This window comes from Staurois parvus, unplaced genomic scaffold, assembly GCF_062004578.1.
Source record: "Staurois parvus isolate SC_StPar_1 unplaced genomic scaffold, SC_StPar_1.0 ptg000303l, whole genome shotgun sequence".
Taxonomy (NCBI): Eukaryota; Metazoa; Chordata; class Amphibia; order Anura; family Ranidae; genus Staurois; species Staurois parvus.
Genome location: NW_028318099.1, coordinates 16,569,421 through 16,688,971, shown reverse-complemented (window position 1 = coordinate 16,688,971; position 119,551 = coordinate 16,569,421). Strand labels below are relative to the sequence as shown.

The window sequence follows — 119,551 nt, the reverse complement described above, 5'->3', positions numbered from 1 at the left end:
TGACAGAGCTTTATTTTGGTGGTATTATTCACCTCTGAGTTTTTATTTTTTCTTAAACCAAAAACCACTGAAAATTTTGCAAAAAAAAAAAAAAATTTTTTTCCTAGTTTTTGTTATAAAATTTTGTAAATACGTGATTTTTCTCCTTCACTGATATGCGCTAATGAGGCTGCACTGATGGACACTGATAGGTGGCACTGATGAGGAGGCACTGATGGGCATTGACAAGCATCACTGATGGGCATTGAAAGGCAGCACTGATACATGGCACTGATAGGCAGCACTGACGGGCACTGATGGGTGACATTGAAAGGCAGCTCAGATGGACACTATGTGGCATTGATGTGCAGTGGTAGGCACTGATATGTGGCACAGATGGGCACTGCCACTGACAGAAGGCTCTGATGGACACTGACAGGTGGCGCTGCTGGGGCTTCACTGATCATCAGGGCACACTGATCATCAGTGCCCTGATGATCAGTGTACATGTCCCCTCCACGGAAAGCCGATTACCGGCTCTCCTCTCGAGCTGTCAGCGTGACAACTCGAGAGGAGAGAAATGCGATTTCCCTGTTTACATGTGATCAGCTGTGATTGGACACAGCTGATCACATGACCGAGCCGACATCTTCAGGTCTTTCTGTGATCGGTGATCCGCTGTGTCCGAGGGACGCTGCGCTCTCGCTTAGCCACGGATGCATGGTGAGAATTGGAGGACGTCATATGACGTCCTCCCAGAACGAGTGAACCACCTTGCGACCATCATATTACTATATACCGGCCTGAAGGTGGTTAAAAAAGGCAGGATAGATACTGGGATTTTTTTTCTACTAGTAATGACGGCGATCAGCGACTTAACGGGACTGCGGCCGACATTCTGACACTGGGGGGAAAACTAACTTGGTGTCACGGATATCCCCAGTGACACCAATACAGTGATCAGTGCTACCAAAAAAAAAAAAAGCGTACTGGCACTGGGCAGGAAGGGGTTAATGTGAGGGGCAATCAAAGGGTTAACTATGTGCTGGGAGTGTTTTACTGTAAGCACACTGATCAGTATGGCTATGCACAGACAGCCATCCCAAGCAGTGCGCTTGAGCTGACAGGGAGGGAGACTGTAAACAAAACAGTCTTCTTTCCTGTCGGTGATTGGCGGTAATCACCGGGCGCCGGTGGGTAATTACCGTCTGGGACCCGGTGATTGACATCCGCGAATGGTGGTGCGGGAGGGTGTGCATCCCTTACCCAGAAATGCAAAATCACATACAGGTGAAACTAAAAAAAATTAGAATATTGTGCAAAAGTCCATTTATTTCAGTAATGCAACTTAAAAGGTGAAACTAATATATGAGATAGACTCATTACATGCAAAGCAAGATAGTTCAAGCCGTGGTTTGTCATAATTGTGATGATTACGGCTTACAGCTCATGAAAACCCCAAATCCACAATCTCAGAAAATGAGAATATTGTGAAAAGGTGCAATATTTTAGGCTCAAAGTGTCCCACTCTAATCAGCTAATTAAGCCATAACACCTGCAAAAGGTTCCTGAGCCTTTAAATGGTCTCTCAGTCTGGTTCAGTAGGAATCACAATCATGGAAAAGACTGCTGACCTGACAGTTGTGCAGAAAACCATCATTGACACCCTCCATAAGGAGGGAAAGCCTCAAAAGGTAATTGCAAAAGAAGTTGGATGTTCCCAAAGTGCTGTATCAAAGCACATTAATAGAAAGTTATGTGGAAGAAAAAGGTGCACAAGCAGCAGGGATGACCGCAGCCTGGAGAGGATTGTCAGGAAAAGGCCATTCAAAAGTGTTGGGGACTTTCACAAGGAGTGGACTGAGGCTGGAGTCAGTGCATCAAGAGCCACCACACATAGACGGATCCTGGACATGGGCTTCAAATGTCGTATTCCTCTTGTCAAGCCGCTCCTGAACAATAAACAACATCAGAAGCGTATTACCTGGGCTAAAGAAAAACAGACCTGGTCTGTTGCTCAGTGGTCCAAAGTCCTCTTTTCTGATGAGAGCAACTTTTGCATCTCATTTGGAAACCAAGGACCCAGAGTATGGAGGAAGAATGGAGAGGCACACACTGCAAGATGCTTGAAGTCCAGTGTGAAGTTTCCACAGTCTGTGTTGATTTGGGGAGCCATGTCATCTGCTGGTGTTGGTCCACTGTGCTTCATTAAGTCCAGGGTCAACGCAGCCGTCTACCAGGAGATTTTGGAGCACTTCATGCTTCCTTCTGCAGATGAGCTTTATGGGATGCTGGCTTCATTTTCCAGCAGGACTTGGCACCTGCCCACACTGCCAAAAGCACCAAAACCTGGTTCAAAGACCGTGGGATTACTGTTCTTGATTGGCCAGCAAACTCGCCTGACCTGAACCCCATAGAGAATCTATGGGGCATTGCCAAGAGAAAGATATGAGACCGAACAATGCAGAAGAGCTGAAGGCCGCTATTGAAGCATCCTGGTCTTCCATAACACCTCAGCAGTGCCACAGGCTGATAGCTTCCATGCCACGCCGCATTGAGGCAGTAATTGCTGCAAAATGGGCCCAAACCAAGTACTGAGTACATATGCATGCTTATTGTTATATTGTTCTATGTACAATCCTTGTTTTATTGATTGCATGTAATATTCTAATTTTCTGAGATTGTAGATTTGGGCTTTTCATGAGCTGTAAGCCATAATCATCACAATTATGACAAATCACGGCTTGAACTATCTTGCTTTGCATGTAATGAGTCTATCTCATATATTAGTTTCACCTTTTAAGTTGCATTACTGAAATAAATGAACTCTTGCACAATAATTTAAAAAATTTTCGTGTTTCACCTGTACAGTAACTGTAATTGATCCCATTCATAGTGGATCAGGCATGCTTCATTTGGAGTGCTCACTAGCACTGAAGGTCAACTCTATAGGACTTTCAGGGTTAAACTGCTAAAGGGTCTTCCACTTGATCGTTTCCTTAATAAAATAGATCACCACCTCTCACTTGAGTGAATTTACAGTAGAGCTTAAGGACACCTGCAGTGGGTACCCCAATAGCTTCAGCTCCAAAGGCAACCAAAGACATAAAACTTGGACTCCTTCTGACATCAGTTAGGTCCACTCTTTTGGGGGAGCCTTGGTGTCATACGGTATCCTGGTGTCAGCCTCTTTGTTTCCAACCCCTGAATAATACTTCAAGAGGCTCAAGGATTTTTTTTACATTCATGCATTCTATGCATGAAGGTAAAAAACCTTCTTGATGCAGTAGCCCCCCTAATACCTAAGCCCCCTCTCGATCCAACGATGTGCACTGGAGTCTCGGTTATTCTGAGACTCCCTCTCCTCAGCTGAGACAAAAGCGGGAGCCATTGGCAGTCAATCACAGCCAGTGAGCCAATGAGAAGAGGGGGAGGGGCCAGGGCCAATCCTCACTCCTCAGCTCATTGAGGAGTCAGGCTATCTTGGCAAAACCATCTATAAATCTTTGATAAGAGTAGAACCTCAGAAATTAATTTAGTCACGTTTCTTGGTCTTGGCCAGGAGGTGACAGCTTCCAATTTCTTAGGGTCAGTGCCCACTCCTGCAGAGATCTCCATAGCGGAGCCTTTTGGATGTGACGTCAGCACGCCCCCGGTCCGCTTGTACGGCGCATGTGTGAGCCAGGCTGGGTTTGTGAGACTTGGTTGTTCTAATATGCTGTTTATACTGGTGTCAGTCTGGGAACCTGTTTTTGTAAGTGCATTTTTTATTAAGTATTGATGTTTTTAGTACATACTACACCATGAGTGTTTATTTTTTTTCTTCTGAGTGGCGGTCTGGACATCTCTCTATGTGGATGCTAATTTGTTTTTGGAGTGGATATTCAGCCGTGCAGATCATTACCCCTTGGAGTTCATCCTTTAAAGTTTCAAGTGTTGCTGTTACCACACAGACCATCGCTCCCAGAGCAACAAGCGATATATGCCGGTTTATCATATAATCAGCATATTGCTCTGGTGAGTTTTATTGCTATATAAATCCTGTATAATAATGACATTGGTGGCAGCTCTGATGTTGTAGCAATGATCTCTTGAAGCCAGCAATGCCCCTCTCCTCCAAGTCACAATCTCTTAGACAGCAGTGGCTCCTAATCACATGCAGCAACAGGTCCCACTTTGACACCACAATAAACAGTGTTATGACTTATCTGCACACTGTCACTTCTCACTCCCCACATAAGATTCCCCCAGTCCGGGTTTCATTTTCCTTTTTCTCCTCTCACAGAACACTGTCCCTCCTGGGACTTGTAACTCCATACTGTACTTTACTTAATAGAGAGTGTCTACTGGAGACTTCATTCCCCCATAGTTCTAGGAGTCTCCCAGCAGTCCTTTACAGTTTCCTGGGTGGGCTCTTCCTTTCCCGGACTGCACTGCAGTCAGAGTGTCTCTGTAACCAGGCAGTGGGTAGGCTCCCATCCGACCATAGCTGCAAGAGTAGCCTGTTACAGTCTCTGACCAGCTCTCTGTCTCTAGTCTCCCTGTTATGCCACTCTGCACATCCACAGCCAAGGAAGGAGAGAGCTTAGCTGCAGCAGACAGGATGGCTGTGTGTGGACGACTGTTTTACCTACCACAGCCCAGTCCATGTGGCTGTGGCATGCCGCAGACCGGGGCTATACACCATATATATGTACCAAACTGAGGAAACCTCAGTCCAGCAACGTCTGCTAGGTACTCACAACAATAAGCTACAGGGACAGAAAAAACTAACTCCACTCTGGACCTTTCACTCCATATCCCAAAACATACTTGCCTGTCCTGAATAGTGGAGTTCTTTGTGATGCCCTCATTGGCTGACTAGAAAGACCTCATTATCAAGCCTGATTTCACCAGCAGCTGTGGATGACTGGAGAAAACGTCCAGAAACACAGGTCTGTTGCTAAGAGAACACCAGTATAAATATTAATTTTGGACTTCCTGGGGAGAAAGTGACATCTTTCCAACCAGGGGTTTTTAGTATACACACATTGCATTTATGTTATAATAGCATTTGGGGTTTGAAGTTTACACCAGTATAAACTGGGCAAAATCTGTGCTTGGTGGCCGGCTGGATATTTAACTTATCTGACATGAATCTACCAGTACTCATTGGCTGAATAAAACTACTTCCAGGATTAACTTGGCCAGCATGAATCTAGCAGCTTTTGATAGTAGAAAAACTTTCAAGCAAACAGAAAAACAGTAGTGCTAAAGAAAACACAATTGCGCTCCTGAGGTCACTAGTAACAAATTGGTGGGTGCCCAGTGGCCAAGCAGGGAACTCCGTAGGTCAGTTTTTGAGCTGCACTAAGGACAAGGTTGCCTGGTATGGATACTCTGGGCTCAGTGTAAGCCTCCATGAGTCAAATTCATGTACCTATTTCTAATAGGTACATAAATTGTTTGCAAGCAGACATTTGTCCTGTGGAGGACAGACATTATTCCACTGTGTCTATGACACTCTATGAATTCCAGGGAATGCATCTTATCCAGATTTCCGATCTGTTGTGAAGGCACACTAACAGGACCTGAAATTCTCTAGGACCTCTTGACTTCAACTGTTCTGGCTGCATAGTTCAGAACTTCATAGATGTTTCACATAAAAAAATCAGAGCACTCGTGGCGAACATCCAGAATAAAAAAACAATAATATTCATAACCGGCAGACAATATAAAACAGTTTAATGGAGCAATAAAAGCAAGAATCACCATAAGGATGTATCCATGAATGGATGTCATACAGGGATCGGTGCAAACCATCGACTGAAGGAATGATGGGGAGCGGCTTAGTGTTTTGTAGACATAGCAATGGAGAGCCTGGATGGTGAGCTCTGTACATGGAAGGTGAGAGCCACAACAGATGATGTACAGGTGTCCAAGGCCAGGGGTCTAAAGAAACCCCACAGGAGGGATAGGAGGAGCAGGATGGACCTCCTCGGTTGCCGGAGATCGCACACCGAAAGTGACATCACGGCGTACCGGAAATTACCTCAGTGGAACACAAAGAAGCATGTATCCATTCATGGATACATCCTTATGGTGATTCTTGCTTTTATTGCTCCATTAAACTGTTTTATATTGTCTTCTGGTCATGAATATTATTGTTTTTTATTCTGGACATTTGCCACGAGCGCTCTGATTTTTTATGCTTTTCTTTTGACTACATACTCCAGATTGGTCATTGGAGCAGATGTGGGATTGCCTGCCTTCACTCTTGTTTATCCTATGTTGGTTGAGGGCATTAGTGCCCAGTTGTTTGTTTTTGATACATGTTTCACGCCTGTCATTTATGCTCATAAATTTGCATAACAGGCAGAAACAATGGGTTCTGTATTAAAACTTGTTTCTAGCCAAGTGTTACTTTAGTAGTCATTACTACCAGGACAGAAAGTAATAGCAAATCTAATATTTTATGGTTGATACCAGAACTGGTGAGGGGAAATACTCCAATATGAACACCTATTCCAGTGACAACTGTGTAAGAGGGGACTTCTTCACATCATGGGACATTTGTACCCCCTACCTAATCTATATCCAAGTCAGGAAGTAATGGTAATTCACAATTTCCTGGACTTCTTGTCCCAGCAGCCCTTCCAGCAAACTTTTCATATGCCAGGCTATTATAGGCAGGATAAGTACAAAAAAAAAAAAATACCTTCACTTTAATTGGTGCATTTTCATTTTGTCATATGTAAAGGTAATCTCTTGAATTCATAAAGACTGGCGCAGACAGATTTTGCAAAAGTCCTTTAAGTGCATTCTAAAAGTGGTCCATGCTCCAAATTCATGTATCGGTCTAGAACCTGTACCTGAAATTGGTTCATGCTGCACCACTTTTGGAAATGCACAAGACACTTTTGGTGTAGAGAGAAACACACAGATTTTGCAAAAGAGTTTGTCTTAATTAGCTCCACTTTCGTAAGTCACAAACTGTCAGTATTTTATTTTGAAAAAGATGCACAATGTGAAGTGGTGCATTCCTTAATTTGGAGCACAAGTCAATATCATAACCAGAAGGGTTGCATGTGCTTCATGAATCTGGAGCAATACATTAACAAGAGGGATTAACACCTGTAAAGTGGCACAGTAGCTTTACTGAATTTCTCCCAATGTGATTTTTTTAATTTGTGGAAGAGTTAGATCCTATGACAAGTTTTCATTGCAGTCGTACCCACTGGAAAGATTTCTCCATCTACTTGTCCTGGTGACATTTTTACACGTTGTCACCAGTGCAAAGGTGCAGGTAAATATTCTGATGACTCTTTAAGATAGGAATTCGCTTTTATTTAAAAGAAATTTCCTCCCTTGCAGGTTCAGGAAAAAAAGAATATGGAAATCTCATTGGGGCAAACAGCAAAAATAATCCAAAAGCACTTTGACTGTTCCCTATTCTATATCTAAAACAAAGTTTTGGCTATACATACAGTTTAAATTTGACATTTATGCCAACAAAATTTGTAGGCAGTATGCATATTGATATTGTATTCTTGTACTTATACGTATCACAGTGTACTTCCCAAGCATATTGTCAAATTGTATGTAATCTGTCATTTCCACGATTCAATTTTTGCAGAATAATGAAACCAAAGCATGTTACTTGAAGGCCAAAATTTTATATAAAATAACCAATATACAACCATATAACAGACTGCAGAATTCTTATAACAAAGCTTAATTCTAAATATACAAACAGAAAAAATATACAAAACAAAAAGATGATCCTTCTAGAGTTTATACAAAGTCTACAATCTAGAAAATCGTAGTGGTTAACCAGAAAACAAACCCACTAAGAAGCGATTGGTCTGAATTATGAATATGTTCCATTTGTGGTATGCAAGTGAGCTATGGGGTGAACACTGTAGACATATTGCAGATTTCCGCACCTCAGCTCACACAAAGGCTTCACTTAAGTGTTAACAGGGCACATAAACAAAGATTTCTGTGTGTCCTTGAAGAGATCTTTTCTAATCCAGAAAAATGCAGATCTCTGCATAAGTATGATCCAACCCTGTGATCCATCCCATTAGTCTAGTGGAGTCCCTAGGCTGCTAGCAGTTCATATTTTCCAGCTGTGTACACAGAATGGCAGGTGAAATAACTACAGGTAATCGTTGACTGCGTGAACAGCCACAGATCGCTGGTGTACAGGCTCGGCAAACACAACAGCAGAAATCAGCAGATTTCTGGTGCTGCCATTTACACCAGGCCATATCGCCTGTGCGAATGTATCCTTAAAGTGTTACTAAACCCACAACAGTAAAATCAGTCTGTATATGCAGTAAAGCATGCTTGATATACTCATTGTGGAACCTAAGGGGTTAATCCTCTGCATTGTGTAAAAAGGCCATTTGATCCTGACCTCTCTGCTCCTCCTCTGTTCAAATATCCACGTCTTATCTCGCCATTCTGCACATGCTCAGTTTAATGTGTATTGCTAGAGAGGATTTTTTATTTTTTTCACTTGGGAGTGCGCATGTGATCAGCACAGGGCCAATCAGCACTGTCCAGACATAGGTCGGGGTTTTGCATTCTCCTAAAGCAGAAAGAAAACTCCTACTAGCTCTGCTGAACACTGATAGAAGTCACAAGACTGCTCTAACTGCTGATGAGAAAGAGGTATTTAGCAGTTTATATTTACTAAAATAATTGCACTTCCATGTTGTGTGTACTGTGGTAGACCAGATATAGTGAATGCAGGGTCCTGGGTTTAGTAACACTTTAGACCTCTATACGACTGAACAAAAAAGCAAATACAACTGCTGAAATCTGATTGCCATGGGGATCATTGCCTCTTTTAAAACTCTCTCTCTAGTAATTCAACTCAATTCCTACTTTTAATTCCCTCCACAGGGTTTGCCACCTTGTTTATTTGCTCTCCTAAAATTCCTTCATATTATGCTTATGGTAATAATGGAAGACAAGTATATAGAGTTATACTTTGAGCACTGGCAACCAAGCAGATTTTGAGATGAGAAGAGATTGCTTTGTGCATCACTTCACTCTGGAATGCTTATCTCTTTTCCCAGGCAAGCTTCATCAACACTTTCCTGTGAACCCGGAGGGCTTGAACTGTCACTCGTTGGCTCCCAATATTGAAGAAGTTTCCCCTATATTAAAGAAAAGCATATAGTTAGAAGAAAACACAGTAATGTAAATGCACCAAACAGCTACCTTTAGGAGGCTACAACATTTGCTTTATTATTGCCAAAAAATATAATTATAACACACACACACCTACCTCCGTGTTAAGCTGTTGCTTAAAAACTGTAGGTCAGCCCAGGATAACCCCTTCTACTACAAAATTATGCCTCCATTTTGTAGCAAAGCAGTACCAAGATGTGTGGAAGCTGTGTAACTTCACAGTCTCCAAGAAACAGATTTTATGCAGAATATACAATTTCTATCTTGTCCACTGAGAAAAACAGCCATCTTTCAACTTTGGGATGTCCAAAAGCAGTTGAACGAAGGGGTGGGCAACACAACAAATGCCAAAAGGCCCAAGAAAACAATAGGGAACTTGAGACGGCCTGCAGCTCTAAGAGCAAGCATCAGATGAAGCTGTAACATCCACCTGGCAGAACTAAGGGAACAGAAGACCAGGTGGCAGTCTTGCAAATCTGCAAAACGGATTCTTGATCCTGAAAAGCCCAAAGAAGCATATAACTAGTGAAGTGCAACTTAACAGGAAAGGGTGGAAACTTTATCCTTGAGAACATAAGCCTTGATGATGGTCCGCCTGAGGCACCTAGAGATGGTGGGACAAGAAGTTGGTACACCCTTAGGGGCCATCCGAGATTACAAAAAGAGAATCAGTTATTTTAAAGAATCAGCACCAGAGATAGACTATCACAGCCCAAACCAAATCCAGACAACAGAGGAAAAATTCCAATGTGGTGAACTGGAGCTGGATAGAGGGACAAAAAAATAAAAATAAGGATATCCTAGTTTCGGTAAAAGGCAGAAACCTACCTTAAGCTAGAAGGAAGTCCTGACCCACAACACAGATGTCTCTATTTAAAACCAGAAAGGGTTCCTTGGACAAAAGCAAAGCCAAATCAGACACATGCCTTTCAGATGTGACAGCTACAAGGAATACCACCTTGTGGGTGGGAGTAGAGAGAGGAATGTCTCTAATGGGTTCAAATGGTCATTTCTGAAGCACAGAGAAAACCAGATTCAATTGATAGATTCAAGTGATATTAAAGACATATTTTTTTTCCTTAAAAAAACAAATATGTCCTACTTACCTGCTCTCTGCAGTGGTTTTGCTCTGAGCAGCCTCGATCCTCCTCTTCTAGGTTCCCCTGCGGCACTCCTGGCCCCTCCCTCCTACAAAGTGCCCCATAGGAAGCAGCTTGAGAGAGCTCACTCCCCAGCCGCTGCTGTGTATATCCATTCAGACACGGAGCGTTGCTTGGTCCTGTCCCCGCTCTCTCATCATTGGCTCACTGGCTATGTGAGGGGGAAGAGCCCCCTAATGCACGAAGGTCAAATAAATCTTTAGCATTTACAACCACTTTAAGCGAATAGTTGGACGCCAACAGTCTCTTAAACAAGATATAAAGAGCAGAAAACTGGCTCTCTATACGGCTGAGAACCAAATGCTGGCCTAGAGCTGCAAGAAAGAGAATGCCTGTGGTGGAAGCCCTGAGACTCATACCAAGTTAAGAATGTCTTCTATGTCCTTTGATAGATCTTGCCAGAAGTTAACTTCCTAGCTTTTAGCATCATAGGATTCAGAGTCAGATGTTTGTCCTTTTATAACCTTGGGCTTCAACAGACATGTCAAACGCTAATGATATGGTAAAGCCCACAAAGCATCTGCCTGGTGTTTCACCAGGTTGAGGTACCACACCCACCTCGTTCAGTCCAGAGCAATGAGGAATGCCCTCCATCTCGTTTCTGCAAAGCAGATGAGAAAGAAGCATTGGTGAAAAAAAGGCATAGATCAGGGCGCACATTGAGGACAAGGCAGAACATAAAATTACCACCTAAAACAGGATCCGATCTACATCTCTTGCTGTGATGACATTTCTGGTTGCTCCCTGATGTAAGCCAGCACCTGACTGAATCAAGATCAGAAGAGCACTCAACAAGATAGTAAAATACTTCAGAGACAGCCAAATTGACCAAAGCACCAGAATACTCCTCCCAATGACCACAGTCCCCTGCACTGAAAGAGTGCCCAGGACTTCTCCCCAGTCCAACAAGCTGCCATGAAGCACTTTAATTTTATTTTAGCAGTCTTATGGTGTTGTGATGGTACCAAAAACAAAGGTTCAATTCTACAAACTCAGTGTGACTGAAAGACACCCCCTCAAGGACATGCAGAAATGGAAGTTACACTTTAGCTTCAGATTAAGTCAATACAACCAGAGGCAATGCAGGGTCCTGTAGATGGATCCTGCTGATCCTACATAACCCTGACAACCAGCCATGGGTCCAAGAAGCTGGTGTTCCTCTCAGATCCAGCAAAGCACTAGCCATGGAACAAGGTATAAGAATCTTGGCAGAACCATTAAGAGCATTCACCTGATTAGGTGCAGAACAAAAGGAAGTCATCTGGAGAACCTTTCTCAGGAGGCTATAGATCGAAAAAAGGAGGACCTATTCTCAGATGGACAAAACCCACATAGTTTCTTAGACATACTCTATGCCTAGCATAGGATACCTACAGTAAAAATCTAGGGTGTTCTGCCTGCTCACAATCAAGGAACATCAAGGGTCCTCTTCACGCCATGTAGGATCTGAACCTTTCCTCTCGATGCAGGTCCTACCAATTCAAAGGAGCTGGTTTCCAAGGCATTGTCCCCTAGGGAACAGAGTGCAAATGAGGCCAATACTTTCATCATTGCAATGACCAGGCCACTTGTCCATTGCAAGGTGACCGCGAAACAAAAAAAAAAAAAAAACCCCATAAAACCCTGGTTACAGAAAAAAATAACCTATGCTAATCACCTAAAGAGGTTGAAGGCTTACACCAGGGACTACCTGATTCAAATAGGCCCTTTGGCCGGCTCAGAACTAATACCTGGGAAAGAAGGGGTCTAAAATAGGCCAGGAAAAAAAAAAAAAGATTGGAGAGGTTTAACAAATTTTCGCAAGTCGAACTGTTCCCACATACTCTCAGGTGGGGCCCAGGACTCTTCAGGGCACTTTCAGATAACAAAGAAATACCTTGAAGAGTAAGGTGTACTGGAAAGGACTTTGAAGCTGTTGGAGCTCTGAAAAGCTGGAGACAACAGACTGATCCTCCAAAATACAGGAGAGTACACATTCACAAATGTCGTCTGAAACCGGGACTCTGGGGTAAATGTGACCCGTGGCCTGGCCTGTTCTAAAACCTTGGGAAGGCCAGAGATAGATTCTGCAGAAGATAAAGCTGTAGAGCGTTTGGAGCTTCTGAGGCAAATTTACACAAAGAATTGGGTGACTCTGGCCACAGTAGCTGTGCAGATCCCTGATGACAAAGAAGGGGACTCTGTTTACCTGATGGAACTGACGGGGTCTACAGTGATGTCGACCCAATAACTATAGGGTTAAAGGATTCGAGATTGCATGACCCATTTCTCCCAGCAGCCACCAGACACCCCCAGATAATCACAAACCCTGGCAATCTGGCACTGATGACCAGTAGACAGATCATTGCATGTGGGAAATGGAAACAGATTGCAGACAAAAGTTATATGTGGTGCTTATAGAGCAGGAACAGCAAAAGACTGGTACAGAAAAGAGATTGAGAAGTGTGTGTGATATTCCACCCAGCGGATAACATCAGTGCTTACCAAGAGTCCCTCTGAAAAACATGTTGGCAGGAGAGACTTTTTTTTTTCCCTCTGGCTTCTTTCTGAGGAAAAGCTGCAAGACTGTGTACATTTAGGCTCCATGCACATTGGATGTTTTAATAATGCTGGTAACATTAGCTGTGGAAAGTCACGTTACAAAAGTGAATTTTTCAGCTTTTTTTTTTTAAGCATTTTGCATTAGAGATTAGTGGCATTTTGCCGTGTTTAGTGGCGTTTTCCTGTGTTTTTTAACGTGTTTTTTTTTTTACCAAAAAAAATCCAAAAACCCCAGTTTGTGGCATTTAACTGCATTTTTCAGCATTAGAGCATTTTTACAGCTAAAAAAACCACTCTTCTAGAAACCCACTAGTCCTGTTTTTTTCCCGCCAAAAAATGTCGATTACAGTCTGTGTGTGCATGGACACATAGGATAACATGCTGGGGGGTTTACTAGCTGTAGAAAAAAATGTCAAAAGCCAAAAACAGCCGCTGTAAAAACATCCAGTGTGCATGAGGACTTCGTTCTGAAGCAATGTCTTTAGCAGATTTAAAGCATAACACCACTTTGTTCTCCTTTTCACCTGTGGGCCAAGTCTGTAATGTAAAAGAAGAGCTCCTGGGGGGGGGGTTTGGGGAGAGGTACCATCATGAAGGCTGAGCGGAACTCACGATATTACAGCTTTATTCAAGTCCAGGAATAATGCCCTCCGCTGCCAGAGGCAGAAGAGGTAGCTCTTGTTACAACACCAGACTGGCTACAAACTGTAATAAAAAAGGTATTATAGAAGATTCCCCCCATGCTTTTTTTTTTTTTTTTTTTTAACCTTAAGTGAGGTCATTAGCAGGAAAGCATAAAGGCAGAATGGTCAGGAACTATTTTGCTGTCATACATCAGCAACAATGAGGAGTTCTACAAGCATTCTCAGCTGCTACAGCAGCTGGGACTGCATGTACATCTGCTGTATGGACGCCAGATTACTTCCACGGCCCCCCAATAGTGTGGGCCCCCCTGCCATGTTTTCCAGGCTCTGCTGTCCTACCTGCAGGCACTGTGTAAACAGCAGTCCATTTACTGGGGCCCGCAGTAAACAAGTTTTTTTTTTACTTTCCTTAGCTGGAATGAACACACAGAAGCGATGTATTACATAATTTCCATGTTCAACTGTTATCCCAACCACTGTGGATGGGGAATAGGCTAATGGAGCTCAGTCTGTGCTCCATTAGCTTCAGTGGAAGGCAGTTGAGACTAATACTAGACCACAGATGTTTCATTAAAGTGAACCTGTCATAGAAAATTGCTATTACATGGGGCTTTTGGTTCCCTATGTGATAAAAATGAAAGTGAAAAAAAAAGTGTAACATTAACAACCAAGTACTTACACCCTGCCCCCAGGTACACATATATATATGTACATAAACACAAGTGTCAGGGTTGCCAACGTGCTAAAACATAGATTGCATTACACATTACAAATCATGGCACATGCTGAAATAAGAACAATAATTTTTAGAGCCCTTAAAGTGTTACTAAACCCACAACAGTAAAATCAGTCTGTATATGCAGTAAAGCATGCTGGTTATACTCATGGTGGAAACTAAGGGGTTAATCTTCTGCATTGTGTAAAATGGCAGTTTGAGCCCCTTTTCTGATAGTCCCCTTCTTCTACTGTCCCCAATCCATCTGCTGATAGTACAGAGCGCTAGATAGTACAGAGGGTCAGGGGTTATGCAGCCTCATAGGACAGTCAGAGAAGACTGAAAGCTCCTCCTATATGCTTTAACCAGTGCTCAGCCAGACACTAATAGAAGTCACAAAACTGCCAAATACTACTGATGAGAAAAGTTACTTAGTTATATTTACTAAAATAATTGCATTTCCATGTTCTGTGTACTGAGAGAGACCAGGTCTAGTGAATGCAGGGTCCTGGGTTTAGTAACACTAACAGTTAACTCAAAACTGATGACCTGTGAAGGTTTTAAAAGCACCACTTATGGAAAATTTTGGATACCAAAGTTTTCTGTCATTTCACGGTCGAGCACAAATTTTAAGGCTTCACATGCTTGGTATCCATTTAAATCGCTGAAACATCTTTTATATTTTACTTGAATTTGGGTAATATGGTGCCCTAAAATGATAAAACTGTAGAGTATTTTTTACTGAAAATTTGACCTTAATAAAACCGCTGTGCTTAGCAGGATCTCTGCTTTCAGAAAATATGCAATGTTTTGGGGTTTTAAACTAATCTTCAGACCAAAATGAAATTCAAAACGTGCAAAAAAAAAAAAAAAAAAAAAAAAAAAAAAAAAGCAGAAATGATTCTGGCAAAAGAGTTTCATTTAGAATGTGCTTCCTTATGGGGGCTTCTGAATCCATTGATTCTCTGTGCTAAATACCTAGGTGTCAATTCTTTCCCCAGGTAGAGAAGTTATCAAGTCTGTAAAAATAAATAAATCTGACATTTACTGTACCTGACTTGGTCGAGAGTAAAGCAGTAATTCTTGCCATCTGCTATGTATTCTGGCCACTAAATCTTTTACCTGAAAGAAAACGTAGCAAATTTAATGAAACACTATACTCCTCCATCAGCCTCTATCTGATTATGCACCAGCTATTGTTGCCGCCTGAATCTTTAACAGTACTAGTTCCCCTGTATGTGTGGAGAGGCTTTTCCTAACTCCAAGAGAGCCTGCATTGAATCAGTAACCTCTTCAAAATTGATACAGCAGTTTAATTTACAAGGTTCCCTCTAGTGGAGTATGAAAAAGGGGCAGATCACTCTGAAATTCACTGCCAGACCAGCCCATTGAACCTACGCTTACCTCTTGACCGTCTTCCTGTAACTCATCTAAGTACAGATTCGAACACACCAGTACCACCTTTATCTGTGACACTTTGCTGAAGTTAAGAATCACTGCTGTGCTCTGCCTTCTCTCTGGAGCCTTGGAGGAAATTTCTATGCTGCTACCTGCATTTTAAAGCCTAAAATGGATATGATGTTTTCTCTCTTTTGATATCAGTAACACCTTCCTGCGCGCTGTGCTTCTTCCATTCCTGCGTCAGCTGGATTTTTCCCTGATTACGGTGGTGTGGATAGTCTGCTGTGTGACCCTGGAAGGATTATAGTTCCTGGCAATTAACCTCCCTATTTCCCTGGTTAGCTAAGGGCACTGCATGGACTATATAAAAAAGGCTACCTATGGACTTTTATTATAATACTGTCATAATTCCATCACATATTTTATATATTTCCACTTTCTACATTGTGGCTCCAGGTGTTTTCACCATTTGAGCTACAGAAGAAATCTTTTTTTATTCCCTCTAGCGGCTGTTCACTTAACTTCACTATAGTCTAAGATAATGTACTTTTTTATGATTACTATAAGCCAGTGATGGCGAACCTATGGCACGCAGAGCCAACTCAGTGGGCACGCCAGGAAGAAGAGGATGATGAGCGCGCATGCACCGGCCATCCAGATCTCGTCCACACTGGATCCCCATCAAACTACATTTCCCACATGTCTCTGGGGCCAGGGTGGGCGTGGACGAGAGGAAACGGCTCCAATGCGGCTCTGGCACCAGGGGTGATGTACCCGGGGATGGGCGCGGAAGAGAGGAAGAGGCTCCCACACTGCTCCGGGGCCAGGGGCAACGTGTTCAGCGTGGATGGGAATGAGCTGCTGGGTTGGAAGCCACACCGACGCTGCCAGAGGTGAGATTGCTTGCAGTGCCGCCCAGCAGTGCCGCCCAGCAGTGCCGCCCAGCAGTGCCGCCCAGCAGTGCCGCCCAGCAGTGTCGCCTGTCAATGCGTCCAGGTAGGCAAGTGGTTAATTGCAGTGTTGGCACTTTGAAATAAAAAAGTTGGTTTGTGTTGCAGTTTTGGGCACTCGGGCTCAAAAAGGTTCGCCATCACTGCTATAAGCTATAGTAATCAAAAAGACACTTTTTTTTTTTACAATATGCATACTATTATACTAGTATAGTAAAAATACATGCCGCCAATCATAAAAAAGTACATTTTGGTAAAACTATTGTGACTAAGTTTAGAACAAGTAGCAATGTTGTGTTTGCATCATAGCTAAATGCTGGGTCTGTCGGGAAATAAAAAGTACCTTTGTCCTGTAGAAAAACCTTGCATCTTCGCGGATATCACTCTTGATGTGCTTTTCTAACTCCGTACATAATTTCAAGAGGTATTCCTGCAAATAATATATGTGATGAGTATTTTAAAAACACCAGTTGTTTATACAAAAAAGAAAAACCAACCATTTTGCATATACTTTGCCTTGAAAGAAATAAGGGGTTGCGATTTCGTTTTATTTTATAAAAGCTCTTGCTACAAATGCTTCCTGAAATACATGATCAGTGGACCTGGCTATAGTCAAGATAAAGTTTAAAGAAAACATTTACTGGAATATCAGCGGGGGGCCGCCATTAACAATCGTCCTGAAGATGCTAGCAGTCTGAGTTCCCAGCCACCATAATACACTGATCAGCACTGCAGACTATAGCCTGCAGCACTGATCGAGAGGAAAGTTTCCAGCAAAGTGTTTGTACAAAAGGCGATTGGTAGATCAAAATTCCTTACAATCACAGTGCTCATACATAGATTGAAATTTGGCTGTTCCCTGCTGAACTCTTTGAATTTTGATTCACCAATGGAGCAGCTTCAGATGGGCACTTTCAAAGGAGGCCTTAATTCTTTTTTACTTTTCTCTGTTCTATCCCTCAACAAAGTGCTTTACTCTGCTCTACTCTTTCCTTTAGGTAGCGGATGCCTCCTTCCTATGATTAATGCTGGGCTAGGGTGTTTAGTCAAACCAAATGGTTACTAGTTCTCATTAAGCCAATAAAAAGACAAGAAGGGTAAAAGATTTCAGTACAACCAGAAAAGCAAGAGTCCAAAATAAAGATACATTTTTTTTTTTAAATGTATGGTCTGCTATGAATTTATAACCTTTTAAAAGGCAGGGGTGTCAAACCGACAACTCTCCAGCTGTTGCAGAACTAGCAGTCCCATCATGCCTCTGCCTGTGGGAGTCATGCTTCTGTCAGCTGTGCAATGCCTCATGGGATTTGTAATTCCGCAACAGCTGGAGGGCCGCCAGTTTGACACCTGTGTTTTAAGGGGGTCATTCACATGGGTGTTGAACCCCACAGCACGCAAGGTCTGTGGGCTCATGGATCTGACTTTAGGCAGCCTAAGTAAGGCAATGAAGATGAATTGGCTGTACGAACACAACCACACACCTGAGTTTAAAAGGCATGCAGGGATGAGTGTGCAGCCCTAAATGCACACTATGTACGGGGCTGCGCACCCGTCCCTGCATGCTGGTCACATGCAGATGCATGCTGAGTCTGTAGATTTGCTACATCTCAATTGCATTACATGAAGCTTCATGGTGATCTAGGTGCATTTATAGGGAAACAAAACCCCACAACTTGCACACTGCGGGCCTCAGCATCTGTGTGAATGAGCCCTAAGAGAGACAGTTTACTCTAGTCATGAAAGAAAATGTATAAAAATGCTTCTGTATTCAAAATACTGATGACTGGCTTCTATCAAACAGGCATGCTGGAAAACCATATTTTAAACAGGTGCATTTATTTAAAGCTCTGGACATTTTGAATTTATATGCTGGAAAACCAGCATTTGATTGGCACTCGCAGCCAATGACAGCAAGTGCTGATCAGTGTATTCTGTTATGGAATACAATATATCAGTGGTAGAGATTCCTACATCAACATTGCTTGTGTTGATGTGGGGATCTGTCAGTTTTTCTTTCCTTTAACCCGCTGGTTGAACTCAATAAAACTACGTGTGTACCCATTCTAAGACAACAGGATGCTTTATAGGCATCCACACAGCAGTGACACAGGAGCAGAGGGAGGAAAGCAACAATAGCAGATAGGTCTGGAACAGAGGGGGCTCGGACACTCCCAGATGTCTCAGATCCAGAACATATATACACCACTGTGATTATAAAAAGGTTAAAAGGACAAAAACAAAAAATGTGGAAACGTGTGTACATATTTTTTTAATGCTGCAATCATTCAAAATGCTTTTTAAGACCTGATCATTGGGTATTTAAAAGGCTAGAATCTCCAACAACCAAATACCCTCTGTTTGGTTACTGCGGATTGCATGTTCCTTGCTGGTCACATTTTTTGTTTTTTCTAAAACCATATGTAACATTTGCACTTCTTTATTATACAATGTATACAATATTTTATACTGTACATGCCTAAATACCCAATAAACAAATTGAACCATAAAAAAGACTGGCATCCACTTCCAGCTTGGATCTTTCTTTAGGCTAGGTTCACACTAATGCGGTACGGTACATCGCATGTGATTCGCACAGGAACTGCACCACATTCCTGTGCAAATCACATGCGATTTGTGCATGGTGTGATGGGAGCCATACATTATGTATGGCTCAAATCGCACCGCACCCGAACCAAAAAAGGTGTAGGACCCATTTTTGGGTCCGCACTAGAATCGGATCGCATGGCTATTCACACCTATGTGATCCGATTCTGAACATCGTACCGCATTTGGCGGACCGATTTTGGGGTGTTGTTAACTTAACACATACCTGCATCGGTTCACATGAACGGGGTGCAATTCTCATGTAGTGCGGAATTCGCACAGAAACCGCTGCGAATTCCACACCGCATCAGTGTGAACCCAGTCTTACAGTTGCTATTGTTAAAGTGTTACTAAACCCACAATAATAAAATCAGTCTGTATATGCAGTAGAGCATGCGTGTATACTCACTGTGGAACCCAAGGGGTTATTGCTCCGCATTGTGTAAAAAGGCTGTTTGATCTTGTCTTCTCTGATCCTCCCCTTCTTCCACAGTTCCCAATCTATCTGCTGATAGGACAGAGCCCTAACAGACACTCTGCACATGCTCTATGTGGTGTGTATTGCAGGAGAGGTTTTTTTGGGGGGCATGTGATTAGCACAGGGCCAAATCAGCACTGTCCAGACAGAGGTCAGGGGTAATGCAGCCTCATGGAACAGTTAGAGGAGGAAAATGAAAACCCCTCCAACAAGATTAACCAGTGCTCAGCCAGACAATGATAGAAGCCACAAGACTACTATATACTGCTGATGAGAAATGGTATTTAGCTTTTTATATTTACTTATATAATTGCATTTCCATGTTGTGTGTACTGTGGGAGAACAGATATAGTGAATGCAGGGTCCTGGGTTTAGTAACACTTTAAATAGAATAAAAATATAAAAATAGAGTACTTTTGCAGAGAAGAATGCACTTACTCTCTGAATTGAAAGAGGTTCATCTGAGCTGCTTGCATCATTGACCAAGTGTAAAAGACTGAAAGTCACATAATATGCCTGAAATAAGCAAATCATGAAAAAGGGTGAAATAAGATTATGCTTAGGATATTTTTTTCTTTACAGTTACAAAAAAAAAAAAGAAAGAAAATAAAAAAAAAAAAAAAGGCATACCGTATTTTTCGCTCCATAAGACGCACTTTTTTCCCCCAAAAAAGGGGGGAAAATGTCAGTGCGTCTTATGGAGCGAATATGGAGCGGCCGGTCCGGTATTTCCACTGCCGCCGTGTCAGAATACCGGGCCGGCCGCTCAGCTCTACAGCGGGACCTTATAGAGATGACTGCTGACCTTTGGGGAGGGGGGGAGCGGGTACCTGAATTTGACAGATACCCGCTCCCACTTCCGTGGACTTGTTCTTTCATCTTACCCGTTCCTCTATCCAGCAGCGCGGTCTTCCCGGCTTCTGTAGTGTGGGCATGACAGCCGGGTGCCAAGTGCGCATGCGCAAGAAGCGGTGCTTTTTGTGAATGGTAAGGCGGCACCTGGGACACATGACAGATCCCAGAAGCCGCCGGACCAATCACAAAGCGCAAGTGCTTCTCGCTCATGCGCACTGGGCACCCGGGTGTCATGCCGAGCGCCATTACAGAAGCCTGGAAGACAGCGCGCGGCTGGATAGAGGAACAGGTAAGGTCAAAGAACAACTCCGCGGAAGTGGGAGCGGGTATCTGTCAAATTCAGGTACCCGCTCCCCCCCCTCCCCAAAGGTCAGCAGTCATCCCCTGTACTATCCACAGTCTCTGGTCATCCCTGTACTGTGTCCGCAGTCTCTGGTCATCTCCTGTACTGTGTCCGCAGTCTCTGGTCATCTCCTGTACTGTGTCCGCAGTCTCTGGTCATCTCCTGTACTGTGTCCGCAGTCTCTGGTCATCTCCTGTACTGTGTCCGCAGTCTCTGGTCATCTCCTGTACTGTGTCCGCAGTCTCTGGTCATCTCCTGTACTGTGTCCGCAGTCTCTGGTCATCTCCTGTACTGTGTCCGCAGTCTCTGGTCATCTCCTGTACTGTGTCCGCAGTCTCTGGTCATCTCCTGTACTGTGTCCGCAGTCTCTGGTCATCTCCTGTACTGTGTCCGCAGTCTCTGGTCATCTCCTGTACTGTGTCCGCAGTCTCTGGTCATCTCCTGTACTGTGTCCGCAGTCTCTGGTCATCTCCTGTACTGTGTCCGCAGTCTCTGGTCATCTCCTGTACTGTGTCCGCAGTCTCTGGTCATCTCCTGTACTGTGTCCGCAGTCTCTGGTCATCTCCTGTACTGTGTCCGCAGTCTCTGGTCATCTCCTGTACTGTGTCCGCAGTCTCTGGTCATCTCCTGTACTGTGTCCGCAGTCTCTGGTCATCTCCTGTACTGTGTCCGCAGTCTCTGGTCATCTCCTGTACTGTGTCCGCAGTCTCTGGTCATCTCCTGTACTGTGTCCGCAGTCTCTGGTCATCTCCTGTACTGTGTCCGCAGTCTCTGGTCATCTCCTGTACTGTGTCCGCAGTCTCTGGTCATCTCCTGTACTGTGTCCGCAGTCTCTGGTCATCTCCTGTACTGTGTCCGCAGTCTCTGGTCATCTCCTGTACTGTGTCCGCAGTCTCTGGTCATCTCCTGTACTGTGTCCGCAGTCTCTGGTCATCTCCTGTACTGTGTCCGCAGTCTCTGGTCATCTCCTGTACTGTGTCCGCAGTCTCTGGTCATCTCCTGTACTGTGTCCGCAGTCTCTGGTCATCTCCTGTACTGTGTCCGCAGTCTCTGGTCATCTCCTGTACTGTGTCCGCAGTCTCTGGTCATCTCCTGTACTGTGTCCGCAGTCTCTGGTCATCTCCTGTACTGTGTCCGCAGTCTCTGGTCATCTCCTGTACTGTGTCCGCAGTCTCTGGTCATCTCCTGTACTGTGTCCGCAGTCTCTGGTCATCTCCTGTACTGTGTCCGCAGTCTCTGTTCATCCCTGTACTGTGTCCGCAGTCTCTGGTCATCTCCTGTACTGTGTCCGCAGTCTCTGGCCATCTCCTGTACTGTGTCCACAGTCTCTGGCCATCTACTGTACTGTGTCCGCAGTCTCTGGTCATCCCTGTACTGTGTCCGCAGTCTCTGGTCATCTCCTGTACTATGTCTGCAGTCCATTAGTTCAGAATTTTTTTTTCCTGTTTTCTGCTTCTAAAACCTAGGTGCGTCTTATGGTCAGGTGCGTCTTATGGAGCGAAAAATACGGTAATCCTATATCCACAGTTGATCCAGAGAAAGGCAAAAAAACACAGCAAAGCATGATTCTTTTTCTCCTGCAGGGAAACAAATTCCTTCCTGATCCCTCGAGAGGCAATCAGATATTCCCTGGATCAACTTTACCTATAAATGTTAGTATCCAGTTATATTCTGTGTATCCAAAAAAGAATCCAGCTTTTTTTTTTTAAAGCAATCCACTGAGCTGGCCAGAAACAACACAAACCAAAAACACTATTTAATTTATTTTTAATATTCAGAGCAAACTCACCCATCCATTCCTGTTTTTATGTTGTTGAGAAATCACTTTGAAAAACAACCCCCTAACATTTCTGGCTGTGGCAATCTTGAGTAAAGGTAGATGATTAATGTAGCAATTACGTCCTGGAATCCATCTGCCCTTAGCTCAGGCATACAGGCAAAAGGGTGGGCTGAAAAAAAAAAACCTCCTGAAGACACCTGGGATGTATGACATCATTTGCCTAGGCATGGAAACCAGGAAGTAACAAGAAATGTAAAAAAAAGAAAAAAAAAAAAAAGTTTAAAACAAGTAAATATGATATACGAGTAGCCACCAGTAAATAGAGATAACAACTGAGACATAGAAGCACTCAAGGTGGCAGATGCAGTGTCCTTCAATGAACGCAGAGAAAAGGACTTTACGGTGTGTTAAACAAGGAAAAGAAAAATCACATTGTCTTTTTAGTTCATCGAAGGACATAGCTTAGTCTTTATATCTTGACCAATGGAACGTCCCCAAGCAGCGCCAGAAAAAGAGGGTCCCTGCAGAACTCAAACCATTGCCTATAAAAACTTTGCAGCCAAAACTAGCATATGCAGAAACAGCAACATTAGCTTTGCAGAACTTTGTGAAAGTGTGGCCAGACAACCATGTAGCCACCTTGCAAATCTGGAGAAAGCACAGTGATGAGAACCCAAAGACATGCTCAGAGCTCTGGCTGAATGAGAGGTAACAGGAATTGGCACAAACCTGAACTACAGTCTGACGAAGCCACTGGAAATGGTCAAGGACAAAGTCATCTGTCTCTGTTTAGGACCATCTGTAATTACAACCATGGAATCCATCTTCCAAACAGAGGAAATAGAACTCAAGTAGAAGTACAAAACAATATCCTCATTCAAATAAAACGCTGCAGCACTCTTTGGCAGGAAAGACACTTTAGGATTCCTATGCAGAACCAAAAATGGTTGCCTACAAGAACTGCCAGTTCTCACACCTGTCCACCAGGCAGGCCACCTTTTGCTAAAGCGTCAGTAGAGGAATTTTATAAATATTTTTGAAAAAGAGGCTTTCGTAGAGCCAACAAGACTAAGTGGAGATCAATGGAGCTTTTGTAAGGGGAGCCACCTGTGCAACCGCCTGGATGAGGGTATGCATAAAGAAAAGTGAAGCCAAAGAGCTTCAAATCACTTGAAGAGTATGATCAAAGCAGAGACCGAACCCTTCAATGTACTAAGGGCCATATGGTATTCCACGCACTATTCAAGGAAGGCCAAAAACACAAATCAACAAAACTTGCGGAGTCGAAACACCAGCCACTCACACCAGTTGAAATATGCCTTCCATGTATTATAATAAATGGAATTGGAGGTGGACTTTCAAAGCCTGGAGCATCGTGGAGATGACAGCAGTATCAGGCTTTGCAATACCATTAAAGCCAGTAACTGGAAAAAAAGGTGATAGATCGACCTTGGGAAAGAAGGTAGTAAAAGACAACATGGCACCTTGGTCACGAACTGGAGATTTGGGAACCAAACCTGGCGCAGCCATTCTGGTGCCACCAAAATTACTGGAATGCTCCCCTGATCTACTGTATCCTCACAATAGGCAGGGTAGGAGCTTCAGAAAAGGAAAGGCATAAATCAGAAAGTACCTGTCAGCAGAGCTACCAGTATGCCCGACACCTCAACCCAGGGATCCCTTGACCTGGCCACGGACCTGGGAACAATCCGGTTGATCCTCAATGCAAAGAGGTCCATAACCAATGTGCCCTACCAGAGACAAATTTGGTGAAAGACATCAAGATGGAAAAGACACTCCCCTTGGTCCAGACATTGACCACTGAGGTAATCTGCCTGGCAACTGTTCAATCCATCCAATCCAAGATCCAGGCCACCTTCAGCACAGCTGCTGAGCTCTTTTTAACAGCCTGTGGTTTGGAGGAATGATGCATCACCCTGAGTTCCAGGATATTGACGTGCCCCAGCACTCCCCCTCCCTTCCTACCAGCCAATTCTGCTGGCAACTATCTTGATGCATTTCCAATGAGGAGAAAGGAAAGGCTTCCCAGACTGCAGTAAGGAAGAACAAATCCACCAGGACAGGGATGTCCTTGAACCATTTTCCCATAACCCCTCACTGCAGAGTTTTGGTGTGGTGTTGCGTATAATAAGCAACTGCCTCCTAGGAAGCGAACATGAGGCCCAGAACCCTCACACAATAGCAAATAGTGGCAGTCCAGAGAGAAGACAGGCAAGTGTCAAGAAGATGAAGTTATAAATGTTTCTTCAGTGGAAGAAACACCTTGACCATCCTAGTGTCCAGAATGAGGTCCAGGTACTCCAAATGAGAAGAAAGGATCAGGGGTGATTTACGAAGGTTCAGAATCCACCCAAAAGTCTTCCAGCTATTGAATCATCGAGGAGACATGGTGTTCCAGGTCCAGTGCTGCATGTAGAATAAAATAATCCAGATATCCTAAAATTAAGATCCTTTAGAATTGTAGCAGAGCCAGAACCAACGCCAATACCTTTGTGAACACCTGAGGTGCAGATGCCAGATCGAGCAGAATAGACACAAATTGGTAATGAAGCTCCCCCATTGCCAACTGAAGAAGCTATTGATGGTTTCAAGCTATGGGAACGTGGAGGTAAGCATCCTTGATGTCCGTCAAGGCCAGTAGGTTTGCCTGACGCAGATAGGCAACCACTGACTGCACTGATTTAATCTGAAATTTGCTTGCCTTCACAAAGGTGCTCAAGGCCTCAGATCCAGAATGGGATGAACTCCTTCCTTCTTCATAAACAGTTTCGAATAAAATTCCCCTGAACCTTTTCAAAAATGGTACTGGAACTTTTATCTCCTGAGCAAGGAGCCCCTTAACTGCTGAATGCCAATTTGCCAGACATTGAGAGGGTTCCCACTTGGCTAAAACAACACTTCAACTTCCACTCTCCCAGGGGAACTTGCCCTTCACAATTTTCAATTATACTACTGGACTGCAGTATTGGTAATGGTCAGGTGGTGGTTTCTCCAAGCCCAAAGATAATCCTGCATAACTCTTCTGGGTTCCTATGATGCCCTTCGAATATGGGATTGAGGACCTCAGAACACCAAATTTCTGATTACAGCTCTGTTGACCACCAGACTACAAGTTTGACACCAGGCCAGAGCAAAGTACCGCACCCCATCTACTGCCAGAACCCCACTTATGGACTGCTAGAGGGTTCATTGCCCTGAAACATATCAGAGGGAGGACGATAAGTGCAATTTCCCACATTGAAGTTAAAATTCTCTCTACCCAACTGAATGTATTTCCAGTTTCTACAACTATGACACACAGTGACATAACAATTCCCCTTACCTGGGGAGAATGTGTAGATACCTGCATCGCCTCCATGATTTTGTATAGGAAAAGATTTATACAGTTTAAAATGTATGTAAACCCTCACCTTGTAAAACAACCCATTCAGTTTAAAATAGAAATGAAATGCACAACATGTATGTATATATATCTAAACAAAAGCATTATAAATACTATTTTCTCATTTTTTAGAAGTGATCACATACCCTCTTGTTCTCAGGCTGCATAAGCAATGCACAGCCTTCACAGCGAATGACTGTGTGGAGGGGGGATATCAGCAGAAGTCCAATCATTGGATTAGCTCACAGCACAGCCAAAAAACTGACCAAACTGTGCTCTCATTGCCTAGTATGATCAGCTTTTAATAGGAAAACAGAGGGACTGGAAGGAACACCAGGGATATCACACAACAGGAGCAATACAAAAGATACTTTTTCATACAAACACGTGGTACAGCAGTCATATACCGGGAATATGAAATGTTGGGTTTACATATTCTTTAAAAATTTCCTTAGGCCTTATTATACTCCACCATGACTGGCCAATATCTATCCGACTACTAGTCCCTTATATGCTCAATGTGGAACTGATGTAGGTATATTCATTCCCATGGTATGGACACGTCCCTCTTTGGGGCTCTTCTAAGAATCAGTGGAAGACACCCTTAATGAGGTATGTGACTTACAGCTAAGGACTGGATGCCTTGTTGCTATTATTTGGGGGAAGTTGATGATCTGGAGGCAAGCTGCTATGCTAAGTTGTTTATTTTATATACTGCATTTTATGCAAGATGGGAAATTCTACTTGACTGGAAGCTGCCTTCTCCTCCTACCCAAAAAGAATGGAAAGCCAACATTAAAAGAACCCTCCCCTTGTATAAATTGACTTCGGAAAGAAAGAACTGTCCATGGAAGTTTGACAAAATGTGGTCATCCTGGATAGATGCATATGGCATTTGTGCAGCAGGGTAGCTTACAGGTGTCCTTACACTTGCTTCCCTGTGGATCCTGCATGGCATGCCCCCTCCCATTTTCTACTACTTTTAGCTGTTATTTTTTTTAGGAGTCTACTGAATACTATCTGTCTAATACCTCACCGCCAGGAACAGTTATGTCTCTATCTCTTGAAGTATTCCAGATTTCCTTGATAATGATCTATACTATCACTCATGAAATTTTTTCTAGGTTATGTTGCCTTAAAGTGATACTAAATTGTTTTTGTAAAATAACAAACATGTTATACGTACCTGCTGTGAGCAGTGGTTTTGCACAGTGCAGCCTGGATCCTCTTCTTGGGTCCCCTGCAGGCTCTCCTGGCTTCTCCTTTCTGTCGGGTGCCTATACTGTGCCTTAGGTCTCCTTTTTGGGCTATAGTGCTTTAGCTTGCCTGTGCTGCTTACTACATTGCCTGATGATTACTAAATGTGACATGCAGTACTATTTTACTGCTCCAAACATGGAGCAGTGACATCACCCACAGGCGCTATGGCTGGCCCATCCACATTCAGTGCTTTCTCCTCTTCACTGCGGCCACTGCTAACTGACACAGGGGAGTCGGATCACATGACCAAACTGGAATGGGAAAGTATAACATATACATCTTTTACACAGTTTAGTCAGCATAGGAGGTGGGGGGGGGGGGCATAATTTTTAAGACTAGCTTGGTTTAGCTTAGAATTTTACTTTAACTTAGAAAGGAACTAGGGTGATTTTTCTTAGCTGAATGGCTAAGTGAAGTTTCTCTCAGTCAACATTGATTATTTTTATCCTTACGCTGTTAGCTTCAATACACAGTTTAAAACAAGAAAAAATATAATATACTATCCTTTTTTTTTTTAAATACATTTCTTCAGTTACTTCCTGTCTAGGCAAACGTCACACATCCCAGGAGCCTTCAAGAGGGATATTATTGAATCCTTAACCAAAAATAAGGCAAGCCTCTGGTGATAACTTACAGTTTCCATTGTGCTGATGTCAGCTCTCAGATTGCAAAGGGTGATGTCATAGCTGATCACATATGCAGCACCCATGGCAACTGCAGATCTAACAGACCCGAGACGGTGCCAGATTTTGAAGCAAATAGGATTGTTTAGTTACGGTTTCCACAGCATTTTGGCAAGTAGGGACATGGCTCAACTTCACTGTAATCCCCAACTGACATGATTTTTGTAAATAGATTCCATCTCCCATTTTTCTCCAAGAGAAATTACAGTTTCTCCTACCAGCAGGGGCGGACTGACAACTCATGAGGCCCCCGGGCAATAGGGGATCATGGGGCCCCTGTGTCCTTGTCCAAACTCAAAAAGAGTATGAAAAAGGTACCGGGGCATCTCATGGGGCCCCCTACTGACCCCGGGCCCTCGGGCAGTGCCCGAGTTTCCAAATAGTCAGTCCGCCCCTGCCTACCAGTGATACATAACTATATATACCTCCTGATCCATGTCCAGCAATGTCTTTGACTCATTTTCTGGAAGTGCCTGCATTTTCTTCACCAGAGAAGATGGCTTCATTTGGGACAAACACTTACACAACAGCAGCATCTGATAAGCAAACATGAAGCAATAAGTACTCAACATGCCACAAGAAATCCGTACCACAAACAATAAAACTGAAAAATTTATATTAACCAGCAAATACAAACCCGAGATGCATAATCCAGAGGTATATCTGTACAGTGTCCATTCTGGATATTGGATATGAAAATAAGGCTGACGTGTCTTCTTAGTTCTCTAAAGTGAAGTAAAAAAAATGGATAAGATACAAAACGTCTCTTTTAGAGTATCTGATTATTAGATGATCAGTTGCTCAGTTTATAGCTGCTGCATGTATTATTTTTTATAGATTTGCAAAGCAAGCAGAACACAATGCACATTTGTGTGGTCATGGTAAGTATACAGGTACAGGCTTTTGTGTTTTTAAATCGGTTTACAGTAAGCCTGGGTTCACACTGATGCGGTGCGGAATTCGCAGCGTTTTGTGTACAAATTCCACACTGCATTACAATCGCACCCCATTCATGCGAACCGCTGCGGGAGTGTATGTTAACAACACCCCGAAATCGGTCAACAAAACGCGGTGTGATGTGCAGAATCTGATCGCATGGGTGTGAATACCCATGTGATCCAATTCTAGTGCGGACCAAAAAAAAAAAAAAAGGGTCCTGCACCGTTTTCGTGCAGGTGCAGTGCGATTGGAGCCATACAAAATGTATGGCTCCAATCGCACCGCACACAATTCGCATGTAATTTGCACAGAAGTGTGGTTCCTGTGTGAACCACATGCGATATACTGCACTGGACAAGTGTGAATCCAGCCTAATGGTGTCCATAGACAACTTGCGATCATATCGTGAAAACTCTGATACTTAAACAATTTTTCTTCTGATCTTCATGTCCAATATGTTGTGTTTTTTATGCAGCACATGATAGGATAACTAAACTCTCTGAATCAACAATAACCATTTGTAATAGTAAATAGACAGGAATGTATATTATATTTGTTTTAACTTTTTTTCTTTTCTTACACACATTTCTTCAGTTGCTTCCTGGTTTCTGATCTAGTCCAAAATTATGTCATACATCTCAAGAGTCTTCAAGTGCAATCTTTTTTTCTTTCATCTGGAGAAGGGGAGCAGGGGCTCTCTCAGCTAAGCACGCCCTCTGCCTGCATGCCTAAGCTACAGGCAGATGGATTCCAGAAAGGAAATACTACATGAATCATCTGCCTTTACTCAATATGGCTCTGGCTGGAAATGCTATGGTGGTGTTTTTCAAAGTGTTTGCTTTGGATATTAAAGAGTTTGCTTTGGATAATGAATGCTGGAAACCCCTTTATGGAAAAGCTTGGTTTTAATACATAATTGGAGCTACATTTATGAAATAAAGTTCTCAGAAAGTTACCTGCCACGAATCTCAAAGGTAGGTACAAGCTGTAGCAGCTTTAGGAAATTATGATGATGACTGGAAAGTTCGCTCATAGCAAAGCACAGTTCCGGCATCTTGGAGACAAACAAGTGGTCAGTTATTTTTTTTAGCAGAATGGTCGCAGTTAATTATTTCAGTTTGCTATATTTACTTACCATAGTTTCCCATGTCTTGATGTTTTGAAGGAGATTTGCAATGAGACAATGCAAGTCCATCACAGGAATGTCCTTTAGTTCTTTTTCCAGATGCATTTTTAAAAGCATCACCAATAGTGCAAGGATTTCCAGGTCCTCATAGCTCTCCCTGTAGACTGCTGTACACAAGCCTAAAAACTGTGAACAAACAGAACTGTAACATTACTGGCGAAAATGATGTAACAAAATCTGATTGCATTCCTGATCTTAAAGTAGAACTTCAGACAAAGAGGTAAAAACAAAGTCCAGATATATTCAAGTTTACTATTTTACCTGTCAAAGGATTTTCAGATTTGACACACATGTTGTCTTGACACACATACCTGCACTAGCAAGTAAAATCACTTTGCTGCATCCTGGTTTACCTTTACTGTGGCTTGGGTCAGCTCTCTGATCATTGGAGAGAGGTGATGATATTAAAGTGGTTGTAAAGGCAGAAGTCTTTTTTTTTTTTTTATTACCTCAACTTGCATTTTGTGCATCCTCACCCACAGCACCCCCTTAACACATACCTGAGCCCGATCTCGATCCACCAATGTGCACAAGAGCCGAGGCTCTCTCTGCTCTCTAGCCATTGGCTCCCACTGCTGTCAATGAGGGCCAGTGACGAGGAGTGTGGGCCCGGGCCGAGCGTCACTCTTTGTATCTTATGGATACACACAACACGGTTAGGGAGCGAGCATGCACAAGTGCCCCCAGAGCAAGTGGCTTGCTCTGGGGGCACTCTGCAGGGTGGGGAGTCTTGGGGTGTGGTGGAGAAAGGAGCGCTGACAGGGGACGCAAAGTAAAAGAAGATCGGGGCTGCTCTGTGCAAAACCATTGGACAGAGCAGGCAAGTATGACATGTTTCTTAATTTAATAAAATAAAAAACTAAGTTTACAAAATCACTTTAAAGGCCAAGTTGACTTTTCAGGCAGAATTTTACTTTTCATAATAAATACAAGCCTTTTCTAATGTCATGCACTACCTTGCTACATCACAGAGGGATGTTTTACCACTCTGCACCACACGTCATTAAATCATCTCCCTTTGGGAAAGTCAATGGGGGGGCAACGCGTCAGACAGGTGGTGATGTCCTCACGCTGGATGGAGTCAGGGCGCCATATTCGGAAATGCTATGTGATAAGTCTATTGAGTCTTTTCATATGAGTGTGAAATTTTAACTTTAATAAAATTGGAATAGCAGCCTGCACGAATGGCCTCTTTTTTGCTTCCCTTATGTAATCTCTTGACCGGGGAGTCTGATGACTGTGCTCTGTGGAGATTTGGAGAAGAGTGGTGTTTCTATGTATATAAGGTGCAATTGACCTCCTTTATCACAGTCAGGTCCTAGAGATGAGGTGAGAAGACGCCCATAAGGTGTGAAGGACACTGTGGTATGTGTTCATGTTGAAGAACATCTTCCTGGAAGAAATCGTTTACCTATAATTACATGACAATTGAATCCTATATGGGACTTCTAAATGTATTTGTCATTGCACATTGATATACTATTCAGAGTATTATCTGAATATATTTCCTATTAGGATTTATTGATTTCATTGTTTTATTTCCTACTTATCTCACACATGATATTTGTATATGCCATAATCTGGAGTTTAGCGAAACCGCTTCACCATTTGATTTATTTAGACATTACAAACTGCAAATCTTTTGGAATGTAAAATGGCAATTATACAGTATATGTAATTTAGCTGTGCATTTAGCGGTTTACTGGAAGCTTCACTTTAATGATACACTATACAAAAAAAAAAAAAAAAAAAAAGTGTAGCAAATTATCATTGTCAATACACCTTCACAAGAAAAAAAACTGCAGCCTCCTGATTATTGGATGGACAGGAAATCGCTCCGTGCTGTTTCTCTACCTCCTAACTTTTACATCACTTTTGGGAATTTCACAGTAGTACAGTTAAAGCTTCGAATCACCTGAGACTTTCAACCTCTCCTCCAATATATCAGGCAGGAACTGGATATAGTCCCAGAGGTTAAAATAAAAACCAACACAGCGTAACTCATATTTATTTAAAACAAACTGAAAACTATTGCAAGGGGGGGCATGGCTTGGCGCATGGAGCGATAGCAGCTACTCTGCACAGCTTCCGGCCCGGACCTCCGATGCAGGCTCCCTTTCTCCCTCATGGGTTTGCCACTATAATCCCCATGGGGAGGAAACAGAATCGGACCCCCCAGAGAGCAACGGGGAGCTGGTCCAGCGGTGACATAAGCCGGTTCGTGACCCGATGGTCGGCCGAGGCCTCGGGTGCCCCGGGCCTCCAAGATGGCACCGGCACCTCTCCCTTCCTCATCCCCTGTGGATACAGGGCACCATTCAGAAGAAGGGCAGGTAAGCTCTCGGGGCTCTCTCTCCCCTCCTGGGGATCCTGTTTTGCTGGCACAATTAACACAGGGCACACACAGAATCCCGCAGCCCCTCCCCAGCATCTCTCTGCTCTGAGGATGGCTGGGATCTGCAGTCCCAAATGCGGTCCCTGCACACCTACATGAAATCCCTTCCTACAAAAGGCAGATTTTGAGCTTTATGTGAAACGTATTGAAAAGCACATACAAGCAGGAAATTTCTGATCTTAAAACAAGACATTTGTGAGCGCATGAAAGAGATTGAAAATACCGCCGACGGTCTGTGTAATGCTTTACAAACCCACGAAGAGGCCCTTAACTCCCATATGGTTCTTATACAACAGCTCATGTACCAACAGGATGACATTGAGAACAGGAACCGCCGTAACAATATTCGGATCAGGGGCATCCCAGAAACCATTGAATCTAAATATTTGGCCGCAGCTGTTACCGCCATCTTCAATCAACTGCTCCAGCAACCTAAAGACACCCATATTGAGTTGGACCGCGCACATCGCACGCTGGGCACCAGGAATCCTGACCCATCTTTTGTCCGTGATACCCTGTGCAGGGTCCACTACTTTAAAGGTCAAGGACGCCATTATGCGCGCGGCCAGCATGCAGGACTCCATCCCATTTAACGAAGTGCCAGTGATGCTTCTCCCTGACCATTCCCGCCAGACTCTAGCTATGCGCAGGGCTCTGCCCAGATGTTGCAGGGAGAGTGCGCCTGACTATACTAAAATCTATCACAATAAAGGCATCTGTTCTGCGTTTGAGTGCTACTATTCTCAACTCTATAACCTCTCCGCAGTGAATCTTGATGTTCCTCCCGTTTCCTCCCTGCCGGCTACGTCCCAATATATTATGGAGACGGCGTTACCTGTTTTAGACCAAGATGCATTGGATCTGGAGGAGCCCTTCTCAATTATAGAAGTTCTTGGGGCAATGAAGGCCCTGAAAACTGGTAAGTGCCCAGGTCCGAACGGATTCACTCCACGCTTTTACAAAACATTCGCCACCCAATTAGCCCGGCTTCTGGCCCAAGCGTTTGTTATTGATGATTTGAATGTACCTTCATCAGCTTTTTTTGTCTGCCACGGTTTGTCGGTTATTCCTAAGCCAGGTAAAGACCCTTCTCATTGCGGTAGTTATCGCCCAATTTCTTTACTTAACCTGGACGTTAAGCTTTTTGCTAAACTTTTAGCGAACCGTTTTTCCCCTTTCCTACCAACCTTGATCCACCACAACCAGGTTGGCTTTGTCCCGAGTCATGAAGCTAGGGATAATGCCTCTAAAACAATCCATTTTATCTCTTATATCAAGCAACACGGCTTAAAGGCTTGCCTACTTTCATTCGACACTGAGAAGGCATTCAATCGCGTTGACTGGCGCTTTCTCCGTCTTACCTTGGAACAAACCGGTTTGGGTTCGTGGTTCCTTGCTCGGATTATGTCCCTCTATTCTCAGCCTTCGGCGTCTGTCCTGGTCAGCAGTATGGTTTCTTCGCCTTTTCCCATATCGAATAGGACCAGTCAAGGATGTCCCCTTTCGCCCCTTCTCTTTGTTTTAATAATGGAACATCTTGCGAGAGCCATACAAGCTAACGACTCAATCTTGGGCATCCACACTCCCTCCGCACATCATATATTATCCTTATACGCCGATGACCTTCTAGTTTACGTTCAACAGCCACTTATTTCCCTCCCCAGTCTTTTCCACTTCCTAGCTTCTCTCTATAAAGTGCTTCACAATGCTCTTCAATCTGAACTCCCTCCCTACACTAAGGCGTGGGCTCGAGACCTAAGGACATTTCGGCAGAACACTGGTCCACGTCGTTCCACTTTACTCATAAATCGTCTATTTCTTGCTACTCACAAGAAAATAATTTTAAGCTTCTCTTTCTCGATGGTACAGGGATCCCCTCTCCCTACACAAAATCTTTCCTTCTACACCTGATCTTTGTTGGCGCTGTAATAGAGCTGTTGGTACACAGCTCCACATCTGGTGGGATTGTGATCAAATACAACCCTTCTGGAGACAAGTCTTTGCTGTATATAACCGGGTCTATGGTGAGTCCTTGGCCCCTTCGCCGGAAATTGCCCTTCTATCTATATTACCGTGCTCATGGGCAGCACAGAAGAAAAGTCTGTTGCGCTTCTGTCTGCGGCCCGCCAATTGATACCTCTCTATTGAAAAATGGCCACCACCACTCCTTTCCCAATGTGAGTCTCTGTGCTTAATGATACCATGCGTATGGAGGAAATGCTGGCGTTTAACAATGATACCTATGATAAACATAAGTTGCTGTAGTCGATCTGGCTCCATTTTTCCTCCTCTGCGACTCTCCAAGATATGTGCTCCCCTGTTGCGCTTTAGTGGAGTTGAGCTTTGCTCCCACGACTAATTTTCATTTTGGCTTATCCGCCGATTGGACCCTGCGGTCTGTGCCGGATGCGGGCTCACTTCGGTGAGATTCGGTTGAGGAACCACCCTACTGTTGCTTTCTACTGTACCCGTCTCCCAACCCCCTCTCTTCTCCTCTTTTGCTTTCCTTTCCGCTGGCTTTTTTTCGTACCCCCCCTTTTTTTTTTCTTCCTCTCTCTTTTTTTATAGTTTACATTTTTGGTTGTATGAAGTTCTCTCATATTGTTTCAGACATCTCACACGGGGATGCCCCCCTGATACTTTATTATGTTATACCTCCTTAATATAAGTTATTGATCCTTTCCTCTTGCAGTTTTACTGCATCATTTTCAAACATCCTTATGGATCATAACCTTATCTGTGATGTTTTTTTTTTTTTAATCTACTTGTACATGTTCTTTATACTTCACATGTTACGTCTGTTGAATTTATGCTAAATAATAAAGAAAAATTTGTCCTCAAATCTCCCTTAGGGATAAGAAAGGAACAAGCACGTCTAATAGGATAGTAGGAGTTCCTTTACAAAGCGCTGCAAATGAAGTCGGTCTGTCTGTCTCTTCATCTCTACAGGATTTCCTTCTGTTTAAATTGATAGTTTTTTTTTTAGGGAATTTCTAGACTAAGGAAATTATGATTTTAGGGATGCAAATGCAGCTGATAAGGATGCATACACAGCAAAAAATATTGTGAATGATGCAAATTAACTTAGCTGTATGTATTTAGGAAAGATCGTCTTGTTTTTCCTGTTTTAAGGACTGCACTGTTTTGATTGCAGATTCCTTCCATCCCTTGTTCACTACACTTTTCTATATGGATATTAAGGCTTGTTTACACTGCAATCCCCATATTTACATGCATTTGAGGCACGTTTTTATTCACAATTTGTTTTTTGAGTTGCATTTACAAAGTATTTCTGTGTTTTCCAGTATGTTTGTGTGTGAAAACATGCAGCATGCTGTACTTTAATGTGCATGCTGTAAACTAGGCTTATTGAAAAGCATTCATTTTTTCCTGCATGTGGGTTCAAACTGCTTTTAAAAAATGCACTTGACTGCATCTGTTGCAAATGATTCTTCAAAGAGGAAAACCAATAAACATACATTTAAAGTGAACACTATTGCAAACGCCATCTCTAGCTGTTTCGTCCATTTACTACGCGGGGTTTGATGCTACAATCTTGTTTACTTAGCTGTGAAAACTGATCAAAGAGTTAGGATCAGGAGACACAGCACAAGGCAACTGCTGTTGCTAAGAGCAATTACCTTGATAGCCAACGACCGCGAGGCTGTGACACAATTTATAGACCTTCAGAAAAGCGGGTCTGGCATTTTCTGTGAGTGCTGAATCTTATGGGTATTTGCATGTAATTGAAAGCATGGCTGTTGGAGTACTATTACAGGAGGAGTGGGTGGATAAGCTATAGCTGAACCTCAATATATTCAAACGTGGGGTTGGCATTTGTGAGCAAATCAAAGATGATTTAGGATTTGTGTCATCATACTTTCCTGGGTTAGCCAAGGATCCTATGTAGTGTTGGAAGATGCCATTTTAGACTCCCAGAAGCAGTGCTGGTTTCACATCCATTTACCTTAACAACTGCCCTAATCCAGAACTGGTATTGCTCTCAGCTTGATGACTGATGCCAGACAAGTGCATTTTGACACGCAAGGACGCAATGGCCTACCTGTAGCATGAAACGGAGGACAGTGCCAGAGCAAGAAGTAAGGTAAGTATTATGCCATATTACTCATCACCTACGAGTTTAATGTTTAATTTTTTTTTATGCAAAATAAGTTACAGAAAAAGCAACATTTCAAGGAGAACACCACGCACAAAAGATCCATCGGGTATTCAACAATATATAAAACAGTTGATAGGCAGTGGGCTTAGGTCCAGGAATCTGCAACTACAATTCAAACAGAGCATGAACAAGAAAATACCAAAAAAAAAAAAAAAAATTATCCAAGTGAAAAAACAAAAAACAGTCCACAACTCTACTCGCGATTCTCATGCCACTGTCTCTGACTCAGCTGTCAATAAAATAGAAATTCTACGAACCACTCTTCTGCTCAATCTTGTGCTAACAGAGGTTTGTATGTGTCAGTGGTAGTAAATCACATAGAAGCAGCCCATATTTGATGACATTGATCATGTTGCTCAGCACAGGTGTGCCTCCTGTGTTCCTAAATCGCTTGGACCTTAAGCCCTGGTTCACACTAAATGCGACTTTGAAATCGTGCTACTTCACTTGAAGTAGCACGATTTCAAAGCAGTAGGTCAGTGTGATTTTAAGTGCGACTTGCCTGAAATTTGTGCGACTTCATGCACAGATGTCTATGCAAGTCGCACCTAAAGCTTCAAAAAAATAGTGCAGGAACCTTTTTTTCCCCAAATCGGTGTGCCACTGCAAACTCAGAGTCGCACCGATTTGAACGGTTCCATTGCCAACAATAAGGTGGGACTAGTCATGTGATATGGACCTGTCAAATCACGACAAGTCGCACCAGTGTGAACCAGGGCTAAGTGCCCAAATCTTTCAAAGCAGGGACTTTAAGTCTATTTTACTGGGATCAAAGATTTCCCAGTATTCAGATGGAGCATAATGGAATTGCATATACTTACCTACAGACGAAGTCTGCTCAATAAATCCCTTAACTCCTCCCAGATGGGCTGTATAGCAGTGCATTCCCACCATTAATGCAAAAAAGGTACCCTTCTGACCCTAGCACCTCCATCAATTCCCAGACACCCCTGGGTATATACCAACAACCAACAATTTTGCATTTACAATATACCATCAGGATAACGATTTATAAAAGGTTTCCCTCATCTTTGGCATCGCGTGCCAATTCAGTAATCTTAAATACAAAGGGCATGGAATAGGCTTACTAAACTACTTTTCCCTTCACTCTCTAGACCTAACTGCCACGTAACCCTTGAAGTGCGGGGAAGCCCAGCTGCAAGATACTATCTTGCCATGTTCTCAAAAGAACCAAATGATCCACTTAAAAGTACAAATCACTGGACAAAAGAATCAGTCACCATTATTACCTGTGATCTCCCTGCAGCTGATCTTTCCCAAATATTGACTCACCATGACTTGTTTTGCAGTGTGACTCTGTGTAAGGGCAGCTATCTTGGTAGAGGCAGGGCTTTGCTTTCTTTTATCAGAGCTAACAATCGCACAACTGGTGAGCCGATGACTACTGGGAAATATTCAAAAAGCAGCAGTAAGTACAAAACCACATGACGAAGTAAAAGCAGGAAGATCCAAGCAGTATCAATGCTCAGGTACAGATTCCTCCCCAGCAAAAACTGGATGGCATATGCAGCAGTGCCTCTCAAACAGAAGATATACAGCTGTGTGCCTAGGCATACTCAGTATGTCAGAAACACATTGGTATTTTACAAGAGGAATTCAAGATGAAAAAGTACAGCTTTCAAGGTACTGCTTAGGCACAATTAACATTTCCAGATGTCCCCTATAACAGGGTTTGTCAACCTTTTTTCAGTTAAGGCACCCTTTAACATTCTGAACAATCTTGAGGCAGCAACATCTGCACATGAAGGACACCCACAATAGAGGCGATTTATTCTTCCAAAACGAATACACTTTTGCACACTGGTGCTGACTAGTATTCCATTGTTTCTCTTCTCCCTTAGTTTCTCTCTCTTATTCAGCTAGTGTGACTCAGTGCTTACGGAGAGGGGCAGGTAAGGGAAAAGCAAGAATGCTGTGCAGGTGCCCAAAGTCCTTCTTATCAACCGATGACATCATTGGTTGTTATGTCGCCAGCAGCTAGAAAGTTGTAATGGTGCACAATGAAAACCTGTGATTTTGTGTAACTAAAAGGCAGGTGTGATCCACCCGCTGCTTGTATACAGTTTTTGGGCAATTTTTAGGCATTTTGCCAAGGCAGCCATGAAGAAACCTGAAGGCACCCCAGGGTGCCTGGACACCCTGGTTTAAAAAGGCTGCTCCATAACATACCAAAGTCTTCACTTTTTTAGATCAGATCCACATTATATTAGAAAACTTGTGATGTACAAATAGTCTGACTGTAACCTGAAATAAGTAGCACCTTATAAGCACCTGCCCCTCACACATACCACCTCCAAAATAAACATCTTAAATCATCATAAAGCCAATACCTTAATTACATGAGCTATCTGAGATGCTGGAACACGAGAAAAAATTTGTTCTGTGCACAAAGTTCCCTTTTCTGTTGACACCGATCCAGGTACTGCAGATCTGTAAAAAAAAAAAATAAATAAAGTAGGGTGGTGGTCACATAAAATCTATAAATGGGAACACAAATTTAACTACTGGATATATTTAGCTATATAGTGTGCATATGTCAAGATCTAAACTGACTGACACTACAAAAACAGAGAAAATAGTTTACCTAGAAAGAATTAAACAGCTGCCAAATGGCTGTCCTATATTTTCTTCAAATTAAATTTAACAAAAAAAAAAAAAAAAAGGCAATTTATAAATACATTGGAATGAATATCGCCTTAATACAATGAGGGAAATCTACAAAGATGTGCAGTACTTTCTTTTATTTTACACAGAAAACATATCCTGTATACTTAAAATGCCACGCATATTAAAGTGAACTTGAGGTGCCCTAGCAGGGACTTGTAGACGGTAGTAGGATCTTATTGCAGGCATCTACGGCTGCCTGAACACTTTATTATCCAGAGTGGCCTGTGATCCTAAATACATTTTCCATTATAATGCAAAAATGGTAACCTGCACTGCTGTGGTTGACCTGCAGCCATCCTTACCCACTTTCCATGCTTCCCATTGACCTTTCAGGCCACCAATCACAAAAACATTTGTCATTTCTGACCAACAGAGTTAAAAGAATATGAAGAAAAAAAAAAAAGGAAAAAAAAAACCAAGAAAATTCATTTGAACAATTTACCTATTCCCCATTGATCCATATCAAACTTGTACTTCCCAAAGTTTCCTTTAATATCAGTTAATGTCCCTTTAGAAAAACAGAGGTTTTAATGTCCCTTTAGAAACTGTTTTAATGTCCCGACCAGCTGGTCCACGTAAAAGTACATAGATAACTTGTCTTTTCTCTGACATTTTTTATCATACTTGTTCAACTAGTTTTAATCCCTGTTTTACTTTTAAGCATAACAAAACAATTAAAATAACAAGATGAAAACAAATAGCCTATAAAATATATACTTAAAAGAAATAAACAGCCTTTGCTGGACTGTTCACCTTTATCCCAAGCAGTCCCCTGCAGTATTACTTTTCTGCCAGCATTGTTTTACCTACTTCCTCTTAGCCCAGGATGCCATGGACCCACCCTAGCCTGTGATTGGACAGTGAAAGCAGAAACAGCACAGTGATGTCACTCTGCTTCCAGTATCAGAATACTTCTAGTCACCAAATGAACATATCAGCTCCTTGTGCTGCCTTTTCCTCGTATACACTAATCCTGCTATACTAAGTCGAATTTGGGTACTTTCACTGCTTGCATTTAAAAAGATAAATTTAATGAAGAGTGGCATGAATTTCAGAAAGACATACTACACAAAAATGGCAACAACCACTACTTGCATTTCAGATTTTTCCACAGAACTAATGTCTGAACAATCATTTTAACAATATATTTTACCAGGAAAGATGTGGAAATAAAATGTAAAACACTTACACTAAGTCAAAGTCTTTGAAAGAAGGCTGAATGTGTAGAAGAGAAAAAAGAGTTTTGAAGGCAATCCCCATGTTGGCAAACACAGTTGCTATGTCCAGTAAAGTAGGAACCCAGGGCTTTTCTTCAAGATTTGTAACTATGGAAAAGAATATCTTTATAACGATCAACTATTAAGACAGGAAAAGTGATACATGAACATGCATTCTATACTTACGATGGTTACACGTCATTTCAATCAAAGCATTTAAAAGTTTAATAGACGTGGCATAAGATGGATGAATAGATACCATCTGTAAGAAAATAATTTACAATGACAATATGGAAAAACAATCCAAGAAAACAAAGTGCACAAAAAAAAAATAAATCATGCCAGCACTGACATACAAAATAGAGAAAAAAAAAATGTCATAATACATTGGAGATAATTAGGAAGGTATAAAAAACCTGACTGAACAAAGGAATATAGATGAAGGAGCTTGATAGTTCCTATAAACATAAGAAGGCACAAAAATGTTTAGGTTCCAACTCCTAAATGCTAAGCAAAAACAGAACTGTGTGTTGCAGGTGGGGGGTTTGACAACCAGCAGGGGCTGCCCCTAGGTTGTGCTTTTTTGTTGAAACTAGCATCTGGCTACTGCAGGTGGCATAATACTCCACTTGGCTATGTGTATCTCCTGGTCACTTAGTGCTGCTTCCCTGAACTTCTGGTCCACTAAGATGGCAATGAGTGACCAAGAGCCCGCATACTTTAAACCAGAACTCCAGGCAAAGTGGGGCAAAAAAGTATTTAGTCAGCCACCAATTGTGCAAGTTGTCCCACTTAAAAAGATGAGAGGGGCCTGTAATTGGCATCATAGGTAGACCTCAACTATGAGAGACAAAATGATAAAAAAAATCCAGGCAATCACATTGGCTGATTTGGAAAGAATTTATTTGCAAATTATGGTGGAAAATAAGTATTTGGTCAATATCAAAAGTTCATCTGAATACTTTGTTATATATCCTTTGTTGGCAATGACAGAGGTCAAACGTTTCCTGTAAGTCTTCACAAGGTTGGCACACACTGTTGCTGGTATGTTGGCCCATTCCTCCATGCAGATCTCCTCTAGAGCAGTGATGTTTTGGGGCTGTCGCTGGGCAACACGGACTTCCAACTCCCTCCAAAGGTTTTCTATGGGGTTGAGATCTGGAGACTGGCTAGGCCACTCCAGAACCTTGAAATGCTTCTTATGAAGCCACTCCTTCATTGCCCGGGCAGTATGTTTGGGATTATTGTCATGTTGGAAGACCCAGCCACGTTTCATCTTCAATGCCCTTGCTGATGGAAGGAGGTTTGCACTCAAAATCTCACGATACATGGCCCCATTCATTCTGTCCTGCACATGGATCAGTCGTCCTGGTCCCTTTGCGGAGAAACAGCCCCAAAGCATGATGTTGCCACCCCCATGCTTCACAGTAGGTATGGTGTTCTTTAGATGCAACTCAGCATTCTCTCTCCTCCAAACATGACGAGTTGTGTTTCTACCAAACAGTTCTATTTTGGTTTCATCTGACCATATGACATTCTCCCAATCCTCTTCTGGATAATCCAAATGCTCTCTAGCAAACTTCAGACGGGCCCGAACATGTACTGGCTTAAGCAGGGGGACACGTCTGGCACTGCAGGATCTGAGTCCCTTGCAGCATAGTGTGTTACTGATGGTAGCCTTTGTTACGTTGGTCCCAGCTCTCTGCAGGTCATTCGCTAGGTCCCCCCGTGTGGTCCTGGGATTTTTGCTCACCGTTCTTGTGATCATTTTGACCCCACGGGCTGAGATCTTGCGTGGAGCCCCAGATCGAGGGAGATTATCAGTGGTCTTGTATGTCTTCCATTTTTTAAATGATTGCTCCCACAGTTGATTTGTTTACACCAGGCTGCTTGCCTATTGCAGATTCAGTCTTCCCAGCCTGGTGCAGGTCTATAATTTTGTTTCTGGTGTCCTTCGACAGCTCTTTCGTCTACACCATAGTGGAGTTTGGAGTGTGACTGTTTGAGGTTGTGGACAGGTGTCTTTTATTCTGATAACAAGTTCAAACAGGTGCCATTGATACAGGTAATGAGTACAGGACAGTGGAGCCTCTTAAAGAAGAAGGTACAGGTCTGTGAGAGCCAGAAATCTTGCTTGTTTGTAGGTGACCAAATACTTATTTTCCACCATAATTTGCAAATAAATTCTTTCCAAATCAGCCAACGTGATTGTCTGGATTTTTTTTCTCATTTTGTCTCTCATAGTTGAGGTCTACCTATGATGCCAATTACAGGACTCTCTCATCTTTTTAAGTGGGAGAACTTGCACAATTGGTGGCTGACTAAATACTTTTTTGCCCCACTGTATGTATGTATGTATGTATGTATGTATGTATGTATATATATATGTATATATATATATATATATATATATATATATATAATATGTCCTCCAACTTCTGGTTCACTCAGTAGCTGCTCTGAAATAAACTGATTTTCAAATAAAAAAAAACAAAAAACTGTTAATCCCCTGAGGTTTCCTGTTTGTAAGACCAGTGGCTGCTATTCCTCCTATTCCCCCAGCCACTGGTCTTGGCACAGCCCCTCTGTAGCTCATCCTCCAGAAAGCAGTGATGTATTTCTTCCCTGCTAACTGTAGTGGGGGGAGGGTCAGACTCCTGATCTGTACCTCCCGCCAAGGCAGTTTTCTAATGACACTTCTTTTTTTATTTTTTCTTTAGGTCAGCAGGGGCATTCATTGTGATTGTTTTTGGATCTGCTTTGGGGACAATTTTTTTTCTAGTTTTTTTTTTTTTTTAGTCCTTTAATAATGAACGGTTGTATTTTTATTCACTTTTTACACTTCTTTGAAGGACCTGGTATGGCTATGGACAGAGCACCCGGAAGAAATGAAAAAACACAAGAACAACTTACAAACTCAATGCAGATTAGATTCTTGATGGCAGCTGAACCCAGACTCCAAATTCCACAAAACACTTAACTACCATAAGTTCTGAACATCTTGGAGCTTGTTCACACCATACGCGCAGAAAAACTGATGGGGGAAAAAAAAAAAAAAACGAGCAGATTGTACTGGCAAAAACATCAGTTTTCATGTGTGTCTCAGTGAGTTTTATAGATGTTGCAGATTACTGTGCAGAAAAAAAAAAAATCTGCACGTGATACCAGTGTTGTGGTGTGAAAAGGGCACACAGAACTAATGTATTCTTTGTTCCCTTTCATAACACGAACAGAAAAAAAATGAATCTCTGCACCATGGTGTGAACAACAAGGCCTTAATGACAACCCCTTACTTAAACAGAGAAAAACACACACGCCTGACCTCTTTTAGACTACTCCCATCTAAAATTCCTTACCTGAAACATCCATCTCATTAGTACCTCAGGGCATTTCTTAAACTGATACAATGTAGTGAGGAATCCTTCTGTGGCCAACATAAGCTGATTTCCAGGACTGCAGCTGCATAATAAAATAAAAACAGTCAGACATCAATTCAAAACCACTGAGAGAGATCCCAGAAAGAAAAAGGGTCTACTCCTTGGGTCCCACTTTTGCGGGCTGTGAGGCCCGCGTTTGCTCTGGCACACCAGCCCATTCATTTGAATCAGCTGCTGTGCCCATGTTATCACACAAAAAAGGTGCATGCACCTTTTTGAAAATGTGGCCGTAGGGAAACTGTAGGGCCTTTTTGATCAGGCGATTTCCCTGCGGTTCCCGAACTATGACACGAACACAATATTTTGCTTTGAACTTTTAACAGCCCCAAGGAACCAGCTGCTCTTGGGTCAGGACAGACTATGATTTGGCCCAGTGGTCCTTCAGAATTTGTTAAATAGTGACACAGCTCTGTTCTTGTAAAGCAATCAATTTTAATGTAATTTTAAAGCCAGAGATGCATTGCACTGAAAAGGTACAAGACAGCACATATCAACAACCATAAAACGGATTTATGAAAAGGAAAAGTCCACTCTCAGACTAGATAGAGATCTTTGCACATCAGAAAAGCATGCAAAATTGTGCACTTCCCAGCACGCAGAGAAAGACATTGCCCTTTAGTAGACGTGCAGTAACTAGTAATGGTTAATGGCACCCCCACGCATCTGCAAATTCATGCATTTGTACACACGCCAACCTCATGGTGCCATAGCACCATGCAAATTGGTATGGCACATTTCTTAAAATGAGTCAGGCACTTCTTTTCCACATTTCTCGTGCATAGCGCAGCCTATGAACTGGATGGGCTGCCATGCACACAGATACTTGGTAACATCTGTAGGTGTGAATTAAGATTTAGCTGAGATTTCCTAATTCACAGGGCCTGGCCTGCACATCACAAACTTACTGGAATACACCAAAGTGAAATGTTAAATTAACATACAGGAAAACAGCAGTAAAAAAAAAAAAAAAAAAAAAAAATCAAAAAAATCAAAAAAATCAAAAAAAGAGTATATTACATATTACTGATCCAGTAGATCATTAGGTTACCTGAATATGATCATTTCTTCAGAGTTGCCACCAGAGTTGAACTGTAAATGTTGCAGGTTAAGAGTACGAATGTTAAAGATCTTTCCTGATTCAGGCAAATGGAAGATTTCCTCTCCTGGATGGTGATCTGGTATTGCATTTGTGACAACTGAAAATTTCTTCAAGAGGTCCCTATAAAGTGAGTAAAAGTGCTACATTCAAAAACCTCCTTTAAAATAAACTACATAAACATTGTGTTTCAGATCAAAAAGATTCCCAAAAACAAGGAGTATTGCTGTGAAACTAAGGAAAGCCATTATAACAGAACCATACATCGGTTTACAATAAAAAAATTTTTTTTTACAAAAAAAATGTATACAGTCAGTATACCTAAAAGTGACATTTCTTTTTCATCCTTTGAGGTACACAGGAATTTTTAGACTGTTGGGTTATATTGCTAGGGAAAATGAACACGGACAACAAAAGTCGCTGCCCAGCACAGGGTAACCCTGCAAACAACCACTGTGACATCATTTTTTTGCAAGTGTACTTAGGAGAGTGTCTTATTCAGCTGTAGTTCTTGGTCAGGGCTTGTTCACACCAGAACTCCATGCGCATCTCCCGAACCACGATCAAAACACCCTGCTGTTGCAAAGCGGCTGTCAATGTTAACGAAACCCTCTCAATGAACTACGAGGGCGCTTTTGTCCACTGATTCTTCCTGACATTCAGTAACTGCCTGTCCGTATCGGAAGTACGGGCAGACAGCTTACTGAGGGTCTGCAGGATCCATGCATTGCATCCACAATCTGGATATGGAAATCCTGGAAAGTTCTCTAATAAGTAAAAAACAGTACAGATTCCTAGTTTATTATTTATGCTGGTGTTGTCTTTACGACAGACCTGTGATTGCCAGTTACTACTTGTTCATGTTCCAGTTTACACAGAACTCAGCTTACTCAGATCAGGTCAGTATGCCTGCAGATTCCATGTGGAGCTAATGGTCCAGAGCAGAGGCAATTTTTCTGTATCAGTCTCTGCAACTCATCACTGCAAGTTCCTTGTAGGTTTATGCTAGGTTGAAATTCCTCTGTTTTTAAGTACGGAGACTATCTTTATGGTATTTTCTACAGTAGCATCTTTAGTTAATTGACCATTTTGTGTGGAAGTTCATTTCTTCCTTATTGTAGATTTGCTTAAGTACCCCTGCTGCTTAAGTAGCCACATATGACAGCCTTCACTTCTGTCTCTGGTAAACAGAAGTGAGGTCACTTTACGTATGTAAGCACAAATCAGGATTTAGTTTCATTTGGATGTGCTGTTCTGATAAAAGCTTCCCAGCTTTACTGCTGGTTGGGTCTCCTGCCTGTACTCATGTGAGGGCACCCTGCTTACTGTGCTGGACTGTGAAATACTTGCTTCAGAAGTATTTGTTCTGCGTGGTCTACCAGGAACAACATCTCTACAGATCGTTTCTAGATAATATACATCTAAGAATACACTGATGGCAAGACCACCAATCTTCCTCAGCAGAAGATGCCTATGAAAGATAATGCCAAGGCATCCTCTTCTCAACTGTTAAATGTTTCTTTTGTTTCTCTACTTCCTCATCTGCAAGCCAGGTTCCAAGCCTGCCAGCTAGGTCTGGGATTCAAAGTCTGCCAAATCCTCAGATAAGCATTCCCCCAGAGTGGAAGGAAGCTTTATAAATTGTACCTCTGACACTTGAATGCAGGAGGAGGGGGTTCCTAGGCTACAAAATGGAGTTTAGCTCCCTGTTCCCTTCTCAGTTTCTTACATCTCAGATTCGAGCTTTCCAGTCCAGCAGTCAAAAACTGTAGCTTTCTTTGAGACAGTTCCAATTGCCCAGTTTCACTTCACACCTCTACTATGCAACATTCTGTTGTTATGGAACAAGTTAATCAGGTCCCTGGACAGATCCAGTCATTAGCACAGTGGACCAGGTTGTCCCTGGCCTGATGGCTCAAAGCAGGCTCTGAAATCAGGGAAATCCTTGTTTCCGTATTCTGGAAGATATTCATGATGGATATAAGCTTGTCAAGCAGGGGAGGAGCCCTGGGCACACTGATGATGCATGGGACTTGCTCATTGGAGGAGACTCATCTTTTGATCAGCATTATAAAACATTGCGTGATTAGGCCATCTTGCTGTAAGGGATTTTTGGATTTAATCAGAGATCACCCTGACTTTGGCATACATCAGCCATCATGGAGGAACCAAGATCTTGCCGTGGCAAAACAGGTATGCTTGGGTCCTGTCCTGCGCAGAACTTAACATTCTAGTTTTTAATGACCCAGGTATAGACAAATGGCAGATGGACTTCCTCAGCCAGAAGCACCTGGACCCTATACCTGGAAGTGTTCCAGGACCTTTTTATAAAGTGGGTTGACACTGAATTTGACCTTCTGGCCTCCAGGTTCAACAACAATCTGCACAAGTTTGTCTCCAGATATAGGGATTCTCTAGCAGAAGCAGTGGATGCCTAGGAACACTGTGGGATCTGTAAACTCTGATCTACACTTTTCCTCCCCAAAAGTTTTTCTCGTCTGCTTCCTAGGATAGTTATAGAGGGCATTCTGGAGATCCCCATTGCCTTTGGCTGGCTCAGGAGGTTGTGGTACGCTGACCTGGTAAGGCTCCTGGCAGATGCACCATGGGCTGTCAGATCATCAGGATCTTTTGTCTTAAGGAACATTTTGCCATACGATTTCACGGTCTCTGGTTTGAAGTGCATGCTGTCGGGCATCTTTGAATTGTGTTTCCTATAATGCGAACAGTTGGGAAAACAGCTTCCCATAAGGTCAGATCATCAGACATGGAAGGCATACTTTACTTGGTGAGAGTCTCATGGCTTCCACCATAGGACATCTTTGTGGGAGAAATCATCATCTTCCAGCAGCTTGATTTGGATCCGCTTTTGGCTTTCAGCACTTTCAAGGGCCATGTTTCTGACAGGATTGTCTTGCTTCAAAAACAGTTGGTCTTCCAAGCCTTGATTTAGACCTTTGTAAAGGGGAGCTTCCCACATAGCTCTCCCTGCCTGTTCCCCTATGACTCTGTGGGATCTGAACTTAGTTCCCTCAATACTTAAAAGCTCACTGTGTGAAACCATTAGAGACATTCCATTCACTACTCTTACCCACAAGGTGGTGTTTCTTGCACGAGGACTAGGAGATGCGAAGTTCCAGGACTTCCTTCTTAAAGTGGCTTCTCTGTTTCACCTCAACCAAGACAGTTCTCCCACCCCTCTGTCTGGCTGCAGTTCACCGAAAGGGAATTTCCCTCCATTGTCAGGTTTGGCTTGAACTGTCAAGAGTATCTCTCAGACACTGTTTTCAGAGGTCTGATTTCTTTTGTATTCTGGATAGACCCTGTAAGGGTACATCGGCAAGCTCTGCTAGGTCTTGAGTGCTTTTTGTTCTTTTCAGCATCATATAGCATTTTCTAAGCTCTAGCAGGTGGATATTCTGGCCTCATCCGACGACATCTTTGGGTGTTGGATCCTTAAGGCTTCAGGTCCTTCTGAGCTAAAGGCAGTCTCCAGTTTTCCAACGTTCTGTTAACCTTTGTTGCTATGATACCCGCCCCCCATGACTGCTTTTTGAATTTCCTGACAGTCTAAGAATTCCTGTGTCTTTCAATGCATGAGGAATAACATTCTGCACTTACCATACATGTACTTTCTTGCAGACCATTGATAGACACAAGTCTCTCCACTATGTTTATTTGCATGCTTTTGGCACTACTTTGCTACAAAACTGAAGCATGATAGTTGTGGGCGGGGCTATACTGAGCAGACTTTTTTTGTTGCCAGTATGTATTTCTCCTGTGGGTGGCAGTGTAACGTCTGAGAATTTCTGTAAATATACCATTTCAATACCCAGTGAATATTGATCCTGCCAGAAATCTTGTCAGCTGATAACTTGCTGTCCAGCAGTCTTGCCAATTACATTACCCTCAGCTTTCTCTAATAACTACAGAACCAATCACACCTGTTATGAAGAAGAGCAGAGACAGAGGTGTTTGTAGCACTGTCCTATGAAGGCCTACAAACATGCAGCCACCACATCTGAGGATTGGTAATCTGCAATATTACATTTTGTTTATGAATTTAATCTATGTTTGTAGGGAACTTTAGCAGTAAGATCTCTATGACTATGTTCCCATTACTCCTGCTACAACTGTAATCCAGAGTTTTCAGTTGGATATTTAAATTTACTTGATATTATAAAGGATGACAACAGGAAGGGCAGGAACAAAACAAGGTGGGAAAGAAAAGACAAATGCCAAGTGGGAAATGGAAATGACAGCTCACCCGTACACATTTCAAATACAATGGAATGCAACAGGGACACCAAGCCTATCATATTCCAGCTGTGATTGTTTAAGGATAATTTCAGGTTTGAGCAGAATGTGTTTTTACAGAATGCATGTACTTTTGCCACAGACAAGCTGCTAATTATTAAGGTTTTCTTAACAGTTGGATTTAATCTCAGCACTCCTAATCCTAATTTCTCTAGATGTGTTCAGGAAGAAAAAAGATAATGACAGGGAAGGAGGAGTGAATGGAAAATGTATTTTGGAGGATTATGAAAAATGGGATTCTTGACATCCCGTTGGATGTGTAAGCGCTTTGCTTCTCCGTGCAAGTCAATAGTAGCCAAATCAAGAAAGCCGTATGCATAATTATGGGAAGAACAGCTTTCTTATAATTCTACACAAATAGCCCTCTGTCTGCAGGTAGCAAAGAAGTGCTTTATTTCCTAGGTACATTTAGGAATAAATAAAAATGCAGTTTCTCTTTAACATACCATCAACAAAACCCGGCATGTCAATATCTACTACAATAGTTTTAATAAGATTTATGCAGCTACACTTCAGCATTTATCTTTATTTTAGCTTTATTAAGCTGTCTTTAAATATGAACTCACATAAATTGGCAGACAGTCTATTATAGCATACTGATTTCTAAATCAATAAGACAAAAACTGAAGTGCTCATTTTAAAAGTGTAAAATAAAGAAATAAATTAGAAGATTTGAAGTTGAATGCAATTCTTTTCTACAAATATTCGACCTGTGCATTCCTATTACTGAACTCTGCTATAACACATTCCTAGTATGCTATAGCAACCCCATATAAAAGGCGAACATTAGTGTGACTGAAAAACTGTGGCAGTATGATGGGGGGAATTATAGGATAGAACCATCTAAAGAGAAGTTTTGGTTGCCTTTTCCCAACATAGGAGTTGATTTACTAAAACTGGATAGTGCAAAATCTGGTGCAGCTCTGCACAGAAACCATTCAGCTTCCAGGTTGTATTGTCAAAGCTAACTTGAACAAGCTGAAGCTAGAAGCTGATTGGCTTCCATGCACAGCTATACCAGATTTTACACTTGATAGTTTTAGTAAATCAGCCCCATAGACTGTAACTTCTGTATGGACCATAGGGAGGAATTGGGAGACAATAATAGAAAAAAAATGTTATTCACACACTGTTTACTGTATGTCCCGCATGCAAGGTTGCAGTTGGCACGGTCATTGGTGCAATCTAGGGTTACCAAACATTGTGTTAAATCAAAAGATACACAAAGCTGAATTCAACATAAATTTCAAAACTACCCTTGCAGTGGGGCTTGTATTTGTCTAGGACACTGTTAAAAAGCAGTTTTACTTACCTTATTTATCCCTCACTCCAACCTGCAATCACCGTTCTCTTCATTCCAAAGCTCTGAAATATGGGTGCACCCTTGGTATCCTCACTTACAATGCTGGACTGCTGATCCGGCAGTGTATGTGATGACATCAGACGAAACGCTGCAGCAAAGTAGCTTAAGGTTACACAGCAAATAGGAACCCTGTCTGCAGGAGTGATAAAGGAAGCAAAACCGCATTTAGAAATGCAGTGATGGGGTAGAAAAATACAAGAATTGTTTTGAATTCCTCCCAGAGTTCAGTTTTGTTACATAGGGGTTGATTTACTAAAACTGGAGAGTGCAAAATCTGGTGCAGCTGTGCATGGCAGCCAATCAGCTTCTAGCTTTAGCTTGTTCAATTGAAGCAGAGTTCCACCCAAAAGTGGAAGGTCCGCTCATCTGCCTCCTCCCCCCTCTGCTGCCACATTTAACACCTTTTGAGGGGGTAGTGGGTACCTGGTTTTGACAGCCAGTCTTTGGCCTCCCTCCTTCCCCCCGCAGCCCCCCCGAGACATTTCACAGCTCCCAGAGGACTGCAGCCCATTCACAAAGCACAGTGCGATTTGCGCATGCGCAGTAGGAAATCAGCTGTGAAGGCTTCACTGCCGATTTCCATTAGTAGAGATGGCAGCGCCAGAACCCAACAGCTGATTGAAGAATCGGCTCGGGGTGAGGACACCGCTGGACACCTGGACAGGTAAGTGCCCTAACATTAAAAGTCAGCAGATTAAGTATTTGTAGCAGCTGACTTTTTACTTTTGGGAGGGGCAGAACTCTTCTTTAAAGCTTTGACAAATAAAAATAGCCGATTGGTTTCTATGCAGAGCTACACTATATTTTGCACTCTCCAGTTTTAGTAAATCAACCCCATAGTTTCTGTAGCTGACTAAATCCACGATGGGCACTGACCTAATCAAGAGACAGAAATTGAATAGCTAATGAAAACATCAAAGGGATGAGTTGTAACATTGCTTTGTCAAAAACATAAATGAATGAAATAAAGATCCCTGTGTACTTCAGAACAAACTAAATATAAATAAAAGTGACTATACACAGAAACTGAGTAAACAAGATTACCTGTGTTCGTCAGTAAGTTCTCCATCCTGTTCACTGTCCATCACTTTTTCATCAGCCACTCCCTGTCCTCTCTCTAGGTCTTTGTGAAGCTGCTTCTCTATTGCATCGATTCTGTTATGTGATAACAAATGTACACTTTACAAAGGTCTGGACACTTCCTGAAAACTGATTACGACAGAGAAAAAAATCCCAACAATATTGGGAGCCTCCCCTGTGGTGATTTGCTCTACGTACAAGACAATCGTCCAATTCAACAGGAAATGGCCAACTTTCAGGATGTGTGTATCGCAGGCTGTTCAACAGAAGCCAGCCTAATGACCAGCTTCTGTCGAACGGTCAGGCTGGAAAACCAGCTCTCAATGAGTGCTTTCAACCAATGGCTGCAGAGTTCATCTGTGTATTCTGACTTGGGATGCGGGGTCTGATTGAACAAAAGAACTGAACATGTATACCCTGTTTTAGCCCAGTATTCAGCTCTTTGTCTCAGTCACAGCAATTTCCCCAGGATGCCTAGTCACACCTGCATGTTAGCCTTTGCAAGGCGGGTGAAAACAGCTTGTGTAGAAACAAAGATAATCATCAAAATTAATTATATAAAAAGTTTTTTTTTTTACTGCACAATAAGCAACAAAAAGGGCAAAAATAAAGCCGACAGCACATTCGATGAGTACAAATATGCATTATATACTTTGGATACTATGTTTGCTACCTGGTCCCTTTAGGATTGGCTCTTAAGGGTAATATGGGTGTTTTTTGGATTTGAGCATATAGGGTTAATGTTGGGAGGATTTATATAGTAGATACTGTATGGATGGCAGCTATCTCTTGAAAAAGTCACCACTGACAAAATGTGCTGAGAGCACGCTGTTGGTTTTATTTTGGCTGGCAATAAAGAGCTTTCTTTAAAATGTAATATTGCTGCTTTTCCTTGTCTCTATGTAAGTAAATACCAAAAGGCTATAAGGCAACAGCCAGTCCAGCAGAGTCCGGCACACTTCTTAGGAAGAAACTATCCAGATGGCTGCACACAGAGACCAGCTCAGTAGCAATGTAAAACAAATCTTGACTGAAAGGGAAATAATAAATACATACATGTAATCGGTAAAGCGGAGCTGAATGAAACACATCTATCCTCCTAGAACACCAGCAAAAAAAACTGAAGCATGCCAGGAGTGGGAGGGGTTATACTGGGCTGTCCCACATTTTGTTGTTTGTCAGTGTTCAATCCTTGTATAAGTGGCAATATAACCTAGCAGTCTCTGGTTTGTGTCCCTCAATGGACAAGATAAGTAGCTTAATTTGGACTCAGTCCTTTAAATATTGTACTAGTCTTAGACCTTTTTGCACAGCGCCCTTAGGACCAGGCCTTTTGGCTAGGACCAGGGCAATTTTTGCTACAGGCCTCAGGGCCTGGTCTGTGCACAACTTGGCACGCTACCACTTTTTTATTTATTTATTTAATTTAATCACTCCCACGTTTTGTCACTTTTTCTTGCTTTTGTGTGTGTTTTTCACAGGATGGAGGGTGTGGGTCCTCGGGCCTTCCCTGAAGTCTAGGGGGAGGATGTGTGGCCTTTTGGTTCCTTCCTCCCCTGATCCCTAGGGGGTTTTCTCTTCGGGAGAGCCCCCTGACCAAGTACTGGGTGTCCGGCTTCGGCTGGACACAAGGAACGGTGGTCCACCAGGCCTTTTGGCCAGGAGGACCAAATGGGAACCTTGTCCTTGTCAGGAGCTTCATGCCCCGGGGGATCAGGGTAGTGGTCCAGCCCCTTTAGGGGTAGGACAAAAGCACACCCCTAAGTGCACTTTTTCGTGTGGTGTTCGCACTTGCACTTTTTTTGTGATCACTTACGGGTTTTTCGTTCTAGTTTGCACGTTTGCGGACTAAAAAAAACAAAACAAAAAAAAAAAAAAACTAGTCTTAGACCTTTAGCTTTGAGTGGAGCACCTATTGTATATTGGTCTGTTCCATCTAGGGTGGAGCAAAAGGATACATATTTAAAGTGGTTCTAAAGCCTGAATATTTTTACCCTTCTGCATTCCTTGCATTAAGGTAAAAAATGTTTAGGTTTAAGTATAGCCCCCTCACCCCCAAATATTTACCTGAGCCCTCAAACGACCCAGTGTTGTTGCACAAGTGCAGTGGCTTGCTACTCTTCTGCAGGCTTTGCTGAGAGCAGGTGGAGCCATTGGCAGAGTCAAATCTTGTAACAAGGGAGCAGTGGGTAGGGCCGAACCTCGATGTGTGTCAATGGACACTGGCAGCAAGTCTTGGGCTCAAGCACCCAGGGGAGCCACAACAAGAAGCAGCTTCTTATGCTGGCACACCAAGCAGGAAAAGGGGCAAGGACCCCCAGCAGGGAACCTAAGAGGAGGATCTGGATCGCTCCTGCAATTCTATTGTACAGGGCAGGTAAGTATAAGCCGGTTTGATATTTTATAACAAATAAGTTGTAAGACTTTACAATCACTATAATTATTTTTGGACACTTGCTTTGAATCAGTTTGATTCCATTTAATGTGGAACATACATTATTTTTGGACAGCTTTGAGAGAAAAGAAATATGGTTTACGCAAAGCTGAATCCAAAAACACAAAAACCCACAACGTCAATCTCTCTTAGAAAATGACCCCACAATTAGTGTTCCTGCTGTTACGTTTTTGCACTGCTATTTATAGCGTATACATAATGGAAATCTTTCATAATGCATTATACACTTGAACATAAGAGTTTTTGTTTATTAATCTCTTGCCGCCCGGCCATTGGCCGATTGGCGGACGGCAAAATCCCTCAGCTTTCCTGGTGGACGCCATATGGCGTCCTTCCGAGCATGCACAGTTTGCGTGCCTGCAAAGCCGCGCAGCGGCGCGATCTGTCACCGGCCATGTACCTCGTTGCCGGTACCATGTGACCTGCTGTGACCAATCACAGCAGGTCACATGCCAGTTGTATACATTCGTGCCATCCATTGTATACTAGTGTGTCTAGCTGTGAATGGTCACAGCGATCACATGCACAAGCTGGGCCAATCACAGCCCAGCTGTGTCATGTGATTAGCCGTGGCCAAATCACAGCTAAGCACAAAAAAAAAAAAAAAAAACCCCCTGAATGAATCGATGTCATTCAGGTAAATGCTTGCTTATAGCAAAGTAATTTTTTGCTATAAGCAAATTGTGAAGAAAAAAAAAATACTGATCACTTCCCCAAAGTAGTACAATGTTACTATGGTAACAAAGTACTACTTTGGTCATAGTGAAATATGAAAAAAAAATCTTAAAAAAAAAAGAAAATAAAAAATTAAAAAGAAAAAGAAAATTTAAAAAAAATTATATATAATTTTTTTTCATACAGTCACCAGTCAGTGTCCCTGATCATCGCCATGCCAGTTATATGATGACACTGTACTGCACTGGTGACAGTATGTAAAAAAAAAAAGTGAAAACAATTTTTTTAATTTTTTAATTTTCCGAAAAATGACAAAAAAAAAAAAATACAACTTAAAAAAAAAATACTCGCCATGCCTCTTATGAAGTACGTCGGACTGTCTACTTGGCAAAAAGGGGTCATTTGGGGGATATCTGTACTGTTCTGACATTCTTGGACCTCAAGAAATTAGATTGGCTGTCAGTACTTCAGGACTGATCAATATTCAGATATATCCCATAGTTTGTGAACTCTAACTTTTCTACAAACTAAATAATACATCCTAATTTGGGTTATTTTCACCAAAGACATGTAGCAGAATACATCTTGGCCTAAATTTATGAAGAACAATTATCAATTTACAAACTTTTATAACAGAAACAAAGAAAAACGTGTTTTTTTTTCAAAATTTTTGGTCTTTTTTTGTTAATTTAGCAAAAAATAAAAATCCCAGTTGTGATTAAATATCACCAAAAGAAAACTCTAGTTGTGTAAAGAAAATGATAAAATTTTAGTTTGGGTACAATGTTGTATGACCACACAATTGTCAAAGTGTGAGGAGCGCTGAAATCTGAAAATTGTCCTGGGCAGGAAGGGGGTAAAAGTGCCCGGTATGGAAACAGGTAATTTAAGTATATTACCAGTGTATTGTACAGCTCCTGGTCATATTCAAAATTTGTTAGCATTTCTTAGTACATATTATATTGCTAGCATGTGAATTTAAACAGGGGCCACTAGAAGATCAGAGAAATCATGGCCAGGGGCGGACTGACCATTTAAAAACTCGGGCACCGCCCGAGGGCCCGGGGTCAGTAGGGGGCCCCATGAGATGCCCCTGGTACCTTTTTCATAGGCTTTTTTGAGTTTGGGCAAGGACACAGGGGCCCCACGATCCCCTATTGCTTGGGGGCCCCATGAGTTGTCAGTCCGCCCCTGGTCATGGCTATATTCTAATTCTAGAAAAAACATCGCTGATCTCCATTTTCACCAGGTATTAACCACATTTTCAATAAGCCAAGCTTTTACCGATTGCTTTTTACACTTGTAAGTAAAAAGGATCAGTTTAGAATATGGTTGCACATACCTTTCGCTCTCCTCTTTCTCTTTTACTAGACACTCCAGATTGTTATCATAGAAAGGAGTTTGTAAAAGTTCCTTTAACCTGTTATTTGCCTTAAAAATAAAATAAAAAAGTCAATCTATTGAAACAATCAAGTATACAGATACTTAAGTATGACTAATGTAGTAAAAGGTGTTATAGTGAGCGCGACTTAGATGAAAAAGTGTATAAATAGGTATACAAAACAGTACTACTTAGCAGCTGATACACCAGAAAGGTAACCAAACAAAAACCTTCAATCAAAACGTATATATATCAAATAAAATGGTGCAGCGCTTAACAATGGAACACAGTACAAAAGTACATTATAATAGTGCGGATCTCTCCATGATCCGCACTATTATAATGAACTTTTGTATTTATGGATCACCATTAGAGTGATATCACGCATGAACATATAGTGTGTGTATATACTGTGTTCCATTGTTAAGCGCTGCACCATTTTATTTGATATATATACATTAAGTATGACTAATGCTTATTGTATTGTGTTCCGTGCAGGTCAAATTCAAATAAAACAGTGTGCCAAATTTAGTGAAATCTTCAAGGATCCATATTATGTCTTGAGGATCACAACCTACTTAATTCCTGAAAGATTGTAGAACTTTTAGAGCAATTGAAGCCACACAAAAAGTCCATAGAATTTTTCTAAAGCATTCAGTTACAATTTAACCTAAATCATTAAACCCACCAAGAGCAGAAAATAAGAAGTGAGAGGGCAATACAGATCCCAAAAAACACTAGTTTTGAAAATGTTTTGGCTTGCGTACAAGGGGACCTGAACCATGTGCAATGTAGCCACACAAAAACATGTTTTCAAGGTAAAATTAAGTGTTTTCAACAGGAGTTTGTGACGTGTTCACCTACATTCTTTTACAATTGAGCACAGCAGTGTTTATCAAAGTTTGGTCAGCAGGCACACACCAGGTAGTCCCTAGTCTCACATAAGCAGTAGGACAAGCCAAAGTTGGACAGCAGTGGGCAGAAACAGGGTTTACAATGCCAGTCACTCCCTCCCTGTTCAGTGCACCAGATGCCGCAGGTTAGATAGGTCCCAGTCTCCCCAATGGGGACCACCTTCCTCCAAATCGGATCACTTTTACATTAATGCCTGCAAAATGTACCGGGATCGTGGTTGTAGCCTCAACCATAATCCTGGTATACCACCTTAATACAAGGACATACATACATATTAGTGGGTCACCGAAATGAAAATTCTGGTGCCGAAACCAAAAATTCAAAATGCACTTGACTGAAATGCGGTTTTTAAAAAATGAATATATATTTTTTGGAAAAAAATACACTTTGGGTAAAAAAACAAATATATACCAAAATTTTTTGTAAAATATGAAAGGATGTTACGGTGAGTAAATAGATACCCAACATGTCATGCTTTAAAATTGCGCACGCAGGTTACAGAGGAGGTCTAGTGCGAGAATTATTGCTCGTTTTGACATCCATGGCGATACCTCACGTGTGTGGTTTGAACACAGCACGTGGACACTTTAAACTTTTTTTTTTTTAATTTTTTTTGTTTTGCACTGTCCCTTTAAAAAAAATTTTAATCGCTTTTATTCTTATCACAAGGAATGCATGCATCCCTTGTGATAGAAATAATTAGTGACAGGTCCTCTTTATGCAGACATGTGGGGTCAATGAGACCCCACATCTCTCCTCTGCAATGTAAAGCATTAGATCAAAAAAAGCATTGATCTAGAGCTTTTATAACAAAAAAAAAAAAAAAAAAAAAAATGGCAGGAACCGAAAGTGACATCGGTCCAGTCCTCCAAAGGCATAGAGATGAGTAGAGGCCATCTTTCCTTCACTTATCTCTATGCCCAGCGCCATGATTTTTCGATGGTTTTTCAGGGAAGGCTGAGAACTACCGAGCAGCAGTTGGTGGCGGCGAGGGGTGGGGTTTTTTCGGTACCTGTATCAATGTTTTTTTTTCATATCGGCGGAGGAGTATTTTCAGACGAAACGTTTCGGCAACCGACATTTCGGTGCATCCCAAATGTATGTATATATATCATATACACACACACACACACACACACACACACACACACACTTATTTTATGCACACACACTATATTTCCAAAAGTATGATTTTTTTTTTTTTTTAATGGCATCCCAGTCTTAGTCCGCAGGGTTCAATATTGGGTTGGCCCACCCTTTGCAGCTATAACAGCTTCAGCTCTTCTTTGAAGGCTGTCTACAAGGTTTAGGAGTGTGTCTATGGGAATGTTTGACCATTCTTCCAGAAGCGCATTTGTGAGGTCAGGCTCTGATGTCGGACAAGAAGGCCTGGCTCGCAGTCTCTGCTCCAATTCATCCCAAATGTGTTATATTGGGTTGAGGTGTAGGCCAGTCAAATTCCTCCACCCCAAACTGGCTCATCTAAGTCTTTATGGATTTTGCTTTGTGCACTGGTGCACAGTCATGTTGGTACAAGAAAGGGCCATCCCCAAACTGTTCCCACAAAGTTGGGAGCATGACATTGTCCAAAATGTCTTGGTATGCTGATGCCTTAAGAGTTCCCTTCACTGCAAATAAGGCTCTAAGCCCAACCCCTGAAAAACAACCCCACACCATAATCCCCCTTCCACCAAACTTTACATTTGGCACAATGCTGTCAGGCAAGTACCATTCTCCATGCAACTGCCAAACCTAGACATGTCTATCAGATTGGCACACAGAGAAGTGTGAATTGGCATTGCAGAGAACACGTCTCCAATACATCCGACGCTTTGCATTGCACTTGGTGATGTAAAGCTTGAATGCAGCTGCTCGACTATGGAAACCCATTCCATGAAGCGCTCTATGCACGGTTATGATAATCTGAAGGCTATACAAGGTTTGGATGTCTTTAGCTATTGACTCTGCAGACAGTTGGCGACTTCTGCGCACTGTGCGCTTCAGCATGCGCCGACCCCGCTTTGCCCTTTTACATGTCCTACCACTCGGTAGCTGAGTTGCTGTTGTTCCCAGTTGCTTCCACTTTGTTATACTACCACTAACAGTTGACCATGGAATATTTAGTAGGAAGAAAATTTCATGGATGGACTTATTGCACAGGTGGCAACCTATCACAGTACCACATTTGAATTCACTGAGCTCCTGAGAGTGACCCATTCTTTCACAAATGTTTGTAGAAGCAGTCTGCATGCCTAGGTGCTTGGTTTTATACATCTGTGGTCATGGAGGTAATTGGAACACCTGAATCCCATCATTTGGATTCCCAATACTTTTGGCAATATAGCATATATAACACACTTCTTCACGTTTGCAGGCTTCCTCTACGATGCAAGACTGATCCCTGCAGCTTCTTCTCCCCTATGCTCCAGTGGTTGCAGGTCCCTCAACTTCAAGTCCCATGCAGGCATGGAGGAACAGTCCACAGCTGAAGAGTGGGGGAGTGCTGGCTATTGCGGAAGCAAAGATCGGGTAAGAAAAACAATTCCCCCCACCCCCCGTGTTAGACCTAAACAAGCCTTTAACCTTGAAGCCCCACTGCAAGATAGCATTTTATATTTTCCCTGGTGTTGGGCTTTAAGGTGAAATATCCAGAGACCTCCCTACTGCCAGAGAATGTTCTCTAACAGCCATAATGCTGCAAAGGCTAGCAAGAGAGGGAAACAATACATACAGTATCTCACAGAAGTGAGTACACCCCTCACATTTTTGTAAATATTTTTATTAGAACTTTTCATGTGACAACACTGAAGAAATGACACTTTGCTACAATGTACAGTAGTGAGTGCACAGCTTGTATAACAGTGTAAATTTGCTGTCCCCTCAAAATAACTCAACACAGCCATTAATGTCTAAACTGCTGGCAACAAAAGTGAGTACACCCCTAAATGAAAAACTGGGCCCAAAGTGTCAATATTTTGTGTGGCCACCATTATTTTCCAGCACTGCCTTAACCCTCTTGAGAATGGAGTTCACTAGAGCTTCACAGCTTGCCACTGGAGTCCTCTTCTACTCCTCCATGACGACATCACGGAGCTGGTGGCTGTTAGAGACCTTGCGCTCCTCCACCTTCTTGTCACGTACCTGATGGGAGACTGAATTGACGAGGTCGGCCTCACTTGTGTCACTAATCCTGAGCCCGCTGAGGTTGGAACAGAGGGTGTCTAAGGACCAGGGGGACAAGAGTGCCAGGGTTTTGCTTGCGGCTCTTGCAGATGATGACCTTGTTAAGCAGGATATCCTCCAATTTGGGTACTGTGGAGATAGACCAGGCAAGACCAGGCAGGTACAGTGGATTGCCAGATGCACAGCAGAGCCAGGTATGTAGCCAGAACACAGGACTGGAACGGAGTCGTAGGATAGCCAGGGTCATAAGTGTCGGGCAGCGTGGTACAGGATCAGGAGGAAATGCCAGAGTCAAGAACAGAGCCGAAGTCAGGAACCGGGGGGGGGGTGGAGAGTACTCAGAGTCGGGTCAGGAACAAGCCGGGTCAGAACCAAAGGAAATCGCACAGGAAACAAGACCAGTCAGCACTTAAATAGCCCGCCCAGCGCCAACAGGCGCGCCTGGGTCCTAGTGCCTGCTGGTGCTGTCATTGGTGACAGGTGCACCTAGGTCCTAATGCCCGCCTGCCTGTATGCCTTGTCGGGATCCTGCACATGCACAGATTCATGTGCTGCGGCGATCTTCTTGTACTCTGACACTTCTGTTTGAGGATGCCCCACAGATGCTCAATAGGGTTTAGGTCTGGAGACATGCTTGGCCAGTCCATCACCTTTGCCCTCAGCTTCTTTAGCAAGGCAGTGGTTGTCTTGGAGCTGTGTTTGGGGTCGTTATGTTGGAATACTGCCCTGTGACCCAGTCTCCAAAGGGAGGGGATCATGCTCTGCTTCATTATGTCACAGTACATGTTGGCATTCATGGTTTCCTCAATGAACTGTAGCTCCCAGTGCCGGCAGCACTCATGCAGCCCCAGACCATGACACTCCCACCATCATGCTTGACTGTAGGCAAGACACACTTGTCTTTGTACTCCTCACCTGGTTGTCGCCACACACGCTTGACACCATCTGAACCAAATAAGTTTATCTTGGTCTCATCAGACCACAGGACATGGTTCCAGTAATCCATGTCCTCAGTCTGCTTGTCTTCAGCAAACTGTTTGCGGGCTTTCTTGTGCATCATCTTTAGAAGAGGCTTCCTTCTGGGACGACAGCCATGCAGACCAATTTGATGCAGTGTGCACACTGAAAGGCTGATCCCTTCAACCTCTGCAGCAATGCTGGCAGCACTCATACACCTATTTCTCAAAAACAACCTCTGGATATGACGCTAAGCACGTGCACTAAATGTCTTTGGTCGACCATGGCGAGGCCTGTTCTGAGTGGAACCTGTCCTGTTAAACCGCTGTATGGTCTTGGCCACCATTCTGCAGCTCAGTTTCAGGGTCTTGGCAATCTTCTTATAGCCTAGGCCATCTTAATGTAGAGCAACAATTCTTTTTTTTCAGATCCTCAGAGAATTCTTTGCCATGAGGTGCCATGTTGAACTTCCAGTGACCAATATTAGAGACTTAGAGTGATAAAACCAAATTTCACACACCTGCTCCCCATTCACACCTGAGACCTTGTAACACTAACGATTCACATGACACCGGGTAGGGAAAATGGCTAATTGGGCCCAATTTGGACATTTTCACTTAGGGGTGTACTCACTTTTGTTGCCAGCGGTTTAGACATGAATGGCTGTGTGTTGCGTTATTTTGAGGGGACAGCAAATTTACACTGTAATACAAGCTGTACACTCACTACTTTACATTGTAGAAAAGTGTCATTTCTTCAGTGTTGTCACATGAAAAGATAGAATAAAATATTTACAAAATGTGAGGGGTGTACTCACTTCTGTGAGATACTGTATAAATACCTATACAAAACAAAGATTATAACTGCAACCATTACTTGTCATGAGACCATTTTAAAGGCTCCCTAAGAAAAAAAAGGCATTATACCTACCGGAGTATCGTGGATTGGTGACTGTGATAGAGAAAGCAAGGACAAGTCTGCTCCCTGTGGGGTAGCTGGCACAGGCTCTGCTGTAATTTTAATAATCTCATCAAGAGGTTTGAGTGTCTCCTCCTCTTCTTCATCAGTGCTTAATGAAAGAGCATGAAATGATTCATCACTGTCCACACTATCCCGGTGAATTCGCTGTAAGACTTTTTTTGAGCCATTAAAAGGACTGTTCGATGTAGAGCAGTCAGAATTCTTGGATTCTGAAGTGGCAGGTCTCATTGGAAGGAGAGGAAATTCAGATTCTAAATCACTGCTGCTTGCCTCTTCAGATTCTGCAAATGTCAGAAACATTTCAGTTGGAAACCAAGCTGTGAAGTTTGCAGCACTAACTGAGGCGTAGACGTTTTTTTTTAAGCAGGAATTTCAGCCATATTCTTGCATGTACCTTTTCAATACTGGAACCATTTTGATTTCCTCTCCATCTTATGCATAAATCACCATTCATTTCTGGACAGGAGTGATTAAAGTCAAAAAGTCTAAACTTATCCTCCTTAATTGTCCTGGTGACCTATGTCACTGAACTGAAAGTGGTGGAAAACTCCAAAATGTTCTGGTGACAACTATCCACCTAGGAAGGACTTTTGTCCATTTAAAGAGATTTCCTTTCACTTTCTGTTGTGTTTACAGGACGGGAAATAAAAGGAAAAACTCTCCGATAAAGCAAAAACAAATAACAAATCTGGCAATGTTAAAGTGTAACTTCACTGCATCTTAGCACCATAAACCAAAGGCTGTTTAATTCATTTTTAATATTCAAAGTAAACTCACCCATCCATGTCTCCATGCTTTATTTTGCTGAGAAATTACACTGAAACACAGCGCCCCTCCCTAGCATTTCTAGTCGTAGCCATCTTGAGTAAGGGCATAAAATTAATGTAGCATTTACTTCATGGAATCCATCTGCCCTTAGCTCAGGCATGCAAGGAGGAGTGTGTGCTTAGCTAAAAAAAAAAAAAAAAAAAAAAAAAAAACCTTCCTCCCCCATGAAGGCCCCTGGGATGTAGGACATGATTTGCCTGGCATGGAAACCAGGCAGTAATTGAAGAAATGTAAAAAAAAAAAAAAAAAAAAAAAAACCACTAGCAGCATAAGGATTAACCTCTTCATGCCGGCCGAAAGCAAATGTGTGGCCTCTCGGCGTCTGGGCCTGGACGCCAAGCGGCCGCACATTTGTGTTCTATTAAAAAAGAACATATAAGCTGAGAGCGTGCACCCTGTGCGCTCCCATCACACATGTCCGGTACTCACAGAAAGGTCCTGATCTCCTCTTTCGATTGGGACCTTTTCCGATCATGTGACCGCTGTGACGACGTGTCACAGCGGTCACATGACCCTAAACCCCACCCCGCCTTCTGAAACCCTTAAAGGGCTGGGAGGCGCTGGCGTGAAGGGGTTAAAAATAATCAATGTTGACTGAGAGGATGAAGTTCCACTTATCCCAATTTTATACTGCATTGGTCTCCAAACTCTGGCTTGGATGCAGCCTTTATCTGGCCCTCGGGGCACTATTCCTGCCATTGAGAGCCACAATGAAGCACTATTCCTTTCACAGACACCAACAGTGGGGCATAATTCCTTCCACTGAGACCAATGATGAGGCCCTATTCCTCCAACTCACACCAACAAAACGGCACTATTCTTCCTCCTGACCTCCAAAGCCTGAAGTGGTGTTACTCCAACTGACACTAGGGCAATTTATATTCCCATTGGCCAAAGTTCAGCCCCCCTAAAATCTGAAAGGCAAAAAACATGCCTATGTTTAGAACGTTTGGAGACCCCCCCCCCCCGCTATACTGTAAAGATTAAATTGACTGCAGAATAGGTGAACTAAAGGCAAAGCTTTTTTGATGGGCTAGAACCACTGTCAGGATTTTATTAAGGGCTGTGTGCCTGTAAGGGAGAGTCAGTCTAATTGTTCTGTTTACCAATTTCCACAAAAGTGAGGGTAAATCCAAAATTTTGAGTTTCCATCTAGAACAAGAATAGAGGAGAAATACTCCAAGGTAGACACTTGTTTTTGTGACAGCTGTTTGAGAGACGATCAAACAACCGACTTCTGTTGAGGGAGGAGGACCACACTCTGATCAAAATTCGGCCAGTTCCTAACCCACTGGCCAAATTTTGATTAGTGTATAACTACCTAAATGAAGCCAACACATCCAAGGGCTGGTAAGCTGAAATATATTACATGTTAGTTCTTGTGTTTAGTTATCCTTTAAAACCAAAATAGTTCTTTACTTAAGAACTTACGTACCTAAAGTAGTTTTGACATTTGAAGTTTCCCTGTTACTTACAGATGATCCATTCACCTATAAAATAAATACAAGGAAGTACCATGAAAAGTTTTTTGATCAGTCAAATCAGTCAACAAAAATACACAAAATACTCTATATAAAACTATTCTACAGGTTTACACCCAGTGCAAGCATATTAGATAATGCAACAAATATTGATACAACTAGCCAGTGAAGGTACAACTAAATCAAATTAATTTTTATCATTTTATTTCCTTCGTATTCCCATTAATTGGGTGAACCTCACTTTATTGATGGATCTCTAAACACATATAGAGCTATATCAAGTTAATTACTTAAGTACTAATTGTACTACTAAACGCCAATAAGGTGTGGATTTTTCAAATGAGAAACATATTCTGGTTCATACATAGGGCCTCCTACAAACACTTCCACATAAGGAATGGTGGGTACCTTGTCCTCCTGTAATCTACATCAATTCACTTTATTGCCCTCTGCACTGCTACGGATAAAACACTGTAGTCATATCTGAACTGATGTGTGCTAACCAGCAGTGCATCCAATCGCAGAGGCCAGACCTTGCAAAAAAAGAAAAAAAGAAAAAAAAAAAAAAGGTAGAGAAGGGGCCAAACTGTGTTGCTACAATGGAGTTTCAAACAGTTGTCCATTAGCTGAGAGGTGGTTTCCTTTAAAGGGTCCAAGCACACCAAGACAATCTGTTGTGGTGCACCAACATGCATTATGGAGTGCATTAAATTGGTTCTAAACTCAAAAGGTTTTTTGTTAGGCTAGGTTCACATCTGTGTAGCTCTGCAAGCCTCCCAAAATGTAGGGAAAATGTCTGTGCAACATTTTAGAAATCGTAGCCCGCACAGGAACAGCAAGTGCGGAGCAGTTCCCACTGCGGGAGCAATTTCCAGTGCGGGGTGTGCCATTAGCATTAAAGGAACCAGCATGCATCCAGCAAATATTTCTATACGGGTGGTTGTGGCTGCCGGAACACTATTGTCGGTCGGCTTGTAGTTCTTAATGTGGACGATCTAGGAAGTTCGTTGATTCTGTCATTAGGTAACTGCCTGCGTGTATGAGGAGACAGCTTACACCGACTGCCTGCAGGAACTACGTGATCACCCAAAAAATGAGTGGGCAGTGCTGATGGGGGACTCCCGAAAAGGAGTTAAAGTGATTATACAGCTTCATTTTATACTTACCTGCTTTGTGCAATGATATTGCACAGAATGGTCGCTTTTCTCCTCTTCTGGAGTCCCCTGCTGGCACTCTTGACTCTTCCTCCCTACCAAGTGCCCCCACAGCAAGCTGTGTGCTATGTGGGCATGCTTCCAAGACGGCTGTGTGAACCGACAGACAGACACACACAGCGGCTTGGCCCTGCTCCTGCCTCAAAGGATTTGACAGCACCAGGAGCCAATGGCTCCCACTGCTGCCTCTGGGCCCTGTGAATGAAGAAAGAGGAGAGCAGAGCTGCTAGTAGGGACAGTGCTAGAAAAAAAGTGGTGACTGGTAAGTGTATAATAGGGAGTGGGGAAAGGGAGAGGCATAGAAATGGAAAGGTTACAAACCTTTAGTCTTTATAACCACCTTAAGGTGCCGCTCTGAAATATTGTTGCACGGACCAGGTAAGTATAACTTTTTTTTTTTTTAATTTTAGCAAAAAAAAACAGAGAATTTAAAACTACTTTAACACACCACAAGGAATAAAAACAAAAAAAAGTGTGACTCACTAATCTATCCAGTAAAATGCTTGTTTTTTTTTTTACTCGACTTATAACCATGAGCCAACTGACCTTCAATAGCTTTTCTGAATATAGGTTGCATTTTCTAAGGTAGGTGAATGTAAACCTAAACAACACTCCAGTGATGAAAACATAAGAGAAAAGAAAAAAAAAACCCACAAAAAACAAAAAGATAAAAACAGCAAAGCCACATGCAACCATACCTTTGAAAGAAATTCATGTCCCTTTGTTTTCCCCAGACTAACTGCCAGATGAGTGCTTTTCTTCTTTGTTATTCCTCCATGGGACCGGTTATGGGGTCCACTGGAGTCTACTAAGGTATACGGTTGCTGAGGACCATGACCTTTTTGTCCACTTACTGGAATTTGGCTCCTTTCATCAAAAAATTGCTGATTATGAGATTTTCCAGGAAATGACAGTGGTCTTACATTTTTAGATTGTAAACTTTTAAAGGACGAAGGGCTTAGGGTGACAATCTCTGTACTTTCAGAGCATTTTTTAAACCCTTCTTTTAAATGAACTAGTGTGCTGACGGGTAAAGTTAGTCTTTCAATCACCACCTTAGGAGATAGTACATTCATGCCACATTTTGCACAAAAAGCCTTAAAGTTTCTTACAATTGTTTGATTGTCTCTTTTTAGAAGGGCTTCTATGATGGGTCTTTTGCTGGGTGACTGTGCTGGGCTTTTCCTCCGTCTTTTGAGTGGTGGAATTTTATTGAAATCATAGGAGTTAATATCTTGGGTCTGTAGTTTTAAGTCCTTATTGCCAATGAAGTTTTTAAGTGCAGAACAAAGGTCATCTGTTGGACAGAAGGCTCAATGAGTATGCAGTAGTTATAAAGAAGATTACAAAAATGGCTGGGGTCTATAATACACTTACCTGGTTTGCAAGTTGGTTTAAAGAAATCTGTTATATGTTGCTTTCTGAAAGGAAAAGAACATATTAAACATTACAAAGAAAAAAAACACAAAACAAAGCTATTCCTTGTCAGCACTCTGTTCTGTTTTCTTAGAAAAAAAGTGCATCTAAACCACATCACAAAAACAAAAATTGTGATATTGCAGCTTGCCAGGTGCATTAGATTCCTTTGATCAGACTAAGAACATTTTCAGCAAGTTCAGAAAATAGCTCTTGGTCTTAACAGAACGGCAGTGTGCTTGTCACTTGATATGAGCTGAAATGACAGCATAAACTAGGTTATCTTTTTTGTTTTTAAACTACTAATCCCCTCAATCAACCCTGTAACATAGATGAACAAGGGCAGAAGTGTTTGGAGTTTAGCCCGTGTGACATCAATAGCTCCTTCCATAGATACTATGGAGAAATTAGTGTAGATATAAATAGGCAAGGAAGCGTGTTATTCACAGCATTACAGGGTGAAAGAAAGAAAAAAAAAAATCCTGAGAGAAATTTTCTGCAGTCACTACATTAAAGGACTGGTGGGCTGCAGTACATAAAACATTTTTGTTTTGGGATTTACAGTACCTTGAAAAAGTATTCATTCTTCGTGAAATTTTCCACATTTTGTCATGTTACAACCTCAAAATGTAAAATGTATTTTTATTGGGATTTTATGTGACAGACCAACACAAAGTGGCAAATAATTGTGAAGTGGAATGAAAATGATAAATGGTTTTCAAATATTTTTTTTACAAATCTGAAAAGTGTGGCCCTGAAAATACTTTTTCAAGGTACTGTACATATGCTTTAATAATGACAACAATACAAAGCAGATTTAAAACAAAATATTTTTTAATATTGAAAACAATATAAAGGAAACTTAAGAAAAAAACGTTTTGTTTTTTTTAGTCTGTATCGACAGGTTCATGTCAACTAGGTATTGCACATTCCTATACAAATCTAAATGAATTCTAAATTTGTTTGAAGCAGGAAAGAAGGAGATCAACTTGCAGGTCAAATACACAATTCCAAAACCCCACACGCTGACACAGGTAATCCTTTTGTGCAATAGCAAGGAATTTTCCCCCGCCAATCAGGCCTCGGCAATTACAGCTTTTAGCTGGCATCCAGCAAAAAAAAAAAAAAAAAAAGAAGAGGGAAGGATGAAAACACTATTGCAGGAATTCAATAAACCACCACTTTTCTGATGGTAATGCCCTTTAAAATGGCCTATGTCAGATTCAAAAATCCCTGTGGTCAGTTTCAGTAGCTCTACTGACATGTGGCAGATTTAGACAAGTCGTAATCATGCCACTTACAGAAAAAATGGCACCATTGCTGTATGAAATTCAAACAGAAATACCTCCAGTTCGAAGCTGGTGTACAAACAGGCAGAGTGCCCGTCTCTGTACGCTCTATAGTACGGTTGGCATGTTTGCCACTGCTTTCCCCATCTCCCATCACTGGCTTTCAAGGACGCTGTTGGCTACACAGCCCACAGGTTTATGTCAACCAGTGTTGCTGAAAGTGGGCGCAGCTTCATAGTGAAGCTCAGACTAGGTCTCCATCTGTTCTTCTTATGATTGATAGCAGGTGAAAGGAGGATTTAGCCAACAGCAGGCTGTCTATTGGGTATGGGTCTACTCACTGGGGAGAGGACCTGATGACATCAGGCTCTGCCTGCTCAGCTACAAAAACCTCTTGGTTACTCCACTGTCTGTGTGACAGCTGCAGTGGTACGTAGGAGCTCAATGGAGCGTCCATCGGGGTCATGGATTTGTCACCCAGACAGACATTTGCACTGTGGAAGCAAGATGGAATTCTAAAGAGTATCTTAGACACACTTTCTGAATTCCCACACATACATTCCAGTTAGAAATAATGTGGAAGTTATTATACAACAGTCAAATCATGAATAAGAAGGGATAAGTAAAAAAAACACAACCCCATATAAGGCTTGTTACAGAGGCTTCATGTTCCAAAGCAAAATTAATCACCTATAAGTTTAAGGCAATCACACAAAACGATTGCTCATTCATGGAAATCCTCCATGGTAAACCTTTCTAAAGCACTTTCCTGAATACATGGAACCATGGTGAATGCAAAATGTTTAGACATTTCAAATGACACCCATGAAAAATTCTTGAAGGTGTGGTTGTCATGGATATGATACTCCCAACTAAACTTGAGAGCATTGCATCTTTGAAACAGGCCTATTCACACTCTACTCCCTCCCCATCCCCCACACTTTCCTTATCCTTTTCTCTTTCCTAATCCACTTTTCTTCTTTAAGATTCTGGAACCTATTGAAATCAGAGGTGCCTCAGTATCAAAGACAGGCGATTGCAAATATATACTAGAATCTCTATTTTCTTTGTAAACGAGAAAAATCATTTGTCACCATTCATTTTCCGATATCCCACATTGTTACAAACAACGTCTATCAACTCAACAGTATCTCATCAATGTGATGTCAAAAATTATTACTCTGAGGCTTTTTAAAGACATATATTGCAGGTCCCAATAAAAACAATTGAACAAGAAATATAAAAACAAATGTTTGCCAGGCGACTGGAGGTGCAAAAGCAAATGATTAAAAATAGAACACAAACAAGCTCTATTCCCATAGGTCCAAATACGTGACTAAACTGAAAAGCCGCTATACAGGCGTACGAGTCCAAGAGAACAAACAAATTCTCTTGGCATTAACTCACCATGTTTGGAGGAAGAAAAATGCTGACTATAACCCCGAGAAAACCATCCCTACAGTCAAGAATGGAGGTGGAAACACTATGCTTCAGGGCTTTTTCTTTAAAAAGAAGTGACAGGCCAACTTTGCCGCATTGAGGGGCCAATAGACAGGGCCATGTATTGTAAAATCTTGGATGAGAACCTTCTTCCCTCAGCCAGAACACTGAAGATGGGTTGTCGATGGGTCTTCCAGCATGAGAACCCAAAACATTCCGCCAAGGCAATAAAGAAGTGGCTCAAGGAGAAGCACATTAAGGTCATGGAGTGGCCTAGCCAGTCTCCAGACCTTAACCCTTTAGAAAATTTATGGAGGGAGCTAAAACTTAGAGTTGCCAAGCAACAGCCAAGAAAACTTAAGGATTTAGAGAAGATCTGTAAAGAAGAGTGGACCAAAACCCCTTCTGAGATGTGTGCAAACCTGGCAACCAACTACAAGAAATGTCTTACCTCTGTGCTTGCCAACAAGGGTTTCTCTACAACTTTTACTCACTGAACTGCAACTCAATTTATAACATTTGTATCCATGTGTTTTTTTCTGGATTTTTGGTTGATATTCTGCAGTGTGGATTTGATTTAAATCAAACTGATTTAAATCACGATTTAAATCACTAGTCAGTAAGGATTGATTTAAATCATAGTTTTCTACATAGACTAATACTTGCTGGTATAACTTTAATATGCAAGTAGATGAAGATTTTAAGAATAACTCTTCATATTAGTTTTTTTATCCCCAGTTTAATAGGTTAATCATTCATATTTGGTCAACTTTTCTGTTGTACTTAGGAAGGAGAAAAATAATCATTACCTTAATAATAACAATTTAAATAGATTTATTCAACTGAAACAATAACATTCAAGCATATGTGATTTGCTTAAACAAACATCCATGTTTGTTAACTAATTTGGCTAAACAAAATATATATATTTTAAGAAACTTAGACTGTCAGCCCCTTCCTCCTCACACTTAGTTTCACTTTCTTCTTGTGCAGATCTATTCCACTCCAAACAATCAGAAAAATATTGTTTCTATTCTATTCACTGAACTTCTTGAAACTTAGCACTGAAGGGGTTGATTCTGTATTCATAGGTTTGTAGAAGTTAGGATGAAGGTCTTTTTCTTAACTCTGTTCATGTTATAACATTTTTGCTGTGAAGAAGAGGCATGTGATCTCCGCTGAGTCAAATTCAGTTTTGAGAACTGCAAAAGTAAACCGAGCATCTGTGATAATATCTTGTAGGCAGAGAAACTGCCCAATAATCTTACAAAAACCTCTGGAAGAGCATGACATTGTGAATGGATTAATGGAATTTATTTACTAAAAAAATTAAACATATACAGCCTTATTCTACATAATTAAAAAACTAATCTTTATTTCATGATGGATTAACCTTTGGATGGTAATATATTTTCCTCAAAAAGCATTTTATTCAAAAAAATCCAATTTAAATCAAACAAATCCGATTTAAATAAAAAAAATCTGATTGTTTTGATTTTTATCCACCCTGATATTCTGACTCTATCATTTAAAATACACCTATGATAAAATGTATATATCCTTCTTTTCTTTGTGAGAAAACTCAAAATCTGCAGGGGATCAAATAATTATTTTTCCCACTGTATTTCCCCCCCCCCAAAAATTTTTTTTTTGCATTAGAATTAAAAAAAGTGTATAATTTTTTTCACACAAATAGAGCTTTATTTGGGTGGTATTAACTCGCAGCTGGGAGTTTTATTTTTTGCGCTATAAACAAAAAAAAGCAAAAAAAAAAAGTTCTGTTTCTATTATAAAATTTTGCAAACAGATAACTTTTCTCCTTCACTGATGTGCATTAATGAGGCTGCACTGATAGGCAGCACTGATGGGCGCTGATAGGCGACACTGATGAGGTGGCATGGATAGGCGACTCTGATACGCACAATGATGGACACAGGTGGGTGGCACTACTAGTCACAAGTTGGCGACACAGGTGGGTGGCACTACTAGGCACAAGTTGGCAACACATGTGGGTGGCACTACTAGTCACAGGTGGGTGGCACTACTAGGCACAAGTTGGCAACACAGGTGGGTGGCACTACTAGGCACAAGTTGGCAGCACTGGTGGGGGGCACTGCTGAGCACTGATCATCTCTGCCCTGATGATCGGTGACAATCCGTCCTGACAATTGCCGGTTATCAGCAGTACTTTCCTCTTGCCGTGACAGTGTGAGGAAAATGCAGCTGATAACAAGCAAGTGCATGTACCGGTGATCTACTGTGTCATTGGACACAGCTAATCACGTGGTAAAAGGCTGCTGTGATTGGCCTTTTACCATATCACGTGATCAGCTGTGTCCATAGGACACAGCAATCACGGAAATGGGCGCATGGGAAGGAGCATTCTGGGAGGACATCATATGACACCCTCCCAGAACTGGACAACCACACTGTAGCTGTCATTCGGCTATAGCGCAGTTGGCAAGTGGTTAATATGCACCCCATACAAGCAGACTTACCTATGGATACCTACAGCAGTGCATTGTCACCGCTGAGAGGAATTCCAACTTAATCTGTTCTTTTTTTGGGGTTCGCAGGCTCCATCCATTTGAATGTCCGAGCCACGATGACGTCACTCCTGCACACACCATGGCCGCGGTGCAGCTCTCTCAATGGAAGGCATGCCGCCTGAGAGCATATACACTAGTGACGTTACCGGCTGCTACACATGTATGTTTTTAGGAGATGACATGTAAACTACCTACCAGTAAGACCTGTCATAGGCTCACCTGTATATAGTGGATAAAGGGGTTTACTACCACTGAGCCCTGTGTGCAGGAAGCCCAATATAAATGACGTCAGAGACACCAATTCCCGTGTAGCGGACCTGTATAAAGACCACCCAGCTGTCTTCTCCCCCCACACACCTCCCTCAGGTGACAGCAGACTTTCTGCTTACCTGTCACCATGGGTCCCATCTGTGCCCCTGGAGGCCGCTCCCTCCTCAAAGGACGGAAACTTCAGAGCACGGCGAGTCATCCCCAAGTGAACTTGAACAGCCCGGCTTATCGCTCTGCAAAATATCCCGCCATCACCACACACTCCGCTTCCGGGTACCAACACAGGGCTGCCAATCAACCGCAGAGACAATCCAACACAGCTAGACACACATAGCGGAGCGCCCGTTCTACGCCATGGTTAGTGAGGCAGCACCACCTGCTGTCCAAACTCTGCACTGCCATCCCTGTACAGCTGAATCCTGTGTGCAGTCCTATTCTTCATTATTTACAGGGTTAGACGGAAAAAAAAGGAAGCTGCACGATGTGTGTGTGAAAGTGACAACATGTTTCACATTGAAAGTGATGTAACATTGTTTTGCTTTCGCTGTGTGATGAGACACCTAGCTAACAGGTGGGAAGCCTCATTTTTGTCATTCACTGGGTGCGCTGCTAGTAATATGGAGTCATGTCAGCGATTACTGAGCTTACAGAGGGCAGGGTTGCCACCTCATCCCTTGAGCCTGGGTTCACACATATACAGCGTGGCATATCCCCATTCCTGTGCAAATCGTATGCGAATTCTGTGCGGTGTGATTTGAGACATACATTTTGTATGGCTGAGAATCACACCGCATCAAAAAGGTGCAGGACCCTTTTTTGGGCTTCATTAGAGTCGGATCACATGGGTATTCACACCCTCAGCGGTTCGCATGAAAGGGGTGCGATTGTGATGTGGAATTCGCACAGTAACCACTGCAAATGCTGCACTGCATCAATGTGAACCCAGGCTTAAACCCAGATATTAATTACACCGGTTCTGTGGCTGATTAACCACTTGCCGTCCGGCCGCTGTATATAAACGGCAGAACGGTGGCAGTCCAGGGGCGGGTTGCCGTTCATAAATGACGCCCACCATTATGGACTGTGCGAGCTCCCTAGGACCACGCAGCACTGTGATCCAGTGCCCGCTGAGTACTCCGGACACAGTGGAACACCAATCATCATACGGGACCTCTGTGCGAGGTCCTGATCATGTGATCACTGATTGGCCAATCAGTGATCACGTGCAGGGACTGCAAGAATGTGAGTGGAATTGATTTCTATTAAATAAAGGAGATTTTGGCTTACTAAATACTGCACTATGGAGGTTCTCTGTTGTTGCTCACTGTGTTGGTGAGATACATATTTCGCTGAATATTCTTCCTGAGTGACCTGGAGACTTGTATGAGAGGAATTACAGATGAATTAATACCAACCAGGATTGAAAAGGATCCAGGGTGATCCTGAAGGCTTTTTGGCCATTTGGGGTCGCCGGAAGGAGGTATTGTAGCCACAGTGGAAGAAGTATGCTGACACTTTCATGGATTTTAAACACCATTTGCACATTGCATGAATATATGAAGCATCCATCATTTTAGTTTTGTATTTATGGACTATTAGAGTATTCGGTGTGTTTATATGTGATTTGTAGTGTGGTCACATTTGGCACTTATCACTTGTTTTCTATCCCCGTATCCCTGGGGGTCTTTGTCAATGTTTTGTTGTGGATATCACTTTTATAGGTCACCCAGGTGACCGTAACACATTGTTTTGGGCACTGTATTGTGTGTATATTTATATATGTACATATATTTGTATATATTTAATTTATTTGGGGAAGCACTACACTATTTTTTATTATTTGTATACACTGTTTGGGTATCAGTTTAGAGTGTTGGCAGCTTTACATTAGGGTACACTTCCTTTAGAGCGTAGGAGGATTTTGCTATATATAAGAAAAAGTTGTCATTATATCAGCATACAGAAGGCGGGGAAGATGAGAAATGGAGCCTCACTGAATGCAAATAGGTACTCCACATGCAGGGCTCTCGATGGAGTCCAGCATAGGACTTTTTCATTTATATGACAACAAAAAAAAAAAAATCCCAGTGGTGAATAAATACCACCAAAATAAAGCTTTATCTAATGCTAAAAAATTAATATGGGTACAGTGTTGCATGACCACACAATTGTCATTCAAAGTGTGATAGTGCTGAAAGCTGAAAATTGGCCTGGACAGGGAGGGGGTAAAAGTGTCCGGACTGGAAGTGGTTAAAGTGGTAATTAAACTCACTTGGTGCCTTATCTGCATTAAATTAGCCTCAGAACTGTGTAATTATTAAGTCCTCATGCAGCCTGGATGGTTTTACAGCTGCTGGTTTGGGCTTTTGACAGCCAATAAACCCCATGCACAGTCCATGCGCACACAGGCTGTAATCAGCGGTTTTCGGCTGGGGTATTTTTTGGCTGGAAAAAAAACCCAGGACTACTGGGTTTCTAGTAGAGTTTTTTTTTTAGCTGTAAAACCGCTCTAATGCTGAAAAATGTGGTATATCGTAGAAAACAGGCGGTTTTGGACTTTTACAAGCAAAAAGAAACATTTTCTCTAGTAAAAAAGCATGAAAAAACTTGGCAAAACGCTGAAATGTGACTTTACACAGCTACTGTTACCAGCGTTATTAAAACGCCCCGTGTGCATAGAGCCTAATGTGTTCGGTTTTACCCACATGGAAGATATTTGAAATAGATTTTAAAAATATTCTTGCCAAATATCTTGCCATATATTTGAAATACTACAATTTTGGCTGTGTTCAATGTATTTCAATAAATGTGTATATATATTGTAAGTCTTTAAAAATACATTTTAATCTACATTTTTGGAATGCATTTACAAATCTATGTAAAAATATATGTTAAAATGACTTTGTGTATTTAAAAAATATATTTTATAAAATATCTTGTAATATATAAAAAACACATTTCAACATGTAATGATATATATATATATATATATATATATATATATATATATATAATTGAATATGGACAAAATTGTAGTATTTCAAATATATGTCAATATATTTAGGAAGAATATTTTTCAAATATATTTTTCTTCCATGTGGGTAAAAGGATGAGGTGGAAACCCTCAAAGACGGCACATTTTTGGTGCTCACTTAGCTGGTGCCTCTGTGGCTAAAGTTGCCAATTTATTTGCCATGTTGCGAGGTACAGTACCAAAGGTTATGACGGCATGCACAGTTTCTGGGAAAACATCATCTGATAGTGTAAGCGTGATCGGCATGCTCAGCTGACTGAAAGAGACAAAAGGACATTGCGCAGTTTTGTAACCCAGAATAAGAAAAAAACTGCTGCAAAAGTGATTGCAGAGCTCAATCTTGGTCCCATGAAGACTGAGATTGAGCTCTGCAGTCACTTTTGTAGCAGTCCCCGCCTGGTCCCAGGCATTGGTGAGCATGCCCTTGGCTAAAATACCCCTAATGCATGGGCATGATAGGCCCCACCCACATGCTGCCATGTTGGTGTCAGGAAAAAAGATTACTCTGTGTTTCAAGACAGTGCATTAAGCCATTCAAATCATTGCTTTTCATCTCTCTGGCCAGATGCACATCCAAAACCACTGATGTACCGTTCACATATAGCTTTTTATACCGCATTCAGCTGTTTCAGGCTGTTTGTCATTCATCAAAGCAGGGTTCTTTGATGAAAGCCTTGCCTTCTGTGGAGTAGAGCTTGGGACCAAACAAGACAGTATAATCATACAGGTTATGGTGACAAGGGAATATGGCAATCAAAAAGCGCTCCCTGAAATCAGTACGTAGCCCACAACATGAAACTAAGAGCATTTTGACAGATCAACAGGTATTTTTCTGTGCTTGCAGGGTCTTTGAAGGGACAAAACATGGGACAATGTACAGGTATTGCAGTTATTTACTGCATATTTTTGTTTTGTTTTTTTCATCCACACATATACTTTAAAGGTATACTGTTATTAGCAGATTATAGTCATTCCTGCATGGCTCGGGGGAGGACGGCACATAACTCCTTTGATGAGAGGAGGCACAAGACAGTTGGCTTAGGGGACCAACATACATAAATCCGACATTGGAAACAAGCCAAACAAAGCTGTATTGTGAGCAACATACATTATGGAAACGTATGAAATGGAATTGTTTTTTTATTTAAAGAAAGATAAATAGATTTGCTATAAATTTTTTTTTTTTTTTTAAAGTTTACATTTAGATTAATTTCTTTCTACTACATGTAGGAATCGAGAGTTAAAAATTAAAAATATTTGGGTTGTATCTTCTTTTTGATGTCTGCAATAAGTGGGCTAACTGGCAAATACAGGCATACCTCGGTTTGCGAATTTAATGCGTTTTCCAAGACATTTCGTATTGTGAAAAATTCGTAAACCGAAACACAGTTTCCCATAGGAATGCATTGAAAAACAATTAATCTGTTCCAGAGGTCAGAAAAAAGTAAAAAAAAAAAAGTCTTTTATCTGTTCAAAACTCTTTATGAAGTGCACTTTAAAGGCATAAATACTGTACAGGGACATGATTAAAAATTTCCAGAATGGCTCTAAAACTCAATGCAAAAACCGCTCCAACACCTCCACACTCGACACCACGTGCTACCCACAGCATGTATGGGGCGGGTGCTATAAACCTCCCAGACGCAATGCATCCTGGGGAAACTTGCTTCGTATTGTGAAAAAAGTTATAAACCGAGGAATTATTTTCAATGGATTTTCATTCGTAAACCGAAAATTACGTTAACCAAGGCGTTCATAAACCGAGGTACACCTGTACAGACATGATCCACATGTCCATTGTGTTGCATGTTAACATTCATTGCATTAAGGCAGGCAATTCAAATTAATTGTCTACCGATGCATCCTACCTTGTCAAAAAAAGCATGACCTGTTTTTTCGAATGCACTGCAACGCATTACTCTGCACTGCCATGAGTTGTGGTGTGCTGTAATGCAGTTGTTGCCCCATGCATTGGAGTGCCAAAGTAAAATAAATGGCAGTGCAAAGCAGCAACGCATGTTACAACACAGACACATAAACGGGCCCTTAGGTTACTCCACTCCTGGGCTTCTCCTTACCCTTCAGAATGTATTGTCCAAGGTAGGGGTAGGCAATTTTTATAGAACACCAGGGAGCAGTGCAAAAAAAAAAATCCTAGCAAGGTCCCATTAAAAAGTAATCAAGGTTTAAAGAGTTCAGGGGTTAGTAGTACAAAGAATTTAAGGGTCTATAGGAAGTCAGTAATGTGTAACAAAGAGAGTAGAGTTTGATTAGGTAATGCAAAGTGTCAGGCTCCGCCCAACGGGATCTCTAGTGGTCCACAGCACGGGGTTTCCCAGGACGCTGAGTCTAAGTCCCAGTCTGCCTCTTCACCAGGGCCCCTGATGGTGGGGATGGACTTGGTGCAAGACTGAGACCAGGTCGCGCCCCTGGGCACCCCCGGCGGTGGTAGAGGGGTCCCGCTGGGGGTATGTGCCCGGGATGAGCCTGCTGCGAAGGGGACGACGGGTCCGATCCGAGCGGATGGATGGGTGACAGCTAGGAGTGAGCAAGGTCAGACTAGCCGGGTCGGTATCGTGCGGGCAGCGTGGTACAGGGGGAGTAAGCGGAGAATGGTCGGGGTCACAAGCCAGGATCAACAGGTAGCGGGCAGCGCGGTACAGGGGGTCAGGCAGGAGGATGGTCAGGGACGAGCCGGGGTCAGAGCAGGAGAGGGTCAGCATAAGTCAGAACAGGCAGAGTTTGGCAACTAGGAAGCGTACTTACAGGATCAGGAACAAGACCTTGCGGCAACCTGGAGATGCACAGGGCAGCTTTAAATAGAGCGCCCTGCTCTCCCATTGGTGCGGCCGCGATCGCTACTGCGCATGCGCGGCCGCCGGCGCGATTGTCGGCCGGGACAGATCGGCCGTCTGCGCATGCGCGCACCGCCGAGGACCCGGGATCCCTGACATGGCCCCCCCCCTACGGGCAACCTCCGGATGCCCAACCGACCCCTACCGAATGGCCGGTTCTGAAAAAATTCCCGCACAAGTCTTGGGGCGTGCACATTTTGGGCCGGCTCCCATGAATTTTCCTCCGCCCCATATCCTTTCCATTTAACCAGAAACTGAGTTCGGCCTCCCCTCTTCCTACAATCTAAGATAGCTTCAACTTCAAACTCCTCCTCCCCATCCACGTCTACTGCCTCCGGTGGTTTGGACCTTCGATCTGGGAAGGGATCTGGAGTTGCTGGTTTCAACAGGGACACGTGGAAGACCGGATGAACCTTCATAGACTCGGGCAGTGCAAGCTCGTATGCCACCTCGTTGATCTTACGTTTCACACGAAAGGGCCCCAAGAATTTGGGAGCCAGTTTCTTCGAAGGGCAGGGCATTTTCAAATTTGCGGTGGACAACCAAACCTGGTCCTCTGGCTGCAAACTCAATTCCCCCCTTCTCTTCTTATCAAAAGCCCTCTTATTGTCACCCTGGGCCTTTGCCATTGCTTCCTGCAATACCTTACTATTGGTTGACAAAAAGTTCAACATATCCTGCGTGGCCGGGACTGCGACCTCCGGGATCAGATCTGGCAGGAATACAGGGTGGAACCCGTAGTTTGCGAAAAACGGGGACTGTCCAGTAGCCGAGTGACTCGCATTGTTATATGCGAATTCCGCAAGTGGCAGGAGAGTAAACCAGTCATCTTGGAGGAAGGTGGTATAGCACCTGAGGTACTGTTCTAGGGTCTGGTTTGTACGCTCCGTCTGGCCATTGGTCTGTGGGTGGTAAGCAGAGGAGAATGACAGCTTAATTCCCAGGGTATCACATAAAGCTTTCCAGAACCTGGATGTAAACTGAACCCCTCTGTCAGATACAATATCCCTGGGAATTCCGTGGAGTCTTACCACTTCCTTAATAAATACACGTGCTGTCTCAAGGGCCGTAGGTGTGTCCTTTAGAGGTACAAAATGGGCCATCTTGGACAGGCGGTCTACAATCACGAAGATTGCTGTGTGGTCCTGAGAGGGTGGAAGTTCCACAATAAAGTCAATGGAAATCATTGTCCATGGTCTGTCGGGTATTGGTAATGGACGCAAGAGACCCCAAGCCTTATTCCTAGTAGGCTTGTTCCTCTGACAAACAGGACAGGTTTTTACGTAAGTTTCGCACTCTCTGGCCATATTAGGCCACCAGAAGGTACGCTGTAACAGCTCCAAGGTCTTACGTACCCCAAAGTGCCCGGCCAGTGGGTGATCATGGCAGTAACCCAATACCAATGTACGGGCTTCCTCAGGGACCACAATCTGATCCTCCTTCCAGAGGAGTCCCTCCCTATTTAGTAAGGGGACACCGGGTGGGCCTTGCATACCTACGGATGCGGTCTGCAATTGAGAATGTAGCTCTGATTGGAGAGCTAGGAAATTCCCTGGGGTCAGGATGGTGTCCGGCTTGGGACTCTCTTCGGGGTCCCCAAACATGCGGGAGAGCGCATCAGGTTTCGTATTCTTAGACCCTGGCCTATAAGTTATATGGAAACAGAACCGTGAAAAGAACAGTGCCCACCTGGCCTGACGTGGCCTCAGACGTTTAGCTGTTCTCAAATACTCTAGGTTCTTGTGATCCGTGAAAATCAATATCGGGTGTACCGCCCCCTCTAACAGGTATCTCCATTCCTCTAGTGCCACCTTGATCGCCAAGAGTTCCCGATCCCCGATATCGTAATTCCTTTCAGCAGGAGTTAGTTTCCTGGAGAAGAAAGCCACCGGGTGCACAAGCTCTTTGATGCCCTTCCTCTGGGACAGGATTGCCCCGACCGCATTCTCGGATGCGTCTACCTCCAAGATATATGGCAAGGACGAATCAGGGTGGCTCAAAATAGGAGCTGCCGTAAACAATTCTTTTAAAGCTTCGAAAGCCCTCTGTGCCTCAGGCGTCCACTGGAAGTGGACCCCCTGCCTGGTCAGCTGGGTGATAGGGGATACTAGGCCCGAAAAGTTCTTAATGAACTTTCTATAAAAGTTCGCGAAGCCAATAAAGCGTTGGACCGCTTTCTTATCGGTGGGGGCTGGCCAGTCTAAGATGGCCGAAACCTTTTGGGGATCCATGGCTATTCCCGTGGGCGAGATGGTTAGGCCCAGAAATGAAATACTCCTCTGTTCAAAACAGCACTTGTCTGCCTTGGCATACAAGCTGTGTTGGCGGAGCCGTTCTAACACGCGCTTCACATGACCCCTATGGTCCTCCAAAGTTGGGGAAAAGATAAGGATATTGTCTAGGTATACAATGACGAAGACATCCAGATAGTCCCTGAACACATCGTTTATGAAATGCTGGAAGGTGGCTGGAGCGTTGCATAGGCCGAAGGGCATAACCAAATATTCATAGTGTCCGAATCTGGTACGGAATGCTGTCTTCCACTCGTCCCCCTCTCTGATACGGACTAAATTATAGGCACCTCTCAAGTCTAATTTAGTGAAGACAGATGCTGACTTCAACCTCTGAAAAAGTTCGGGGACTAGTGGTAGTGGGTAACGGTTCTTCACCGTGACTTTATTCAAGTCCCGGTAATCTACGCAGGGCCGGAGGGACTTGTCCTTTTTTTCCACAAAGAAAATGCCCGCCCCAGCTGGCGACGTGGAGGGTCTAATAAACCCCTTATGGAGGTTTTCATCGATATATTCTCTCAGTACCCCTAACTCTCGCTCGGATAAGGGGAATATCCGCCCAAATGGAATCTCCGACCCTGGGAGGAGATCAATTGGGCAGTCATAACCTCGGTGCGGGGGGAGAGTGTCCGCCCCCCGCTTGCTAAACACATCCAAAAAATTATGGTAGGCCGAAGGAATGACTTGCGCCAGTTCCACATCTGTCTCTAGACACAACAAGGTCTCCGGAATCGGGGAGGTCTTAGGGAGGCAATGCTGCTGGCAGTATGTGGAGAGGAACTGGATAGAACCCGTCTTCCAGTCCACCTGGGGATTATGGGCTCGTAACCACGGGAGCCCCAAAATAATTGGAAATAATGGGGACGCTATGGCGTCTAACCGAAGGATTTCTTCATGATGGGTCGATATCGTGGTACGGATAGGTGGGGTTTCTTGGTCCACCACCCCTGACTTAATACGGGATCCATCTGCCAGGAAAATATTCAATCCCACCTCCTTTGCTTGTAGGGGGATTCGTTGCTGAACTGCAAAGTCCAAATCTATGAAGCAACTACACGCCCCAGAATCCACAATTGCTGTGGTCACCACCGTTCTCCCTGGCAGCTGAAGTGACACAGGTACCGATAGATAACAAGTGTTGCCCACACTGGTAGAATTGATCGTAGAAAAAACAGCGGAACACTTACCCCCCTTGGCTGGACAGGTACGTACCACATGGCCTGCTCCCCCACAGTATAGACAGAGATGGTTGGTAAGACGCCTCTGGCGTTCCTCAGGTGTAAGTGTCAGCCGTGTCCTTCCCGGTGGCCCGGTCTTGGGTGTATCCATAGCATCCTGGTTCTGGCTTGCTGGCTGGAACTGGGTTGAAGCCTGAGGGGGTGTTTCAGTTGGTCCTCGTCCTTGGTTGCACTTTTCCTGCCTGCGCTCCCGCAACCGGCGATCAATTCGAATAGTCAATGCTATTAGGGCCTCCAAAGTACTAGGTATGTCTATTCGGGCCAATTCGTCCTTCAGTGATTCAGCTAACCCAATGCGGAACTGGTGGTGCAAAGCCGCCTCGTTCCATTGGCTGTCACTATGCCAACGCCTGAATTCGGCGGCATAGTCCTCCACTGTCTGGTGACCCTGCCTGAGTGTATATAGGGCCCTCTCGGCCGTTGCGGTGCGCAGCGGGTCGTCATACAAGAGGGCCATAGCCTCAAAAAATACTGTCATTGACCTCAACAGCGGGTCTTGATTCTCTAGGAGCCGGTGGGCCCAGTCTTGGGGTCCACCCCGTAGTAGGGCAATGATGAACCCTACTTTCACTGATTCGGAGGAAAAGGTCTGAGGCTGGAGGTCAAAGTATAGCTGACAGGAGCTACGAAAGGCCCTGAATCTACTTCGGTCTCCAGAAAAACGTTCTGGTGTGGGGACACGGGGTTCAGGTGCGGGTAACAACCCTGGTGTCTCCCTAGTGGGTTCCCCAGACCCCCCGGTAGATGTAGCTATGGTCTGCATGCGATTGTCCAATCTAGTATAACCCTCCTGTAGACCCCTAATTCCCAATGTAAGGGTCTCCATCTGTCGGCAGATGTCATCCAGAGGGGACGTTCCCCTTCCAGGCTCAGTCATGGCCGCAAGGTACTGTCAGGCTCCGCCCAACGGGATCTCTAGTGGTCCACAGCACGGGGTTTCCCAGGACGCGGAGTCTAAGTCCCAGTCTGCCTCTTCACCAGGGCCCCTGATGGTGGGGATGGACTTGGTGCAAGACTGAGACCAGGTCGCGCCCCTGGGCACCCCCGGCGGTGGTAGAGGGGTCCCGCTGGGGGTATGTGCCCGGGATGAGCCTGCTGCGAAGGGGACGACAGGTCCGATCCGGAGTAACTGGCGCAAACCGCAAGAGCCAGTAGTAATGCAGAGGTCAGTAGTATGTAGCACACCGTGTAGAGGTCAGTAGTATGTAGCACACCGTGTAGAGGTCAGTAGTATGTAGCACACCGTGCAGAGGTCAGTAGTATGTAGCACACCGTGCAGAGGTCAGTAGTATGTAGCACACCGTGCAGAGGTCAGTAGTATGTAGCACACCGTGCAGAGGTCAGTAGTATGTAGCACACCGTGCAGAGGTCAGTAGTATGTAGCACACCGTGCAGAGGTCAGTAGTATGTAGCACACCGTGTAGAGGTCAGTAGTACATAACACTCATTTCAGAGAGTAGGAGTAACTAATGCACATTTTCTCACACAAGCAAAAATACTCCCCTTCTAATACAAACATTTATCTGCCTAAGGTAAAATCATCCACTGAACAAACTCTCTCCTCTTTTGTAAATTGCATTAATTAGACCTCAAATGAACTGGAGCCCAGCAAAGTTAGGGCCAGTTCACACCACAAAAAAGATCTCCGAATGCATTCCGGATACGTTTTTGCTTACAGTTTATACCACATGCAGTTCTGATGCAGTTTGCTATGTTCTGTGTTTGCAGTTTGCTATGTTCCAGTTCAGTTCTGTGCAGAAAAAAATGCAGCATGTTCTGTTTTTTTTTCTGCACTGGAAACTGACTGGAACTGACTACACTGGAGTGAACTAGGGCCATTGGAATACATGGAAAACACTGTGCATGCATTTTCGATGCAGAAAAAAAAATGGACTGCATCTGCTGTGAAATGGTGTGTCATAACATGTCAGAGCCAAGGAGGAGTGAAAGGCCCATACACATGGCCAACATTTGGCCCATGTTTACAGGTCCTTGCCCAACAGAAGCCAATCTCATGACCAGGTTCTGTCAAATGAGAATGCCTTAAACCCATTAGCTGATCGGCATCTGATCAGCACTCTCAGCCAATGGCTGGGAGGGCTGACTGGTGTGTTCTGGCGGGGACAGAATACACTTATCAGAATACAATAGCGTAGCAGGGAGATCACTGTACTAATATTATACAGGATTTCTATAGCGCCAACAATTTGCTCAGCGCTTTACAATATAAAGGGAGACAATACAGCAACAATACAGTTCAATACAAGAGGATTGGGTAACATCACATAGTCAGTATAGAGACCTTCCCAGTATGTTTTCATTCAGTCCTCTGGGTTGAATGAAAAAAGTACTATGTGTGCCAGGCACAAGACTTTCTCTTAGCTCTGCGATGCCTATTTGTGCTCTGATCTGAGGTCTGAGAGGCAGTGAGTGGGATCAGGATCTGTTGGCTGGCACTGCATGCTTGCAATCTGTCACATTATTGTCATCTAATGGTAAATCAAAATCAACCTGTTGCTGACCCCCAGTGTACGGCCTGCCTAAAACTGACTATTTCAAGTCTTCACTGGGAGACATTATAATATATGTGAACTATCATCTAAAACAACCCATTCAATTTAAAAGAAATGAAAGGCAAAAAATTTGTGTATAGTTATAAAAACAATATAAACACCTTTTCCCCCCTTTTTTTTATAAGTTATCACATTCCCTTTGTTCTCAGCTGCACTAGGAGCTCAGTGAGCCAGGAGAAGGAGAAACAGCAGCATGTTGAAGGGCTGTAGATAATTTTTATTTCTGGGGGGATTCGGTTCATGGCTATGTAGTGTTTTTACCCCCCCCCAATTGCTCCCACTTTAGCAGGAGACGGGACACTGTTGCATCTGCCGGGGCAGTAGCGGCCACCATATGTGACAAATTCACCAAGCGCTTGCGGTGCAGTGGTGAAGATTTTTAGGTGTTTAGGTGTTAAAACAGGGGATGAGGAGGCAACATTAATGCTTCCCCACTGCCTGTCAGATGCCCTCTGAAAAGCGATCCATTGCAGATCACTCTTCAGAAGGCACCACAAGTGTAAATGAGCCCTCACTGTGCAACCTGAGCAGGTGCCCATTCAGTATTTTGGCACCTCATCCCTTTAAAACCAAACACACATTAATTACACAGGTTCTGTGGCTGATTAAGGTGGTCATTAAACTCGCATAGCATCTTATCTGCATTAAATTAGACTCAGAACCTGTGTAATTAATATGCGTTGGGTTCTAAAGGGATGGGGTGGCAAACCTATTTGCAGATCCATGTTGGATCTTTGGGTTGGTGGATATAAACTGACTTGTGTCCTTTTTACATCAGGTCTCCTCTGATCTGCCACATTTAGTTTCAGAAAAAAAATGTAAAAGGATGTCGTCCTTTTCCATTTTTTGTCTGGACCTGGACAGACTCCGAGGTAGCAGATGTAAGTAGACAGAGCTCCTGCATGGAGCTTCAGATTAGGTCTAGCTGAAAAACTGACAGGCGGATCCTATCAGAAAGCCCGTGTGAAAGAGCTCTAAAAGTGACATTTAAAGTGGAGCTCCACCCAAAAGGGGAAGTTCCACTCCCCGCTCCCCATTAAGGATTGGCACTTTTGGGGAGCAGGGAGGTACCCAGATTTGACAGGTACCCGCTCCAACTTCCGCTGCAATCGTTTTCCCTCCCCGTAGTCTTCTGGGACATGTGACAAGTCCTAAAAGACTACGGTGCCATTCACAAACCACATGCGCAGTGGGCACCCGGCTGTGAAGCTGCAAGCTGTCACAGTCGAGTGCCCACACTGAAGATGGCGACACCAGGGAAAGAAGACGGCCGGTGAAACCAGCGGTGGTGAGGACACCATTGAACCGGGGGACAGGTAAGTGGCTGTATTTTAAGTCAGCAGCTACAGTTTTTGTAGCTGCTGACTTTTTTTTTCAGGTGGAATTCCACTTTAACTATACAGAGAATCCCAGTGGCAAGAACCTATTGATTCCTGCTGTTAGGATTGACAGCTGTGTGTGGATAGCTGCGATTGTTTGTACAGCCAGTGAATACCTGTGCTGATCATGACTGGATGCATACAAAGTGCAGGTAATTGCTGGCCGTCAGCAATAGTCAAGAATAGCAGGTACCGCCGACATCCTGCCATTGCATTGTACATGCTTGATGGCCACAGCTATCCACACACAACTGTCAATCTCAGCCGCAGGAATTAGTTGACACCGTATATAATAGAAGTTACTTTGTAGCAGTCTCACAGACACACATAGACATCTGTCTTACATAAGGGTCTCAAGGTTCCCCCCTTTACATCAGGGTCCCCAGAGTTCCTCCCTTATATCAGGGTCCCCAGAGTCACCCCCTTAAATCAAGGTCCCCAGAGTTTCCCTTTCCCCTTACATCAGGGTTTAGAGATTTCCCCCTTACATCATGGTCCCTAGAGTTACCCCTTACATCAAGCTCCCTAGATTGCCCCCCCCCCTAACATCCTTTACAATTAGAGTTCCCCATAACATCAGAATCCCCCCCCCCCCCCATTAGGGTCTCCAGAGCCCATCTTACAGCAGGTTTTTCAGAGTTCTCCCTTACATCAGTTTCCCCAGACTCCCCCCTCCTTGCATCATGGTCCCCAAAGTCACCCCTTTACATCAGAGATCCACAGAGATCCCCCTTCACATCAGAATCCCCCTCTCTCATTAGAGTCTCCAGAGCCGGGCGTTCTCCCGATGGGAGGGGCGAAATGCGTTGACGCATTTCCAGTCCTTACTCCATACGTCTGACGTCACTTCCGGTGAGTGGAACGCACGCCGAGTGATGCGTTCCAGAGGCCATCCTGTGGGATTTATGCTGGTTCTTTGCTGTTCCTCTTTTCCATCTGGCTACATTGGTTGTGAGAATCCTGGAATATGTGGCTGTGAGCTGGTCCTTATCATCAGGCTGGTACTGGCTTTATAAATGTGCCCTTTACAAGCTGATAAAATGTGAGTGGCCTGGATTTTGTCTTTTGTCTCAATATTGATCTGGCATTATTACACTATATAAGTTTTTTTTCTTTGGTGATACGGTGGAGCAAATTAGAAAGCTGCGGTGAGGACCTGAAAGAAGATCTTAACCTGGTGGTGTAGGCTACCATAGAGCTGATGAAAAGAGGGTTTAGGATTCCCCAATATCCTTAAAGGATTCTCATTCACCAATATCTGGTGAGTGCATTTGATGTTGGTGTGCACGGGTGATAGGTGGAAGTTTTCTTTGATCCTAAGATTATTTGGAATCCCCAGTCCTCATCACAAGTGGTCCTGTGGTGTTTTTCTTGAAGATTTTTGATATAAGATATTCACTAATGAACATGGGACATTTATGTTTTGTGATTTACTAATATTTGTATGTAGGTCTATTTTGTGCTGTTTAATTTATAAATATCACTATTTGTGTTTTTTCACATTTTTGCACAGCAGCAATTTAGAATATTGATTGATTTATTTTGCATTGGCGCAGGAATATTTTCTTTCTTTCTCTTTCTATTTCTTTCTTTCTCTGAAATAACTGCCTGTCTATATCAGAGGTACAGTCTGCAGGAGCCTGACATTGCACTTGCGGTCTGCTGATCATTGGTGTAATGCTTTGCAGGCTCTTAAGAGGAAAAAAAAATCGTAAATGCACATTTTTTTTTTTACCTGCAAAAAAAATGTGCAATTTATTCTCTTTTTTTTTTTTTTTTTTTTTTGGGTGACCTTATCCTTTTAATTGAACAAGCTGAAACTAGAAGGTGATTGGTTACTATGCTCAGCTGTTCCAGATTCTGTGTGTTCCAGTTTTAGTCCCCGGTCACACTGGGTGCGGCTTGGCATGCAATTTTCATTCCATGCGACTTGCAAATTCCATGCCAAGTCGCACCCTGTTGTGTGCAATTCCAGTGGTCATATCGGTGAGGTTCCAACTTGGTCGAAGCTGCACTAATTTCTAAAGTAGTACATGCACTACTTTTGATGCGATTTGCATAGACAGCTGTGTCAGATGTCTTGCAAATCGCACCTCAAATCAGCATAACATCCGACTTTGAAATCATGGGACTTCACTGTAAGTTGCACTATTTCAAAGTCAGAATCGGTGTGACCGGGGGGGAAGGAAAACTCCAGTATTGAGAGCTGCTAACTGCACAACGCTGTGATTAATACAAGTGTTTAGATGGTTTGTTTCTTGTGCCCCTCCCTGGTTACCAGGTCCTGGGTGAATAACATGATTGGCTAACATTTGCTTGTTTATCTTCTGTGTGGGATAATGTCATTCATGCAACTTAGTTTCACAAGCAACACCAGGTTTCTGTGGACATATCACCTGCGGATACAGGCACACGACACTATGGCTAGAAAACTGTTAGTGGATCTTGACTTACAGTCACATCAAAGCCGATTTTGACTGTAAGTCGCACAATTTCAAAATCAGGTGACCTGCCGATTTTCCTTGTGATTTGCAAGACATCTGATACAGATGTCTATGCAATTCACACGAAAAGTAGTGCATGCACTACTTTAGAAATCGGTGCAGCTCCGACCAAGTCGGAACCGCACCAATTTGACCGTGCTAGTAGCGGACATTAGAGTGCGACTTGACCTATGATTTGCAAGTTGCCTGGCATGCAAATTGCATGCTAAATCGCACCCGATGTGACCAGGGGCTTAAGGAGAAATTGCTAGCCCAATAAAAGTTAGTAGGTAAATACAAAATAAGAGACATTCCTATAGATTGCATGCCACTTCTCAGTGCAAACTCATTACTGTTAGCTCAGCTTTTAAATAGACCCAGTTACCAGGCCATTCATTTCTGTTTCAATGATAATGAATTTCAAATGAAAGTACAACAATAGGTTGACAGGACTATACGATAATAAATCACAATAAATTCTCCAATGACGTTTGCAGCATTAGACAAATGGCAGAAAAATAGTCGTCAGATTCATAGCAGCCTACAGATGATGAAAAGAGTCCGGAGATTACATCTGAGGATATCACATTTCATAAGCATTCAAGTTAGGTCATTTATAACAAAGACATACATCTGGGAACAGCAACCTGATTATATAGAACCTTACATCTAACATACACATGACACGTTGAACACCTTGAACAGCCTGTGAAGACGAGCACGACCCTCCCTTCACACAGATGAATGCTTAACTAAGCCTGTGGGAATGAGCCCTTAAGCAGGGATGGAAAAAAATGAAAGAAATAGAAAAAAAAAATAAGAAAAGGAGAAAAATATGTTCCACTACACTTCTAGACCTTAGGCACATGGGAGCAAAAGATGTTGCTTTCAGGGCGTCGGGTTTTTTTTTTTTTTACACCTCTGAAGGCAGCTGCATGTTAGCTTATGGGCCCATGCACACACAGGCATTTGCATGGGCTGTACATAAATGTTCCAAATTCACACTTCCGGTGAAACGCATTTGTGCTTTTTATGCTTAAGCATGCGTAAATGCTTTTAAACCTGTATAAACATGAATAAATGCATTCTAGTGGCTAGGATGAATGAAGACTTTATACCCCGGTCACATTGGGTGCGACTTGGCATTCAAATTTGCATGTCATGCGACTTGCAAATTGTATGCCAAGTTGAAGCCTATTGTCCTCAATTAGAGCTGTCAAATCGGTGCTGTTCTGACTTGACCGGTACACTGATCTGTTGTCTGGTGGACACAGCCGGTGACAGATCGTGCCATAGAGCAGCCCGTAGGGCCCACGAGAGCCATGATCCTGGGAGGATGTCATATGACGTCCACCCAGGATAACAGTGCTCCTGCCCGGCTGTCACATTACGATAGGCCGGGCATGAAGCAGTTAATCACTTGCCCTCCAGAGGATTTACCCCCCTTCCTGACCAGGCGATTTTCTGCATTATTTAACTGACAATTGCGCGGTCATGCAACGCTGCACCCAGATGAAATTTTCGTCATTTCTTTCCCACATATTGAGCTTTCTTTTGGTAGTATTTGATAGCCTGTGCGTTTTTTTTATTTTTTGTGCTATAAGCAAAAAAAGACCAACAATTTTGAGAAAAAAAAACATTTTGGACTTTTTGCTATTAAACATGTCCAGTAAAAAAATTAAATTTCATCATAAATTTAGGCCAAAATGTATTCTGCATTATGTCTTTGCTAAAAAAAAATCCCAATATGTGTAAATTAATTGGTTTACATGAAAGTTATATTGTTTACAAATGGCGGTATAGACACTGGTATTTTTTTAATTCCCACTAGTAATGGCAGCGATCAGTGACTTTTAGTGGGACTGCAGTGGGCATTCTGACACTGGGGGGAACTAACTTGGTGTCCCTGACATCCCCAGTGACACCAATACAGTGATCAGTGCTAAAAAACAGCACTGACACTGTAGTAATGACACTGGGCAGGGGAGATCAAAGGGTTAACTGTGTGTAGGGAGTGTTTTACTAGGGGACGGGTGTGCTTCATTGTAAGCACACTGATCAGGATGGCTGTGCACAGCCATCCCGAGCAGTGTGCCCGAACTGACAGGGAGGACAACTGTAAACAAAACAGTCTTCCTCCCCATCAGTGCTTGACGGTAATTACCAGGTGCCATTGGGTAATCACCGGCCAGGACCTGGTGAGTGACATCCGCGGCCGCCAATGGAGGCATGGGTAGGGCTCGCGCGCGGATCACGTGTGCCCCCTACCCGGAAATGCAAAGTCACGTGTGTGTGTGTGTATGTATGTATGTGTATATGTATGTATGTATGTATATATATATATATATATGTATATGTGTGTGTGATTTTGCACACCCGTGACACCATGTAGCAGTACATCTGCTATACGGCAGAGGGTAAGAAGTTAAAGAATATGTAAACCCTCACCTTGTAAAACAACCCATTCAGTTTAAAATAGAAATGAAAGGCAAAACAGGAGGAGGACAGCTGGGAGAAAATGTAAACAAACTCCCAACTGCTATAGCTTTAAGCTGGTGATATACTGACCTAAATTTGGCTGTATCTGGGGGTTGCAGTTCCACAGAGAGGGACATGTTGGAAAATTTTTCTTGATTAGTGATTGGGAGTGTCCTCCATCCACATGATTTGTGTTGATGAAGGAATCTGTCAGCCCACTGGGATCTTTCACACTTGCTGTGGAGTGTGGTGCCCTCTGAAGAACAATCCACTGTCAGATTGCTCTTCAGAGGGCATTTGACAGATAAGGCATTATAGCACCTCCTTACCACCTGACTTAACCCGATAATGTTGCACTACTGTACCACAATCGCCAGCACTGTATTCGATTGTAGTGCAGCCCATTAAGCTCAATAAGCAAGTTTGACAGGCAGTGCCTGTCAAACTCTACACCCAAAATTAAAAATATTGCGCCATGTGTATACCCTGTCCGGTTGTATTTGGACAGTCCAGGCAGGTGGGTGCCCAGGGGATGGTAAAACTGCGGCTCCGTTACCGCTTTTTGCCACCTCCCGGGCACCTGCTTGAAACAGCACTAAGGACACTGCAGGTTGTGGTTGATGTGTTTTTCTGGTGCAGTTTGTGGTTGGTGTGTTTTTCTGGTGCAGGTTGTGGTGCGGTTTGCGTTTTTTCTTTAAACGTGTTTTTGATGCATTTTGCAATTTGCGTTTTATGGGATGTGTTACTGTTGCAAAGGGAAGGTGTCTGTTGCTATGCAGGAAACACACCAAAAACACATGTACATGCATTTCCATTGAAGTCTATGCAACCAAAAATGCAGTCTGCTGTGGACAAAAAAGTCCCTGACCCTTTCTATAAAAGCACCAGTTGAAAACACACAAATGTGACCATGACTCCTAGGAAATCATGTTAAATGGACTGTAGTGCATTTCTGCAAATCTGAAAACGCATTATGAAATGCATAGGAGTGAACCTAGTCTAGTGTGTGGACAGCCTTAATTTTTGGACATGTGAAGAGTATATATTCCGATCAGGTTTTTATAACCCTGTTGAAGATATTTCACACCGTTTCCTGTCCTGTTCCTGTGACAGCAAGAAAAGAGCACAGTGGTTTTCATAGGAACAGGATGACACAGGCAGTAATAAAAAGCTGATGAAGGGTCCACTCCTTACACATTTTACTGAAAAAAAGTGTTTGTTGTAGTGTCCCTGCTGTAATTTTGTCAGGACAGGAAGTGAGGGTAAATCTCCCCTATGAGGACACAGACCATAAATAAAATGACAAAGATTTTATTCCTTGCCCAGTCTGTTCACGTCTTAAAAAAAAAAAGAGAGGTACTGGCTGGAGCTAAACTGAAATTAATTTTAGAAACCTGGGTACGTAAGGCAACATCTTTTTGATGACATTTTACTGTGTTTCCGTACAGCTTTGCTAGAAAAAAACAAACAAACAAAAAAAGTAGAATTAAATGTTCAACATGCAAATATTTTTAGCAGTGTAACAAAATAGAAGGAAAAGGACAGAAACCTCATTACTGTACATGTAGCAGATCAGATGTCATTACAAACACTTGCAGCTTCATTAACTTTTCTATAACAATATTTTTTATTTTGCTTTTGTTTTCTTTTTACAAAACAATTGAAGATATGGTACTAGAAAGTATAATAATAAAATATTGAAATACTTTAACAGCATACAGAAATTGAATATTTAGATAATGTAACAAAATAATATAATAATTTAGTAAGCAATAATGTACCGAGGTTAGATGAGGATTTCTTAGATTTCCCTTGATGGCACCAGAAGATTGGATTTCTATTTCAGTCTTTTTATTCAAGTTTTTCAAAATATGCAGAGAATAAGATTGGATTTAAAGGAAACCTGTGCTGAGAGAAACCAGAGGCTGCCAGTGCTAACCTCCCTCTGCAATATTTACTGCCAGGCAGCTAGCATTTTCATTTGTATAATATATAATAAAACATAGACAAGGACAAACAGACATGCAGTCAGAATGCTTGATCTACATGCTCGTTCCAGGGCACAGATTGAAAACTGAAGTAATCTGGCCAACATAATAGCCAAGCAACCTTCTTTTTTCAGATGTCAACAATTTTGTTGTTTCCTCTCACACAGGTTTTCTTTAGAGTGAAATTAAACAGGACCACATTTAAATTCTTGGATTCAGAAACAAAAGTTCTTCGAAAAGGACTGCCAATCACAAAAGAAATTACACAGATTTCATCTGCAGAGAAGAATTAGTGACCCGTTTCTCAAGAATATATATACACCTTTATTCACTCCCTTACCATTCTATACACTCCAGCTGCCTGGTTCATGTTACAGCACTGAGCTAATAACCAGGCACCAGTACTGTCACATGGGGGAGTCCATAGCCTTGTTTAAAGTGGTTGTAGACCTCAGACATGAAATATGAACAAAGCATATCCCTCTATAGTGTGTACTTCTCTTAATTAAGAGGATTGAGTGTAATTTCTGTCTGCTGCTTCCTTCCTCTACTATCAGCATGAATCACTTGTTTTCCTGACACTAAGAGAACAAAAGTGACAGGGGAGGGACCTCAAGCAGATTGACAGCCTCAGCTCTGTTCCTGTCAGCTGTGTGGAGGGGGTGTGTCTCCCCATAACTGAGCTCTGCAGAATGTAACTTCAGCTCTCCACCTCCTTTTTTTTCTGAACGCTCAGACAAGCTGTATAACCTCTGGACTTTTGACTGGATGTAGAGGAGAGAAGAATGCAGATAAACAGGTACAACATAGGAGGATTTGTTTCATCTCCACGTATCACCTGAGGCCAGTCACTTCCTTAGGTATATGTAAGGATTTACCTTTAAAGCGGAGTTCCAGCCATTTCTGTGTTTATTAAAAGTCAGCAGCTACAAAATGTACACACTTACCTGTCCTGGGATCCAGCTATGTGCTTAGCCGCGCCATCCTTTCTGTCTTTCTTCTCTCTATGGCACTGGAATCACAACTGTAGGCAACAGGCTGTGGCAGCTTGCGGCTTCACAGCCAGGTGCCCACTGCGCATGCACGAGTCGTGCTGCACCGCCTAATTGGTCTGGCAGTCTTCTGGGACCTGTGAAGGTTCCCAGGAAACTACGGGAGGACGGAGGGGGCCGAACTTCCAGCTCCCTTTGCTGCGGCAAACTGAGCCGGAAGTGGGAGCGGGTACCTGACAAAACCAGGTACCTGCTCCCCCCAAAAGGTGCCAAATATGGCAGTGGAGGGAGGAGGCAAACAAGTGGAGCTTCCACTTTTGGGTGGAACTCCACTTTAAGTTAGGACCAGGGGCGGACTGACAACTCATGGGGCCCCCGGGCAATAGGGGATCATGGGGCCCCTGCGTCCTTGCCCAAACTCAAAAAAGCCTATGAAAAAGGTACCAGGGGAATCTCATGGGGCCCCCTACTGACCTCGGGCCCTCGGGCAGTGCCCGAGTTTCCAAATGGTCAGTCCACCCCTGGTTAGGACTCGAAGGCCACATAGGAGTTGATTTCCTAAAGGCAATTAGACTGTGCACTTTGCAAAGTGCAATTGCACTCTGCAAGTGCAGTTGCTCCAGAGCTTAGTAAATGAGCAGAAGCTCTTCTGACTTCCATCATCCAATCATGTGCAAGCAAAAAAAAAAATGTGTGTGATTGGGTATTCTTGGCGATGGGAATCTTTCCCTCATTTACTAAGCTTAGGAACAACTACACTTGCAGACTGCACAGTCTGTTTGCCTTTAGTAAATCAACCCCGTAGTGTACACAGGGCAGCTTCTCCTGCTACCACCAACTGAAAGAAGTGGTGGGTGAACTGACTAAAGCTCATCATTTGTTTTTGGGAAAGGGCATTAAAGAGAACCAGTTGCTCCATTCTTCCTGGGTAAACCACAAACAGAATGCAAGACAGAAAGTGAGTTGTCACCAGGGTAAGAGAAGAATCCTCCAGCGAGGACACCTGTTCCTGTACAACTGTCGAAGATGGGAATTCATGTCACTTTAGGGGGTTTTAACCTCTTGTGAGTTTTGTTAGCCTTCATTTTTTTTATTTTAACAAGCGTGTATCTCACAGCAAGCAATATTATTACCCAAATGATTAGTTCTTGGTGACATTGCCTGTGAACGTGTTTATGACCAATAAAGTTAAAACATATGCTCTACATATTTGCAATACATGCACAGTTCCCTAGTTTTTAACCATTTTGCTGACAGTAACATTTGTAATGACTTTTGCTCCCCTACGTGATAAAAGTTAAGTTTAAAAAAAAAAAAAGGTAGAAAAGGAAAGTTACACCCAAGCACTTCAACCCCCACAACTGAAAAAAAAAAATGTTGAATCTGCCATGCCCCACATACATACTAATGTAATGTAAATACATACATTGGGTGCATCTATGCACAAAAACGATGATTACGCTACACGTGACACATCAAAAAAAATTCTAGGGCCATTTCACAAGCTTAGGGGCTTTTAATCTGTCACCTGTAGAACATTTTGAGTACCAAAGGTCGACTTTGGATCATGGGCACATGCGATATTAAGGCTTGACATGTTTGGTATCTGTCTACTCTGCAAAACCTTATCTTTTAGATTTTACTAAAAAATGTAGTAATTTATTGTGTCTGTGTGCCCTAAAATTAACTTAAATGTATTTTTGTTACTGCTTCATAAATCATTGCATTAATATTGTGTAAAATACACATTTGTAAGTATTACTATTTTATTCTCCAGGGTCTCTGCCTTCAGAAAATATATAATGTTTTAGGGTTTTAACTAATCTTCATGCCTAAAATGATACTTCAAACGTATGCACAAAGGGCTAAAACACTGCAAGTTTTGTAAAATAATTGTAGATCTACAAATAACCCAGCGAGCCCCTGCTGGACTACAGAACTTTTCCTATTTGTCACCTTACATACATACATTTGCTTTTGGGAGATGTAGTTCTGGGTTGCCTACATCAGTAGGTAAGTAACACACTGCACATTAGAAAGTTGATTTAATAAACATTAAAGTGGAAGTTGATGCTTTTCTCTTTTTTATTATATTGAATGGAGTGGGTGAAGGGCAGCACCTCAGTAAAGTGTTTTCTGCTACCCATTTCTTCACTGGAGGAGACTTTTCCTCATTTATTGTTTAGTAACTGGGAAAGGTAGTGAAACGCTGAGAGGGGAAGTGTTAGAACTTCTGCAGGTTTTATTGCTGTCATTGTCTCTTCACACTCCTACTCATACCAATGATGGGGCACTATTCCTCTAACCGATACCAATGATGGGGCACTATTTCTCTTACTCATACCAATGATGGGGACCTATTCCTCCTACTGATACCAATGATGAGGCACTATTCCTCCAGCTGATAGCAATGATGGGGCACTATTCCTGTAACTGCTACCAATGATGGGGAACTACTCCTCCTACTGATACCAATGATGGGGAACTACTCCTCCTACTGATACCAATGATGAGGCACTATTCCTCCAGCTGATAGCAATGATGGGACACTATTCCTGTAACTGATATCAATGATGGGGAACTATTCCTCCTACTGATACCAATGATGAGGCACTATTCCTGTAACTGCTACCAATGATGGGGAACTACTCCTACTGATACCAATGATGGGGAACTACTCCTCCTACTGATACCAATGATGAGGCACTATTCCTCCAGCTGATAGCAATGATGGGACACTATTCCTGTAACTGATATCAATGATGGGGAACTATTCCTCCTACTGATACCAATGATGAGGCACTATTCCTCCAGCTGATAGCAATGATGGGGCACTACTCCTCCCACTGATACCCATAATGGTGCATTATTCTTCCTCCTACTGACCAACAAGTCTGAGACTATGTCTACTCCCACTGGCGCTGGGGCATTTTCTACTCTTACTGGGCACAGTATGGCCCTCCTAAAGTCTGAGGTACAGTATTCTGGCCCTTTGTTTATAAAGTTTAAAGACCCTTGCAATAGAGGATTAAACCAGTATCCCTTCACCTTCTTGCAATAACTGTTTTAGGCCTGCAATGACACAAACTGCCAGTGGATATGGTTAAAGGGAAAAAAAAGAATACAAAAGTATTAGGCTTGGTTCACATATATGCATTTTGTGTTCGATGCTTTCTCCAGTGCTTTTTGCAGTTTGCTTTGTGTTTTTCTACACGTGTTTTTCACTCTTTTTTTACTGCGTTTTGTTCAGCTTTTTTTTTTTTTTTTTTTTGTTAAAATGGAATGTTTTTTGTTGCTGGGCAGAATAAAAATGCAAATCGCAGCAAAATGTACTACCATGTATTTCAGCACCTTCTCCATTGAAATCTATTGTAGCAAAAAAGCTGCTGACCCTTTCCAAAAATGCAGCAGCTCAAAAAAGCATAAATGTGAACATGTTCCATAGGAAACCATGTTAAATAGACTGTAGTGCATTTCTGCAAAAAGCACTAAAAAAAAAACACATTGGTGTGAATGGAGCCTTAGTAAAAAGATTCAGTAATTCATACTCATCACGGTATATAGTACAAAACACATCAAAGCAATACAATTGGCAGCTGGTATATACTTGTTATTGATTACTGACCATGTGGGTCATGGAATTAAACTCTGGTGTCAAAGTCTTGTTGGAATATTAAAATAAATTATTCTAACGTCTGGGTTTTCTTCTTCTTCTCTTGCTAGGTTTGTCTTCAGTCATTTCCTCTTCTGAGCCTGTCGGAGAGGGCTGTCGTCTTATAACTTTCTTTTCAACGGTATACTCCTGTTCTCCAACCTTGGGGTCCCCTTTAACAAGATATTCACCATTCTGGTATGTTATAGACACAAATGTCCTGGGATAGGTCCCGTAAACTCTGCGAAGGTCCTCCTTGACAAACTCTGGAAGCTCACGTCTTACACCAAATACTCGGTCTAGCCGACCCCATTGAAGTTCCCCTTTCATGGTGAAGCCCTCTGGCCAGGTACTGGGGGCTGGTTTGGGGTGGACTTGAGAGTAATTGTAATTCATCCAGGGAATAGTTGGCTGAACTGCATTGAAGGAGCCATAGGGCCAGCCTGGCATAGAATATCGAGGATTTGCACCATAAAAATGATGGTATTCAACATGTCCATTCTGAGAATAGTATGGATCACCTGACATGATGGCATGGGGTCGACTACTGAAGTTGTGCATTTGTATAGGTGGTAACATGAGACCATTGTGCATGTTTGCATATTGTCCAAAAGCATAGGGCACTGGAGTATTTGGCTGGAGGAACATTATGGTATGGTACTTCTGAGGCCGGAAATCATAATGGTACATACTCTGGTCAGAAGACTTCTTACACGTTACTCATTCTGGAACCTGAGGTGTCGATCTGCTTTACAGAAAAAAAATGGTTAACTTATAAAAGAGAAACAAAACAAAAGGCCAACATTCAGTGATGAAAGGGTGTGTAAACCCTAACTAAGAACTTCTCTTATTTGGTTTGTTAAATACACAATTTAATGCATTTTGTTTTATTGTTAAAGCACAAAAGAATACCCATTGGTTCTTTCAAAAATTTGCCAGCTGATTGCCATCTATCTCTGGGGACTGCAGAACCCCTCCCCTCTGTTACTGAGATGGTGAGAAGGGGAAGTGTTCAATACTCCTGTCTTAGGGTGACAACATTACTTCTTTTAGATATGGTATGGTGAATGAGACAACAGGTAACCAGCAACATATCAGCGGAGATTTACTAAAACTGGTGCACACAGAATCTGATGCAGCTGTGCATAGTAGCCAATTGGCTTCTAACTTCAGCTTGTTCAATAAGCTTTGGCAATAAAACCTGAAAGATGATTGGTTTCTATGCAGAGTTGCATCAGACTTTGAACTCTCCAGCTTTAGCAAATAACCCCTATTTTTATTTTTTCATTCTTAGGTTTAGCATAGTATCACACTAGTGCTGTTTTATATTCTTATGTTTTTGTAGCACATTTTTGATGTGTTTTTATGTTTTATTTGTATTTTGTAGGATAAGATTGATAAAGTGATTATAAAGGATCGTCTTTTTTTCTTTTTTAAATAACAAACAAGTGTATACTTACCTGCTCTGTGCAAAGGTTAGAGCAGCCCTGATCCTCCTCTTCTCGGATCTCCCAACAGTTCCCCCAGGGGCAAGCACTAATGCCGGCTTGATCCCAAGCAGGATCTGTGTGTTCATAAGACATTTAAAAAAAGTATTGGCTCCGTCCACTGCCCCATCCTCGCTGGCTGTGATTGACAGCAGAAGAAGCCAATGGCTCCAATTGCTGTGTCTGATCCAATTAGGAGCAAGATAGCCAAGAGACGCTGTTCTTATGCAGAGAGACGCTGTTCTTATGCACATTGCTAGACTGAGATCGGGCTCATATAAGTATAGGTGGGGACTGGGGGGGGTGCATTCTGAGGGTTTTTTACCTTAATGCAGAGGTGGCATTAAGGTACCAAACCTTCAGACTTTAGAACCACTTTGAGCATAAAATCCTGCCAAAAGTACACATACATGTGTTTTTTCATATGCTCCCATTGAGGTCTATTAGGCTTAAAATGCACTATGCTGCACAGAAAGGAGCACATGCACCTTTTAAAAAAACAACACTGTACCATGTAGCATTGATGTGAATGGGCACTACACAGAGTAGTGTGATTTCCATTGTTGTGCGTTACAGTGCGAAGGCAGACGCACTAGTGTGAATGGGGCCTTAGACACACTCTGATCTAAAATTTCACATTACAACCATAAGTATCAACCAATGTAACTAAATCAATCAGGATATTACAGGATACTTAGTACAATTTCACCCTTTTGATGTGAATTGGTTTTGTGAGGGTTAGTTCGAACCTCTGTCAGGTTCAGGGGTGGACTGACCATTCAGGGCACTCGGGCACTGCCCAAGGGTCCGGAGTCAGAAGAGGGCCCCATGAGATGCCCCTGGTACCTTTTCATAGGCTTTTTTGAGTGTGGGCGAGGTCACAGGGACCCCATGATTCCCTATTGTCCAGGGGCCCCATGAGTTGTCAGTCCACCCCTGGTCAGGTTTTGACTGATGTCTGTCTTGACTGGGTAGATTTTGGTGATAGTGGTCACAGTGTTGCAGGGGAAATCAGAGATGCACACAGCAATAAAAACTCTGTTGCACAGTGAATATGTAGTAAATACGGCCAAAGGAACAGGAACTAAGGGGAAATCTTTCCAGGGAGAAGAACAATAAAAACTTAATAGGAGTTCTAATTTTTCTCCAGTTTAACAAAAAAAATTAGATATAAAATTGGTGCGGTTCATCCATCCTGGCGGTTTAGTGTGCCCAGAAGGGACAGGTGCAACTTCCAGCCCTACTGCATGCAGCTTGTTAAAGTCTATGTCTTTGAATGCATAGGGCGCTAAACGCAGGTACCACTCAGTACAGTGTTCAGCCCCATCCAGCCACAGCTTGCCATAGACTTTAAGAACTTGTTCACCCCATACGTGCAGAAAAACTGATGGAAACTGCTGCACAGATTTCACTTGCAGTTTTAATCAGTTTTCATGCGTGCTTCAATTATTTTTATACATTTTGTAGATTCCTGTGCAGAAAAAAAATCTGCATGTGATACCAGTGTTGTGATGTGAACTGGGTACATAGAGAACAATTGATTTTGTTGTGCCCTTGCAGAACGTGTGCAGAAAATCTGACGTCTCTGCACCATGGTGTGAACGAGCCCTAACATGCTGCAGGCAGCAGGGCTGGGTGCTACGCCTGGTCCTACCGGGTACACTAAACCCCCGAGAGGGGCTCACTGCAGCTAGACTACACAGGTGAATTAAGAGTCCAAAATAAAAACATATGTCGGAATCTTTTACCTGCCTCCTACAATTTTCTTAATATCACAGGTCACCACACAAACCAACCTGATATCTACCCTAACTTGTCACCAAAACCTATTGGAATCACAGTTGGCATCACTGAGAAGCATTAGGATTCACCATCTCCCTAAAATGAATAAATTGTTCCCACTGCACATCCTACGTATGGTCTATTTATAATTATTTTCACTGAAGATTCACATTTTATTATAACTGGATCCAATTGAGAAATGTGTGAATCCTGACTGAAAACCTTTATAAATGAATCCCTAGTACAGATGACCACCTATTCAACTCAGACCTATGAAACTTCACAGTCCCCTTCGATGACAGATTGGCACCATCTGTATAAAAAAAATACGTAAAAATGCAAAAAATATAATGGAATGGGACTTTTGAGGCACAACATTATACTTTAACCACTTTCCCACCGCCCTATAGTAGAACTACTGCTGCAGGGCTGTGCAATATATACGTGTGTGTGTGTTTTGCATTTCATCCGACTTTGAAATTGTGTGACTTCACTGTAAGTCGCACAATTTCAAAGTAAGGTTTGATGTGGCCAGGGTGTAAGACACAGCTTTTATTTTCTATTTAACATATTTACTTTATTAAAGAAAATACCATGACTGCACATAGAACATTGCAACATAAAAATACAAAATTTCAATATTGTTTCAACATGAAATTGTATCATACCAGGATACTTTGTCTTTGGATATGATGCACTGTTATGTTGAAGCAAAGTTGACATTTTGTATTTTGACTTTGTAATGTTTTATATGCTCTCATGGCATTTGAAGTTAATACATTCAATAGAAAATAAAAGCTGTGTTTTAATGTATAATATTCCTCAAAAATCCCATTCCATTATATTTTTTTACCTTTTGACATTCTTAGAGGAATGTGGCACTGTTTTTTTTCCCCTAAGAATTTTAGTACTGTATAAAAAGATTCATAAATGTTAGCAACAAATACAGCATTTTAGGAAAACATGTAAAATCCTTACCTTGGAACCCAACTTTGTTGGGGAGTGGGCGATGTTTCTGCATGTCGCAGCTACATGTTGGGAGAGTTGGGTGCTCAAAGTCCTGTGAGAATAACCTCCTGCACTGGACTCTCCCAGCATGTGGCGGTGATTTTGCCTATACCTCCAAGATATGTTAGAAGCTGGGTTCTAGGGTGTTTTTTTTTTCCTTTGGGCATACTAATTTATGCTGCATTTTTTTCTGCTAGAACGTGGCAAATAATGCCTCACATGTTGCATCTTTAACAGTGTTTATGCACGTATAGATTTATAGCCATATAAGTGTAAAGTCATTCTATTAATTTATTCTAGCCACTAGAATAAAATTATGTGTATACATAGTTATAGTCTGGCTGAAAAAAGACAAACATCCATCCAGTTCAACTAAAAAAAAAAAAAAAAAAAAAGTTATAATCCTATACCCCCAGTTGATCCAGGAAGGTAAAAAAAAACAGCAAAGCATGATCCAATTTGCTCCTGCAGGGGAAAAAATTCCTTCTAGATACCCCAAGAGGCAATTGAATATTCCCTGGATCAGCTTTACCTATAAATGTTAGTAACCAGTCATATTCTGAGTATCTAGGAAACAATCCAGGCCTTTTTTAAAGCAATCCACTGAGCTGGCCAGAACCAACTCTTGAGGGAGTCTATTTTACATTTTCACAGCTCTCACCATGAAGAAACCTTTCCATATTTGGATATTAAATTTCTTTTCCTCCAGACATAAAGAATGCCCCCTTGTCCTCTGTGAATAACTTGACACCGAGTTCACTATATGGACCACTGATGTATTTATACATGTTGGTCCTATGTCCCCTTTATCTCCTCTTCTCAAGAGAAAAAATTCAGTTCCTCTAATCTTTCTTTACACTAGGTTCATATCTGTGCAGGTAATGATGCTGCGGATCCGCACGAAAATCCGTGCAGCCGCACCAGACACAAAGAGAATTGCGGACCTGTGGGCGGGTGCCATTAGTTCTAATGGCACGCCGACCGCACTGGAAAATGCAACCGTACTGGGAACCGAGGTTCCCATGTGGGCTGCGTTTTCCAAAGAAGTGCAGGGACTTCTTTCCCTGTGTTTCGCAGGCGCGGAAGTCCATTCAAATGACTGGGCTCTTGTGCCCGTGCAAAACACAGCCCTCACGGCTGCATAGATGTGAACCAGGGCTCATAGCTGAGCTCCTCCATGCCTCTTATCAGTTTAGTTGCCCTTCTCTGTACTTTCTTCAGTTCCCAAATGTTCTTTTTGTGAATTGGTGCCCAAAACTGAACTGCATATTCCAGATGAGGTCTTACTAATGATTTGTACAGGGCTAGAATGATATCTCTATCTGGAGTCTATATCTCTTTTAATACAAGAGAGGATTTTGCTCGCTTTGGAAATCGCAGCTTGGCATTGCATGCCATTATTAAGGTTGTAATCTACCAGAACTCCCAGATCCTTCTCCACCATTGATTCCCCTAGTTGTACCCCCCCCTCCCCCCTAGTATGTATGATGCATGCAAACATGTGCCTAGATGTGCATAAATGATGCTCATATGCTCCTCGCCAAACTTACTTTTGGAGCATTTTTTTTGTCCTAAACACTACATAAACGCTTGCACCTCATTAAATACCATGCAGCTGTGTTCACAGGCATGGAACACCACTGAGAGCGGCAGTTTTTCCTGCCAGTGTGCATGAGCCGTATAGTTTTTGCCAATGTGGATGCACTTTAGTATATACAGGTGGTAGAGGCTGACATCTAGATGACAGCTATGCACCCCTTGTTACAATAACCTCCTTTGATCAGTGCCTGCTCTACCTGGAAAGGTTCCACCGATAGTATGAATCACTACAACACACAATAGCAGTAGGCAGCATAGGAATGACTATCCCTGCCATTAATAGGTAAGGGAAGCAATGTGGATCACGTGATGGCATTGCAATGTAGGCTCCTACCTGTATTCAGAGCTCCCTTGTATCCTGAGTGCAGTGAGGTCGGGAACATTGCTCTGTAGTGGGAAGATGCAGTAAAAGGATCATCCCTTGGAACAATCTGTCCCTCGCAGCACAGACTACACTGGTGATGACCCCGTCCAGGAACTGGACCGAACTGTACTACACTGTACCATCCACCTCGGGAGACTCCGCCCCCTGATGAGTGCAAGCGGTAACCATGAGCACGGACACAATCAGCTACTCCCTGCAGCATGCAGAGCCGGGGACACAGCTTCGATCCAGCAGCCCTCCCCCTCCACTTACTGTAGATGGAGAGGGTCGTGTGTGGGAGGAGTCTCAGCAACAACGTCTATCACCTGTCAGTCTCCTTTACCCCATGGATCAATCTAATCATCATCATTGCTCACTAGTATTTGGATTGCTTTGGGCCACTTTGTGTAACTGAATTGAAGATGAAAGTGATCTAGTGCAGGGGTGGGCAACTGTGGCCCTGCAGCTGTTGGTGAACTACAAGTCCCATCATGCCTCCGCCTTTGGGAGTCATGCTTGTAACTGTCAGTTTTGTAATGCCTCATGGGACTTGTAGTTCTACAACAGCTGGAGGGCCACAGTTGCCCACCCCTGATCTAGTGGGTTGGAAACTCCCCAGTGAATTTCCAGCCACTTGTGAACTATAGAGAATAATCACACAACTCTACAATTATCCATTCTGATTTTATGACATTTTCAGACATTTGACAAAAGTTGTAACCAGGGGCAGACTGAACATTTGGAAACTCGGGCACTGCCCGAGGGCCCAGGGTCAGTAGGGGGCCCCATGAGATGCTCCTGGTAACTTTTTTTTTTTTCATAGGCTTTTTTGAGTTTGGGCAAGGACACTGGTCCCATGATCCCCTATTGCCCGGGGGCCCCATGAGTTGTCAGTCCACCCCTGGTTGTAACTCTTTCATACTCTATTCAAAGCTACAAAAAATTGTCTTTACATTAACCACTTGTCATCCACCCTATAGCAGGAATACTGTTACAGGGAGGCACGGCTGTGCAAAATCATGTATATATATGTGGTTTACATTTCCGAGTAGGGGGCATGTGTGCTGCCCTACTCGCATCACTATTGGAGGCTAGGGATGTCTCGGTGATCCTTGGCAAAGCTGACTTGGGGGAGAGTGTATAAACACAGGTCTCTCTGTTGTCAGCATGGACATGCTGCTTTGTATCTCTCAGCACAGCATGGCACAGAACAGCACAGCAGAGAGATACAAAGCAGCATGTCTCCCAAGTAAAACCGCACACAATGTAAAACACACACAGCTCACAGTTAACCCTTTGGGAGCCGCAGATGTTAACCCCTTCCTGCCCAGTGTCATTAGTACAGTTTGAGTGCTTTTTTTTGTGCCACTGGGGATGTCAGTGGCAGTCAGTACCTACCCATTGTCAGAATGCCTGCTGCAGTCCTGTAGACCCGCTTTAAGTCTCTGATCATTACTAGTATGAAAAAAATAAAAAATTCCAGTATATATACCGCCATTTGTAGACGCTATAACTTTCACATAAACCAATTAATATACATTTATTGGGATTTTTTTTTTTAGCAAAGACATGTAGTAGAGTACATTTTGGCCTAAATTTTTGATGAAATTTGACTTTTTCAAAAAATTTTATTTAATATGTGTTTATAGCAAAAAGTCAAAAATATTGTTTATAGTGCAAAAAAATCAAAACCACACAGGTGATCAAACACCACCAAAAGAAAACTTTTTTTGTGGGGAAAAAGGACATACATTTAATTTATGCACAACATTGCATGACCGCTCAATTGTCAGTTAAAGTATCGCAAAAAATGGCCTGGTCAGGAAGGGGGGTAAGTGGTTTTAAAACCAGATTTTTTTATCTTTAAAATAATAAAGATGTTATACTTAGCTGCTCCTACACAAAACCCCCAAACATTATGTATATATTTTCTAAAAGCAGACATCCTAGAGAATACAATAATGGTAGTTCAAGTTAATTTTAGGAAATATAAACGCAATATATTACTCAGTTTTGGTGAACTTTAAAAGATGGTTAGCATTTCTACCTGGCAGTGCTAGGGTTGTTGGTTCGAATCCCAAGCACAGCACCACCTGCCTGGAGTTTGCATGTTTTCCCTGTGCCTGCATGGGTTTCCTCCAGGTACTCCAGTTTCCTCCCACACTCCAAAGACATGCTGGCAGGTTAATTGGATCCTGACTAAATTGACCCTAGTATATATATGAATGTAAGTTAGGGACCTCAGATTGTAAGCCCCTTGAGGGTTGGGGACTGATGTGAATGTACAGTATGTATGTAAAGTGGGCAGCACAGTGGCTAAATGGTTAGCACTTCTGCCTGGCAGTTCTAGGGTCATTGGTTTGAATCCCAACCACAGCACCACCTGCCTGGAGTTTGCATGTTCTCCTTAGGGCGGAGCTTGATTGATGTGACGTCATTACGTTTGTCTACGAGCTACTGCGCATGTGCTGAGTAGCTAGGTTCGTTTTCTGTGATTGCTGTTATGCTGTTGACGCTGGTGTCGGCTGGGACACCTCCTGAGTTAAGTGCAATGAGTACCTAATAAAGGAATTTGGTTTTTATAATACTGCACCATGAAGTTCTCTTGTTTCTTTCGAGTGCCTGGCATCTTCTTCCTTGGATACGATTAAAGGTGTTTTATTCTGGAGAAGTGGATTTCCGTGATAATTTGAAAAGTTTTTTCCATTTTGATATTGGTCTATGTGGATCGGTGTTCTGCAGAATTTCATTTCCTGAAGATATACCTACGGATGACTTGCCATCATATTATCAAGGTTTTTGGTGGTGTTTTGTCACATTTAGACACTTCTTTGCACATTTTTTGTGTTATTTATACTTTAAATTGTGGACTTATTATTTGAACTTTTTCTTTTTAATATTTTTTCTTTTTCAATTATTATTCATATATATATATATATATATATATATATATATATTTTTTATGGATATATTCACTAGCGCAAAATATTTATTGCAATAATTGTTACACTTTATTTACTTATGGTGATTTTTTGCAGCTGGTACACTACAAGTGATTTATATACAATTTTCTATTTTCCATAGGCGCTATTATATATATTTTCTTTATGTTCTCCTTGTGCCTGCGTGGGTTTCTTACAGGAACTCTGGTTTCCTTCCACACTCCAAAGACATGCTGGTAGGTTAATTGGCACCTGTCTAAATTGGCCCTAATATGTATATGAATGTAAGTTAGGGACTTGAGATTGTACACCCCTTGAGGGTTCGGGCACGATGTGAATGTACAAAATATATGTAAAGCGCTCCATATAAGTACCTATAATAAATAAATAAAGCACTGCATAAATTGACAGTGCTATACAAGTCTAATGGATAGACCAAAGGCAGGTGAACCTGAGGGAGCCCACCCCTCCTTAAAGGCACGGGAGCGTACTGGACACCCAGCATATAGCACAATGGCAGCCAAGGTGTCCAGTGCACCCCCTCACCTACATTACAACAGTACAAAAAGTGGTCACTGCCCAGTCTATAACTGGCTTTTACAACAAGGAACATGGATGGGCAACGCATAGTAACAAAAAAGAAAAAGTACCCAGTTCAACATTTTTACACTGACACTTTGTGGGAACTAAGGATACTAATACAGTGATCAGTGCTTAAAATATACACTAATCACTGTACTAATGACACTAGTTGGAAAAGGGTTAACACCTAGGGTGATCAAAGGAGCAAGTGTGTGCATAGCTATGTGTTTGGTGTACACTAGGTGGTGCTTTTACTATGGGAAGCCATGGATTGTGTTCTCAGCAATGCAGAGACACACGATTCATGACTCCCCCCCTTTCACAACAGAACCGTATCTATGTAAACATACACAGCTCTGCTCTTCCTCCCTGATTGCTGATCTGCAGTTGCTCGCCGGGACTTGTAAATCGGTTTGTGCTGTGACATTTCACAGCAGAAGCAATCTTCCGGCAGCGCGTGCACCCCCATGCGGCGGAAGTGCAAAATCACATATACATTCATGATTTTGCACCGGACTGTCGCCCTGTAGCAGTAAAACTGCTATAGGGCGGATGTTAAGTGGTTAGCCACTTAATCTCTGGAAGGTTTTACCCCCTTCATGACCAGGGCATTTTTTGCTATTCAGCACTATGCTATTTTAACTTGTAATTGCACGGTCATGCAACACTGTACCCAAATTAATTTTTTATATATTTTTTCACACAAATAGAGCTCTCTTTTGGTGGCATGTGATCACCATTGAGTTTTTTTATTCAATATATAATCAAAAAGGCCAAAATATATAAAAAAATATTTTTTTTTTACTTTCTGTTAAAAAATATCCAATAAAATCAAATTTTGGCATAAATTTAGGCCAAAACATTCTGCCAGATGTTTCTGGTAGAAAAAACCCAGCTGCTATAGACACTGCTCATACAGCTCTTAGGAAGGAGAAAAGAGGACTTAATTAATCGGCATGATGTGGTGAGATAAGCATCCAACTACATTTAGTATACCAGAGTGTCTGTCACAGTCCACCTTCTTAGGTATACTCCACCAGCCAGCCATGGGTCAATTCAGCTGCTATACGCACACAAGGCTGTTTCAGCATTACCAATTAGCAGGCTGGACCTAGCTTCCATGGAAGGAGTAGAGTAATGAGATACTGTTGTGGGTTACAGTTTAGAGGTATTTCTCGAGTTACAACATTTGTCATTTTGCATTTTGTCTTATAAAGAGACTGCCTCCTACAATAGGCTTATAGAGCTGCTGCTGTTGCCTCATCACAGAGGGTCATCTGAGGACTCCTGCAGTTAACATCTGAAGAGGAGCAAGGGTTGTTGTGGGTTGGGTGGGGGCTGGGTGGGTTTTAGGATAGAAGAGTGAGGTGGGGGGTTCTCTGGGAGGTGGGGGCAGGAGGAATATACCCCGGGGGGGAAGGGGGGCGGAGGCTGCGGGCTTTTTCATTGGAAGTTTTACTTTTTTATGTCCAGTATTATTATTAAACTGTTTTCGTAGCCTACATTAGGTGCTTTATTCTTTGTGGTGTGTTTTCTCTGATATATTTTCTTAGATGCAGCTTCCCTGATTTATGGGTTTAGTCACCATCAGTGTTGCCACTAATAGGATCGTGCTTTTGTGAGTTTTTTTCACAGTACAAAAACCCCCCAAATACCCCTTTTTGGAAAGTAGACACCCCAAGGAATTTTCCGAGAGGCACGTTAAGCCTATGGAAGATTTTTATTTTTTGTCTCAAGTTTTTAAAAAAACAACATTTTTTTTCCTTTTCCTTTTTTTTTTTTTTTAACACAAAGTTGCTACTCAGGAGAAGTAGAAGAATGAGCTTTGGGGTGTATTTACACTTATACCCATGGCATGTGGGAGAAATGGCTCATTAAAGTGACAACTTTGGTAAACAAAAACAAAATAATTGTGACATATACCAAAAACCTGTGGGAAAAAAATAAAATCTTCTATGGACTCGCCCTGACTCTCAGAAAATTCCTTGAGGTGTCTACTTTCCAAAAAGGGGTAATTTGAAGGGTGTTTGTACTATCCTGGTATTTTAGCACCTCAAATGACACTGTAAGTAGGCAGAAAGTCAGAGCTTCTTAAAAGCTGTGAAAATTCTAGTATATACCACATAAGTCAAACACTATGCCCACAGGCCAAATCCGTGGCCCTCGCACCTCACCTGCAGCTGCAGCAACTCCCTTGTCTCCACCCCTACCTTGTCTTAGCAGTTGGCAGCAGAGAGGAAGACAGAACTCCCCCGCCAGATCCTACACTTCTCTGTGCAGCCAAAGAGATGCTCATCTCTTCTCCACCTCACCCTTCCCTATCTCAGCAGTCAGCAGCAGAGAATAGAGAACAAATTCTTCCTACAGATCCTGCTCTTCTCTGTGCAGCCACATCAACCCCTCATCTCCAGCTTCCCTGGTCTCAGCATTCAGCAGACTTCTTCAGCAGCTGACTTTAGTCCTCCCCTGGCCCTCATCCAGACTCTGCAGCACAAGGTAAGGAGGGTGCACTATGATGTATGGAAGGTGAGGGACTCTTGACTTCTGATGGTGGAGGCTCTTGACATCTGATGTAAGGGGGGTGGGGTGCTCTGGACATCTAGTGTTAAAAATACAACCGGCCCTTTGGAAGCAACCATAGTTCTGATGCGTCCCGCAATGAAATTGAGTTTGACACCCCTGATATATACCATAGAACTTTCACACAAACCAATAAATGTACATGTTTTGTTTTGGGGGTTTTTTACCAAGCATGTAGCAGAATACATTTTGGCCTAAATTTATGATGAAATTTGGCTTTATTGGATATTTTAATTAACAGAAAGTAGAAAATATCATTTTTTTTTAAATTATATAATAAAAAACTCAGTGGTGATCAGGTTCCACCAAAAGAGAGCTCTATTTGTGTGATTAAAAATGATAAAAATGTAATTTGTGTACAGTGTTGCATGACCACGCAATTAAGAGTTAAAGTAGCACAGTGCTGAAGAGCAAAAAAATGGCCTGGTCATTAAGGGAGAAAAAACCTTCCAGAGCTCAAGGGTTTAATAATTTTTGATCAGCGGCTTGAGCTTAAAGGAGAAGGTGCAATGGAACCAAAGTAAGGTATATTGACCTGGCCAGCTGGTAGTGGTTCTGTTCTGCTGTGTGCCTTCTGCTGGTAGCAGCGAAAGCATTTCAAGAGCTGCCCCATGCTGAACTGTATTTTTTCTTTTTAATTCAAAAAACATTTTGCAATCCCTTGCAGCACAGAAAGCCATCTTCCATACATGAATCTACCTGGAGCCCCCAACCGCTTCTTTGTTAATAGCCAAACTAACCTGCGTTTTTCACATCAACTGGGTGGAGGCCCCCTTAAGCAAAGAATTACAGGTCTTTTTGATGTCTGGGAGTACTTTACCCAAGCCCTGACTGTAGGCCCTCAACAATCTACAGTATATACTGCAATGTATGCAATATACCCAATGGTACCAAAGTCGACTGCTAACCAGTGACCCCCCCAATTGATCCTTCATCTTCCACTTAACTTGAAATATGCTTTAAAACCCAGTAATCGAGGCCTCCCCTCCCATCTCCACCTGCTAATTGTTTGACTGACCTCCATCCATCCTGGTACTTAAAGTGGTTGTAAAGGTTCAAGGTTTTTTGCCATCATGCATTATATGCATGAAGGTGAAAAAAAACTTTCTGTGTGCAGCCATCCCCCCAGCCCCCATGATACTTACCCAAGCCCCATCATGATCCAGCCATGTGAACTAAACCCTCGGCTCTCCTGGAACTCTCCCTCCTCATTGACTGAGACAGCAGCAGGAGCCATTGTCTCCCACTGCTGTCAGTGATAGCCAAAGAGAAGAGACATGGGGCAGGACTGAGCTACAGCTCTGTGTGTGAATGGACATGCAGAGCAGCAGCTCAGGAACAGGCCTGCTTTGGTGCCCCCATAGGAAACTGCTTGCTCTGGGGCACTCAGCAAGAGGGAGAGGCTAGGAATGTCAGTGGGGGACCCAAGAAGAGGAGGATCAGGGCTGCTCTGTGCAAAACCACCACACAGGGCAGTTAAGTATGGCATGCTTGTTATTTAAAAAAAATGCCTTTAATATTACTTTAATGCAACTCATCTCTAGACCCCGCACTACTAGTTTATTTTCAAACTATATGAACAAAGTGTACATTTTCAATCTCAATTGTTTCATTTGCCAAATGTTGAGACTGCTATCATTGTTAAATGCATTCTCACATTAACAAAAAAAAATTGCAGTGGTACATGTCCCCATGGCAGTGGCCAGCTACCCATGCCCTTTTTACCAAAATGCAAAACTTTTGTTCATTTTGTTTAGGATAAGGGAGAGTAATAACATCCATAATGTTTTGTCACAAAGCCAAAACAAGAAATGAGAGGAAATCCCTCCGAAGTGACGGAATCCTGGTGTGGCTCTAGTGTCAACAGAACTAGTGCCCCCATTGGAAGATTTCCTTTCTTTTATTCTGATGTCAACCCAAAATTTGGAATTTTCTTTTGCTTTCACTTTCGATACAGCAATGAGAAGTATGTGGAGCCCCTTGCATTTCTGGTCAGTGTTAGGAAAAAATGTCCCAGTTCTGGGGAAAAAGGCTTGTTTTAAGTGTTGGGGGAGGGGTGGGTGGAATCCGTGGTCTGGGGGATGAAAAAAATCCACTGGGATCAACGGGATGAAAAATGCCTGGTGTTTGTAGTCATTGGCGTAAAAAAATGCCTGGTGTTAGTGCCCATGGGAGGAAGAATGCTTTGAAGTCAGTGGTCGGTAGGGATAAAATGTCCCATTATGTTAATGGTCAATGTTAGGGAGATTACCCTCCTTCACTGTAGCCAATAGGAGTAAAAATGTGTACTCTCAGATCATACCTTTCAAAAGTCCCAAAAAACTGTGAGTCACCGCACAGGTCGACCTGAGGAACTGCCCTAATTCAAACACCCTTACAGAATCCACCCCTTTTAATTTGCAGTTATCCTGAAAAATCAGGACAATAAACCTACTTGTAAGCAGGGGCTTACTGGGGTATGTCTGTGTTGGTTATATTCAGTACATTTGAGGTTAAATGTATTTCCTGCTGTATAAGTTTCACTGCTGCATTAAGGTTGCCCAGCAGAAGAATTGTTGTTTGGTAGGTAAGGGTTAACTCTACTGGCCAGCTTTTCCCAGGCTTTTCTGAAGAGTACCACCCCCTGCTGGACAAAACATATAATAAGGAAACTGAATCTAGGGCTGGAGCTCTTTTGGGGATTGAACTGCTAAAATGTAAGCTGCCACTCTGCTGGATTACCATCCCTGGTGGGAGCCCAATCGGGGTTTCAAGGGACTTATATTGCCAGTCATGTATTTAATACTTGTTCTGGATTGTTCCTACCAAATTATGGACTTGCTGCCAATAATTGATTCTTGCCTTGCAAAGGACTTTTGATGGACTTTACTACTTAAACCAGGTGTAACTAGCTCATGAGGAACTACAAAAGGAGCAATTAGAGAACTTGTCAGTAATGTGTGTTGGATCTCTTGGAGTGCTGCTTCTGTGTTACTTTCAACTACTTTAGTAAAAGAACTTTATTCATTTAACTGCCTGGTCTGCAGTTATTAGAGGGGTGCATTCATGGCATATCAAGGAACAGGGCTTATTCAATGGGATGAGAGAAGGTAGAGAATATACAGTACAGAGGTCTAATGAGCAGACAGCTGTCCTAAGAAGGCTACATTACTGTTGCTAATGATTACTGTACTTGTGTCAAGTGCTTAATCAGTCAGCCAGTAAGAGGGTGACATGGCATGGGAGAAAGAAATTCTGGTAGTGAAGAGGTTGATGCTTGGTCCCTTTTTACTTGCAACAGGTTACCCACATACTGCTGACCAACTTGCAGCACAGAGTGCCTAGGAAACAAGCCTGGGAGTCACGAGAGTGCTTCCTATATCCAATACTAAGATACAGATCAAAGTCACTGGGAGTGAGGTGATGGGACTGTTGGGTTGGTGGAGAGTGTGAAAGCTGTATGGTACTGACTCAGAAATACTGCACACCTGGGGAGAGGTGAAGTTTAACAGAAGTGTGTCCATAGTGCATATGTGCTGTTTACATTATCAGGAAACAAAGTCACTGAAAAACAAATCAGGAAAAGGCTGAAAAAAGTGTACAAAAGCAACTGATGCCAGAAAAATAAAAAGACTGAAGGACAGAAAAATGCCATCCAAAGTTGTCAGAGCTGAACTGTGTTCAACTGGCGATTGTGAAAAATTTAAAGGGTACCCTACTAAATACTGATAGTACATTGAACCATAAGTGCATTATTTATTTATTACAGGTACTTATATAGCGCCGTCAATTTACGCAGCGCTTTACATATATATTGTACATTCACATCAGTCCCTAACCCTCAAGGGGCGTACATTCTAAGGTCCCTAACTTACATTCATACATGCACATACTGGGAACAATTTAGACAGAATACAATTAACCTACCAGCATGTCTTTGCAGTGTAGGAGGAAATTGGTATACCTGGAGGAAACCCACGCAGGCACAGGGAGAACATGAAAACTCCAGGCAGGTGGTGCTGTAGCTGGGATTCGAACCAATGACCCTAGTCCTGCCAGGGGGAAGTGCTAACCATTTAGCCACTGTGCTGCCCATTTACAGTATATTCAGCATGATTGCAGTATTCCCTGCATCACTTTTTATGTCTTTAAATTGACAAACATTTGCATTTGCTGCAAAATAACATTTTCTATAAGTCTGCAAAGTTGCAAAACATTAAAATTTCAAAACGTGTTCAAAATTTTTCAGTAAAATAAGCGAGCGCTCTTATAAAAGCAGCTGTAGCACTCAAGGTAATCTAAATAATACCTTATAAGAACCAGTAAAAATATATAAAGTGCAGCGCTATAAATGATATAATCAAACGTCCTATTTAGATAAGCAGCATATAGTTATATATAGCCAATAATATTAAAGGTAACAGTCTATATAGTGATAGGTGTTCCTCTTTAAATCCGTGGTGGTGTTTCAAGTGTTATAGAGAGATTGTGCACTCACCAGATGCACAATGTAAATGTGCATTAATAAAAATCCGCAGAAGCCTCCTTTAAGGGTCTGGTCTGGGAAAATTCTCCCTCAGGGTGGTTTAATCTGGTCAGGAACACACGGAGATAATCCTCCCTCTAGGTGGATGGTTAGCAGGGCAGTGTACAGGGTATCAGCAGGGTGGAGGAGAGGGTCAACAGTTTGTAGGGCAGTGTACAGAGGTCAACAAGATGGAGCACAGGGGTCAACAGAGCTGAGGATAGGGGACAGCAGAGCAGATGGCGGGGTCACAACTGGCAGGGTGGAGGACAGGGGTCACCTTTGTAAGGGCAGAGGACAGGGGTCATTGCTGGCAGGGCAAAGGACAGTGAAGGTGTCTATGGGGGGGGGGGGCAGCTCCAGCCCCAATTCCAGCTGCCACGGGAGAGATTGAAGATCCTGATGCTAATCAGAGGACAGGGGAGTGGTACAGGCAGAGCCCCCCCCCCCCCCAGCTGAGTCCCCTGCTGACCTGGTCATCAATGTAGCTGGACAGCACATTTAGTAGTACATTTATGAAGCCGCAGAGAAATAGGAAGTGCAGCTATCTGTACAGTATGGTTCAGGGGGCAGGCAGAGCATTTGCGTTAGGGGGGGCACAACTAAAATCTGGGGGAGCATAGCCCACCCCAGCACCCCCCTGGAGATACGGCCATGCTTGAAGCGCCTACAGAAGCAGGATGTGTGTGACTGCGCTGACATAACTGACTCCGATTACATGCTGAGGGATCAATTCATCGCAGGCCTGAAGCCTGGCCTAATCTGGAGAGCATTACAAAAGAAGGTTAAAGCACAACCTACAACAACCATCCATGAAGTGGTGGTGTATGCAGCAGCCCCAGAGCAAGAAGAGGCAGATGTGACTGTAGCAGTGACCAAAATATATGAAACTGTACTTCAAAGAGGAGGCCTTGGCACCTTCACCACTGTCAGCCGTACAATCTGCATTGAGGGAACTGGCTCAAGAAGTAGCCACTTTAAAGCAAGACAGAGCCTCTTCCAAAAAGGTGCGGCCAATATGGACATATTTCAAAGAAATGTGGGCGGTCTGGATCCAAAAACTTCTCCAGGCCAACCTTAAACTAGTATCTGCTGGAGCAGAGGGACAACCCTCGGGACCAGCTTGTCAAAGTCTCAGTAGGCTGGAAGCTATGACCACCCCTAGCTCAGTGGTGTCCACCCTACTCAATGAACAGGAAGTCCCATGACTGATTGACACGGGGTCAGAGTTTACTGTCCTGGAATAGGATTTCTACATTCAAAGATTTCATGTGCGGGAATCGCTACACCCCTGCTGGATGTCTCTCCAAGCTGCCAATAACCTACCTAACCTAGTGGAAGGCATCAACAGGCTGAAGATCCAAATTGAAGACCAGGTGATGGAATGAGTGGGAGTAGTGCTGATCTGCTGTCCAGTAAACCCAGCAGTGCCTGTTATGCCAAAAATTAATGTTTAGTCAGACGGGCCCATAGCTCTGGCTTTCTAGTAGTGTGGCTCAGAGTGCTCCAGGTCTTTGAGGCCCAACGGAGGGCAGCAAAGAAACAACTGGAATAGGTAGGGGTGGTATGCATGCCCACTAAACAGAATTTTACTAGGACCCCTACAGGAGGTAGTCTGGTCCCTCCCCATTGGAGCTCACTGAAAACTACAAGGAGCCACTGTCATGGCTGAACCCCGCAGGGATACAGCAATGCTTGGGGAGAGGCTGGTGGGACAAACGCTATCCAAGGTCCACCTGAGACAAGTCTTAGTGCAGCTCATCAACTTGGGACTTGGGGCACCAGCTTGCCTCCACAGCAAGCCATAAAGGTATTAGTAGAGGGCCATATCATTCCAAACATTACTAGAGATGAATGATATTTTCCTGAACTGGGCAGAACACCAGAAAGGTCCCTTGTAGCTTAAGCTCCTGATCTCTGAAAGCCTCCTGGTAGGAGGTGATAGCCATTAAAGAGACTGCAAAAAAAATAAAAATGGGACTTTCAAAGGCCACATCCACAAATGCTGTATATAGGAAGAAGAAAAGGGTATAGGCTGGATATATAATCAACTTACCTAATAAGACGGACTTTACTGGCACAGCATAAATGATTACCCAACATTTATCATAAACCATAGGTTTTATTAACAGTGAATAAAAAATGTACATAAAAATGATGTAAACCTCCCAATATGGGAAGCAAGTGCCCTTGATGTTTTGTTGACCCCCTTCATGCCTAAGGGTAAAACAAACCCTAAGCACAATTTTGCAATTTTGACATGTGTTAGTAAAACCATACATATCATCACAACTACTTTCTGCATCCAGATGAATCATACCTTTTTTTTCCAGGACAAATTGGGCTTTCTTTTGGGGGTGAATGGTAATGGATATCTCCAGATATATATATATTTTTTTATTATCAAAGGAAAACTGGCCCAAAAAAGTAAAAAAAATAATTTTTTAAATATAGTTGTATATTTCTTGTTACTACCATAACCTACCACCAAAGAACAACCCAAAATAAATGTTCATGCTCCTGACGATCACGGTGATATTACATATGTTATTTTTTGTTTGTACACATAGTACAGTCCAAGAACAATAGTGTACGTTCTGAATTATTTTTTTTGTCCTACCTAAAACACACTGACACTGATACTGATACGAATTTAAAAAAAATAAAATCCTGCCTAAAATATATTGACCCTGACCTTGACCTTTCACCTTTACTTGACCCAAACACTCACCCTGGCACTGACCTAGATCAAACCTTGATCTTAGTATTTTATCTTAATTTTTATTTTATTTTTTAATATTTATTTTACATACTGTTGTTTTTTTTCTGTCGGAAAGGAGAGAGAGAGATACAATGTATCTCTCATCTATTCAGAGAGAGAAAACACAGGGGCAGGCTTCACAGTGACTGATCACTGTGATAGCCAATCAGAGGCTATCACAGCAATCAGGTGACCTGAAATTGGGAGTTCGGAGTCCCAATCATTAGTATGGGACCCGGGGCTCATGGTGAGACACACAAATATGCAGCCCCATGGCATAAAGCCCAGTGCAGTGAGGCCGCATATTTGTGTGAGGTCGGCGTCAAGGGATTAATGAGAAATTGCACTGGAAATAAAGCACAGGGTAACCCCCAAAGCATCAGCTCAAATGGTGTATATCCACTGTAGGTCAAGTGTGCTTTTCCAGTACCTGCTGGCACTACCTCTCTACCTCTCAGTAGACTAGGGCTACAGGTTCCGTCCTGCCTCTTTGTTTAGTATACTACTGCCATGTCGTCCAGCCTCATCAAGACTGAAGACCCTGCAGCCTGGCTACTAAAGGCAAGGGTAGAAGTCTGGAATGCTTGTGATAACTCCCTGAATATAGAACTCTCTGAATAACAATAGTACCTGTCCTAAAACCTCATCTGTCGGGATTGGAATTGCGATCTCTTAAGAAAGCAAGTTGATTTGTTTGACAGGTCAGGTGAACTAGTCTCTTGTCGCTGGACCAAAGGATTCTTTGTGGCACAATCTGAGAAGTGAAGGATGAATGATCTCCCTAATATTGCCTGAAGTGCTTGCCCTTAGGGCCCAAGCATCCAAGACCAAGGCTGTACCCTTGTCCAAAGAGAAGCAAAAGCAAACAAGCTCTCATAAGATATGTATGTTTGACAAAATCCCCAAAATAACAGGAAGCATCCTGGCATGGAGCTCTTCGTTGCCTTCTTGGATGGTGTTCTGGCATTCCAGTTTTTCCTGGACTCCCAGCCAGAACTGCCAAAGTTAACCTCTCTGAAATGAGAGTGGAAACTGACTCTTGAACTGCTGTCTCCTTTAGCTCAACATACATTTGTCTTGAAGCAGGAAGCCAGACTAGCCACAATCACAGATCCTTGCTGTCAATTTAAGCTTCACCTTCTAAGGTCAAGAAAAGTGCTGTGATTGAATACTTCCTTGAAGAACATAGCATATTTTCTTTTTTTATTTGTTATTTAAAGGTTTGTAACCGGAATAAACAAATTGATAATTACCATAGTGTCTTGCAGTTGTTTGCAATAAACACAGATGTGAACAGACACTTAGGTGAGATAGTTTTGTTTGGCATGTAGATTAAATAAAGATGAGAAAATGGAATTCACAAGTTGGCAATGCATTATCTCCCAAAATGGGGGTAAATTATTGGTTCATAGCAAGACATAACATCTTATAATGGTAAAGTCTTGTATCTGTCAAGTTTCATTAGGAGCACACCAACCAAAGTAAACCAGAAACCTTCCTCTTCAAGAAGGAATAATTTTTACATCCTGCTGTGAAAACCTGCTTTTCTGCTCCTTTCTTCTAGATTGAGCTTTTAAGTCACCATAGGGAAATTGCAAAGCTGCCTTGTGGGGGCACTTGAAATATTTCCACTGCTTTGCTTCTATTGTAAGGCATTTTATCAGCTTTACAAAGGGAGCAATCAAAAATCTTCTTTGGAATAGTGTGAAGACGGTTGATTGGCCTGAGAAGGCTCTGAGACTAGCTTACTGCTTTTGGAAGGTAAATTGGACATTGCTAGATTGGATGACCCTTGCACAAGGTGAGTTCAAACAACTCCTTTAGAGTGTCTGGACCAGATGCTTAATGAACTGTGACAACTTGGTCATCATCATCATCTTCACAAGCATTGACTGCTTGTACAAAGCAGAATTCATATAGTCATGCTCAGCAGCTTGTCTATGCACACTATGTGCTGTCGTACCATGTTATGCTAGATTTACTCTGATAGAACCCTTGTCCTTATAGACATGCCCATCCTCCTCTTCTTCTTTGGAAGAGTCTGAAGAGGATGGTTTGTCTGGCAAGG

General features: G+C 42.6%; 2 protein-coding genes and 1 long non-coding RNA gene across 5 annotated transcripts; 1 reads left to right on the top strand and 2 right to left on the bottom strand.

Annotated features, from left to right (window-relative positions):
* Positions 1 to 7,614: 7,614 nt before the first annotated feature.
* Positions 7,615 to 73,191, bottom strand: SLF2 (SMC5/6 complex localization factor 2). 2 transcript variants are annotated; one of them, XM_089683294.1, is made up of 20 exons: positions 73,031 to 73,191; positions 67,325 to 67,368; positions 66,646 to 67,244; positions 64,688 to 64,742; positions 62,374 to 62,705; positions 56,350 to 56,438; positions 51,842 to 51,952; positions 45,070 to 45,240; positions 43,941 to 44,043; positions 40,771 to 40,846; positions 40,557 to 40,692; positions 39,031 to 39,130; positions 30,054 to 30,230; positions 29,875 to 29,972; positions 28,617 to 28,704; positions 28,405 to 28,515; positions 20,094 to 20,171; positions 16,917 to 17,003; positions 15,276 to 15,344; positions 7,615 to 9,128 (listed from the first exon to the last, which is right to left on the bottom strand). In XM_089683294.1, the coding sequence occupies exons 1-20, from the start codon at positions 73,108 to 73,110 to the stop codon at positions 9,018 to 9,020; spliced, it is 2,715 nt and encodes a 904-aa protein (XP_089539420.1). In that variant the 5' UTR covers positions 73,111 to 73,191; the 3' UTR covers positions 7,615 to 9,017. The 2 variants fall into 2 exon arrangements, with proteins under 2 accessions (XP_089539420.1, XP_089539421.1); XM_089683295.1 differs by having other exon boundaries at positions 67,060 to 67,244.
* On the top strand, positions 47,144 to 99,254 carry LOC149457824 (uncharacterized). Its single transcript, XR_016313585.1, has 3 exons — positions 47,144 to 47,310; positions 59,678 to 59,832; positions 97,946 to 99,254. It is a non-coding gene; the product is annotated as an uncharacterized LOC149457824 (long non-coding RNA).
* Positions 92,846 to 104,370, bottom strand: CUNH10orf95 (chromosome unknown C10orf95 homolog). 2 transcript variants are annotated; one of them, XM_089683297.1, is made up of 2 exons: positions 104,085 to 104,370; positions 92,846 to 98,622 (listed from the first exon to the last, which is right to left on the bottom strand). In XM_089683297.1, the coding sequence occupies exon 2, from the start codon at positions 98,562 to 98,564 to the stop codon at positions 97,911 to 97,913; it is 654 nt and encodes a 217-aa protein (XP_089539423.1). In that variant the 5' UTR covers positions 98,565 to 98,622; positions 104,085 to 104,370; the 3' UTR covers positions 92,846 to 97,910. The 2 variants fall into 2 exon arrangements, with proteins under 2 accessions (XP_089539423.1, XP_089539422.1); XM_089683296.1 differs by having other exon boundaries at positions 92,846 to 98,619.
* Positions 104,371 to 119,551: the final 15,181 nt, after the last annotated feature.

Excerpts from the sequence above, each read along its gene's own strand:
- SLF2 (XM_089683294.1), bottom strand. The coding sequence starts at position 73,110 with ATGACTCGCCGTGCTCTGAAGTTTCCGTCCTTTGAGGAGGGAGCGGCC. Across the intron at positions 67,369-73,030 it reads GATGGGACCCATGGTGACAG|AAAGCAACATATAACAGATT; the intron begins GTAAGCAGAAAG and ends TTTTCCTTTCAG. Across the intron at positions 40,847-43,940 it reads TAATGAGATGGATGTTTCAG|ATGGTATCTATTCATCCATC; the intron begins GTAAGGAATTTT and ends ATTTTCTTACAG.
- CUNH10orf95 (XM_089683297.1), bottom strand. The coding sequence starts at position 98,564 with ATGTACCATTATGATTTCCGGCCTCAGAAGTACCATACCATAATGTTC.